This window comes from Hippopotamus amphibius, chromosome 10 (genome assembly GCF_030028045.1).
Source record: "Hippopotamus amphibius kiboko isolate mHipAmp2 chromosome 10, mHipAmp2.hap2, whole genome shotgun sequence".
Classification (NCBI taxonomy): Eukaryota; Metazoa; Chordata; class Mammalia; order Artiodactyla; family Hippopotamidae; genus Hippopotamus; species Hippopotamus amphibius.
Window position 1 is genome coordinate 91,525,075 of NC_080195.1, and position 144,179 is coordinate 91,669,253.

General features: G+C 39.4%; 3 protein-coding genes across 7 annotated transcripts; 1 reads left to right on the forward strand and 2 right to left on the reverse strand.

Moving 5' to 3' along the window:
* Positions 1 to 12,251: 12,251 nt before the first annotated feature.
* On the reverse strand, positions 12,252 to 32,560 carry LOC130830497 (proline-rich protein 2-like). Of its 2 annotated transcripts, none has more exons than XM_057697751.1 (3): positions 31,965 to 32,560; positions 22,665 to 22,738; positions 12,252 to 15,123 (listed from the first exon to the last, which is right to left on the reverse strand). In XM_057697751.1, the coding sequence occupies exons 1-2, from the start codon at positions 32,389 to 32,391 to the stop codon at positions 22,686 to 22,688; spliced, it is 480 nt and encodes a 159-aa protein (XP_057553734.1). In that variant the 5' UTR covers positions 32,392 to 32,560; the 3' UTR covers positions 12,252 to 15,123; positions 22,665 to 22,685. The 2 variants fall into 2 exon arrangements, with proteins under 2 accessions (XP_057553734.1, XP_057553733.1); XM_057697750.1 differs by lacking the exons at positions 12,252 to 15,123; positions 22,665 to 22,738 and adding exons at positions 26,304 to 26,693; positions 27,123 to 27,211.
* CXADR (CXADR Ig-like cell adhesion molecule) lies at positions 31,562 to 88,731 on the forward strand. Of its 4 annotated transcripts, none has more exons than XM_057697745.1 (8): positions 31,562 to 32,039; positions 60,037 to 60,203; positions 65,964 to 66,168; positions 72,177 to 72,332; positions 73,257 to 73,379; positions 74,599 to 74,737; positions 75,832 to 76,015; positions 88,661 to 88,731. In XM_057697745.1, exons 1-8 carry the CDS (start codon positions 31,997 to 31,999, stop codon positions 88,709 to 88,711), a joined length of 1,068 nt encoding a protein of 355 aa, XP_057553728.1. In that variant the 5' UTR covers positions 31,562 to 31,996; the 3' UTR covers positions 88,712 to 88,731. The 4 variants fall into 4 exon arrangements, with proteins under 4 accessions (XP_057553728.1, XP_057553730.1, XP_057553729.1 ...); XM_057697746.1 differs by lacking the exon at positions 88,661 to 88,731 and adding an exon at positions 81,417 to 81,757 and having other exon boundaries at positions 31,563 to 32,039; XM_057697747.1 differs by lacking the exons at positions 75,832 to 76,015; positions 88,661 to 88,731 and adding an exon at positions 81,417 to 81,757.
* Positions 88,732 to 98,865: 10,134 nt separating this feature from the next.
* On the reverse strand, positions 98,866 to 118,684 carry BTG3 (BTG anti-proliferation factor 3). The gene is made up of 4 exons (XM_057697558.1): positions 118,098 to 118,684; positions 113,331 to 113,468; positions 107,950 to 108,157; positions 98,866 to 101,533 (listed from the first exon to the last, which is right to left on the reverse strand). Exons 1-4 carry the CDS (start codon positions 118,268 to 118,270, stop codon positions 101,294 to 101,296), a joined length of 759 nt encoding a protein of 252 aa, XP_057553541.1. The 5' UTR covers positions 118,271 to 118,684; the 3' UTR covers positions 98,866 to 101,293.
* Positions 118,685 to 144,179: the final 25,495 nt, after the last annotated feature.

Below are 144,179 nucleotides of genomic sequence, written 5' to 3' on the forward strand. Positions count from 1 at the left end.
TTTCTGGCTTACTTTGCTCTGTATGACAGACTCTAGGTCCATCCACCTCACTACAGAAACTCAATTTCATTCCTTTTTATGGCTGAGTAATATTCCATTGTATATATGTGCCACATCTTCTTTATCCATTCATCTGTTGATGGGCATTTAGGTTGCTTCCATGTCCTGGCTATCGTAAATAGTGCTGCAGTGAACAAAGGGGCTTGATGTGATTGAGTGCTTGTTTTAAAATGTCTTAATCTGTTTGGGCTGCTATAACAGAATACCATAGACTAGGTGGCTTATAGACAACATACATTTCTCACAGTTCTTGAGGCTGGGAAGTCCAAAATCAAAGTGCTCCTAGATTTGGTGTCTGTCGAGAGCCCGCGTCCTGGATCATAGAGAAACATCTTCTTCTTGTGTCCCCACATGATGAAAGGTACAGGGAACTCCCTGAAGTCCCTTTTATAAGGGTATTACCTTATCATCATATTGGGGGTTAGGATTTCAACATAGGAATATTGAGAAGACACAAGCATTCAGTCTGTAGCATGAGCTAAGCAATGTACTGATATCGTCATTATTGGTAAGAAGCAAGGGGAAGATGCCACTCTTGTATTCCATGCAATAAATAGCTCTGCCCACGTTTAACTTAGTCTTTATACACAGCGCCTCACTTTAGGACCTAGACTGGCCTAGAACAACATGAATGGCAGACACTGCTACACTCAAACAGCTGTCTGCACAGGCCCAGATATGACTCACTCCTGGGGTGAACCAAGTATCCAGGAGACTTAGTAAACTGTACCTAGTTCATTAATTATATAATTCCAGTACAATGTTTCTTTTTAAAATACCTATTAAAAATTGTCATATAGAAAGGAAAAAAACCACAATTTCCAGGGGCTTTCAGGCATTATTAAGGAAGACCCCAAATATGATAAACTCCTCTAAAATTTGAGTTGCCCAGGCTCAAAATACATAGGTAAAGTGAAGCATTTCTTACAGAAAGGTGCCTAGTGGGTCATATTTATCCTACATGAGGAATTTTATGAATTGCTCCTGGGAATTTGTTCTACAGACATACTTTCATACGTATACACAAAAGTATATGAACGAAGATGCTAATTGCAGCAGTGTTTATATATGCATAAAAGGAAATAAATATTTATGTTCAGAGAACAAGGTAACTAAATCATGGAGTTTTCTTAAGTATAATTAAATCTCATGTTCTGATATGAAAAGATTTCCCATATCAATAAGTTTACAAAGTCAGTACAAAAAGAAGTCTCTCATATGTCCCCATTTACGTGTATGTGCAAGCATTTTAACAGACATATACATATTTGGGTTTATATACATAAAGTAACTCTGGAAATATATTTTAGAAATTACGGATGAGGGAGTCAGTGGCAATAGCTGTTTCAAATGTTTTGATTGAATACCTTGCCAACTTTGATTTCTTTATTTCTTCATTTTATTTGTTTGTTTGTTTGTTGCTGTTGTATTGGGTCTTCATTGCTGCGAGCAGGCTTTCTCTAGTTGCGGCGAGCAGGGGCTACTCTGCAGTGCTCAGGCTTCTCACTGTGGTGGCTTCTCTCCTTGCGGAGCACAGGCTCTAGGTGCACGGGCTTCAGTAGTCGTGGCTCTCGGGCTCTAGAGAGCAGGCTCAGTAGTTGTGCATGGGCTTAGTTGCTCTGTGACATGTGGGATCTTCCCGGACCAGGGATGGAACCCATGTCTCCTGATGGTTTGCTTGTTTTAAACAATATTTAACATGGCAAAATTCCAATGGAAGAACTTGGATAATCTCTAGGAGTTTGTTATCAGCAGGATCAATGATTATATAATTTTAGGGAGAAAAAAGTGCTCTACATTATGGTAATTTCCTTTTACTAAACCTGCACTTAGGCTATCTTCTCTGGATTCTTACTGACATCCCAGAACTGGGAGGGCCACATAGTTATTTAAGTATTATCCTTTCCCTCTTCATGTTCCCAAGAAGGAAAAGAAAAATCACTCATTTGCAGTGGCTCAGACCTAAGAGAACTGAATGTTGCAATGAGTTATTTAATATTACTTCTACATTCCCTCACTTTTGTTTATCTAACCAAATCATACTGGGAGATATTTAGGGTCACATAAAGAAGACAATGTCTTACACTTAAACTATAAAACAGCTTAATGAAAACATAAAATGAATAAATCAAGAACCCTCAGGTAAAATGGTCAAATAACAGAATGATATTTTGAAAAGAAATACTGCACTCCTAAAGGAAAAAAAAAATGAGAACCAAAACAACATTAAGATACAACTAATGAATTGATAATAAATGGGAAGCGGTGAGAAAAACACAAGTAAAAACTACATTACTCAAAGAGATCATCACAGTGAAAGCAAATATAGAAGCAATTAGAGAGGGGCTAATACATATGGAAGATAAAGGTGATCTAAGTATAACTAATGTTCTTGAAGAAGAGAACCTAAAAATGCAAGAAAAGGCATCTCCCTGGCAGTCCAGTGGTTAAGACCCTGTGAGCACAGGTTTGATCCCTGGTTGGGGAACTAAGATCCCACATGCCATGCAGCATGGCAAAAAAAAATGTTACATAAATAAATTAATAAATAAATTAAAATGCAAGAAAATTTTTACTCAAAGATATAATTCAAGAAATATCCCTGAAATGAGCCAAAAAATGAATATGCAGAATAAAATAGGGCCTCCAAATAAAATTTGATATAGAACATTCAACTGCTGCCAAACTAATGCACTTCAAATATAATTTTTTCAGGCATCTAGGTTTTATAGGGAAACTACTAGCAAGGGAGAGAATTTATGTTGCCTTCTGACTTCTCCATGATAATACTCAATGTCAACAGGAAAAGAGCAGTAGTAGCAAGCCTCCAAGAAGAACTTCAATGATCCCCACACCTTTCTGCAGTCCACTCCCTCATTTTAACAGGGTTGGTCAGCGTGCCCAACAGAATCCTGCAGATGTGGTGACATCTCACTTCCAAGGTTAGGCTATAAAAGGCACTTCTGCTTCCGCCCTGGTTGCTCTATCACTGTCTCTTGGATGACTCATTCTAGGGTAAGCCAGCTGCTATGTAAAGGCCAAGGCCATAGAGAACCATCCAGAAAGGAAGAGTCTCCCGACAACAGCCACCTGAGAGCCATCATGGAAGTAGATCTTCTAGGCCCAGCGAGCCCTTGAGATGCCCGCAGCCCTAGCCCACAGCGTAAATGAACCCTCATGAGAGATCCTGAGCCCAAACCACACAGTTAAGCCTCCCCCAGGTTCCTGATCCTCAGAAACTGTGTATGATAACAAAGGCTTGTTGTAAATGGCTAAAATTTCACATAATCTGTTGCACAGCAGTAGATAATTAAAACAACCCTCAAAGAGGGAAACAGAATATGACCCAAGCACAATATACAGGGTAACCTAAAAGCAATCTATTTTGACAAGATGTTATTCAAGGATAAAAGTAACAAGTAGATATTTTCATAAAATAAAAACATAAGGCAATGCAAGATTCATTAAAAGAACTACTTGTTAAGGGATTTCCCTGGTGGTACAGTGGCTAAGAATCCACCTGCCAGGGCAGGGGACACGGGTTCCATTCCTGGTCCTGGAAGATCCCACACGCCACGGAGCAACTAAGCCCACGTGCCACAATTACTGAAGCCTGCATTCCTAGAGCCTGTGCTCTGCAACAAGAGAAGCCACTGCAATAAGAAGCCTACGCACCACAACCAAGAGTGGCCCTCGCTCGTCACAACTAGAGAAAGCCCGCGTGCAGCAATGAAGACCCAACGCAGCTAATAAATTAACTAATTAATTTTTTTAAAAAAAGAACTACTTGTTAAGAAAGAATCAGCCAGTTAAGAGATTAAAGCAAAGAATTCAGAAACAAAAACCGTGGTGCAAACACTGACAGCGAGTATTAACTCTGTGAAAATGGAGGGATGACACTTACTATGGAAATTTTGCTACAGATTGGAAAATAAATGTTAAAAAGCATACAACATATAAACTATAATAACAACAACAATGATAATAGTGTAAATAACAAACAATACTGGGAGGAACTGCAGGAGTGGTAAGGTCCTTGATCTTTCTTAGTGGTATGAAAATAAAGGAAACCTCCTTTAAAAATGAAGTTGGAAAGCCCTGAAGGAGGGGCTCTCACGCATCTCGTGCACCCCAGCTTACAGACCCCAGCAGAGGAAAGATTTCCTGACCCAATGACAGCAAGCTGCCCCCCACCTGCAGCCAATGAAGAACCGCCACAGCCCGCCCCAATTTCCTCCCTTCCTCTATAAAAGCAAGCCCCACATCTCAGTTCTCCAGACTTGCCTATGGTTTGCCACAGTTTGCTTGTCCCAAGATGAAATTCCTTCACTCTTCCTCTTCCTTGAAAAAAATAAATTCATTTTTCTGGCTCTTTCCTTTTTTTGTTTAGGTCAATAGCAGGACATTAATTACTATCATCTAAGATGTAAAATTTTTATTAAAAAATAAACAGGGGCTTCCTAGGTGGCGCAGTGGTTGAGAATCCGCCTGCCAATGTGGGGGAACACAGGTTCGATCCCTGCTCCAGGAAGATCCCACATGCCTCGGAGCAACTAAGCCCGTGTGCCAAAAAAAGAAATAAAACAGTTTAAAAAATAAATAAATAAAATAAACAGGACTCCAATCTCTTTGTATTTTTCACAGATTCCTTGTTAACTTAAGAGGAACTTTTTAGAAAATATTCTCTCTTGCAGTGAAGAACTATGTTTTTAACCAACATCTTAGAAAGAAACCTCATTGAAACTAAAAGGCACTTAGTGGGGGCAAAAGCCCCAAGGTTATAGTTAGTTACATGAGTTATCAGGAATTATAACTGAAGCTGGCAAGAAGTAAGGATGCTTGTTAAGTCAGGACTGGTTGGGGTCGGAAATGGTTGCATAGTTACAAGGGGAGACCTTGAAACCATAAGGTCGCAGCTGGCAGATATTGTTTTGAATACACCTGGCGGTGTCCTTGGGTCTGCTGTATTTCACAAAAAGTTCAAGTTTTCGGTGGTGCAAAGACATGACCCAGACCTGAACCTCAGTGGCTGCCCAACCACATTTTTGTATGCCGGAACTGTGATTGCTGCATTATCATTTCAATTTGTCAATAATGTCCTGATTTTGAATTTCAACAATTCCTTTAGTTTCACTTTTCTTATATTGTATATCTGAATTAAATTGTATTTAAAAATAGATTACCTCATTTGTAGAGAAGTTTATATTTCACTCTTACTCCTTATTTTAACTGAAAAAATGTTTTACATGAGGTTTACTACTATGTTGTTAATGACAGAATTTGATGGGTTTTTTTATTTTCATTTTTGTAATTTTCTGCATTACATAAATTCTTTGTAATATGTATATGTTGATTTTATAATAGTGAGTAATTTTTAACAATAAAAGTACTAGAAACACATACAATGTGTTTAGTGATTTATTCTAGATAATGGGGACATTTATGGTTGTGATTTTCTTCTTTGTACTTTTCTATATTACAAAATGTGAATAAAGAAGGATTTTTTAAAAAGCAAGAAGTATCCAAAAGGCTTTTTACAGCATGCATGCAATTATTGAAATATTTTTTGCTATATACATTTTATTGCTTTATTGACTAAAAGCAACACATGGTTATTCTTTTAAAAATGTAAACAGTGTAAAATGTAAACATATAAAAAAATTTTTAAATGTAAAGAAAAGATGTAAACAATCACAACAGTCTATATCCCAAAGCACAGTGGTAGGCCCTGTAAATAATCATTTTCTTCTGATTTCTTATTGTGTATTCAATCTACTAGGACAATCATTGCTGTTTTTCCTGTGCCAGAATAGTGCCTGCACATATGTGGCACTCAATTAATTCCTCCGACTTTAAGTTACCATATGATCTAGCAATCCCACTCCTGGGCATTTATCTGGAGAAAACTCTAATTCGAAAAGATACATGCACCCCCAATGTTCACAGCAGCACTATTTACAATAGCGAAGACATGGAAGCAACCTAAATGTCCACCAAGAGATGAATGGATAAAGAAGATCTGGTACATATATACAATGGAATGCTAATTAGCCATGAAAAAAGAATAAAACAATGCCATTTGCAGCAACATGGATGGACCTAAAGATTATCATATTAAGTGAAATAAGTTAGGCAAAGACATATTATATGATATCACTTATATGCGGAATCTAAAATATGATACAAACGAACTTATTTAGAAAACAGAAACAGACTAACACAGAAAAAAATTCTATAGTTATCAAAGGAGGGGCAGAATCAGGAGTTTGGGATTAGCAGATACAAACTACTATATATAAAATAGATAAACAACAAGGTCCTATTGTATAGCACAGGGAACTATATTCAATATCTTATAATAAACTATAAAAGAAAAGAATATGAAAAAGAATATACATGTATAAATAAATCATTTTGCTGTATACCAGGAACGAACACAACATTGTAAATTAACTGTACTTCAATTAAAAAACTAAAGTATTTCCTACTTTAATTAACACATGGTTTTAAATTGAGATAATGTAGTATTTACAGGTTTGCATTTCCCTTTATTCATCTGTTTCATGCATGTAATAAACTATTCCCCATGTGACTAAACGTTTTATTAAAACATTTTATGTCTGCTCATCATCCATCATATGGAGTTCATTTATTTCATTATTTCCCTCTTGTTACACAGTTTTTTCCTAAAATCTCATTTTTATAGACGTTCAAGAAACAGCCTTGTACATAAATTTGTCTGCATATCTATCGCTGGTTATCCCTCAGAACAGATTCTAAAATGTAGAACTTCTAGGTCAATGAGCATAAATATTTTTTAGGTACCATGATTTAGTAGTTTACGATATAGTTACAACTAACATTTGAGAGCTTATTGTGTACCAGACATTTTACCAAGAACTTCAGTCATATTGTCTCTTTGAGCTATTACAGTGATGCTACAATGTAAATACTGTTGCTATTCCCATTTTGCAGATAAGAAAACCTAGGCTGAGAGAGTAACTTTCCTGAAGTCACACAATTAGTAAGTGGTGGAGGCAGGATTGGAAACAAAGCAAGAGGACCCCAGGGCCTCAGGCCATCCTCAAAAGTGAAAGTTTGGGATGGGTTTGTATCTCACATGCACCATTTACTAGCTGTGGGATCTATGCAAGTTACTTAATATCTTTGGCTTTGGTTTTCTATAAAATGGAGTTCATAATAGTACCTTCCATTGTGAGAATTAAATGAGAAAATGTACATAAAATTCTTACTGGTGCTGATACATAAGAAGAGCTCAACATAAGTTAGCTACCCAATTGCTACCCTGTTATTTATAAAGTTCTTAATATACCTTGCACATTTTCTATCAAAGTCCTCACACATTACATTCCCACCAGGAATGCTGTGGATAGATTTATGTAGCTGCAGATTATACTCGGTTCCAAGAGTGCCAAGAAAAATAACACACCAAAGAGATGACCTATGTATAACAGAACCTGCTTCCTTTTGCTTGCACATCATATATGCATCCTAAAGGTGTTATCTGAATTTCCAACACTAAACTTCCTTTCTATTCTTTGCCATAGTATTCATTTTGGAAAGAGGAATGTGAATAAGTGAAATGGAGAATTGACAGAATAATTCTGATAAGTCAATCCCAAAATCAATTTAATATGAAACCTCTGGTTAATAAGGGCAAAACTGAGCTTGTTTGAAATTATTGATAATTTCATCATTATCCTATGGTTTTGTTTTGTTTTCTTTTTAATGCATACAAGAAGCTGGAGGAAAAGAAAGAAAAATAATGGTACTCCTAAGACTCTGCTTAATGTTTGCACCACTAGTAAAATAGAGACATTTAATTTATACATTACTACTTATTTCATTCCACTTTCTCATCCTTATTGCAGCCAAACCAAGCATTTTGATATTACAATCAAGATACTCTCATAATTTGCAGTCAATTGACAGTAAGGATCTCAATAATTTAAAAAATGTAATTATATTCAGTGTTCAAAATTTGATGATGAAAGTACGAAGTGTAGAAAATTGGATAAGTACTTTCATCAAAATATGGAAATTAAATTAAAAGTAAAAAACCAAATAATAAAAATTTCTATTTTTTCAAAAATATTCAGATGTATTGAAATGAAAGGCAAAATAAAAATTAGAATTAAACAATATTACGATTTTTAATCAAAATGATTTTTAAATGCTGAACTTTTATTACCTTTTGGAAACAATTACATTGTATTAACTTCTTTTATATTATGCATAATTCTAGCATTCACTCTCCATCGAGATGCCAACGTATAGAATCATTATCCCATGTCAGTATGTTCAGACATATGCATGTCCATTTAAGAGTAACATGAATCCTTCAACCTCGTTTGACACTGTTCCAAACACCATGTGAGCACCAAACTGAGAGATACTCACAATTGGGTGCATGAAGAAAGCAAGAAAGCAGCAAGAAAATGGAAGCCCCCCCACTAACTAGAAAATGACACATCCATTAAGCCAGGATCTACTGCCTTCGTGCTACCTGAAGGGAAGGACTTGACAACTTGTCCTTTCTCTTACCTGGCATTCCTGCTCTGTGAATCCTCCTCGCCCTGTAAGGCAGTGCGTTTTCCTGACACTGGCAGCAGCAGACCTCAAGCCTTCACGTTTGGTCACAGGTAGCCTTTAGTTTCAAGGAAAGGAGGCTGGAGAAGTATTTCCCTGGGGCCTGAATGATGTCAGCCACGGGAGTGAATTTGAGGGTCACAGGCCTTCTTGGACCAGCATGCCCATGATAATGATAAAGGTGCTGTCTCGGGCAGTTGGCGCTGATACAACAGCACACCTTACCGTGGGTGGCTTAAACAACAAAGAGTTATTTCTCCCAGTTCTAGAGGCTGGAAATCCGAGCTGAGGGTGTCAACACAGTCAGGTTGTCAGTGAGGGGCCTCTTCCTGGTTACGTCCTCACCATGCCTTCCACGGTGCACGCACTGACAGAACTCCCCTTTCTCCTCTTCTTTTTGTAGGGGCATTACTCCCCTCGCCATTTCACCTGCCCTCACTAATCTAGGTCATTTTGAGACTCCCATGTCCTCCAAGAGGCTGATAGCCTAAACAATATGATGCTTGCCTGAGTTTTTTTCCAGGAACTTGAAGTCAGCTGAGTCTAGTTGGAACCGAGCTGGTTGAGACTGAAGAAGACCACCTGACCCTCCAACTGGGCAGGCGCGAGTGTCCGCTTGGTGACCTTTTGACGTCAGAGGACCAGAACTCCACCCTCAGTGCTAAGCACCTCCCAGTTTTTAATGTGCACAGCCCCGTAGCTTAGGGCGCCTGCGCAGAATAACGTTACTGCACCTTTTTCCAACCACCTTTCCCCATGCCCTGCCCCCCATGCCTCAGACAGCCCTGCTTCATTATTCTTTACCTTGTAAATGCTCTGAGCACCTTGCCTGGAGGGAGGTGGATCTGAGACTTGTTCTCCTGTCTCATTTGGCTGCCTTGAGAATAAACCCTCTCTTTGCTGCAAACCGCGGCATTCCAGCGTTTTGGCTTGCTGCACGTCAAAAATAAACCTAGCTCAGTAACACCATCACTAGGGCAGCACCCTCAGGACCTAATTTAACCCAATGACCTCCCAAAGACCTGATGCCAAATACCATCACATTGGGGGTTAGGGTTTCAACAACTGAATTTGAGAGGGACACAAATGTTCAGTCTATAGCGATACCCATGTTTCTTTAAACATTTGTATGTGTGTGTGGATGTTTCTGTGATATGTGTGGCCCTCTACAGTGTGGGACCCAGGGCAGCAGTGTCTCTTGCCCAGTTCTGAGAGCCTAACGACTGCAAGGGAGTGAGAATTGCTCCCATCTTCGGAGTTTCTATACAGAACACACACGTTGAGGTTCCTACAGTGAGAGCCACTGGCACAGAGCTCTTTAAAATTCTCAGTAGGTCCTTGAGGGCAGGCGTTCCTTCGGAGGCCAGAATCCCAAGTGACAGTTCAAAGCGTTCAGCTCCTCAGTTCACAATAACAGCAACTCAAGGAGCAGGAGGCCCCAGAAGAGCTGGCTCAGGACAGACAGCAGGGCTAGCTCCTCCAAGGCCCCACTTCTTTAGATTTAGGGTCAGAACCAGCTCCTTGTTCCCACATCTTATTTCAGAGGCCCTGCTGCATTCCTTGCACTGGGTCTTAGTTGGGACCACCCCAGTCCAAATCTATGAATCCACCTGAAGTTAAATCTCAGGTAGAAAACTTGGGGGCAAGGATTGAAGTATTTATCTCCTCCTTTCCAGAAGAACCCTGGGCTCCTGATGTAAATAGTTTCCACCAACTTAAACAGCTCAGAAGCTGACTTTAAACTAAAGCCTTCTTTTTACCTTTCTTCTGGGCATTACCCAAGTCCTCCTAGTATACAAAAGGCATAATGATCTACTCAGAGGTGATCTTTCACTGCTACTGGTACAAGGAGGGAAAGTTAACATTTTTGCATAAGAAAAGAAAGGAAATATTTATATAATCCCTTCTAGGGCATAAATTTGGCAGATAATCCCATTTGGCAAGTTAATAAAAGCTTAATATTTATATGTGTGTAATTCGGTGAAACCCTTCAAACAATGCTGAGATAGTAATTTGATACATTTGGTAATTCAATATATTTTATCTAGTTAGTGTTCTAGGAGAATATATCTCTATTGTTTGTCAAGCCTAGTACGCTGGTTGTTTATTAGTGGTTATTGTTGATTAATCCTTATGTTGTATATTGAATGGTTGTCAAGATTCTGGATTTCACCACAGAGAGGCAATCATAACATGCACGTCTTTAAAGATAAGTATGAAATTTCTTAACACTTTTAGACAAAGATAAAATAAGTCAGTGTTTTTATTTCTTTTATGTGCAGCTAGCGCATAAAAGGAAATTTTTACTGCCTAGGATGTGGACTTTATGCAATCAAACTATAGAAAACTTTAAAATTACTTTTATTACTATAATACTTTTTTCTGATTGCAAAAGTAATTAATGTTCTCTACTGAAAACCTGGAAGATACAGAAAAGCACAAAGAAAAAAATAAAAATCATCCACATTTTTAAATTCAGATTTAAACCTCTTCACTTTTTTTTTTTTTTTTTTTTTGACCACGCCTCGTGGCATATAGGATCTTCCCTGACCAGGGATGGAACCCGTGACGCCTGCATTGGGAGCACGGAGTCTCAACCACTGGACCACCAGGGAAGTCCAACCTCTTCACATTTTTATGTACGGTCTACCAGTATTTTTTTAGCACATACATATTAGTATGTATATAATTTATTTTAAAAACTGGGTTCTCAGGGCTTCCTAGGTGGCACAGTGGTTAAGAATCCGCCTGCCAATGCAGAGGTCATGGGTTCGATTCCAGCTCCAGGAAGATCCCACATGCCACGGAGCAACTAAGCCCGTGTGCCAAAAAATAAAAATAAAAAATAAAAAAAATAAAAACTGGGTTCTGAGCATACATTCAGTTTTACAGTTTGATATTTTCACTTAACATATTGCAATTTTTTCCATGTTATTTAATATCCTTTTGTGATGTTATTTGTTTGTTTGTTTGTTTTTGACTGTGCCTCACAGCTTGTGGGAACTTAGTTCCCCGATCAGAAAGCACAAAGTCCTAACCACTGGACCGCCAGGGAATTCCCTGTGATGTTTTTTTAACGGCTGAAGAAGATCATATCATGTAGCTGTACTGTTTAACCAACTCCTAATTTTAGACATTTTAAATTATTTCTTGCGTTTTACTATTATTAACTCCAAGTAAATTTCTAGAAGTAGAATTTTCGTGTAAAAGTATCTATACATGTTCAGGTTCATGATACCTACTACAAATTGCACACAGCCACCACACCCCTACCTTACACCCCATGTTTACATGAAAGTTCCTTTATACCCTTATCAGAAATGCATTCGAAAGCCTGTTCCCAGCACTTTCCATCATGGGGTGTTATATGTTTTTCAGTATTGTCAATTTCTTTAGTTACTAAAGAGAATTCTTTTTTTTTTTAAATACTTAATTGCTTCTTGTGTGTACTTTACCATTTTATCTGAGATATTTGAATTTCTTAATGATTTTTTTTACCCTGAAAAAATAAACATTAAGGTAAGTATCCTTATCATATATTTGCAAACATTTTTCCAGTTTGTCATTTTTGCCTATAATTTTGTTTGACTTTTTTTTTGACATACAGATGTTTTAAATTATTTGTGTTGTCAACCTTATCAATCATTTCCCTTATGTTTTCTTCCTTTGGTTTTATGTAATTACACTGAAGTGTGCACTCCAGCACATTTATGATTTGTGCACTCTTCCATACTTATGTTATATTTCAATAAAATTTACCCAAAATAGTAAAGATCTTTTCTAGCCTCTATATGGATTTGTACACACATACACACACACACACACACGCACACTAATACATATATATGTATATATTCTTCTGGTTATTTTATTCCTTTTTTTTTACTTCTTTAATCCATTTGGGTACATTGTTGTAAAGTGAACTAACTAAATGTATTTTTCCACATTGTCAAATAACTTTAGCAAAATAATTTTTCTTTGAATAGGAATGAATTAATACCTCTTTTCCCCCTGAACCTCAGCACCCATATTTGCAAAATGTGTAAGATGGATTGATCTGCTGGCTTTTCTCTGTGTCTAAAGTTCTCTGATACAGGAACATAGATGTTAGAGAATAATCTATGGTGATTTAAAACCGTAAGTGGAGGAAACACTGAAACTAAACATACGTTAAGTCCAGACAGACTTGAATAACCAACCTAATGGCAATCGTGTTCATGTTGACAAAGGTCCATGATACTAAAGAAAAGATGAAGATGAAGGTAGAAAAACTGTTTCTTTCAGACTAGAACAGAAGTGGTCCAGGGAAGAAATTACCAGAAGAAGCCAATCTGAGCCACAGAGCAGCTGAGCAGTTCTTTATTTAGTGGATGACCTGGCAGCATGACAGCACCTTCTCCTACCTTCAGTAACAGGATTTTCATTTGGTCCTGTGGTTCCTGCACATCCATATATCCCTCCGTCAGCTCCCGACGTTGATTTTGGAAGCACTGCAGATTTTGACCTGATTAGGTATAGACTCTGGAAATTGTATTACCATTACCGTGTTCATAGAAATCAATTATCATTTGCCCTCGAGCTCCTCTAGGAATTGACACATTCATTGAGTACATTCTGGAATCGAAGTGTTAAATCCCAGAAACTGGACCTGATGGGGTTTAGTATAGAAGTAAATAGGTAGTAATTCTACTCATTATCACGGAATCACTGTTTTTTCGAGAGCTTCTCAAGGTCTCCTAGTTGAGCGAGCATACACTGCCGTCCCCCAGCCTAGCTCCTACGATCACTGTCATGACCACCTACTGCTTCCTAGAATAGTAAGGAGGGACCCTACAAATTCACGAAGGCACCTATGCTCCCATATAACTAGAGAATCACCTCCCACCATGGTAACCTGAGGTACTCTTAACTCTTTGGTCCCTAGAACAAGTATACTCGCTCTCTGACCCAATACCCAGGTGCTCCAGGGATTCTAGATACCAATGTTTATTAAAGGCTCACGCAGCCCTTAATATTATTGACAAAACAATCCATATTTATTGCTGGGGTAGGGGTCAGTAATGAATTCCACTTTGCATTTACTATTCCGGACAAACTGCCATTATCAACTAATACTGGTTTTCTGTTAGTTTTTTAATTTCAGGCATCCTTTATACAAACTCTAGCATCCCTGTGTCTGTACCTCTACACATGTCTCATTTTGAGTAAGAGAAGTCAGAAGTGAAAAAATGAAAACTGCCTTCCACATCAACGCTGAACATTCAGACATAATCACACCATTTTGACTGTATTACACTCAAGGAATCTTATAATGAATTGCATTTTCTACCAAATCAAGGCCTGGCAATCTACTCTAGGAGCACAGAAAACTTGTCTGTCCAGCTTCCTAATTTATCCCTAATGTATACAATAGTATCCATCACATATTTACTGAGGGAAAAAAAAAAGGGTATTTGTCTATTTTTTGAATAGGGAATGTATGCACATAGTTCAAAATTCAGGAACTACTATATGATATACAGTGAAAACTTAGTTTTTCTCCCATGGTCGCCCAGCCACCCAACTACCCTCCTCTGAAGTAATAACTATTATCAGTGTTTTTTTATATTTTTCCAGAAATAATAATCATATGCATACACACATATACACTTCACACAAATAGAGGTATATGATAGACAGTTTTGCATCTTGCTTTCTTCAATTAATAAAATATTCTTGATATTTTTTTAAGGTTTTTCTTAAGGTTTTTTGTTTCTTGGGGGATATTTTTGGCTGCATTGGGTCTTTATTGCTGTGAGCGGGCTTTCTCTAGCTGCGGCGAGCAGGGACTACTCTTTGTTGTGGTGTGCGGGCTTCTCATTGTGGTGGCTTCTCTTGTTGCAGAGCACAGGCTCTAGGCACAGCACGCAGGCTTCAATAGCTGTGGCAGGTGGGCTCAGTAGTTGTGGCATATGGGTTCAGTTGCTACGAGGCATGTGGGATCTTCCCGGACCAGGGCTTGAACCTGTGTCTCTGCATTGGCAGGGAGATTTTTTTTTTTAATTTACTTATTTTTTTATTTATTGGCTGTGTTGGGTCTTCGTTGCTGTGCTCAGTCTTCCTGTAGCTGTGGAGAGCAGGGGTTACTCTTCATTGCAGTGCGTGGGCTCTCATTACAGTGGCTTCTCTTGTGGAGCATGGGCTTTAGGCGTGTGGGCTTCAGTAGCTGTGGCACGTGGGCTCAGTGGTTGTGGTGCACAGGGTTTGTTGTCCCACGGCATGTGGGATCTTCCTGGACCAGGGCTCGAACCCGTGTCCCCTGCATTGGCAGGCAAATTCTTAACCGCTGATATTTTCAAACCTGTAAAATCAAGTCTGCATGGGACCTGGGGGACACCCGGTGCTGTGCTCTGAATCCACCACAGGGTGGGTTCCAAGGTCACGCTGCTCACGAGCTGCTCCCAGCCAATGGCCCTGTGTGGTAGGGAAATAAAGGTAGGCTTATTCCTCACCTGGTGACTTTGGCTTGAGGAGTCCCCACTGCTTTGCTAAAACTTTCTGAACTGCGCTGCTGTCCAAGGCTCTTCCTACCCATCCTTCCTTCCCTCTCTCCTTCACGAGCCAGATCCGTGCAGTAGTCTGAGGCCTCTCTCAGCCTCCTCTGTTCCATTTCTCTCTGTTTTCCCTCACAGGCATTTCCCCCCCAAAATTCCATGCACTTCTAACCCTGTCTTGACAGACCTCTGCTTCTCAGAGGATCTGAACTAACACAAGTTATAATCTGTCTTTTTTTTTTTTTTGGCTGTGCCCCTCAACTTATGGGATCTTAGTTCCCCAATCAGAAATTGAACCTGGGCCCTCAGCTGTGAGAGCACAGAGTCCTAACCACTGGACTGCCAGGGAATTCTCCATAATCTGTCTTTTCATTGCTGTTGCACATTTCTCCCTAAATGACTCAGGCCAAACAGAATTATCAGACTTGTTAAACACACATACACCCATATACACACACTCAAAACCAAAGGCCACGTCTCTGGCCATCAGGTCAGCCTTAGAGGCTTGGCGCTGTTACTCAGGGGAAGTCAGGCTGTGATGAAAACAGACTCTCAGGAACCACGAGCATTGGCAGATTATCCAGAAGCTGAATCATGGGCAAGTGTTCCTCCACCTCCTTCTTTTGCCCATAATTTATTTACTTAAATTAGTTAAGAAATAGGAATAGTTGCATTGTACTCCAGCTTACTTTTCTAAAACACCTATATTCCTGGCAGCCCAAAATTGGACCTTCTGGCCCATAAACCAGAGTTCCCATTCCCCAGCACTCATCCCCAGTTACTAAGGCACCACATGGAAACCCTGTAGGTCAAACACGTTGCCACCATTTACTCTCCTTTGTGTCAGCAGATCCTCTTGGAAAACAAAAACACAGAATTCTTATGCCTCCAAGAGTTGTTTTATGATGTCTACACTGACCAGCTTCTATTTAAGAGAAAGTCTCTGTCTCCACAGTGAACCAGACGGCTGCCTGTCTAGCCCCTCAAGGTGTATCTGAACTCAGGAACTGCATGCTACATCCCCACCAATGGGTGACCAGGCATTCCTTAAGACATAACCCAGTGACAAGCGATATCCAGTGACCCCTGGTCCACCACAATGAAAGGAAGTATGCACATCACAACATGTCAGGTCTATGCCATGCCCGAAATCTCACCAGTAAACCCGAAAGCCTCCTTGTTAACCTGGGAGGCAGGGAGGCTATATTTAGTGATGGTTTTGTGATGTTGCCTTTGTTCCAAAGTCATGATGACCTCATGGCAACAGTGGATACTGTTTCAATAATGTTTCATCTCCTAGGAACTGGGAATCTCCCTTCCATGGCCCTCAAAACTACTAACACTACCATGCTTAGTTACTGTTTCCAGAGAAATTAGAGATGACTGGCAGTCAGGGCATAAGTCATGATTTTTATTGTTATATCCTCTTATAGTTACTGAAGTTGGAGCTATATAATTGCATTATCCACTGTAAAATAAAATAGGTTATTGTGCTTTTCCTATAGGAATTTTAGATGGTCTTACTAAAATCAAACCAAGACTTACAACTCATCCACTGGGGAAGATATTTGTCTTAGTATATTTGGTCTGCACCCACAGACTGAGTGGCTTAAACAACAAATATTTATATGTCACAATTCTGGAGACTGGGAAGTCCAAGATCAAGGCACCAGCAAATTCGGTGCTTGGAAAGGACCCATTTCCTAGTTGAATGATGACCTTCTTCTCACTGCGTCCTCACACAGTGGAAGGGGTGAAGTAGATCTGTGTCGTCTCTTTTATGAGGGCACTAATTCCATTCATGAGGGCTTAACCCTCATGACCTAATCATCTCCCAAAGGCCCCACCTTCAAATACCATCACATTAGGGGTTGGGGTTTCCACAAATGACTTTGAGGGACTTCCCTGGTGGTCCAGTGGTTAAGACTCGACACTTCCACTGCAAGGGGCACGGGTTCGATCCCTGGTTGGGGAACTAAGATCCTACATGCCGGGCAGCACAGCCAAAGTAAAAAGAAAACCAATGACTTTGGAGGCAACACAAACATTCAGTCCACAGCAATACTACTCTTCAGTCACTAGGTTTCTCTCTGGCACAACACATATCTTAGTTATGCCTCCTGCTACAAGAACACCTGGCTCTCACCACTTCACATCTCTGAATCCCTCTAATAATGCCTCCATTCCTCCATCTAGAACATGGTGTTTCAATAAAACTGTGGAGTCTATTATTCAGATCTCACAATGCTTTCTCCCACAAGGCTTTCCAAGATAGATAATTCCCTAGCTGGTCCCAGCCGCTCTGTATTCATCTTTCGGCAAGCTGAGACAAGGTAAAAATTTTCTATAGATCAGCACAGATCCCCAAAGACTGACATTCTTTGGCACTTCAAGTGGAACATTACAATCCCAATAAATTTTTTTAAGCTCTTTATTGGAATATAATTGCTTCACACTCTTGTACCAGCTTCTGAGGTACACCAAAGTGAATCAGCTGTATTTACACACATATCCCCTCCCTTCCGTGACTCCCTTCCACCCTCCCTCTCCTGGCCCTCTAAGGCATCACCCATCATCAAGTTGATCTCCCTTTGTTATACAGCAACTTCCCACTAGCTATCTATTTTACAGTTGGTAGTGTATATATGTCTATGCTACTCTCTCACTTTGTCCCAGCTTCCCCTTCGCCCCCCACTCCCCCAACCTACAGGTAATGAGGTGGATAGACCTAGAGTCTGTAACACAGAGTGAATAAGCCAGAAAGAGAAAAACAAATACTGTATGCTAACTTATATATACAGAATCTAAAAAAAAAAAAAAAATGGTACTGATGAACCCAGTGACAGGGCAAGAATAAGGATGCAGATGCAGAGAATGGACCAATAGATTTTTTAAATTAATTAATTAATTAATTAATTTATTGGCTGTGTTGGGTCTTCATTGCTGCACATGGGCTTTCTCTAGTTGTGGTGAGCGGGGGCTGCTCTTCATTGTGGTGTGCAGGCTCCTCATTGCGCGGGCTTCTCTTGTTGCAGAGCATGGGCTCTAGGTGCAAGGGCTTCAGGAGTTGTGGCACACAGGCTCAACAGTTGTGGCTCATAGGCTCTAGAGCACAGTCTCAGCAGTTGTGGCGCACGGGCTTAGTTGCTCCACAGCATGTGGGATCTTCCTGGAGCAGCGATCAAACCCATGTCCCCTGCATTGGCAGGTGGATTCTTAACCACTGCACCACCTAGGAAGTCCATAATCCCAGTAAATTGGATTCAAAATCATGTATATATATGCACTTTTTTTTTCTAGTGAAAGGATATATGACTTTTAATCAAATTCTCCAAGTGATTGATAACTGCCAAAAACCCTTCAGAGCCATGTAACAGATGTTGTAGGTGCCTGGCCTATATCCATCCTACATTTACTGTTCCCATATTTCCTATGGGTAAGAACCAATGACTGACTGACTGCCTAAGGGCTTCTCCAGGTGTGGAGTGTGCTGGGCCTTGAAAGGACAGATGAGAAATGCTGGGGAGTTAACGTCTCCAGGAACAGCCTTGAGCCATTGGCGGGTGAGAGCTGGTAAATAAACACCCCAGCTCCTCACCCATTACGTGGGACAACTCCAAGAGAGACCTACTCTGCATAATTTCCCAGGATCTCCCATTGGGATTAACCCATTATTCACAGAGCTAATCTGCTCATCAACATACCTTCTATTGGCTTTCTTCCATGGTTGTCTCACTTCCCCATTTCCCTACTTCTGTATCCTGGGATCACCTTCTAAATAAAAACCTGTACTCAAATCTGTACTTCAGGGTCATCCCAAGTCAAACCACTACCCTTTTGGTGCCCATACAGATAATCCATTCTGGCTCTCATTTGGGTCATCTATACTCCAACCAATAGTAAAATCAGAATTCCTGTTAATAGGCCTAGTTCTATATCCATCTTTGGAAATCTACCTGTATTTTGCTAATCCTTCCCGTAGTGGGTACATTAGACCCTACTTCATATTCAACCTCACCACACTCTGTACCACACAAGGTAACTTACGGGAAAACTTTCTTCCTAAAATTTTAGGCTTCTATGCCTTGCACCACTACTTAAAAACTCCCAGCAGCCCTTTCAGGCCCTAAGGGAAAAAAATAAAAGGAATGAAAAGGGAGCTGACCTAGGATATCAGTAGGCTAAGTGTTTATTTTCTCATTCTGTTGAAGATTACAACCTACTTTGGTTTATTTGTTTTTTTAATTGAATTGAGACTCTTCCTTCTTGTTGCCATTACTTGGCTCTCATGCTTCTTAAGAAATTAACTGGAATCTTAGTAGTATTCTAAGAAGTCAGCCCCTGGAATCTGCAGACATGTCTTTTGGCAGATGGTTTTCTGAAGTTCTGCAGGCCAAACCTAATTATCTACTTTGAATTATCATCTGAGTTTCTATCTGAGTTGCCAGTGTTTGTCCATTTGATTCTTATCCTGTCCATTAAGCAATTTTAGTGCATGAAAGAGCATCTGCAGAAAAAGAATGTCAGGAAACCAACAGCCATTTGTTGAGAGCCATATGGGATATGCCGGGACTTCCACCAGAAGTCCATTTATTTTCTTAATCAAGAAAGTAGGAAAAATATAATAATGGAGGAAAGAACTCAGAAAAGATATGACCTAGCACACCTACAGGACAGTTTAGAATATTCCTCTCTTGTTAACCGAGTCCCATAGGCACTGAATACATTTCTACTTGGTCAAGCAGAGTGTACTTAATCTCTATCAAAATAGCACAGAAACTAAAATGCTATAAATTGGAGCTACCTAAATACTTTAAAATAAGTACATATTAAATATGTTTAAATGTCCTTTCTTTAGTTTTGCTAAGTTTCTACAAAGGGTCAACTACCACCTCCATCCCTACTCAGCAACTCCTGCCAAATCGGAAGTTTGTCTGACTCACTGACACCACAAAAATTAATCTTCTTTCACTGATTCTCCCTATAAATGTCTTCCTTGTTCAGCAACAGCAGCACCAAGGAAATAGAAAACAAACAAACAAAAACCTAAAATCAGCCAGTTTATTTTTATATTCAATAAGGTTTACATAAAAGTGAAATCACAATGCTCAGCGATGATCAGAATGCTTTTTTTCATGATAAGAGGGACTCCTTAAATCTTTCAAATGATTTTGAATCAAGGATGCTTAACTTCCTTTTAAACCTATAAAAGTAGGGACAGTTGAGATCACCTTGACAGCATGCCCATTATCACAATAGTAAAGTTCCTCCCAGGACAAGTTTCTAGTCCTTTAGAGCTTGCATTGTAAATCGGGATAATTTGTTCTCACTACTGCAATCTGAAATTAGAAATATCCAATATACCTATGAATGGCTGTCCCAGCCAGGGAGTCACCCGGTTGTCCAAAGAACAGTCTTTCCCTGCCCATTTCTCACTGCCCCTGGGCCCCCTCCACATCACCTTACTTCTCTTCTTCACTATTGATTAGCAGAATCTGTGCCTCATAAAGGTTCTTTTCCCCAACTCCAATGTGTGTGTATGCTACCAAGCAATTCTCTGATACCATTCGGGTGTCCTACAATTCAACTCAGTTCTGACACTGTCTACCTGGATAGTGCATCAGATTCCGCAGGTTTAGAGCTCTGACCTTCAAGAACTGCCCTCACCCACCAATACACTGACACACACCTTCAGAGGCCAGTTGCAAGCTCTTAATATCACCTGTGCTTCTGACCGACTGGCTATAGATTGGAGGTTCCAACCACACCCACCATGGATTCAATTAATTTGCTAGAGCAGACTTCAGATGCCAGCCATAAATCCAGGTTGTTACCTGTACTTCTGACCAACTGACTATAAAGCAGAGGCTCCCCATAACTCCCTCCTTAGGTTTGATTGATTTGCTAGAGTGGCTCATAGAACTCAGGAAACCCACTAGAATATCAGTTTACTACAAAGGATATTAAAGGACATGAATCAAAGCCAGATGAAGGGATATGTAGCGAGAAGTCCTAAAGAAAAGAAGCTTCCGTCCTAGTAGAGTTTGGGGCCTGGCGCAGTGGCACATGAAAGAGTTCTGTTTCACTAACCAGGAAGCTCTTCAAAGCCCCTCCCTTTGGATTTTTATGGAGGCTTTATCACATAGGCAATGATTACATCATTGGCCGTTGCTGATTCAACTTCCAGCCCATCTCCCCTCCCCAGAAATCAGAGGATGGGACTGAAAGTTCCAACCCTTTACTCACGGTTAGTTCCCCTGGCAACCAGCCCCCGTCTTTAGGGGATTTCCATAAGTCACCTCATTAACATAAACCCAGTGGTGATAGAAAGGAGCTTGTTATAAAAATCAAGACACCCATTTCACATTTATGCCTCTAAAACATTTTCAGAAACTGAGAACAAAAGACCAAATATTGTAACAAAAGATGCCCCCATTGCTTTTATTGCTTAGGAAAATTCCAAGAGTTTTGGGAGCTGTGAGCCAGGTATTGTGGACAAAGACCAAATCTATATGAGAAACATATTTTGGTCAAATATATATCACAATATCGCAGCTGTTATCTTCCCAAACTCATCGACAAGGTCTCCAAAGTTGCCTGGGATTGTGGTCCCAGGCTTTCTAGTCTTGCTGATTCACCACTCCTGCTATTCCCTCAACTTTGCCCAGGGTCCTTCACTCCAACTTTCCACAGCATCTCCACCAGCATCTCTCCATGCTAGGTCACTTAATCCTACCTGAATGATCTGCCAATTGTCCCTCTCACTTCTTTAAAAGCAAATATAGTCCCTTTTTCCTAAAACTACAAACAATGCTAGTTCCACACCATAATATATGTGACTTGCCCTTGAACATTTTATGCTTCTGTGTTCCTGGAGAAGAGAATAAGGTTTGGCAAAGAAGCCTCCCTCCCAATTCTACGTCTGAGTGAGAGAAGTTGCTTTACTGGGGTCCTCGGTTGGCCTTATAAATGCAAGTCCCCATAGAAACATTCTTATGAGTGACATTTCATCTGCACTCTCAGGAACAGAATAGTCTGCATAGGTGTTTTGTGGGCTTTCCTGGGAAACTAGCATGGCTGCAATGAGTTTTATAACCACTGTAAAAAACAAACTAATTCCTCAAAGGACTGTAATCTGGTTCCAAAATCTGGATTGCCAGCCAGGTCATCTCTCTTTCTGGCACCTCCACTTGGATGTCCCCCAGGCGCCAAAAACCTAGCATTTACACTCCACTGAACCTGCCTGTCCTCTATTCCCTGCTTAGTTAATAGCACCTTATCCACTGATTGCCCAAACCTAGAAACCTGAGATGGTTGTGCTTGTTTCCTGTTCCTCACAGGCTCATATCCTGCTAGTCCTTTCTCTGAAATGTCTCCCAAACCTCACTCACCACCACGATTTGAGTTCAGACCCTGCCAGCTTTTACTGTGATTATGACAATAATTTCAATGATCTCCTACCTTTGTTTCTTCCTACTCTCTTCAGATCCATCCTCGGTACTGCCTCTTCCCAAAACACAGGATTATGACACTCCCTGTTTAAAACAAAAAGCAATAACAACAACAACAACAACAAAAAACCAACAACAACCACACCCACACCCACACACACCTGACTTCAGAAGATTCTTTTTTTTTTCTTTTTTTTTAGGCACATAATTTTTAAAACTAATTTTTTTTAATTGAAGTATAATTGACCTACAACACTATGTTAGTTCCAGGTGCACAGTGCAGTGATTCGCTATTTCCGTACATCACAAAGTGATGACCACGACGAGCGATTATTGCCCACTCTGCGTTACACTCAACTGGTCAGTGCATCTATGGCTTTGGCTGGCAGCCACTGTGCACGTTCAGATGCGAGCCCTTCAATAAGGCCAGGGAACAGACAGCTCAAATGCATCTAGTCTCTCAGTCTTGCTCCACAGTGAGTCCCTCCTGACCGATCAAATGAATGGGAGATGACTGGAGGCCAGAGAGACAAAGGGACATACAGAGAGAAGTCCACTTCTTGGGTTCAAGTAGGGACTTCTGCTATAGAAACAATCTCCTGGCTTTCTTGTCTAATCTCAGATTTCCAAAGACCAGAGGTAAATTTTGTGTTAAGTTGTGGTAGTGCCTCTTAATCACAATTTTTATGTGTTCTACCCCTTTCACCATTTTCCTGATTTATCTCTTGTCCTCTTACTAAGATTTTAATGGTTTTAGTTTGAATTAAGTTGTTAAAACAGTCTATATATTTTCCTATTCAGATATGTTAGAATAATGACTTAGAATGCCAACCATTTTCTTCCTGTTCAAACTCTGAAAGAACACTTTTCCTAAAATCTAAATTAATTCAATCAACAAGTGTGTTTTGAGCCCATATTTAGCACCAAGCATTAACTCTGATGCTGGGACTACAATAGTGAGGAAAACCAGGCACGTCCCCTGCCTTCCCGGAGCCTACAGAAGGGAGAGTGGCATAGGCACTAACCAAACAATCATATAACACACTCAAGTAAAAAACTGCAGGTGCTCTGAGGGGTAGGTGCCTGGTACTTTGAGAAACTATAAAGCTGAAATTTGATTTAATCCAGAGGTCTCCTAGGGAAGGACACTTGATCTAACACAGGAAGGATGACTAGGAGAGATCCACTTGAGAAGGTCAAGTATTCCAGGTAGAGAGAACAGCTTCTGCAAAGTGACTTGTAGCCACAGGGGGACAGGGAGTATGAGATGAGCTTAGAAAGGTAGGTAAGAGCTAATCCCATTTACAATGAAGATGTGTCATCTTTGTCATAAACACAGTGGAAGCCCTTGAAGACCTAGCTTTATTAGGAGGGAATGTGTGCTACTACATGTGGTTATGGTCTAATCAAAGAGAGGGGAACTTATTCTGAATTCCATCTCTGGCTCCTGGAATGCTTTGTTAACACTTTAATGCCTCCATGACTCAAGTTTCTTTACCTATAATCAGTTTACTTCAATGTGTGTTGTCTTAAGTGTTGTAGGGATGTTTTAAGGAACAATGAGTCACAACTGCTCAGTTCTTTGAACTCCTTGGATGAAAGATGTTATACAGCCTATTAATGTAAAGCGTTGTTGTTACCTATCAGACAGAAAGCTGTCTCCAGCCAAAAGGAAACCAGCAAAATATAAAGTATATGAGGCTCCATCCACTTCTGTAATACTTAAATTTATAATCTAGGTATAAGTTAAATGGGCTTAATGCTGGGTATCTCAGCATCTTTGATCTAAACATGCCTAGGGCACTCTGCAAACATGAAGTCATCTATTCCCAGAACACCAGCCACTGTAATTCTTTCTTCCTGAGAATTATCACGCAAAGTTCACATTTCTTTCTAAAGGTCACCACCGAAGTTAGGGTAAAATCTTCTAAAGAGGATATAAGCTCCTGGTTTATTCTGCCAGTCCTGTTGATTGTTTGTTTGTTTTTCACTCAAACAAGCAAACAAAAACAACTCAAAGCCAAAATATAAACTATAGAACATGGAGATGAAGGAAGAGCTAAAAAAAAAAAAAAAATAGACTTTTTCCCCTAGGTAAATATCTTATCTCCTTCTTATCTTTAGAATAGGGCAGTTTAATACTTTATGTATTGTTCTGACCTAAGAGGAAAAGTAGAGAAAAGGAACTGCAGACAAAGAAACCATAATCCTAGGGACTTTTGGCAAAAGAAGTGAAATAGAGACAGAGATGAGAAGGAAGTTTGCAAGTTGACTCCTTTTCTTTCCTTTCAAAAAAAATCTTTAATATTATTGGTATCTTTAGAAAAACTTTTATTAGGGGTGGAGAGAGGGAGGGAGAGAGAAACAATGCCCAGTGCCAACTTACCAAGGGCCTTTAAAAATGTTTTTCGTTCTTTTAAATCAGAAGAAATAATGATATGATCTAGCCTGGATTAAATTTGTCTTTATATCAACACAGCCATGAGGCCATTTTAAATATTTTTTTTAATTGGTGGCAGGGGTTCACAAAGGGTTCACAAAGGTGAAAGTTGGACTGTGTCCTTAGAAATGCCCTAACTTAGATATTTTGAAGAAACGTTGCTGAGGAAATCCTTGACAAGGATTTATTTATTCTATCCAGAAACTACAGCATCTCACAAAAGCAACTAAATATAATGTTGTTCAAGTGATTCAACAACCTGAATGGAACAAGCTAAGTGAAAAAATCTGGAGGGCGATCAACAAAGGAAGATGTGGTTTGATTTCTCTCTACAGCTAATCTACAGAGCATGGGATTGTTATTTTATCTAAAAGGGCTATTGAAGTGATGAGAGTGGTGAGCATCATTGAGAATTTATAACCACAAGCCCTTCCTCATGCTGGTTTCTGACCCAAATCTACATTACCTGTGTTATCTGATAAACTTAATGCCCCAAATTATTTTTTAAGTTTTCCTGGTTTGGTCGTGACTCTAAGATCCTGGAAGAAGCTAATACAAACCCTCTCTCAAGGAAAGCACTTAAATCCCTCAAATGATTCACACAGATAAAGTTCCACACATAACAAGCTTATGATGAAAAAAAAATCATAAAACATGAAAAAAGAAGCCTAACACATGCAAGAATCTGCATAAACAACAAAGAAATAAAATGAGGCACACAGGGACTTCCCTGGTGGCACAGTGGTTAAAAATCCACCTGCCAATGCAGGGGAGACGGGTTTGATCCCTGGTCCGGGAAGACCCCATATGCCGTGGAGCAATTAATCCTGTGTGCCACAGCTACTGAGCCTGCACTCTAGAGCCCATGTGCCACAACTACGGAAGCCCCGGAGCCTAGAGCCTGTGCTCCACAAGAGAGGTCACCGCAATGAGAAGCCCGTGCACCGCAAGGAAGAGTAGCCCCTGCTCACCGCAACTAGAGAAAGCCCGAGCACAGCTACAAAGACCCAGTGCAGCCAATAAATAAATAAATAAATTTACTTTTAAAAAATGAGGCACACAGATTTCAAATAATGTAATTACTGTACACCTAATCTACATTAAATGTGTTTAATATGCTTAGAGAAATATAAGAATGAAAAGGTGTAACATATATGTAATTAATATCAGAGAATGAGAAAAGAATGTGGGAAAAGCAATATTCAACAAGATTTTGAATACTGAGATTTTTTTCTCAAAGTGAGGGTTGACTAATTCTCTCAGGTTCAGGAAATCATTGGCTGGATAAATAAATAGAAACTCCAAACTAGACACATTGTAATGAAATTGAACAACAAATCAAAGAGAAGATTTTAAAAACAGCCAGATTAACTACAAGGATCATTAGACTGACTTTATTAGAGCAGCAAAGGAAGACAGAATACAGTGGAATAGTATCTCGAAAGCATTGACAGAACAGACCAATAAGCCCCAAATTCTATATCAAGGAATCTACCTTTTAAGAATGAAGGCAAAATAAAAACAGATATTTTTAGACACACAGAAACAAAGTTTACCTTAAAGAGCTCTTCAGTAAAGGAATTTGTAAAGGACATACTTCTGGAAGAAAGAAAAGAAGTGTTTTGAGATACAAAAAGAAATGGTGAAGAATGTGTAGACTGTTAATGAAAGAAAAACGCACAACCTAAAAGTTGTGAGTTAAGTTTTATTTGGGGACCTTACTGAGGATATAGCCTCGGGAGCAGTCTCTCAGATAGTTACAGGGAGCTGCTTTGAAGAGCTAAGGGAGGAGCTAGGATATACACAGGAGTATTTTGCTGAGAAAAACAAAAAAAACAACAAAAAAACCCACGTGTAGTTGAACATCAAAGTATTACTGCTAATCACAAAAAAACCAGACATCCCAAGTTAGCGATTTTAGTGCTTTTCTATATGTGGGAAGATGCAAGAGTCTGGGCTGACTGAAATTATTCCTCAGATGTGCATCTTAACTATCTAGGACTGGTATCCAAAGCACAGGATGCTTACTGGTTTTCTCCATCCTGAATTCTCCTCAGGGTGCCCTGTTGGCGGGGTGAGGGGCAGTTGCAGTGCTTGATAGCTTGATCCTTGTAGAACTGGGATGGCAGGCAACATTCTTTGTTTACTGAAATGGTGGGCAACGTTCCCTTTCCGCAAGACAAATCTAATTAAACACTCTCTCTCTCTATATATATATATAAAAGTCTATGTATAATTATAAGGTGGACAGGACAAAAACAATGGATTACAATAAATTAGGAGAGGGATTTGGTAGGAGTTAAACCAGTCTAAGATCTTTGTATTATTCAGGGGAAGAGTAAAGATGTCAATTCTCTTCAGACTTTAAAAATTTCAGTATTCATGGGAACATTTCACCCCAATTGAGGGCAGATTTTTGAATAAAGATGGAGAATTAAACACATGCATCTGCCTCTACTCCTCCCAAAGAAAGCTTCACTAAAATTACAGTAAATGGACTTTTTAAAAAGGCCTCCAGGTATAAGGACAAAGATAAGAGCACAGAAGATAAAAGTACCCAATTTTTGAAACTGAAAAGCAGATGGGGGCTTCCCTGGTGGCGCAGTGGTTAAGAATCTGCCTGCCAATGCAGGGGACACAGGTTCGAGCCCTGGTCCAGGAAGATCCCACATGCTGCAGAGCAACTAAGCCCGTGAGCTACAATTACTGAGCCTGCAATCTAGAGCGCACGAGCCACAACTATTGAGCCCACTGCCACAACTATTGAAGCCCGCATACCTAGAAGCCCGTGCTCCGCAAGAAGAGAAGCCACAGCAATGAGAAGCCCACGCACAGCGATGAAGAGTAGCCTCCACTCTCTACAACTAGGGAAAGCCTGTGCACAGCAATGAAGACCCAACACCATCAATAAAAAAATATTAAAAAAAAAAAAAGAAAGAAAAGCAGATGGATGAAAGTTTACTGACTGAATGCACTCAAGAAAGTTGAATTCTAAGCCAGCAATGGTCCAAGTGAAGCTTCCAACAGTTTTGAAACCGAGCAGGACCCCATGGGGCCCTCCCGGGGTACAAATCCTTTCTTTGTCCCCATTTCTTGTTTGTAAGAAATAGGCTTCATTCAGCCTCTTTGACCTTCCCTGAAGTCAAAAGGGCAGATTCATACGGTTGCTAATCAGAAAAGTGAGGGAATGCAGAAACAAAGGAGGAGCATCAAGAAACAATAGCACAGCAGTCAAGCAGGGTCCTGATTCCTCCTCAAGGGACATACATAACAATATCCTTGAGTTCTTCTGCTGGAACTCAGGCCCCCATCCATGTGGAGGAAGGTAACTTTAGGCTGAGCACAACAGTCTTGGGACACCAACCTGTCACTTCACCACTAACCAATCAGAAGAAAGTCTGCACAAAGTGGCAGATAACAAAGACTGCGTAATCCTCCCCCAAGTGATTAACTGCAGTTAACTTCCCCTTCTTCCCTTTAAAAAGTTTCAATGTTGAGCAGAATCTTTGGAGTCGGTTCTTTTTTTTTTTAATTTATTTTTGGCTGCATTGGGTCTCTGTTGCTGTACGTGGGCTTTCTCTAGTTGCAGAGAGTGGGGGCTACTCTTTGTTGCAGTGCGCAGGCTTCTTATCGTGATGGCTTCTCTTGTTGCAGAGCATGGGCTCCAGGCACTCAGGCTTCATAATTGTGGCGCAAGGGCTTAGTTGCTCCGCAGCATGTGGGATCTTTCCAGACCAGGGATCAAACCCGTGTCCCCTGCATTGGCAGGCAGATTCTTAATCACTGTGCCACCAGGGAAGTCCCTAGAGTTGGTTCTTGAATACAAGTCTATCTTCTCCCCAGGTTGCTAGCCTCCTGAGTAAAGCAACCTTTCCTTTCCAACTAACACTTGTCTTGGAGTGCTTGGTCCCTTACTAAGAAAGGGCAATTTATTTAATGGTTGCATACTATTTGTTAGCTTGTTTGAGGATACCAAACAATCCATAATTTGAATGTTCCAGAATTAATGAGATTATCTCATTACAGGTTCCAGGAGACATAATTTCCAAGCTGTCCATAACAACAAAGGCTTTTTAAGGTGTCCTTAAGAAGTTTCAGATTACTGCATAATTTCAGCTACTGTTTATATGAAATAATGTATTCATAAACCAAAGTCTAAAGATGACTTCAAATCACTTTTTTCCCCAGCTTTAATGTAATTTCTAAAAGAAAAATAGTTCACTAAACAAGATAAACTGTTCCTTTCAAAGTTACTGAAACCTTAGAGATGATACATTTGAAAAATGTGTTCAGTAATTTAAAGTAGATTAATTTCATGAAATTTACATTTTAGAAGTACATGTTAAAAAGCTATATTCAGATGTAATGATTTGTGAGTTATTGTACAGATATTTACGTATGCTTTATTAATATATCAATATACTAATTAATATATGAATTAAATATATTCAGTTCAACAAATAATAGAGAACCTAGTATGGGCTGTGCTCCTAAGAGTAAAAAAGATGAATAATGTACCTTTTGGCCTTCCAGGAATATTCAGAGTAAGAAGTGACTGATAGATATGAAAATGCCTACCACAGAAGCAGGCAAAAGGTAAGGATTGTAAAACAAAATACCAGAAGGAAAGGGATTAAGATGAAAATCCTTTTGGGTAATTGCTAAAGATCTCCTCTAGATGACCCTGAGGGTGGTTTGATTTCTACTGAAGGAGACACTCAAGGTAGTGTAACAAGGAAGAGCCAAATCTGACTACATGTTGGATGTGTTTCTTTTACTTTAACCTTTGCTTCCCATTGCTTTTGTTCACTAAAAGGATGCTGTGTATACACAATAGCCTGCCTCAGGGAACTCTGCCCCTCTGCCTAATGTTAAACTAAAGTGCCTTTGTTCATGCAAACGTCCAGGCCCTGTTCACCTGTGGATGGCTGCAAGAAAGAAGAAATTAACACATGCCCTCCCCAAGGCTGGCCATTGCAGGGAATTTTTGCAAAACGTATGGCCTTTTTAGGTTATTTCCTCATCTCCTCCCCCTCCCTGTGCTATAAAAGAAACTGGCATCTAAACCCCAATAAGATGCTTTTTTAGAGACACTAGTCTGCCATCTTCTCCATCTGCTGGCTTTCCGAATAAAGTCATATTCCTTGCCTCAAAACCTTGTCTCAGATTTATTGGCCTGTCATGTGATGAGCAGCGTGAGCTTGGACTCAGTAACAGTACCAACTTTATAACAAAACGTGTGCTGCTTAGAAGTGATTAATATTAGAAGAGTCCTCACAAGCAGTCTGAAATAGATATGAACATTAATACATAATATTTTCTAATTTCATAGAATACAATGTGGTGCATACAATTTTATTTTATACCTTCAATTTTATCCAGTAGAATTCCTGTTTCCTCAGCTAATACGAAGTCCCTAGCAGTTACTCTGGACTCTCCTTAAATCAGCCAGGATTCCACTGACGACAAGTTAAGTCAGGATCGCTGAAGCGGGGTTCAGGTATTTGTATTTTACAAAAATTCTCCAGATAATTTTAATGCGCAGCCAGGGTTGCCAAACACCCGCCTAAATTGCAGTTGGCAATTTTGGTCTTCCTGATAACTGGTTTACTTTCTTTGCTGGTTCAATAACCAAGAATTTTCCAATGTTATTTTTTATTAGCTTCCACTTTACTGACCACTTACTATGTGCCAAGCACGGTGCCAAGCATTCTTTTGTGGATTATCTCATTTTCATAGCTATCCCTGAGGTAGGTGCTGTTTCTAAGTTATTTGCCCAGTTACTGCCTCATTTCGGAGCCAAAGAATTTACGCACTGCACTACACTTTCTCTCCTGTAATTCACTCCTGATAAGGAACTGTTGGGAACAACCAAAGTCCCTCAGCAGTTATAAATAAACGTCATCTGGAAAGACCGACCAAGAATAAGCAGCAAAATGACAGAACAAGTATGGAGGGCGCCAGGAGGCAGAAGCGACACTGCAGGGCTGACCGGTAGATTCTGGGAGATTCAAGAGCTCTAATTCTCCGATCCTCGCCCACACCCCAACCCCCCCACCCCCCCTCAACCGTCCCTAGTTAGCCCCACTTTTCAAGCTCACTCGTCCTCGTTGGCCAATTTCAGGGCTGGAATAACCTTCAAATACAAGGGAGGGAACCCAATCCGGGTATTTCCCAAATTAGCTTAGTCATTACAGGAGATGGGGAAAAGCCTCCTCTAGCCGCCTTCTACATCAGCCTAAAGGACTCTACGAGATGAGAGCAGATGCAGGGGGCTGCCCAGTTGGCTTCCACTATCTAGAGCCTTAGGTGGGAGAGCCCGCCCCAGCAGCGCACCTCCAGAGGTAGGAGGCGTGGCTGGAGGCTCCCACCCTGCTACCCCGAGGGGAGGGTGGGGTAAGTGCAGGCGGGGCTGACTGCTTTAGCTGCCCTTCAGGGTCCGCGAGCAGGTGAGCGAGTTTTCTCCCGTGCCTTGTGCCTGTAAACAAGGGTGCGACAGCAGTTCCAGTCGTCTGGGGAGAGGGGCTGGCTCGACCCACGTGCACAAACCCAATTTAAGTGAAGGCATTGAGGCGGGCATCCAGACTTAGGCTTGGGGCGAATGGCTGCCGGCGCACCGGCGGGAGTTCCTTACCCGGGAGGGTACCCAGCGCAGCCCTCCCGGGGCTCCCGGTTGCCATAGCAACCCCACGCGCCCGGCGGGCACGGACGGCGCGCGCCGCGGGGCTTCGCTACTACCGGAAGTGACGTGTTTCACCTGCCGAGCGAGGGCGGGGTGGGAGCGGGCTGCGAGGTGCCGCCGCCGCCGCCAGCCAGTCGGGAGCGCGCGAGGAGCCGGGTGGTCGAGACCCCCGCGTGAGAGCCGCCTACCTGCAGTCGTCGCCCACGGCCGGGCCGCCCCCATGGCGCTTCTGCTGCGCTTCGTGCTCCTGTGTGGAGTCGCGGGTGAGTGGCGGACGGTTCGGTGCCTCGGGTCCACATCGCCTGGCCAGCCCTGGGGCGCTCGCTGCCGGCGGCCACCCGGGAACAATGCAGCGTGGGGGAGGGGGCGGGCGCGACCGGGGGGCTCCGCGGCAGTGGTGGCGGCGCGCGCGGAATCGCGCCGGGGTGATCTTCCAGGACCCGGCGCGCGAGCCGCGAAGGTGGGGCGGCTGGGAGGGGAGCCGTGCGGGGGCGTGGGGGGCCCAGCCCCCGGGGTGAGGGGCGGCGGTGGAGGGGCCGCCCGGGCGCGGCGTGCCGGGCGCGCCTGGCGTCTCTCCCAGACTCTTCTTTGCCGCGGGTGCGGGCTTTGCTTCATCTGCTCTTGCCCTTTCCCTTGTTAGCCGCGGTGTCGTGTGCACCCGCGGTTCCCCGGTTTCAGAAGCCTTGCGCGGCGGGTTTTCAGGTGTCGAACAGTCTCAAGCCGGGAGACTGAATTGCAAACGCCATGATTAAATGGACACTCGGCTTTTGCGCGCCTGCGATCGTCCGGGCTACCTCTAGGAAAGAGGCGCCGAGCGAGCTGTAAGCAGTTCTTGGTCTCACAGAAGAGGCGAGCCCAGACACGAGCTGTTGACTAGACGGCAGCTCGGCGGAGCAGACCGTGGAAAATCAGAAATAGGTTCCTGCAAAAATGTAGTATTGATTCCTGCAGTCGTGGGGCGGAGTGCAGAGGAGAAATTAGTAACCTTGGTTTTGAGTTTATAATGTTTTGATTCATTTTGATGAATCAAAGATAGGATGATTTGTAGAGGGTAATTCCCAAAGGGTTCGCCAGCTAATACATGTTCGACTGCGCCTTTCTCGGGAGGGGGAAAAGGGCGTTTAAAATTGCATGGACATAAGGCATAATCATTTGATATTTTGAAAAAAAACTGATGTTTCCATGCCCGTGCTTTAATCCGCTGATATTGTTTTGTCCAGGTAAGCACTTACTCAGTTTAGAACCGAAAGATTCATTAAACCAACAACAAAAATCCATCGGTGGGACCTTAGGAGGCACTTTGTGTAGCCTACGGAAGGATAATTTTTTTAAGCCCTCTAAAGCGGGATGGAGTGGCCCTTTCGGTTGGGATGGCTCTCTGCTTCCTGTTGAAATGTTAATTCCATTGTTGGATGCCACAGCTGTGAGCATTACTCATGGGATCAACATTCTATTAACAAGTCTAATCTTCGATCTGAGTCTATGGCGTTACCTCCACCTTTTTAATACATATCATTTAGACAATGGCTGAAATTTCCAAAGTAAAGCTTCCGGAAAAGGTGAAGGGTCAGTAACCATTCTACATGATACGTTTCCACCTTGTTTTGATGGACTAAACTGAAGTAGAAGTTGAGAATATTGTGATCTGTGTGGGAAAAAATGTTTTAGGCTTCATCTGAAGCAGAAAAGTGGAAGAACATAGACCATATAGGGATAACACTCCCCCCCCCCGCCCGGATAGCAGGATAATGGTCTGGATTTCATTTTTAATGGATGCCTCACTTTGGTGGGCACAGTCTCATCCTGGGGTGTTTTGATACATATAGAGTCATTCTGCTCATAAACTGTACGCTATGGTACAGTGAACATCTCTTTAAAGGATTGTTGTCTTCGACTAAACTATTTTTACTTCAATTTTCCAACTTGGGAAACAGCTCAAAAACTGTAATTGATGTGTGGCTTTGAGTATTTCTTCAGATACTACTTGTTATTTTATTGCCATGAACTCAGTTTGAGTGGTAATGATTGGATTCTTCAATTGCAAAACAAGGTGGAGGCTTACATATTAAAAATTGCAGTGCTGTTAGTAGATCTTTCTCTAGAGCTCTCTCTATGTGGGTTGTAGAGTTTCGTAGTGTACTCTGGTTGCTGATGGAACACTTTTTTGATGCATTTTTTAATCACCTGCCTAGTAGCAAGACATAACAGTAGTAATAGTGGCAGTAGTGGTGGAGCAGTAGCAGTAATAGTAGAAGTAAAGCCTTGCTTATGCAGTTTTTAAATGCCAGTCACTGTTGTAAGGGTTTTACATATACTCATTTAATGTACCTCGCAGCCCTAGAGGATATGTATTATAATGATCCCTGCTGTACAAGTGGAGAAACTGAAGCACAAAATCGTTATATAACTTTACTTGCCAAGGTCACAGATTTCCCCCTGAATCCCTGCTCTTATCACGATGCAGCCACTTTCCTGTTTGGTTTTCTCTAATCGACATCCTAAATTTGTATCAGTGGTTATCTGTCATTTATTAAGAACCTGCTGTTGGTTTGACCACGTGCCAAGTCCTGAAGGCTTTTATTATTAGCCTTTTAATTTCTTGATCTTAGTTGAATATTTCCAGGCACTCTGGGAACATGAGGATCCAGGGCTTAGACTGGTGTCGTAAGCTTATATGGCCCATGACCCAGCAGCATCTGTGTCACCTAGGGATGACAGTGGTAACGTTTGGGGTGCTGCTGCTTTTCACAGTGTCGATATGAGTGAAAGTAAAGTACTGGCCAGTGATTCTGGTCTCCAGACCACTTGTTAGCGGTTCAGTGGCGGCAGGACCCTGTTCTCTGTGTGCCTCAGTTGCTTGTGTCAAGAAAGGGAATCCCACTATGTCAGCTGATATAGTGGGAAATGTTTATTGTTCTGCTTTACCTGGAGTTTTTTTCCTTTACTTAAAAAAAGTGAAGGTTATTAGTTGTGAACTTTATCCGCTCCATATGCCTCTCTCTTAATTACATTCCTGTCATTTTACCACCACCAGGGCAAAAAAGTTGCTTCTCCTCCAAGGCAAGCCACCCAACATTGGCTCCTTACCCTATCTGTTGTGGGGTTTCCATAAAATTACCCAATGTATCTCATTGCACTGGGTCCGGGGGCAGGGGCACTACCTGTGCTGTTCATTGTTACGGTCCCAGTGTTAGCTTGTGGCACCTGGCAGACAGCAAGTGTTCAGCAAATGTTGCGTGGCTGAACGTTTTCAGCCTCTTTGCCACTAGGCTTATGTATATGGTACAGCTCCCATCAGTTATCTCGCAGTATCTCCCTTCTAATCCAGTGAAGAAGGTTCTCCGCTAGTGATCATTCCACTAGCTTTATTTCATTCCATTGTTACTGTAAAGAAGTTAAGCTTCTGCTTTATCCCTGACCTCATTCTGTCTCACCCACCTGCTTCAGTTGCCAAAGGTATCAGTAACTAGGTGCCAAATCCATTATTTCTTGGGAGCTCCTTGACACCTCTTTTGGTTCTTTCCCACTTTGTTGACCTGCCCTTCACTACCTTCTTCAATAGGTCCCTTAAATGTGAGCCCCCCCCCCATGATTTGGCCCACAGCCCTCTTCTCAGTCTCCATCTTAAACCAGCAGGACTTCATCTATCCATCACTGTACTCTCAAAGTAGTTGCTAGTGACTTAAAAATGTTGCAGGCTCACCTCTCCGTTGAATTTTGGGCCACCATTCCCAACTGCCTAACATTCAGCATTCCACCTGAATGCACTTGAGTATCTTAGACTCTGCAGGTCCTCAGCTGAACTTAGCATTCATTAGCTGATTAAATGATCCAGTCATTCAAATATTTATGGCCTACTGTATACTCTGGCTGTGCTAGGTGCCCCTTCAGTAGTACAGGATTTTGCAAGATGCGGAAGGTTTGGTGGAACATTCACAGCCGATGAAGATCTGAAAGGGTATGACGTGCCTTAGGAGTTGAGAAGTTCAGGGTATATAAGCATCTAACTAGCACTTCTCTTTTTGATGTGCCCCTGAGTCATTATAAGGACACATGGGGTGGAGCTTGAGATTTTGCATTTTAACAGGTTCCACATGATGTCACTGCTGAGTACACTTTTGAGTGGACAAAGACCTAGAGACTGTGCTGAGAGCTTAGGAGATGAAGGCTGTCAAGTAAAGTGTCGTTCCCCCCACCACCACCCCCGGCCCCCAAGAGTGGCACTAAGAAGCTTGTGGAGGTGTTAAAGAAGAGAGCTTATACACTGAGATTTATTCTCTTGAATGGTGTAGACCTCTGCGGCAGTTCTGGAGGCAGGTAGAACCATTAGGTCTAATGCATTAATGCATTTGGGATGACCTAGACGTAAGCAGTCCCTGTTGAGATACAGCAGAGTGGCGCTGGGCTTCCTCTTTCATCTGAAAATTGTTCTGAGGGAGATGCAGTGGAACCTGCTATCTGGTTGATTGAATGAGTGGCAAGAAAAAGTTTGAGGGAAGCAGTAAGAGTTCTGGCTTGAGTGAATGATGGTGTCACTAATCTACAAGGAATAAAGAAAAGAAAAGCAAGTTTTAGGGAGATGACAGTGAGCTTTGGATAGCTTCTATTTGTGGTGCCTGAGGGGAATGGATGTGAAAGATACCCAGTAGGAAGATTTAAGCAGAGAACTGGATCTCAGGAGAGAGGCCAATATGGGTGATACAGAATTGAGAATCACTCTGGATGTGTGGCATCTGTGTCTGGTTAACCAGGAAAGGCAGGTAGGACTAGAAGAGAAGGTGAAATGTGATGCTGGGGAGCATCAACATCTAATAAGTAGGCAGGAGGTGAGGAACCTGGTGACAGGAAGGAGTAATAGAAAATGTAGAAGAACTAGAGGATGAGGGTGTCCCAGAAACTGATGAAGAAATGAGGCCACTGGGTCATACATTAGGAGATTATTGAGAACATTTGGGAAGTTATAGATTCCAGAGGGAGGACAGTTCCTGTACTGAGAGTAAAGCTAGATTTTAATAGATTGAGGAGTGGGCATCAGGTAAGTAGAGAATGAGAGGCGTACTTTGCACTTGGAGTTGGTTTAGTGCGTGTTGCACATATGGCCTTCATTCCAGGGGACAGTAGCAGACTCCATGGGAGAAGGTAGAAGCCAGCAGATAAGAACTGTAACGTGTGTGTGTGTGTATGTGTTTATTGAAGTTTAGTTAATATTTCAGTTGTACAGCAAAGTGGTTCAGAGTGTGTGTGTGTATGTGTGTATATACACACGTTTTCAGATTCTTTTCCGTTATAGGTTATTACAAGGTACTAAGTTCCCTGTGCTGTATAGTAGTAGGTCTTTGTTGTTTATCTAGAACTCTAACTTCCAGCCACCCAGTCTTAGAACCTTGTTCACATGATCATTCTTCCTTATTCCTCTTTATACTCATTCCAGGACTCTGAACCCTTTGGCTTCCCAGGGATATCACTCACGCATCCCATCTCTTATGTAGGGATCCCATCAACTTTAAAAAAGCTTAAATATCCTTCCAGACATGCCTTCAACACTTATATCCCCCCTACAGCACTGCCCGTCTCTCCTTTTCTTCACCGGGTTTCTTGAAGGAGTTGTCTGTCTTTGCTGACTCCATTATTTGCCTTCATGTCCATTAATTCCTCCACCCTATGCAATCTGATTTTCACCCCCCTCTACTCCTGTGAAACTGCAGTGGCTGCATCCAGTGGACATGTCACACCTTCAACCTCTTAAACCTCTCAGCGAGAATGGCTCTTTTGATTAATTTCTTTCCTCCTTGAGCTGTTCCTCATTCTCCTTTGTGGGCCCACTTTGCTCCTTCTACTTAAATGTCAGTTTGTGGCTTCAGTTACTGTTTATGTCCTTACAGCCTCCAGTCTGTTTCCTGTCTTCATTCTCCCAAAGCTTTACCCAGAACGTCAAACCACTCACTTGACAGCTCTGCTTAGACTTCCCACAGGCACCACCAATTGAACCTGCCTCCAAACCACTGTTCTCTCTCACATTAAATAGCATTTTCAGCCACCAAAATGCCCAGGCAAAAATCTGGGTACCTTACTTGACTTTTCCTATTCTCTCCCCAGCTTACACCCAATTTCTAAGTCACTTGTATCCCTCCAGCCACTACTCATAGTTCAGGGTATACCACCATCTCTTAGGATGGTTGAGGTAGCTTCATAATTGGTTTCTCATTGAGTGAGTAAATAAATGGGGAAAGATGTACTAGGCAGGAACTTCTGTTTGTTGGCTTGAGAAAAGACCTGGAGGGGAAAGAGCATGTGAAGATCAAGAATAGGTATATGGTTGAAGACGTGAGCAGGGCTGGGCTCAGGGTCCTGCACAGGCCAGCTTTGTGTGTGTCAGCTCTGCCATGCGTTGTATTGGAGTGGATTTATATTACCACTCCAGTCTCGTTTTAATTCCCTGCTTGCAGCGTGTTCTCCCCCCTCCCTTCCTTTCTGCCTTTCCTCTATCAAACACAAATCATTATCAGGTATAACTAAGTAAAGGCAAGAATTGAGATTGGGGAGTTTTGATTTGCTTCATTTGGTGGCCAGCAAGTAATGGATGTGAACATTAAAATAATTTAAAAATTATTAAAGTAATTAATTATTTAAAAAAATTTTTATTGAGGTATAGTTGTTTTACAATGTTGTGTTAGTTTCTACTGTGCAGTGGAGTTCCCTGTGCTATACAGCAGGTTCTCATTAGTTATGTTTATTCCATATTAGTGTATATATGTCAATCCCAGTCTCCCAGTTTATCCCACCTCCTCCTCTTCCCCATTGGTGTTCATACATTTGTTCTCTGTTTCTGCCTTGCCAACAGTTTCATCTGTACCATTTTTCTAGGTTCCACATATATGCATTAATATACAATATTTGTTTTTCTCTTTCTGACTTACTTCACTCCGAATGACAGTCTGTGGGTCCATCCATGTCTCTACAACTGACCCAATTTTGTTCCTTTTTAAGGCCAAGTAATATTCCATTGTGTGTATGTACCACATCTTCTTTATCCATTTGTCTGTCGATGGGCATTTAGGTTGCTTCCAAGACCTGGCTATTGTAAATAGTGCTGCAGTGAACATTGGAGTGCATGTCTCTTTGAATTAGGTTTTCTCTGGGTATATGCCCAGTAGTGGGCTTGCTGGGTCATATGGTAATTCTGTTTTTAGTTCTTTAAGGAATCTCCATACTGTTCTCCACAGTGGCTGTATCAATTTACATTCCCACCAACCGTGTAAGAGGGTTCCCTTTTCTCCACACCCTCTCCAGCATTTATTGTTTGTAGATTTTTTGGTGATGGCCATTCTGACCGGTGTGAGGTGATACCTCATTGTAGTTTTGATTTGTGTTTCTCTAATAGTGATGTTGAGCATCTTTTCCTGTGTTTCTTGGCTGTCTGTATGTCTTCTTTGGAGAAATGTCTGTTTAGGTCTTCCACCCATTTTTTGATTGGGTTGTTTTTTTGATATTGAGCTGCATGAACTGTTTGTATATTTTGGAGATTAATCCTTTGTCTGTTGATTCGTTTGCAAATATTTTCTCCCATTCTGAGGGTTGTCTTTTCGTCTTTGTGGTTTCCTTTGCTGTGCAGAAGCTTTTAAGTTTAATTAGGTCCCATTTGTTTATTTTTGTTTTTATTTCCATTATTCTAGAAGGTAAGTCAAATGTTGCTGTGCTTTATGTCAAAGAGTGTTCTTCCTGTGTTTTCCTCTAAGAGTTTTATAATGTTGTCTTAACATTTAGGTCTCTGCATTTTGAGTTTATTTTTGTGTATGGTGTTAGGAAGTGTTCTAATCACTCTTTTACATGTAGCTGTCCAGTTTTCCCAGCACCACTTATTGAAGAGACTGTCTTTTCTTCATTGTATATTCTTGCCTCCTTTTGTCATTGATTAGTTGACCATAGGTGCATGGGTTTATTTCTGGGCTTTCTATCCTATTCCATTGGTCTACATTTCTGTTTTTGTGCCAGTACCATACTGTCTTGGTTACTGTAGCTTTGTAGTATACTCTGAAGTCAGGGAGCCTGATTCCTCCAGCTCCATTTTTTTTCCCCTCAAGATTGGCTGTTTGGGGTCTTTTGTGTCTCCATATAAATTTTAAGATTTTTCATTCTAGTTCTGTGAAAAAATGCCAATGGTAATTTTATAGGAATTTCATTGAATCTGTAGATTGCTTTGTGTAGTATAATGTTTTCACAATATTGATTCTTTCAGTCCAAGAACATGGTATATCTCTCCCTCTGTTTGTGTCATCTGATTTCTTTCATCAGTGTCTTACAGTTTAAAGTAATTAATTATTAAGGTAACTTGGAAAATAATTTAAAATTATCTAACTAAAATGAGCTTATGGCTTTATCATACTGTCTTTCATCTACCTTGCATTTTTAAAGAAAACAAATCTAATGTTCTAGAATAATTGTTAGGTTGGTTTTGGAATTAGATTGGTTTCTATTAAGAATGTGATGCTAAGTGGAAGTAAAGAGCAGTAGCCATTTCTAGCTCTGGCTCCTTTATTTTCTACTTAATTTCTTCATTGGGGCTGAAATCGCAAATGAGGGAGTGTGAGGGGGATGGGAGAACTTGACCTTGGCACAGTGAAGTGATCTCTTCAGGAAGCTGGTAGTTTATGGTTTGGTGATCCCTTGGAGCTTTATTATTGGTATTCTTTGTAATTTGTTCACTTTGTTGAATCCATTACTGACTCCATGTAAGGAAAAATGGGAAGGAAATTGAAAATGCTTCTGCATGCAGTGGCATAATGGTGACTTAGAGGAACTTTTTATCTTTTTTGCGCTTTCCCACTGGTCTTTTCTGTAGGCTTTCCTTCCACTTATTGACTCACCCTTTCTGGTTTCTAATCATGAGTTAGCAAATTAAAGTTTGAGCCTTAAAAGGCCTTAACTTGACTCAGCAGTATTTGCAGTTTGTTTTAGTTGGTAGGGTGCTGGTGGAAGAAAAGAATATTGTCTGCTCTGTTGACAAAGGAAAGGTAGGATAAGGGAAGGAGATAGTAAAAGGCTGTTTTAAGGGTAGGTGTGAGATCAATGGCATGGTTCAGTTTGTCCTTTGATAGTTGGTGAGAAAAAGGGTTAATGGTCGCATTAATCAATGTTTATACATACCAAGACAATCTAAATTTCTTTAGAGATTATTAAATCACTTTCATTGTTTCAAAGATATTTTACAGGTTGAAATGGGAATGACTTTGTTTCATTTACTTCTAAGAAATAAAACTTTAGATTTCAGGAAGAAGCAATGTAACTAGTCATGGTTATTTTTTCACTTCCTTGTGGTGTAACTGTATGTTCTGTGTGAGTTTTATACGCTTGTCCAAAGGAAGGATGGTTTGGCTGCACAGATAAAAATGCTCTCAAGGAATCTCAAAGAATATGCAGATCCAGTGAAATCAAATGTGCTGAGCCACATCTTTGTGAATTGTTAGAGTGACGCTAGTTGACCCTCCTCAGTCTCTCAGATTTCCCAGTGAAGAGTACTTTGAACTCTTGAATACCAGATGATTCCCTTGGGGGTTTTCTTTAATGGACCAGACAAAAACTTTCAAGTGTTTTCTGCCCTGGATAGTTCCACAGTCAGAATTGAGAAGACTCTTTAACTTGCTTGGTTGTACATGGTGAAATCTGATACTTTCAGAATAAGCTGGTAACTCTGGGCTAGAAAAGTGATCTTACCATGTTTTTAAAGACAATTTTGCATGAATCTCATTTGAGTCCACTCTTCTAACAGCCTAAGAGTAGGAAGGACACATTTTATTTTTTAAATAAGGAATCAAGTCATAAAGCCAGGGCCTGAGTTCAATAAATTATGGCATTGATCCAGACAATGCTGTCCTAGTAGAAACATAATGCAAACCACTTGTCATTTAAAATGTTCTGGTAGTCACTTTTAAAAGTGAAAAGCAAAAGGTGAAATTAATTTGACTATATTTTGTTTAACCCAGTATATACAAAATATTAATTCCATATGTGGTCAAATTGAATATCAGTAAGATTAATTTTTTCTTTTTTTTCATACTAAGCCTTCAAAATCTGGTCAGTATTTTACCTACAGCATATCTCAGTTTGCACTTGCTTATTTCACGTGCTCAGCAGCTGTGTGTGGCTAGCAGATACCCTATTGGTCAGCAAGGTCTAGAACTTGGAGCTTTAGTTCCAGTCACCTTCCACCATATCTCGTTTCAGAATGTGCTCCTAATGAAAATAGCATGGGTGTGGTGTGCCATCAAAACAGCTTTGTGGAATGGAAAGTGCCTTTGGAACTGCTCTCATGAGATTTTATCTAAAATAATTATTTGTATCACATAATATTCCTGTTGGCAACAAGTTAAATAGATCTCTTGTTTCTTATTTAGTTTCTGGTAATCATCAACACTTTGGTTACACACACAATTATATCAATTGTCCTTTTTTTGATAGTTATATGCATTTATATTTTAGGTATAAGGCAGAAAAAACAAATATATGGACAAAAATAATATTTTTAGCTTGCCTATGAGGGGAATAAATGCATTTATGGAGAGATCAAAAGTAAGGATAGAGTGGTCCCTGGTGATAGTTGCCAGGGAAATTTGAATTCATTTTGGGATATTAGAAGGGAAATCATGCCAAGATTGAGGCAATCAATTTAGACATGCTTACAGTAGGGATTTTTTTTTTTTTTTATTGTAACTAGCCTTTTCTTTATTAACTTCAGGATTTTCCATAGGTAGCTAACATTATCTGCTTGTCTTGCTATTATGTCTCTTTGCTTTTTCTTCCCCTGTGATCTCATTTTTATAAGACACTTCACCTGAGTTTGCTTTTGTTTTGTTTTTGTTGTTTTTTGGGGGCAAATACTCACTTTTCCTGTTTCATGTTAATTAAAGAAAGAAAAGAGAGCCTGAGGGTTTTTTTTTGAGCAAGGAGGCAAAGGCAGATTTCTTAAAATGGAGCAATACATATTACTCTGTGAAGGTGATGACAGTATTCACCATGGCAACGGATCTGCTTTACCCATAATGCAAAATACCCTATTTGCATTTGTTTAGCCTGAGACTTCTGAAATTAGCATCTGTGTATTAGCGAACCTGGGGGCACTACATGGATTGAAAAAAAGGCTGAGACTTAATTTTAATCAGAAATGAAATCTGAATGCTTTCCTGAGATGTCTTTGTGCATATGAGGGGAAGGGGGAATGGGTGGATCACAATCCAATTCAGCAAATGCATAGAAAATCTACCTGTGTGTTCAAATTAACTCCCCCGTTTGGTGTTACATTATATTGATAATTAACACTTTCCTTGGTCCTCATTTATGTTATGTGTTAACTGTCTCATACCAAACCTCAACCCTGTGGAAGAAGTTTAGGGGGTAAATAAATAATCTGTACATGTGGGTGAGGCATTGTAATAGGGTGCTTCAGGAGACATAAGGAAGATGTCATTCCAATACTATTGACAAGCTTCAATCTGGAGGAGGGAGACTGGCACTTATTCTCAAATAAAATAAAGACATAGAACAACAAGTAAGTAAATAAGTAAATAAAGCAGAGCAGGATACTGATTTGGGCAGATGTGCTATGTGATGTGAAAACCATATAGTGTTCTGATTATGCTCTTGGGGACCCACTGGCTTCTCCAGACCATTTCTCCCTTCACCTTGTGTACCAACCCTTCAGCCCACTGCTTATGCCAGACTTCTGGTTGCTTATCCACATTCACCCAAGAAATGCCCTGCCTCATACTCACCCCCCCACCCCCCCAATCATTGCATTATCTTGGCATTTTAGGATTTTCATGCTACAGTTCACTTTTCAAACATCCTTATACCGCAGTTCTTCACCTCTCAGAAACACTGATTTTCTATCCATTTCACTTAGGCAGCCCTCTCCTTGCACTTAGCTCTTCCTTTGAAATCTTGAACTCTGTTGTCACTGTCTCCCAGCTTTCTCGAATTTTCATCACACCTTGCTGTCAGTGAGATCTCCAGGCCCTTACCCCTCTTCCACCCTGCTTCTGGTCTTCCAGTTACTTTAAAATCCCCGGTCCCATAGTCAGATTTCAACTCCCATCCCTGGTGTGGATCAGTCCTACAGGCCAGTTTCTTTGCTCCTACTCGTGGACTGGGGTGCACAGCTGGAGAAAAAGTGCACATACATAGCTGTGTACATTGGGGAGACTGTTCGTATTGTCCCATTTGGCTAGATGTTTTTTAAAGTACAATTATAAAGCCTTAGAACATTTTATACACCCCCCCCCCCCCCCCACACACACACACCACACACACACATATACATCTTGGCCGTGCAGCAAGGCTTGCAGGATCTTAGTTCCCAACCAGGTCCCAGCAGTGAGAATGCAGAGCCCTAACCACTGGACCACCAGGGAATTCCCAGAACACTTTATATATATGTGTATGTGTATATACATTTTATGTATATATATTCTTTTTTTAACACATTATTCATTTATTTATTGGCTGCATTGAGTCTGTTGCTCTGTGTGAGCTTTTCTAGTTGTGGCGAGTGAAGGCTACTCTTCGTTGCAGTACATGGGCTTCTCATTGCAGTGGCTTCTCTTGTTGTGGAGCACAGGTTCTAGGCGTGTGGGCTTCAGTAGTTGTGGCACATGGGCTCAATAGTTGTGGTTCACGAGCGCTAGAGCACAGGCTCAGTAGTTGTGGCACACGGGCTTAGTTGCTCTGCGGTGTGTGGGATCCTCCCAGACCAGGGCTCGAACCTGTGTCCCCTGCACTGGCAGGCGGATTCTTAACCACTGTGCCACAGGGAAGTCCCCCAAAACAATTATGTTTTTTGTTTTTTTTTTTTTGCGCACGGACTTAGTTTCTCCGCGGCATGTGAGATCTTCCTGGAGCAGGGATTGAACCCGTGTCCTCTGCATTGGCAGGCAGATTCTTAACCACTGCACCACCTAGGAAGCCCCGACAATTATGTTTTTAACAAAAACAAAATAAAAATAATTTTTCTGCCTCTAACTCCTTCAGTTTTTTAAAATTCATTTTAAAATAAAACTTTTATTTGAAATATGACACATATGTTGAAAAGCATGCAGTTTAGAGCATTATTTAACAGTTTACAGGTGAGAGCATTATCACAAAGCAGACACATCTATACAGTCATCACCCAGATGAAGAAATAGAACATAACCCACAAGTCAGAAGTCCCCTCATGCTCCCTGCAGTCACTTCCCTCACTGCTTCGGATTTCTAACACCATGGATTAGTGTTGACACTTTATATAATGGAATTATACAGTATGTGCTTTTTTGCCTAAGCTTCCTATCGTGCTTGTACAGTTGTTACAGTTTTGTATCTCTAGTTTATTCATTTGCTTTGCTGTATGGTAGTCCGTCATGTGACTGTACCACAGTTGATTTATCCAGTCTACTGTTTTTTTTTTTTTTTTTGCTTTTAAGAATTTTTACTGAGATAATTGACATATAGTAAACTGCATTTATTTATTTATTTTATAAATTTATTTATTTATTTTCTTTATTTATTGGCTGCATTGGGTCTTCGTTGCTGCACATAGGCTTTCTCTAGTTGCTGCGAGCGGGGGCTGCTTTTCATTGTGGTGCGCAGGCTCCTCATTGTAGTGGCTTCTCTTGTTGTGGAGCACGGGCCCTAGGCACGTGGGCTTCAATAGTTGTGGCACATGGGCTCAGTAGTTGTGGCTCACGGGCTCTAGAGCACAGGCTTAATAGTTGTGGTGCACGGGCTTAGTTGCTCTGTGGCATATGGAATCTTCCCAGGGCAGGGCTCCAACCCATGTCTCCTGCATTGGCAGGTGGATTCTTTACCACTGCACCACCTAGGAAGTCCAATAAACTGCATGTATTTAAAGTGTACCATTTGATCTTTTTTTTCTTATTAGGAATGTATATATGGCAATCCCAATCTCCCAGTTCATCCCACCCTACCCATTCTGCTGTTGATGGACTTTTTTTCCCTCCAGTTTTCTGCTGTTGTGAAAAATGCAGCTGTGACACTCTCAGGCATTTGTTTTAGTGCACACATGCATGCAGGTCTCTATGAATGGCATTTCTGGGGTCTCATAGATTATACATCTGTTAGCTTTGGGTGATGCTGCCAAACATTTTCAAAAGTTAATTGTACCAAACAACTGGTTTGCAAGGCAGAAATAGAGACACAGATGTAGGGAACAAACATATGGACACCAAGTTGGGGAAAGCGGGGAGGGTTGGGGGAGGATGAATTGGGAGATTGGGATACCAAATTGTATGCTCTAAATATATGCAGTTTATTGTATGTTAACTGTATCTCAATAAAAGTTCTAAAAAAAAAAAAAAGAAAAAAGTTAATGGTACCAGTTGACCCATCAGTGGAGATGAGAGTTGCTCCGCATCCTCATCGTAGCCTTTTTTCATTTTGTCTGTTCTGGTGGTTGTGTAGGGCCACATCATTGTAGTTTTCTTTTTTAAACGTGTTTTATTATGGTAATTTTCAAATAAATATAAAACTAGAAAAAATGGTATGATAAACCATGTATCTTTTCTCAGTTTCATCAGCTATCAGCTCATCTCCACTGGACTCATGGTACCATTCTGCAGTCCTTCAATTCTTCTCTCATTCCTTTTCACATATTTCAGACTTGAACCACTCCTCAAAAACCCCTCCACCCACATTTTTTTTCCTGCCTCCTTGGTTACAGAGGAAAGGTCCTTCCCTCAAATCTTATTTACAGTTGTCTTATCCCCTATTTTCTAGGTCTCGTTGTCTCCTGGGGTCGGATCCTTCGGTCTCTGAGTGTTCTGTTCTATGTATTTTAACCTCTCATTCTATTTTGCTCTTTCCTTTTGACTTATAAACATGCTCTACGTTTCTTATTTCAAAACCTTTCCTTGACTACACATCACACTGCTATTTTTCTCCTACTCTTGAGAGCCATGTTTCACAAAATAGCAGTTATTTCTGTCTCTGCTCACATACTTCAACCTCTGTAGTTAGAAATATCCCACTGCCCTCCCCTACCCCGAGCCTTCAGTAAATCAGATCTGGCCTAGGTTGCCAATGAGGTTCTGATTGTGAAACCTAGTAGATACATGTCAGTGTCCTTTGTTTACATGACAGATTTTGAGTTCTTCCTACCTGGAAGCCGCTGCTTAGTGTGAGGGATAAAAGATTAAAAGACACCTTCCAACACTACACAAGTTTTTTTCCTAGTAGAATGACAGATTTGGACGATGACAGTGAATTGTCATACTGGATACTGTTTATTGGAAGGATGATACTAAGTTGTGCTGGAACTGTGCTAAGAGGTTTACATACATTATTTTATTTAATCCCTGTAAGGAAGTAAGCATTGTTACTGTTAATTCCAGTTTTACAGAAGAAAACATTAAAAGGCTAGAAACTTACCCTGGCTAGTTTACCTAGCATTTCGTAAGCTAAGTTTGAATTTGAATGCAGGTCTGACTTCAGAGCCCATGCTATTTGTGGGCAGAACTGCTTGCAGATTCAGTCTGCTCATATTTCAGAAATGTCTGCACTGGCTATGAAGTGAACTCAGAATTGTTGCGACTGCCTTTGAGTTGTGCAGAGAGGGGAGGGAATAGATGTTGGAGGAAGGCTTCTTGTTGCTTGCTTGCTTGATGGTCTAAACTTAGGATGTATTTAGATCTGAAACAGATAATTTACTTTAACACCATTAATTTATGTTTGAGCCCTAGAGAAATAACACGTCCAAAGTGATAAGTGCTTTTTTGTGACAAACTTTGCAACAGATCCTAGTCTGGTATTTATTTCTGTGTTTAAAAAAAGGGTCCACCCAAACTCCTGAACCATGTGCTGCTAACCAAATGCCATCTTCTTGGAAATTTAGTATAGGAGAGGAATAGCATAAATTCCAAACCCTCCTCCACCGCAGTGACTGGAATGGGGTCTGAAAACTGGAATGGGGTCTGAAAATGTACTCATTGTGTTACTTTGTAGTGAATTTTTTTTAATGTATTTATTTATTGGCTGTGTTGGGTCTTCCATGCTGCACACAGGCTTTCTCTGGTTGCGGTGAGCAGGGGCTACTCTTCATTGTGGTGCGCGGGCTTCTCATTGTGGTGGCTTCTCTTGTTTGTGGAACACGGGCTCTAGATGCATGGGCTTCAGTAGTTGTGGCACACAGGCTCAATAGTTGTAGCTCACAGGCTCTAGAGCACAGCTTCAACGGTTGTGGCGCACAGGCTTAGTTGCTTCGCAGCATGTGGCATCCTTCTGGAGCAGGGATCGAACCTGTGTCCCCTGCATCGGCGGATTCTCAACCACTGCGCCACCTAGGAAGTCCCTGTAGTGATTTTCAAAACAAACTCTTATGTCCAGGGCTGTTGACTGATGGACTTCTACTTGCAGGGTGAGTGTGGCTTCGGAGTCAATCTGCCTAGATTTGTATCCTGCTTCCTTCCTAGCTTAGATACCTCTCAGTGTCTGCTTCTTCCTTGTAAAATCAGGATAATATTAGTACCTCCCTTGGAGTTGTTAGGAGACTTGAAATTGTTAACATGTATAAAATATTTTGAAAAGTGCCTGGCACATAGTAGGTACTCAGTCACTGTTAGTTACTATTTATGGTTAAGATGATGGTTTCCCCATTTCTGTCTCAGTTTATTTCCTGGGGACTTGCTTTTTGATTTCTCATTGGGGATGGGGAGCTGAGAATTGATGTAAAAAAACAGCATAGAATAGCAAATAAGTATATTTAATGTTATTTTTCATTGTTATTAACTTATCTGACTGTATTATTTTCTTAGCTCTAAGTACATAGTAACATGCTGTACTAACACATGGGAATTAGACAACTAAAACTCCTAGACAGCAAAGACCGTAATTTCTACCTTCCGGTGTTTTCTTCTCTCTCCAACAATATTTAAAGACCTGGTTGGAGTAGTTAACTAGTGTTAACATATTCAAAGTGTTTTTCCTTTCTAGAAAGAAACACTATTTAGGTGACTTTTAAACATTGCTAATCCCAAAACTCCCTGGTGAGAAGGAAGTTGGTAGATTGGAGTTAGGGTCAAGGAAACTGTCTAAATAGCTTGACAGTTGCAGTTTTGCAGCATTTAAAACTGGGTTTAAAGTATCCCAGTGACTTGCTTGCTAACCCAAACATCTGATCTGTAGTATTTGTTATCAAACACACACAACAAAATTATACTTGTCCCGATCAATCCCTTTAATATACCACTTCTTGATTTTCCCAGTTTATTTTTTAACATTGTTCTCATGAATCATTTTTTGAATGTTGCTGTGTTTTTATGTAAGGTTCCTGAATTCTGTATTCCGAACTAAACAATAGAATTGAATGTCTTCACTGTTTAAAATAGTAAAAGTCAATATCAAATTCTCTATAATAATTGACATTAAGGTCATCATAACATACCCCTTTTCAAGAAACCAAAGAAATACTCAAGACTTGTGGAATGTGAAGTTAAATCATTCTTATTTTTATTCCTAGATTTTCTTCTTTTTTATTAATATCTTTGGAATGACTCCAGATATTTTGAAAAAACGACACTTCGGTGTGTAACATTTTTCTCATTTTGTTTCATGCTGTTCTAGAGATAGTTGAAAGATAGACAAGCAGCTTTTTTTCATCCCCAGTTGTGATTTTCGAATATTCACAAATAAAAGTTTTTCTTAATGTCATATTCTTTCATGTTAGTATAACTATACTTAGGGACTTCCCTGGTGGTCCAGTGACTAAGACTCCAGAAAAGTTGCTATGTTAAAGGAAATCAATGATAATCGAGACACTTTGGCTTCTAAATCAAATGCGAAATATTCACTGAGGGTATAGGGTAGGAAGGACACACAGTAAAGAAGAACCTCAGTAAAACAGGGTAAGTGCTTGTGATGGAGCCTTTATCAGTTGACTGAAGATTCAATCCATATCTGGGCACAAAGAATACTTTCTGGGGAAGTGCCTGACCTGAGGGCAGAGCATTATGAGTGAGTCTAAAAGGTGGGATGGAGCAGGGAAGGCAGTGTTACCGAGTGTGTGGGTGCTCAGTGCTGAGGCACACATGGGGAGTGGGGGTGCTGAGCAACTCAAGGTGGGGAAGGGCCTGGTCATAAAGGGCCTTGAGGAGGATGAAGGTGTCTGAACCAGGGTGGGGCCACCAGAGGTGTTCAGACATGGCAGTGAGACATATATTTCAGATATAATTTAAAAAACAATGGTGTAGAGGACACTGGGTGAAGTATGGAGGTGGTTAGAATGAGGCAGAGTGGATGTAGGGAAGACAGCGGGCTTAGCCTGTGGGAGAGAGAGTAGTGGCTAGGATGTAGATAAAGATGGCTGGATTTGGGATATTTTGATTTGACACTGATTCTGCTGTGTGTGGGTCTCTGAATCCCCCGCCCCCAATACCTCGAAGTAATTCTTTGACACCAACTGGCTTCCGAAATCATCTACCTGGAGGTAGTGTCAGATTCCACAGGTTAATAAGGGCTCAGCCCCACAAGACTGCCACCTCCCCCCACCCCAAACCTCAGATGCCAGTAGCGAGTTCAGGTTGTCACCTGTGCTTCTGACCAGCCTACTATAGAGCTAAAGGTCCCACCACCCTCTCTCCTTAGGCTCGATTAATTTACTAGAGCGGCTCACAGAACTCAGAAATATTTTAGTTCCTAGATCATCAGTTTATTATAAAAAGGATATAGGATGCTCTGTGAGCATCTCCACATGTTCAGCAACCCAGTTCTCCTATCCTAACACTGTCCTTTTGGGTTTTTATAGAGGCCTCATTACAGAGGCATGATGGGCCAAATCACTGGTTGCTGGTGAATAAACTTAATCTGCAGCCCCTCACCCCTTTCCCTCACCCCCTGGGTGGGGGTGGAGGTGGAACTGATAGTTCCAATCTTCTAATCACATGATTGCTTCATCAGCAACCAGCCTATCCTTAGGTAACTTAAGAGTTTTCTAGGTCACGGTTTTCATAACAAAAGACACCTTTATTGCTCTCAGGTGCCCGGAACTGGGACACAGAACAAATATATATTTCTTATGATAAATCATAGCATTAAAGTTACATTAAGGGGGTACCAATTCTTATGAATTAGGGCTCCACCCTTTGACCTAATTTAACATAATCACCTTCTTAAACGCCCTGTCTCCACAGTCACATGGGGGGGTTGGTTAAGGCTTCACCCAGAACTTTGATGGGACGCAATTCAGTCCATAGCACAGGCCCGCCCCCCATATTATTATATTTGTATACTTATTATTTTTTTTAAGAACTTTTATTGAGGTACAGTTAACAGACAATAAACAGCATATGTTTAGAGTGTACAATTTGGTATCCCAGTCTCCCAGTTCACCCCCACCCCCCAACCCTCCCCGCTTTCCCCACTTGGTGTCCATGTGTTTGTTCTCTACACCTGTGTCTCTATTTCTGCCTTGCATTTCCTCTTTCATAGTTGTTAGCATTTGCCTTAGGTATTGAGGTGCTCCTATATTCAGTGCATATATATTTATAATTGTTATCTCCTCTTCTTGGATGGATCCCTTGATCTTTATGTAATGTCCTTTCTTGTCTCCTGTAACATTTTTTATTTTAAAGTCTATTTTATCTGATATGAGTATTGCTACTCCAGCTTTCTTTTGATTTTCATTTGCATGGAATATCTTTTTCCATCCCCTCACTTTTCGTCTGTATGTGTCCCTAGGTCTGAAGTGGGTCTCTTGTAGACAGCATATATATGGGTCTTGTTTTTGTATCCATTCAGCCAGTCTGTGTCTTTTGGTTGGTGCATTTAGTCCATTTACATTCAAGGTAATTATTGAGATGTATGTTCCTATTACCATTTTCTTAATTGTTTTGTTTTTGTCTTTGTAGGTCCTTCTCTTATGTTTCCTGCTTAGAGAAGTTCCTTTAGCATTTGTTGTAGGGCTGGTTTGGTGGTGCTGAATTCTCTTAGCTGTTGCTTGTCTGGAAAGCTTTTGATTTCTCCGTGGAATCTGAATGAGATCCTTGCTGGGTAGAGTATTCTTGGTTGTAGGTTCTTCCCTTTCATCACTTGAAATATATCATGCCACTCCCTTCTGGCTTGCAGAGTTTCTTCTGAGAAATCAGCTGTTAACCTTATGGGAGTTCCCTTGTATGTTATTTGTCTTTTTTTCCCTTGTTGCTTTTAATAACATTTCTCTGTCTTTAATTTTTGTCAGCTTGACTACTATATGTCTTGGCGTGTTTATCCTTGGATTTATCCTGCCTGGGACCCTCTGTGCTTCCTGGACTTGGGTAGCTATTTCCTTTCCCATGTTAGGGAAATTTTCAACTATAATCTCTTCCAATATTTTCTCGGGTCCTTTCTCTCTCTCTTCTCCTTCTGGGACCCCTATAATGTGAATGTTGGTGCATTTAACATTGTCCCAGAGGTATCTTAGGCTGTCTTCAGTTTTCATTCTTTTTTCTTTATTCTTTTCTGCATCAGTGATTTTCACCATTCTGTCTTCCAGTTCACTTATTTGCCCTTCTGCCTCCGTTAATCTGCTATTGGTTCCTTCTAGTGTATTTTTCATTTCCGTTATTGTGTTGCATATCTCTGTTTGTTTGCTCTTTAATTCTTCTAGGTCTTTGGTAAACTTTTCGATCTTTGCATCCAGTCTTTTTTCAAAGTCCTGGATCATCTTCATTATCATTATTCTGAATTATTTTTCTGTAAGGGTGCCTATCTCCTCTTCATTGAGTTGTTTTTCTGGGGCTTTATCCTGTCCCTTCATCTGGTACAAAATCCTCTGCTTTTTCATTTTCTCTCTCTTTCTGTGGCTGTGTTTTTCAGTTCTGCAAGACGAAGTACTGCTGATACTGCTTGATACTGCTGTCTGCCCTCTTGTGGAGGAAGCTATCTAGGAGCCTCCTGTGTGCTTCCTGATGGGAGGGACTGATGGTGGGTAGGGCTGGGAGGGTGGAGCTCAGTAAAGCTTTAATCGGATTTGGTGGGTGGAGCTCAGTAAAACTTTAATCTGCTTGTCTGCTAATGGGTGGGGCTGTGTTCACACCTTGTTGGTTTGGCCTGAGGCCACCTAGCCCTGGAGCCCACAGGCTCTTTGGTGGAGCTAATGGCGGACTCTGGGAGGGCTCACACCGATAAGCACTTCCCAAAACCCCTGCTGCCAGTGCCCCTGCCTCCTCCGTGAGCCACAGCTGCCCCCCACCTCTGCAGGCAACCCTCCAGCACCAGCAGGTAGGTCTGGTTCAGTCTCCTATCGGGTCACTGCTCCTTCCCCCTGGATCCTGGTGAGCACATTTTTTTGTGTGCCCTCCAAGAGTAGAGTCTCTGTTTCCCCCAGTCCTGTGGAGGTCCTGCAATCAAATCCCACTGGCTTTCAGGGTCTGATTCTCTGGGGATTCCTCCTCCCGTTGCTGGACTCCCAGGTTGGGAAGCCTGATGTGGGGCTCAGAACCCTCACTTTAGTGGGTGGACTTCTGCAGTATAACTGTTCTCCAGTTTGTGAGTCACCCACCCAGCATTTATGGGATTTGATTTTAACGCGATTGCGCCCCTCCTTACCGTCTCATTGTGGCTTCTCCTTGTCTCTGGATATGGGGTGTCTTTTTTGGTGAGTTCCAGTGTCTTTCTGTTGATGATTGTTCAGCATTTAGTTGTAATTCCGGTGCTCTTGCAAGAGGGAATGAGCGCACGTCCTCCTACTCTCGCCACCTTAATCCTATCTTCTGTATACTTATTATTAAAGGTCGTGTTCTTTTTGAAGGATCTAATTTGTTTAGATGACCATCTTTGCTGTCAGATGGATGGAATTAAACCTAGTGGTGGCAGTGTTGGTTGGACTTCATTAATATAAGTGGGAATCGATTGTACTACCCAAAAGCCATATTTCAATAAGGTCTTTCTGCTGGAGGGAGCTGGTTCAGGCCTAGTGTGTTTGCTCTAGTTCTTTGTCTCAGATAGAAGAGCTTGGATTTCTTAGCGTATCTTGCTGCCTGTTATTAGGCATCTGGGTTATTTTCAAATGTGGCTTTTTGTTGAACATTGGGGTTGTTTTCTGGTACTTGCTTTGCACGTATTAGGTCTTGGGAGTTCAGCCTCAATTCCTCAAATTGGCTTTGCACATTTACATTTCACAGGCCTCCTGTAGTGTTGACAATAAGCTGGACTTGCCTTCCATGCGGGCCACAGTTTCCAACACTTTTGCCTAACTTGGCCTTTTCTGTTTCCATTCTCTTATACAAAGGTACTTGGGCCTGGTGAGTTTGCTTTGCCTGTGCTGTTCCCCGCATATTGTGACTTGCTTACCTTGGGCGTCCAGAATTGCTTGAATGCCATTAGATTCTGCTGTAACGAAGTGCTTCACTGATCACTTATATCTCTAGACAGCTTATGTAGGAGCCCCTCTCTCCACCCAGGTGAAAACACCTCACCTGTCACTTCTTGAATTCTTCAAGATATATGCCATCTTTGGTCAGCCTCCCCATTTAGTGTCTTGCTCGTAGAGGTAAATACATGGAAAACTGGTTCAGATCATTCCTTTTGTCTCATTTCCTCAGTGATAGAATAGAAGAAAACCTTTCTTCGTTCAGTAAGTTTTGTTGAAAGCTAAATGGTGATTTTTTTTTAACCAAAGATTTTTTTTTTAATGATATCATAGTTTATTTTTCACTTTCCTACTTATTTCACATAGTCTGATTATTTCTAGGCTGATCTGCAGTGCTGCAAAGTGTATTGTTTTATTCTTTTTGTGGCTAATATTCCATTGTGGATGTATGCCATTCCTTCTGTGTGCATTTCATCTATTGATGGTAACCTAAGATTTTTAGTGTAGTTAAATTTATGTGTTTTTTCTTCATAGTGTTCTCTATTATGTGTTCTCTAGTTTTCTTTAAGGCTGTCCTCAGTCAAAACATTATGAAAAATTCTCACACATTTACTTCTTTATTATTATTTTTTTAAATTAACTATGAAGTTTCATGAGCACGTTCTAACTTCCTATGATTTTAAGATTGACAGAAGGAAAAGATAGCTGAAGACCGATGAGGTTAACCTGTAGCTTAAACTTGAAAAGAAATGAAAGAAATAAGGCAGGTTATCAGTCGTGAACGTTGCCTGCCTTCTAGAGGAGTACTGCCTTCCATGATCTCCAGTTCTGCTCTGTTCTGACAGTGAAAACAGATCCGAAGGCCTTGGCAGAAGATGACAACATCAAAGCTGAAAAATACTCTGATGAATTCATGTCGTTTTGATGCTCAGATAGAATTCAGACTGGACAGAAGAGTGGTTCCACATACTCAAATGATTTGGAATTTGAAGATTAGGAAAAGCAAGCAGAAAACTGGGAGGTGTTATTTCAGTCACTGCCAAAAAGGAACGTGATTCAGTTTATTTACATAATCCAGTGCTGAGCACTTATTAATAGGACTCTCCAGATACTTGTGGTTGATCATGTGCTGTGTATTTCATCACATTCTGAATATAAGTTTGGATAAAATTGTAAGAAGATTTGTTATTTGATTTAGTTTTGAGACCATGTTTGAACTTACAAGTAGTTTGCAAATTAACTTATCACTCAGTTTGCTGCATAAATAGAATTGGGCAATGTTAAGAATATCCAGAGACACTGCATGAGACCAAGTGTTTGCCTTTGTCTTCTACAGTTTGTGATGGACGCATACATCAATACTTGAAAAACTATGCCTCCATGAAGAGAGGCCCCTTCAGTGTTGCTAGGAAACGCAATAACTGTTTTGTACCATCTTGAGATTTTAATTCATTTCTAGTGCTACACAATGAGGAGCAGTTGAATGTTTTAAACATTTTTGGGAAAAGAAATACTGAAAGCCATTTAGAAGTCTGTTTAAAATTTCTTTTAGCAGTATACGTATTGCGGAAATCTTATTATAAAGCTCACTTTTCTTAAAATATCAGTTGTAAAAAAAAAACTGCCAACATTTTGGTATCTATCCAGATCATTTTTATACACATGTAACTGTTTTCTAAGATACTCTTTAAAAGAAGAGTAATTTTTATGTATCAAACAAGAAAGAATGGATGATACTATCATGAAAACAAAGTTACATTTTATTCTAATGACTATCCTGTAAGTACTGAGAGTATGAATTGGGAGAATTTGAACTATTGCTCGTTTAGATGTCTAAGTGATGCCTTTTAACTTTTCATTTGATTTTTATAAAATAAAAACTCTAGAAGCACAGAGTAACCAGGAAGTTTTATTTTTTTTTATAGCAAATTTTCATTCTTATGTATTTTTGCCTCCATATTTTGGGGCTATGTCTTGGTTTGTTTCAAATAGAATTCTCATTCTGGACTATACTTAGATTGTTCTTATCTTACATCATATGTATGGTATTCATACCCAGACAAATTAAATGCAGGCGACAAGTGTAGTAGCTATAGATAGATCTTCAAGTAGCAGGACCTTCTGGCAGATTAGTGCTATTTTTTAACATTGCTAAAATTGATCAACCTTATAATCCAGTCACCAGTAAAAAACTACTAATGTGCGAGGAACCCAACAGGAGATAAAGGTATCCAAAATTTTTCCTGACCCTGATGGACCTAATGGTGAATCAAGGCATGCATTTAAAAAAATCATTTAGCGACTTTCCTGGTGGTCCACTGGTGGAGACACCGTGCTCCCAATGCAGGGGGCCCCGGTTAGATCCCTGGTCAGGGAACTAGATCCCACATGGTGCAACTAAAAGATTCCTGCGTGCTTCAACTAAGACCTGGCACCACCAAGTAAATAAATAAATATTTAAAAATTCATTTAAAAATACAAAGTAGTATGGGAAGATAAAAGATGGGACAAAAACCGTGGAGCCTGAGTCAGTTTTACAGTGAGGTTTATAAAAGGAAAAAAAAGAAAAAAGATAGTATATGCTGAGTGCCGAATGGGTGATACAGATAGCAGAAAGTAAGGTAGTGTGAGCATTCCTAGGAAGATAGAAGGAAAAATCCTTGTAGGTTGGAGAGGTAGCAGAATACCTTAGTGAATGCGATAGGAATGAAACTGAGTTTATTAGAAATGATAGAAAGTACTGGACTTCCTAGTTGGCACCGTAGTTAAGAATCCACCTGCCAATGCAGGGGACATGGGTTTGATCCCTGGTCCAGGGAGATCCCACATGCTGCGGAACAGCTAAGCCCGTGAGCCCCAACTACTGAAGCCTGTGTGCCTAGAGCCTGTGCTCCACAACAAGAGAAGCCATTGCAGTGAGAAGCCCGCACATCACAACGAACAGTAGCCCCCACTCTCCACAACTAGAGAAAGCCCGTGTCCATCAATGAAGACCCAAAACAGCCAATAAATAAATAAATAAATTTATTAAAGAAAAAGAAATGATAGAAAGTACTTATTCAGAGGGTTGAGTATTAATCAGGAGAAACAGTTGTGATTATACACATAAATATCAAATCATACCATCTAAAATAGAAATGGGCACATGAAATGGAGATTGGAGTTGTATGGACTTTTGGGGGGGGGCTAGTGATGGTAAGTAGTCCATTTGGGCTGAATCAGTGGTTTGGATGGTGTATCAATCTTTGCTGTTTAACAAACTAACCCAAACTTCAGAGGCTTTAAAACAACAGTCATGTTAGTTCATGATCCTGTCTAGGCTCACTCCTGGGGCTGCAGGCGGCTGGTGTGGACTGGGCTGGTGTTCTAGGGTGGCTGCATGTTGGGTCCTTACAGCTGTTAGTCTGATACTTCAGTTCTCTCTCATGTGGTTTGTTCACATGGTGGTAGGAGTCCTAGTGGGCCAAAGTGGGAGCAGCCTTGGGATTGGCTTAGCAGTACTCGGGCTACATTCTGTTGGTCAAAGCAAGACCAGCCTCTGATTTAGAGGAGGGCGTGCAGAGAGTCTGCATCCAGTTTTGTTTTTTGAATATAAATTTATTTATTTATTTATTGGCTATGTTGGGTCTTCATTGCTACAGATGGGCTTTCTCTAGCTGCGGTGAGTGGGGGCTACTCTTAGTTGTGGTGCAGGGGCTTCTCATGGCAGTGGCTTCTCTTGTTGCGGAGCATGGGCTCTAGGCATGCGGGCTTCAGTAGTTGTGGCTCATAGGCTCTAGAGCGCAGGCTCAGTAGTTGTGGCACACAAGCTTAGTTGCTCTGCAGCATGTAGAATATTCCCGGACCAGGGCTCGAACCCGTGTGCCTTGCATTGGCAGGTGGATTCTATTTTTTTTTTTTCTTTAAAAACTTTTATTGAGATACAGTTGACATACAATACACTGCATATATTTAAAGTGTACAGTTTGATATTTTTTTCTTAATAGTAATGTATATATGGCAGTTGCAATCTCCCGATTAATCCCCCCCCCGCCACTTTTCCCACTTAGTGTCCATATGTTTGTTCTCTACATCTGTGTCTCTATTTCTGGCAGGTGGATTCTTAACCACTGTGCTACCAGGGAAGTCCTGCATTCAGTTTTAATTTGCTGTTTGATGAGTGCACTTAAATATGATAAAAGCTTAGGATGGTGCCTGAATGTAAAGGGTCTTGAATGTAACCAGACATATCTTTCATTCTCAATCTATTGGCCACAACCTTACTAACATTATTACAACTGATAGTCCGTGTGTATTAAGCCTCTTCTAAGGGCTAATGGAAAGGATCATGTGATGGCCAGTAATATAATTCTTCATCTTGGTTTGTCCTGTTGGAATGTATCATTTGAAAACCAGCAACAAAATCATCATTATGGAGATTAGGACTTGGATTTACCTTTAATTTTGCTCTGTGTTTATTTTTATGGTGTGATTTTGGGGGATGGGAAGTGGCAGAGAGAGGCAGCCCCATGTATCATAATCAGTGCTTGGGGCCTCTTCCAGGTCACCATCCAGCCCTGAAAGTCAGGGTTGGGTGTTGTAGAGCCCCAGGTTGTAGAGCTGCTGAATGGAAACCAGTGTGTTCATTTGAAACTTCAGGTCTGCATACGTTACACGTTTGACTTTACACATAAGAAAATGTTGGGTTATCACAAAGAAAACATACAGTGACAGACTAGTGCTATGCAAACTTTTATAGTGTAAATAGTTAAAAGAAAAGTTTTGCGTGATCGTTCATTTACAGACTAAATTTGCATTTTATATTAAGTTGTTGGTTGCTCAATGCATTATTATTGTAAGACGTAAGTAGTGAACAGATCTATTTTTATGTGTGAATTGATTAAACTTGGTATTTTTTTCCCTTATTGGTAAAAAATAGCATAATTTTGCTCATAGTTAATTTCCATCTTTTATACATGTAAAAGATACTAGTTTTGTTACAGTAAGCCATTAGCCACAAGGAGGAGACTTTTTTTTTCCCCCAATTCTTATGGGGTTGCAGTCAGGTTAAGCTCTCACAAACTCAATTGGACGAAACTATGTTGGAACTTTTGTTTGGGGCTCAGGACGTCTATTTTTGCTTTTATAGAGTTTTCAAATATTGCCATTTGGCATTAATTCTCTGTCAGTGTCATCTGAGTGGAAGTTTAATAGAATACAGATTTGAGGATGGGTATGGAATTTTAAGATGTCTTTTAAACAATGATATAATAAATATGTCTGACCATTTTTCAGAAGGGAAATAGGAAGGGATAAGCAGTAAGAAATGACTTAAATATTGAAACATTTAAAAATATATAAATTGACAGTTTCTTCTCTTTTGGAATTGTCATCAAAATATATTGCTTAGAAATATTTTGAAGCTTTCAATAGAAGTTACAGAATCAAATTTAATAAAAATTTGGAATTACAGAAGCCTTGGCAGAAAATGTGTCAGAATTCATCAGCATGTGCCCCAGTGACGGGAGTTCCAAGTGTGTCCTTGGCACCGTGGCAAGCGTGAATTAATGGGTCCTTGAATTAGTGTGACCTAACTAACCTTTCAGAGACTCTAGCCAGGTTCAGTTTTAAACATCTGCTTGGATAATAGAAATCCTTTACTAGGTTCTTATAATTCATATGAGAATGGTGGTATTCCATATAATGTTGGGAACTTCCCAGTGCTCTCAAAGGAAATTGTATTTAATAAGATGGATTTTATTATTTGTTATTGTATTTCTGCAGAAGCACAAACTTAAAAACTGGAGACCGCTGAGTTGGAATTTCATTACTCTGGTCCCACATAAAATCCTGTTTCCCCCACATCCTGTGCTGATCTGAACAGCCGAGGTGTGCTGAGTGTGCCGCCAGCCAGAGAGCAGATGCTCAGTCCATGTACGCGTTTCATTTTCTAGATTTCACCAGAAGTTTGAGTATCACTACTCCTGAACAGATGATTGAAAAGGCCAAAGGAGAAACCGCCTACTTGCCATGCAAATTCACCCTCGGTCCAGAAGACCAGGGACCCCTGGACATCGAGTGGCTACTATCACCAGCTGATAATCAGAAGGTGGATCAGGTGGTAAGTGTTGCTCACTCGGCAGATGTCGGGGAGCTTGTCTTCAGTGTCTGTCGCTGTGCTGATAACCTGGGTGGGGGCACGGGGGGAGCTGTGAAGGACATCATAGCTTGTGGTGTGGGTGAGGGAGGCAGACGCTCTGGAAATTGAGGACACCTAACGCAGTGGAGTGAAATGAATAATAAGTGAGCTTTGATTTCAGAGGAAGAAAAGGTCACCAGACTTCTAGAGAAGGCTGCAAGGAAGAAGGGGAACTTATGAACGTGCTGAAAATCTGGACTTGGAAGCATATGTGAGCCAGAGAGCAGGGGAGGCGTATGTGGAGCAGGCATGACAGGGCAGCTGGAAGGTGCATAATGTGTTAGGGGATGCCTGCTGAACTAGACTTTGTGAGAGGTTAGGTAGAATTGATTTTTTAAGTTGCACACAAAGATTCCATTACCAGTATAAGGGTCAAGTCTAACAGTGTAATGAAGGTACACGTTATTACAGTCTGCTTACCATATTTTTACAAGTTAAATATCCGGTACTTTGAATTCCTTAAAAAGCAAAGCAGCAGTTGGCTCCCTCTGTGGCTTCAGCCATTCATGGATTGAAAATATTTGGGGAAAAAAAATTCCAGAAAGTTCCAGGAAGCAAAACTTGAATTTTCCGCATGCCAAAAACAATTTACATAGCATTTACACGGTATTAGGTATAGTAAGTAATCTAGAGATGAGTTGAAGTACACAGGAGGGTGCATATGCTTTAAATCATCGCATAAGGGTGCCGTCTCGTATGAGGGACCTGGGCACCTGTGGATCTTGGCATCTGAGGAGGGGAGGGAGACAGGGGCGCCTAGGGCCTCCTCCCCCACCCCGCCCCCCTGCCACCCCCAGTGACTACCGAGGGATGACTGTATTATTGTAGAGTTCTTATCTAATTACAAATTAATAAGAGCCTAAAGTAGAAACCTTGGGAAGCCAAAAGTAGCACAAAGGAGGAAAATTGCCCAATAACCTTGTTACTTAACCAGGTTCCTTTGCCCGACGTGCAGCAAACAAATGCTGAAAGACAAGCTGAGACGCCAAGGTTTGCAGCTGAGAAAGTTATTCACAAGACAGCCAAGTGAGGAGACAGAAGAACAAATCTCTGATTTGCCTCCCTGAAGGCCAGGGGCTTGAGATATTTATGAGATGAAGAAGCAGGATGGTCTTAGGCATGAGGAAAGGTGTTTGGAGGTAGGGAAAGGTGAGGTCATCCGTGTCCTATGCGGGTGTATCTGAGTTACATGCTTTTTCTTGAGATTCGTGTTCAGAAATGGGGGTGCTTAGCATGACCTGAGGGTGGCGTTTTCTGCCCTCTGACGTCAAAAGATCATTCATTGGACAGCTGCCCAGACTAAGTTTTAGGGTCCGTGGTCCCAGCCAATCTCAGCTGGCCTGAATTGATCAGGAGCCAACTGCAAGTTCCTGGAAAACAACTTGAGCAAGAGCCATGCACCTCCCCCCCCCGCCCCCCCCCACCAGTCCGCCACCCCATTACTGTATGACCTGTACATTAGCATTATCTATACCGGTGGTTAATAGTTAAAAAATAATTAAGGTAGGCTTGATCAGGGAAGGCAGGGTACAAGCAGAGGAGTTTTTAACAAGCTGTGCTCTTATATGCTGTTCTGTAAGACAAGCTCAAGAATTTCTGTTAGTTACCAGTTTCTGTTAACCCTGTGAGGCACGATTTCAACCTCATGTCCAACTCCATGTATCACACTTTGCCTTTTGTTTTGTTTTGTTTTGCAAAGTGGGTATCATTTTATTAACTTTCTCTGATTATAAAGAAAGCATACATTCTTATTTAGATTGAGAAGTCTGTTTTTTTTAATTGAGGTATAGTTGGCTTACAGTATTATACTATATTATATACTATACTATACACCCATCCTTCTCAAGCTCTTCCAAAAAATTGCAGAGGAAGGAACACTCCCAAACTCATTTTATGAGGCCACTGTCACTCTGATACCAAAACCAGACAAAGATACTACAAAAAAAGAAAATTACAGACCAATATCACTGATGAATTTAGATGCAAAAATCCTCAACAAAATATTAGCAAACAGAATCCACAAACACATTAAAAGCATCATACACCATGAACAAGTGGGGTTTATCCCTGGAATGCAAGGATTCTTCAGTATACACAAATCAATCAGTGTGATACACCATATTAACAAACTGAAAGATAAAAACCACCTAATCATCTCAATAGATGCAGAAAAAGGTTTTGACAAAATTCAACACCATTTATGATAAAAACTCTCCAGAAGGTGAGCATAGAGGGAACCTACCTCAACATAATAAAAGCCATATACAACAAACCCACAGCAGACATCATTCTCAATGGTGGAAAACTGGAAGCATTCCCTCTAAGATCAGGAACAAGACAAGGATGTCCATTCTCTCCACTACTATTCAACATAGTTTTGGAAGTCCTTGCCACCGCAATCAAAGAAGAAAAAGAAATAAAAGGAATCCAGATTGGAAAAGTAGAAGTAAAATTGTCACTGTTCGTAGTTGACATGATACTATACTTAGAAAATCCTAAAGATGCCACCAGAAAACTGCTTGAGCTAATCAATGAATTTGGTAAAGTTACAGGACACAAAATTAACACACAGAAATCTCTTGCATTTCTGTACACTAACAATGAAAGATCAGAAAGAGAAATTAAGGAAACAATCCCATTCACCATTGCACACTTTGCCTTTTAATGGTAGCAGAATATTTCACTTAATTTAGAATGCTTCATATTTGCTTTGTCTGGTATATTTAATTTTAAAAAAATCAATGTTAATAAATTATATTAAACCAGGGAGAGAAAAAAAAGTTCAGATATTTGGAGGAATATTGTAATTTATATATATTAGGAAGGGAAATTTTTACTTGTGGTCCATATTAAAGAAGGGGTTATCCAGCCATTTAACGGCTGAATCAGTACAGTTAGGTAATTAACTATTTTTGGCAAATACAAGCAGTCTGCCCATGATGTATTTGTGAAGGAAAAAATTAAGGTGCTTTTGCAAGTTGTAAATGTCTAGGGCCACCCCTTCCAAGGATATATCTCTGCCCTGATTCTGGTACTAGAACTTCCTTCTCTCCCCCTAAGCAAAATAAATTGAGCCTGACGCAGCCTGTCTACTCAGCCCAGATACCCTGTCCCTTCCCATCTTGCTCTTCATCTCCTCTCTCTTTCCAGGACAGTGCCAGGACCCAGAAAGCACCTTTTACCTGAGGTCCTACACACCCCACACTCATTTTCCAGTGCAGTGCCCACCCCCCCTTTAGAGTCCAGGACTCTGGTCCCATGACTAAGATGCATGAACCAGATCATAGGAGAGCACAGGTCATAAATGCTTAAGACTCATGGGTGAAGCCCTGTGACCAGGTGTGTCTCGAGACCAAGAAGTCCAGTGTGCCCTGTAGTCTTGTGTTTCTATTCATGGAAGGACAACCCAACGACTTCTGTGCTCAGTGGGAGGCCCAGCCTTGCTGCCTGCAGGACTCGTGAGACAAGTGTGAAACTAGGGACTGGGTTGAAGTGTCCATTTCTGGGTTAGAAACCTAGCCTCTAACCTAAAACACAGTAAAACAAGACCAAAAGAAAGAAGAGTTAAGGAGAGATTGTTGCAGAAGAGGATGCTTACATAGAATTTCAGCTACATTATACTGCTCGCTAAATCCTTATTTTAATATTTTTAAGTTAGCAGGCAGTGCAGTCAGGAGACTGGGCTGGAGAAATTTCCATCCTGATTCCCTTATCTCTTTACTTAGCAAACAGTTATGATGTACTGTGTACTTACTGTGTGCTGGGCAGTGTTTGATATACTTCAATTATATATACTTACTTCGGCCTTAAAACAACAGCCCAGAATGCGGATCGTTATACATGCAAGGAGGAGGAAAACGAGGTCCAGGGATTTGAAGGAACGTGCCCAGGATCACACAGCTGGCAATGGACACAGTGGCAGGGTTTGAACCCAGGTCCCTCTGACTCCCCGCCCTGCACTTGATTATCCTTTGTGCTGACACGTACTGCCTCCTGTGTTTCCTCATGTGTAACATAGGAATAAGTACACTTGCCTCTCAAGATTGTGATAAGAATTCTCTGAAATATGCTGTATGCATTAGCATTTTGTAAGACTATAAGTCATACAGAAATGTTTATGAAGTCAGGATACAGGGCCAAGACAAATGGATCTAGTTTGCATCTCAGCTGTGTGGCTTAGGGAGAATTGATCTGTGGTATCCACTGCTTTCCTCAGGTTAAAGGTCAGATGTGCATAGTGCCTGCACCCCTGCTGGGTTGTAAAGAGGAATCAGAATTCCCTGGTAAATGTTACTTACGCATTTCTTAACTACAGTTTATAAGATTGTTTTCATGGGACAACACTGTTAGTTTACAAAAATGACAGACGGTGGAGACACATTTTATTTGTCAGGCCCTCCTTGAAAGACTACTTACAGTGCGTGGGTAGCAAAACGAGGGATTGAAAGTACGCTGGATTGAACTTTGTGACTTTTCACCACACATAGTTTAAGTTCTCAGTGTTGCTGTTTACAAGTGGGTGTGGGGAGAAGATGGAGCAAATAAAGTGATGGCTGGTGTTTACAGAGTAAATCAGCTGTGGATCCTTCAGCTGCTTCTTTTATTTACTTAGCAAGCCAGTAGTGAGTGTGTCTTCAATGCAGACACTTAATATATAAGCAAAAGATCTTTAGTGAATTAGGAGTGGGGTCAGCATGGTAGGGGAGGTGATAATAGAAGAACCCAAGTCCGTGTCCTGGAGAAATTCCTACAGATAACACTGATTCCAATCTTATTGTTCATAATAAACATCAGATAAAAAATTATTTTCAGGATGTAGACTATAGTTGTCTTTTCTGATTATTATTTGAATTTGGTACCACTGCTCTTTGGCCCTTTGGGGTCTCAGATGGCCAGAATGAAGGATTTTATTAGCGAATGAAAAATTAAAAAGTGTGTTACATCGATTTTAACAGTAGTTAGAGATGACTATTATAGTTCTTTTCCAAGACAAGTTTAACAGAATTTGTTTTCCCTCCAAATCTAGCCTTTAGTTATTTCCATCAACATAACAGTGGTTCAGAAAACTCAGTGGAATTAAGAAAGGTCTTTATTCTCAGTCACAGAAGATTTATTGGAGGATCCTGTTAACCTGACTGAGCACACACATCTTAACAGGTTTATTATTTTTATCTATTAGAGTCTGGAACCTCCAAGTGCTTCCAACTTAGTATATTAAGACAAAAAAATGTTGTCATTTTTTGTTCTGAAGTTCCACAGGTAAATTATCATAAGCCCCTTTAGGGGAGTAGTGGTGGTGGATTGTACCTGATTTTATACGGTTAATTGGCATACTGCATCCTCTGAGGCAGCTGAAAAATAGAGCGTGTAAGAATTCACAAATCCATGCTCTTGTGCGGTCTCACCAAATGGCTCTCTGATAGAGGGCTGCATTACTTAATCATGTGGAGGTCTTGGTTTCCCCATTTAAAATGATGCTGCGTGGCCATACTCAAGGATTATGTTGATCTCTTTCCATTTTCTTAACCTGTGATTTGAATAATTGTCAATTCCTCATGATGCTGTGTTCTTATTCTCTTTTTGGACCCTACAGTACCATGGTGTATCCAGAGCACCTTTAATGAGACAGAGAGTTTGCTTGCTTGCTGGTTTTTCCCTTGTCTTATTCTGGCTTTCTTTTAGATTATTTTATATTCCGGAGACAAAATTTATGATGACTACTATCAAGATCTGAAAGGACGAGTGCATTTTACAAGTGCTGATCTCAAATCTGGTGATGCGTCAATAAATGTAACAAATTTACAGTTGTCAGATATTGGCACATATCAGTGCAAAGTGAAGAAGGCTCCTGGTGTTGGAAATAAGAAGATACAGCTGATAGTTCTGGGTAAGTTATTTGTATTAATGCTACTTATTAACAGGGTGGGTAGTCACAGTAGTATAGTAGCAGCATTTATGTGACACAAAGCTTAGGTTTTTAGAGTAATTATACTTGACATAATTCTAATGTCCTCAAAAAGCATAAGACATCTACCATATGTATATCTTTTGGATAGTAAAAATAAGTGACCAACTTCTTTGTGAAGTTCATGAACTCATTTGAAAGTAAGCGAAGGAGTCCTGTGATATGGGAGGAAAACCCTAAGGCAGGAGTTAGGGGATCCAGGCTTTTCGCATTATTCTCAGGTTTGCCCTGAGAATTAAATGGAACCTCTTCATTTCCTGGGCCTCAGCCTACATTTTTGAAACATAAAAATAATTTAATCATTAAATCTCTTTGCAGTCTCATTTAACTCAAAATTATGATGTGTGCTTTTTCAAACTGCATTTCCCAAAGGATAGATGAGGTTTCTGTGATGAGTAATTGGAGTATTTAGAACAGAAGAGATGGAATGTGGTAGCTGGAATATTGAATTGGAGTAAGGCCGCTAGACCTCAGATAGTCCTTTCACCTCCCTGAGTATCACTGTTTTTCATCCTTAGGGTTAGGAGATTAGACAGATGACCACTGGGATGTAGCTCTCCATGGTAGTTAAGAAGGAGATAATTATCAACTGCTTTATAAATGGTCAAAGACTGCAGAGTTTATTATCCTTCTCTAGATTCTGTGGTCACGCACAAGCAGTCTTCACCCCTGCAAACTGAGAAACTCTGAAAGGTATTGTTCATAAATATACTTCTAAAATCTTACCGTGGTACTACCCAAAAGTACAATGGCTGCCATGTAGAAAATCTCAACTGTCTAGCACTACTCTAGGACAGTAAATTCCCCTGTGACCCAAGGTGTCCAGTTGGAGGACACTTGGGGACCCACTTTATGTAGGAAAGTCTGCTGGAATCGCCTCCCATACCCCTGAAATAACTAATCTGGATAAGTCTCCCCCATATCAACTTGTGCTTTTTGTTCCTTTTGTTTTAGAAAACTGAGCAGGGGTTAAGTGTGTTGGGTTCCAGACTCAGAATGAGTAGCATTCTCTTCTAAAGAATGAATATCAGAGCAGGTAGAGACTAGGAATAAGAATGCGGATTTTTGTGCCCAGTGGCAACTGCAGGGATTGTCTTGGTTGGTAAGGCAGTCTTCTGGCAACATCGCTGACAGGTGCACAAGGGGGTCCTGGTAAAAGGCACTCCATGCTAAGGAACTCATTCAGAATGTCTGTAGAATGAAAGCAGGTGAACCTGAACAAGGAAACAGAAAAAAGAATATGGTAACATTGGAAATTCTAGCCTTTTGTGTCTACATTGAGCAAACATGGAGTTGCCTTTCTTTTTTATAAAATGTGAAAGCAGGTGAAGTTTAATAACTTCTCTGAACTCTTATCCCAGGCCCAGGCATACCTAGAATTATAACCCTGAGTATATCTTCTTTAATCAGTGCTCTCCAGGATGCACTGAGTTAGGATATATATGGAATTTTAACTGGTTCATGCTGTACCAAGCAGACTATACATATTTATCAGAATTATTTATTGTGGAATCCCTGTTTGATGGGGACAGGTACACTGGGGGGAATGAGATTGGCAATGTTCCCAGAAGAGATGTGTATAGACACCGCGCGCGCGTATGTGTGTGTGTGTGTGTTTGTGAGAGAGACAGAGACAGACAGAGGGATCTCGTAGGAGCAGGCTCTGGCCAGGCACAATGAGGCAGCAACGGTGACTCTCGGGCAGGAGGGGTGGTCTTCTACATTAAACATCACACCCCTGGCATCTTAGTCCTCAGCCTGGATCTGTGGGAAGCACTGACACAGTAACTCCTTTTGTTAGCTCTTTGGGGGATCACCATGGCCAAGCAAGCGCTGAAGTCAAACCAGGGAGGGAGAGAGGGATTAAATGAGGGGTGAGGGGAGAAAGGGGGCAGTGGTTGCTGGAGGGAAGTGGGGATGACTAATCCTCTGACTTGTCGAGGCTGTCTCAGAGCCAGAGGAGAGTCTCTTTCTCTCTCTCTTCCGTGTTTTCAGATGAGTCACCATCACTGTGGGAGAAAACACTAGAAGTTTCTCTTGAAAATGAGAGCTGGACAGAAGCTTAATTTGTTTGCTTTTTTCCTGAAAATTCTGCTTAGACAATCTGGAGGAAAGATTACATAAAGTGTCCTCTGGGGACCAGACGGAGCGGCAGTCCAGTGGAGCTCTCACTGGGTTCACTGTTACAGGCTCTGCGTGATACAGTGATTTGTTTGTGGGAAACCCAAAGATGCCACCGTGGTGTTCACAGAGTAATGAAAGCTTGTTCAGTGAGCCATGGGCGCTGTGTGGACCGTTAGCTGCCTGGGTGTGAGCTTGGGGGTGTTGCTATCCCTTGCTCCGTTGCTAGGGCCCGCCATGCTCTTTCAGATAACACATGTGGATGCAACTCAGTAAAGAAGCTGGGCGGGGGTGGTGATAACGAAGGCAATTGACAGAGGGTTAATATGGTGGCCACACAGTACCAGCACCTTCCCTGGGAACTCTGAAAAAGCCTATTATTGCGACCTTTCGGGGTAAACAGACTGGGTGGTTTTGCAGAGGAAAGCTCACACAGTTAACTTTCCTAGGTGTGTGTGGTGCACTCAGACTGCACCCACACCACGAGAACACCTGGCAACAGCATGCGTGGGGACTCAGTCAACACTGCGATTTTTTTTTTCACTTTTTATTCTGAAATAATTTTAGTTTTACAGAAAAGTTGCAAAAATATCAGAAAGTTCCTGAGAGTACACCCATCGCCTAATTTTTCCTAATGTTAACATTTTACAAAATCGTAGTACAGCCACCAAAACAAAGAAATTAATGTTGGAACAATAATATTAACTAAACTACAGGCCTAAGTGGAATTTCACAGCTTCCCATGATGCCCTTTTGTGCTGGGGCCAAGTCTAAGATCCATGCTGCACTGACATCTCTTTAGTCCCCAGTTGATGTCAAGGGGCACGTGATGTCTTCCTGTCTTATTGTTAACCATGATCGCCTGGTTTAAGTTTTATCTGATAGGTTTGGCCACTATAAAATTACTATTTCTCTCCCTGGGATTAAAAAATAATCCCACTGGGGGAGCCACTTTGAGACTATGCAAATATCTTGTTTCTCTTCAGATTTTTGCCTATTGATTTTTAGCATCTATGCATGGATTTTGCCAGGAGTCAAGGTATTTTGAACCAAGCAGAAAATGTTATTCCTGAATGGATAATATGATGATAAAAGTATATTCTGTCCCCAATAGAGATTTAGAGTGTTTCCTATAGACTGAGGTAGTGGGCCACTAGCATGGAGGGGTTATGATATAATACAGAGATACGGAGCACAGCATTACTAAATTGGTGGGACACTGACCAAGTTTAAGTTGACAGTCATGTACCCTTAACTGAGAAGGACTATTTATTGGCTCTGCTAATGATCATGGTGACAAATGTTCTGAGGACAACGGCTAGGTATCCTGAAGCCCCCAGACCAAAGAAACGGTAGTGGGTAAGACTTTATCTTTTGTTCCCTCTGTGGTTTTATCTTTCTTTCAGTCCAGCAAAGTACCATGGATTAAGAGTTCATCTTCCCTGTTTTATAAAGGTTGAGTTGGCACGTAAAAGACCTGCACGTTCTCCTGCTGTCGGAAAGCAGGTTGCCACTCCTAAGTGACACTCAGAAACAGTATTAGTAAAATCTTGTTCTGTTGTGGATAGAGTATGTTGAAATCTCAAACTCAGCAGGGCCCTGATTTCCTGAACAGCCACTTTAAATAACTGCCCATTATTGGGTATGTTTGGGAAGGGGACATTTTCAGTAGAAAAGAAGAAGTTTAGGGTTAGAATGCTGTATTACCAACAGATGTTTGATGTCCAAAAGCATTGCTTTAATATCCACTTACTGCTAGTTTGTGTAGTAAAGGATTTATTGGTAGTTTGAAGAAATGGAGAACAAGGCTCGTTTTGTTAAGATGCAGAGGATGAAATAATGTGCAAAACTGATTCAAAAGTCCAGTTGATGTAGTGTCCGGGACAACTGATCAATCTGAAAAAGAAACGGATATGCTTAGGAAAGTCAACAGCACAGTTAACTGCATCTGTTGATCCTTATTAAAAAGTACAAGTAGTAACAGACGAAGGGGAGAAATCCAGTTAACTTTAAGAATTATCAGGAAATGTGTGAAGTGAGATCATGATTGACAACCTTAGTTAAAGATGCCCCACTGGGTATGACAGACCCTGTCAGCCAGATTTGGAAAACAGTTTGACACTTTCTTACAGAGTTAAACATTCGCTTACCTGATGTGAGAAAGGAAAACATATACCAAAATCTACAAGCGTGTTCAAGCAGTATTGTCCAGAATAGTGCAAAACTAAAACGCATTCACATTTATTCTTCGTAGTAAAAGAATAAAAGCCCACCCAGGACTTGAAAGAATGAAGATCAGGTCAGACGAAAACAGAAAAAAAGCAGTCCTGCCATTTATCAGACTGGGAGGAGAGAGGCAGATAGAGCCGGGTACAGGGTGTATGGGGCATGTTGCTCTGCCAAGGCTGCGGCGTGTCGGTAAACTGTGGGCTGCTGCTGTCTCCTCACTGCTGCCCCCAGGCCCACTTTGCATGACTCATCCTTTACCGGGGTACTCAGGTTGCCAGTTTAACCCCCGCTTCTCCTAATCCTGCCTCAGAAACTTCTCCTGATCTCTGCCTCTTGAAGACTTTCCTCAGAACCTTCGGAATCCCTCCCTCCCTTGTCCAGTGACGTGCCACAACTCCTCATAGTGCCTCCTGGGAGGATTTTGACAGACTTCACACCTCCTCCTGGTCAGTTTAGCTAATTAGGCGTTAGCAGAAGCCCTGAGACAAGAAACGGTGTTCATCCGTACCGGAATGGAGAAGCAAATTTGTTACAGTCAGTGGGGACCAGCTCAGCCATAAGAAAGAATGGACTCCTATACATACAATAACGTGGGCCAGCGGGATCAGTCTCAGCAGCCTTACAGTGAGTAAAAGAAGCAGGACGAAAGTACCTGCTGTGTTATTCCATTCACGTGACTCCCGAAGAAGCAGAGCTGATCTATAGCGATAGAAACCGGAGCAGCGGCTGTCTGGGACCAGGACTGTGGAGTGAGGTCAGCTGCAGCTAGCATGAGGGAACCCGCGTGGGAGAGGATTGGAGTTGTGCTTAGTGTTGAAAGTGATCAGCTCACATGATTAAAATGGGTTAATTTTATTGTATGGCTTAAAATGGGTTCATTTTATTGAACTGCAGTATGCCTTAATGCAATTCAGTAAGAGAGTATGAACTGCCAACGTGTTAACCTAGTGTTGAGGTGGGTTGCAGGTAATGGAGTTAGCAGCTGCTCTACACAGTTACCTGGAGAGACCTGGAATATAACCTCAGATCTGCCTTTTTGTAACACTGCTTTCTGGGTGGTTTTGGATTGCTGGAAATGTGGAATGTCATTGGTGCTCTCTGCACGAAGTGAACTGTCCCTCTTATCAGCGTAATTTATCATAAACTCCCTGAATGTCGAGTTAACAGCACATAGGGATGTGACCTGCACAGATTCCCAGAGGGCCACAGACTCCCTGAGGGCTGCACTACATGTCAAGCTCCGGGTAGAAGAATAGGTTAGGAATGGAGGGAGAAGCTTCCTTGGGTCTGACGTACCCCAGCACACGTCATCCTTGCTTTTTTCAGGTGTGCCCCATGGAATGCAGGGGTACAGAGCCGCACCTGAGATGCTGCCTGCCTGAGCTCACTCTTGCCTGTTTTGTGCTGAATCAAGCTGAGTAAACTGGCATTGGCAACCTGTTGTAGTCTTTCAGTCTTGTCCACTGTGAACCCAGGACCGCCTGCTACTGAGTTGGTGGTGCGACGTGCTGTGTGTTTAATCATTAGAAACATACATTCCGTTCTCTTGTGTAAAGTTATAACTTATTTCGTTTTCTCAGTTAAGCCTTCAGGTACAAGGTGTTACATCGATGGATCAGAAGAAATTGGAAATGACTTTAAACTAAAATGTGAACCAAAAGAAGGTTCACTTCCATTACAATATGAATGGCAAAAATTGTCCGACTCACAGAAACTGCCCACCGCGTGGCTACCAGGTACTGCTGATGATACAGTTTGAATTGTGTGCCGTTGATTTGGACTTAGGTCTAGGAGGGTTTGTGCATGTGTGTGTATATTTTTTAATCCCCAAATAGCTTCCCTTTTCTGGACAGAGCAATCAGGATTTTGTGGGAATTAGTCGTGTTTTGTAATGACAACTGAAGAAATATTTTTATAATGATCACCATTTAGGATATTATAATTGGTTTCTTGGGTATATATATTTTTAATTGATCCTAATATTAATGGAAACTGTTCGATATCATAAAGTTACGAGAGTTGGGTCTTGAGTGTTTTGCCTGGATTCATGTTGAAGATGTGGTTATTTACCCATGGTGTGTGTGTAAAAACAAAACAAAACAAAATGAGATGTGTGACACCACAAAGATTCAAATTGGTTACACCTTATTACTCATCTGTATGTTATAATTAACCTGTTATTCAAACTGATTACCATGCTCTCCCTCCCCACCCCCATCTTAAGTAGGATTTCTCTCCATCTCTGTTTCTTTTTTCAGACTAAGAGGCTGAACAATAGGACTCTTCCTAACTTTCTCTTATATGTTTCTTCTGTCTTGGAGAAGATGAAATACATTTTGCAGATCTTGCTGCTGTACTTAAAAGCCTTTGTGGCTTGAAATATTTTTTATAATCAGTGTGGCTCTGCTTCAGCAGAGACTCTCTGTACCTGGCTGAAGAATCGTGATTCCCTTGGCTTTGGTATAAGTGAACTAGAGGCACAATTGTTTGCATTCTGGAGACACGCATGTGTCTTGCCGAGTTTGTTCTGTATCTGGCTTCAGTTTTCTCACTTTCACCTGGATTGTCAGCCAAGTAGAGTTTGCCTTTACTAAGAACTCAGCAGTATGTTTCTATAAAAATGGGGTTTGCTCCCTTACTTTACTCCTTTCCTCCCGTAGAAATGACTTCATCTGTTATATCTGTAAAAAATGCTACTACCGAATACTCTGGGACATACAGCTGTACAGTCAGAAACAGAGTGGGCTCTGATCAATGCCTGCTGCTCCTGGATGTTGTTCCTCGTAAGTATCTTCTTTCTGCTGTGATAATGTTGTTTCCGTGATCTTTGCACAGCCTCCTTTGGTTCCGTCGGCAGGTGTGTATTAAGGGCAAGGCGGTGCTAACTTTGAGCAAAGCACTCTATGGCTTGGTTACTAACTTTTCTAACTCATGGGGGAAAAAAGTACTACATTTTATTAATAAAACCTTCTTCATCGTTGTAGAGACATTAAGGAGGCAAGAGTTGTCAAATTAACTCTTGTACCACATTTGGCCAGTATAACTATTAAGAACATTTTTATATGCCAACCAAGATAGCTGTGGATATTAAAATCTTTTAGAGTGGTTTTAATGTTTTTATCCTTGAAATAGATTACACAGTTCAGAAGAAAGTTCTTTTAGTGGATTTTCCCCCGAACCAGAAAAAGCTAACTAATTTGTCTCTTAAAAGTTAACAGGGACTTCCTAGGTGGCACAGTGGGTAAGAATCCACCTGCCAACGCAGGGGACACGGGTTCGGTCCCTGCCCCAGGAAGTTACCACATGCCACGGAGCAACTAAGCCCGTGCGCCACAACTATTGAGCCTGTGCTTTAGAGCCCGTGAGCCACAACTGTTGAGCCCATGTGCTGCAACTACTGAAGCCAACACGCCTGGAGCCTGTGCTCTGCAACAGGAGAGGCCACCGCAATGAGAAGCCCGCACTCCACAAGGAAGAGTAGCCCCTGCTCGCAGCAACTAGAGAAAGCCCGTGTGCAGCAACAAAGACCCAACACAGCCAATAAAATAAATAAATAAATAAATAAGTTTGTTTATTTATTTAAAAAAAATGTTAACATATGGGAGACTTTCCTGGTGGCACGTGGTTAAGAATCTGCCTACCAGTGCTGGGGACACAGGTTCAATTCCTGGTCTGCGAAGATCCCACATGCCTCGGAGCAGCTAAGCCCGTGCACCACAACTACTGAGTCCAAGCGCCTAGAGCCCTTGCTTAGCAACAAGAGAAGCCACCGCAGTGAGAAGCCCACACACCGCAACAAAGAGTAGCCCTCGCTCGCTGCAACTAGAAAAAGCCCATACACAGCAATGAAGACCCAACACAGCCAATAAATAAATAAATAAATAACAGTTAATATATGCAATGAAATCAATATGTCGTATATCATTACCTTCAGTATGACTAGATGGAAGTTTTTTTTTTTTTTTAACTATTAATTATTTTCTTCTTAACATCTTATTCTAGCTTCAAATAGAGCTGGGACAATCGCAGGAGCTGTTATAGGAACTGTGCTTGCACTAGTGCTCATTGGTCTTATTGTCTTTTGCTGTCGTAAAAAGCGCAGAGAAGAAAAATATGAAAAGGAAGTTCATCATGATATCAGGTAATTAAGTGACACAGGAGTTGACTGATGTATACTAAATTTATTATGTCACTAAAGCATTAGTTCTCTTAACCACCTGAAGCATTTGCCCCTGTGAGAATTGGATGAAAGCTATAGCTCTTCCCCTCAACACATTTGAAAGTGTTTACTTATTTCATGTGTGCGGAGCCAGCCAGCCTACATGGTGCCCCCCCCCCCCATTTTGGGCCCTACTTTAAGAACCAGTGCAAAATGCTTGTCTCAGGACTGTCTGCCTTCTCCCAATAAGGTACAGGTGTGAGGCTTTCAAAAAATGGAGATGTTAAGGTGTTTTTTTTGTTTCTGTTTTTTTGTTTTTTAAAGATCTGATTGTATCAAGTGACATAGGTAGTTAATAGAACCATTGGTAATGTGATTTTATTTATTTTTTTTAAATATTCTAAACCAGTACATCTTAACCAGAAGTGCACATTGGATTATAGAACTTGTAAAAATAATAACGTGATCAAAGTAACACCCAGAAAATTAACCTTTGGTGGGTCTGGGTACTTTTGTTTTTTAAATGCACAGAAGTAGCTCAGATATATATTCTTTGTCAGTGCTTAGTGTGAAAATTCTTATGCCTAATTCTCAGTTTTTACAAATTTCAATCTGTTAAGTTTTCAGCTGAAGTCTTAAGATGAGTAACTTTCAAAATAAAAAGGATATTTTATCTTGTTCCCTTTTTTTGGTAGAAATATCTGTAGTTGTTAGTGCTTTATTGACCATAACGTGTTACGTGACTGTAATCAGATTATCTTGATTAGTGATACTAGAATATGAAAATATTTGAAGTTTCTTCTTTGTAAGAACGTTATAGAATCACACATTTTTGTAAAAAACACATTTCATTGTGTGTGAAGGTAGAAACTCTGTAAATGATAAATTTGGGACAGATACACAGTTCATGACATTATGCCTTACTGTGCTTGTTTTTTGTGTGTCTCGCACACTTTTACGTACTTAATGCTTAAAGAGAGGCTTTTCCTTCATCCCTACCCAGGATTCATAGCTTACATATTTTAGGTTTTTAGAAACTTGTTCTTTGAACGTGTGTTGGGATCTTTGCTTTCAAGGGAAGATGTGCCTCCTCCGAAGAGCCGTACGTCCACTGCCAGAAGCTACATCGGCAGCAATCACTCATCCCTGGGATCCATGTCTCCTTCCAACATGGAAGGGTATTCCAAGACTCAGTATAACCAAGTCCCAAGTGAAGACTTTGAACGCGCTCCTCAGAGTCCAACTCTCCCAACTGCTAAGGTAGCTGCTCCTAACCTCAGTAGGATGGGAGCGGTACCCGTGATGATTCCGGCGCAGAGCAAGGATGGGTCCATAGTATAGAACCTCTGTACCCTCCATCTGTGCTCTCCTGCCGAAGTATGAACACCTGTTTTAAATTTTGCTACCAGCCTCAAAATATATATATAAAAGTTAACCAAAAGCTGTAAGAATAATACTTCAAAAAGTTCTGTTTGGTTATATTGAAATAGTAAAGGCATTAAGGTTCTAAGGACAAATTGCACCATCTAAATAATATTTCCTTTAAGAGCTTGACTTTATAGGTTTCTGAATATCAATACTTAGGTCAGATGTGGCACTTTGAATATGGCATCATAGGTGAAGAAATACATTGGTGAACTTACGTGCACACCGAATTGATACTTGAATAATCTGAAAGTGGTACTTTATAATTTCTGCTGTTATTTTTAGATTGCTCTTTTCAATTAATTTATGACCCAGTAGTGTGTCTCCCCGCCCCTACCCCCAAATTGGTAAAGAAAGATTCATAGCAAAACTACTTATATACATTTACGTTCGTTCTTGTGTTTGCTTCTTTGAAAACTCTAAATGTGTTTGAAGTGTCTCCAATAACTAGAAAACACTACAGTATTCTAGAAATCACCAGTTCCAAGTAATTCATAAACCTTGTATATGAAATGACTTCTTAATTATTTAATCAATAGATTGTTGTGGGCAGCAGGAACACAGTAAGCTCTTTTGTTTGCTAAAATAAAGGAGCATCTATCTGATTCATGTAGAAAATTTGCTGTCAGCCACGTATAACAATGACACTAGTGATACAATCCTGAGGATGAGTTTTACTGATTAATGTTCCAATGCCCTGAGGCCTGTGGTGGTGGTCAGAACAGTGATCTGCTGTCAAGGAAATTTTGCAGTTTCCAAGTAAATGCTGGCCCTCCACTTCAGATGATATTTTTCTAATAAGAAAAAATTATAACTCATTTATTATTTGACAATTTTAGATTGTTATTCCCTAATTATTGGTTCTAAATTTAATGTTTTTTTTTTTTTCTGGTTCAGTGTTTTGCTTTTGTCATGGTGTTGTGTATTATATGTTCTAGAAATGTAATCTTAAATTACCCTCTTGAATGCAGTTCCTGGTGGAAATTTTCTTCATAGACTTAGAATGATGAAATACATTTTTAAACTAGTAAGTGTCCTCTATCAATTCTGTATTTCAGACTTGGGAGGATGTACAGTTACTATTGTATGGCCAACCTGTGTAGTTGCAGAAAATCAAGTTGAGCTTTGAAAAGTTTGTCTTAGTTTTGTGGAAGTGACTTAATCTTTAAAAAGGAAAAAAGAAAAAAAAAACAGAAGAAGAAGAGAAATGAAAGGAAAAGGAGTAAAAGGAATACTCCTACCTGCCAAATGTGTTAAATACTGTTTAAGTAGATGAAAGTGAACTTATTGTATTTCCCTTAAGATTGTGAGGGAGTGTGGATTTAGTAGAATGAGCCAACAGTTTCTTTATAGTAATAAGGTCTGCAATAAATTATTTCACTAGCTCTACAACCTTTTCCCTAGATTTTCATAGGGAGCTGGTTTCTGTTCATCTCTGGGTGCTGTGGTGGTGATGCTACATTATGAATTAATGTTGGCATGAATTTACGATTAGGCAGAGTATTGTATACACTTTTTAATGGTAAATTTAAGCTGAATGTGTAATGGATTCGTGTATAGTTATACATATGTGGAAGCATTTTTAAAAATAGGTTTTTAACGTTACAGAATATTGCTTTTATACTTGTGTTAACATTTTCATCTGTGCCTTTTGGGTAATTTAGTTTTTATTATGAATTTCTGGTGCCTATGAGCAAGCTATCACCTGAAAGGTGCTTAGAGGTGAAGGTACTGTTCCTAAAAATGCATCACTGTGATATCTTTCTATCCTCATACTTTCAACCTTGCCTCTTTTCTGTTCTGTTCTTTTTAGATGCAAGTTAATTGATTGTGTTACTCATAAAGTTTTTAAAATTTCAACATCCTCTACACTCTTTGACTGTGTTTCTGATTTTATAACAATAACTATTTTTGAATACCAAACCTTTGGTCTGTTTTATATGAATAAAATTTATAGGATATTATAAAATAAATAACAGCTCAGACATTGCTAATAAAAATTTTGTTCTTCCCTATTCCCAGTTTTCATATAATGAAAATTATGCTATCAATCGTAAGTAGAAATTACTACAAAAAGTGGACGTATATAAGGCTTTCCTTTCATTAGACTTTGTAGTTAGTCTAGGATTTGGCTGTGAATAAAGCAGAATCTCTTCCAGAAATGCTTCCTTCTAGTTCTGGGCTATTACCATCTGCAGCCTGAGAAACAAGCTCAGAAAAAAAAAAATACTGTTGTGACCTATTGGATGTGGTTGAGTTTAGAGGACAGAACTCAGTTTTAGGTTTATGTCTCCAGCTACTCGTAAATTTCAGTGACTCCAAAAGTCAGATAGTACTGATAACTGCCTAAATAATTCTCACTGGTAGTTTCCGTTGAACTGGAGATCAAATATTTGTTCTAGAATTACTGTTGGTAATCAAGTCAACCAAAAATTGCTGTTTAGCCAAACATCAGTCAAGGACAGCACTGAACCTTCAAAGCAGCACTGTTTTATTTCACTTTATACGGAAGAGACTTGACACCATCTTTTTGCGTTATGCCGGATAACTTCAAAAGAAATATCATAGAGAATGTAATTCTGTGCTTTGAATATGTAAATCACAGGTGTTCTTTTTCTTGTGGCAAACTTACTGATATTCCTAAATATCAGTAAAAAACAAAAACAAAGCCTTATTGATTAAACTGGCCAGTTATTCCAGGCAAATAACTTTCTTTAAATTTGGGCTATCTGCCGTGGAGTTGTTATAATGGAAACACAGACTGAGTTTGTCTTGGGGGAGGTTAATTCAAGAAACAAATATTATTAGTATGAATTAATACCTGATTTTTATTTAAAAGATAGTTTTTAGGATTGAGTTCTGGAAATTTGGAGTAAGTAAAGGGGCAAAGAAATATTTTGATTGGATATGAAAAGAACTCATTGCATGAAGTTGGATATCAAATTCTGTAATGTACGGCTTCTTAACTAACTATTCTCTTTGTGTGTGTTGCAGCATGTAAATTTGAAGTTATATGAATGTTTAAAGCTTTTTTTCTAATCTCTTTTCATCTCCACAGTGTTTAGGGCTTTCAGATGCCTTATTCCAGCGTGAACAGAACAAGTCTGTATTTTTTGTGGTTACTGCTTTGATGTGTCATGTAAGGAGTAGTTTGTAGAAAATGTTGGCACAATTTTAACTTTCTAGTGGCTTGTGACTTTATATATTATATATATGTATATATATATATCTTTATAATATTCCTGTGTTAAGTAGTATAAATGTTCTGGGCAAGTTTTAATATTTCAAATGCCTTTGGATATTCTTGTAATAAAGGCAACATGTTCTGTAGTTAGATTTTCGTACTCATTTGACACTAAACTGGTCCGTCACTGAGCACAAATTCTACCTAATAGAAGCAGGAAAGAATAATAAATAAATTGGTGAATTGTGGTTCTTTTTACCTTGCAGATGGTAGCACCAGCAAATGTTTGCTGCATTTGGCTTCTTGTTGTTCATTAAAATTCAGTTTTACAAAATACACTATTTTGTAATTTCAGAGTGTGGTGAATATCAGTTGGGTTTGGTTTTGACCCTGAACACTAAAAGCTCCAAAGAACTCTGTTTTCTACTAACTTATTTAATGACACACGTGTTAAGAGAACCACAGTTCACTGATTCACTTATCTCTTAACTGTGAATTTTTGTGACAAATACACATGTACTACTGGGAAGTAATATTCTGACACTTCACATATGCAAGTAGAGAATTGATAGTGTCAGTTTCAAAAATGACTTTTTGTATTTCAGGTTTCTGGCTTAAATATCCAATGGTGCAGATTTTGAAATTTGTAAGAACAAGATTTGGTTTAAAAAAAGCCAAAAACTTGCTCTAGTTTTGTGACCTTGTATACTTTTAAAATAAAATCAAGAAAGCAGTTCTCTGCCTCATGGTGTGGCTTCATTGTGCCTTTTTTTAAAAAGAAATGTCTGCTTTATAAAGCTTCAGTATGCTGTTCCTCCGTGCTTTCCTGAAGCATCTTTTATTAAACAAAGTAAAGATCAGAACAGTCACATCAAGGAAAACATATCAAACATATAAATAGAAATTTCTCCAGTCCTGTGCCATCTATATGACAGTATACAACATAATGTATTTGGGGTTGAAACCTCCAAAGTTCTGTGATCATGTCACTTGCAAGTCTAAATTCAGGATTTTTTCAGATGAATTAAAAATGTTCATACATATATCTATGTGTTAAATATATACGCACACACATCTAGTTATGCTTTAAACCTATTTTCATCGACTCTAAACATTGATTTCAGAAAAAAACCAGGATGGGGTTAGTAATGCTTTTGTAAGAAGATGTTTTGAGAAGTATTTTGTTTATACTATAGTTCACTTTTAACATTTTGGGGTGGGTGAGTCTTGGTTGTGGGGACCATCCTGTGCATTGCAGGATGTTTATTTGGTAGTGTTGCTGGTGTTTACCCACAAGGTGCCAGTAACTCTTGCCCTCCGTCCCCCAGATGTGACAACCAAAAATGTCTCCACTGTTGCCAAATAGCCACTGGGATAGCGGGGCAAAACCACCCCTAGTTGAGAACCAGTGGTTTATACTAATGTGAAGTTTTCTACTCGGAGGTTGAAAGAAGAGCATAGGCTTTGGAGTCAGACATATCTGAAGACCACTTATTATTAGATGCTTTACTTAGCTTCAGTTTCCTGGCACTTAAAACGGGGATAAAAATACCTACATCACAGGGGAGTTGGAAGATTTTAAAGAGATAGCATTTTAAAGAGATAGAATGATGAAAATTCTTTGCATTTGTCCCTGTTTGCTGGGATGCTGATAGTGATACACATTTTCAAAGAATCAAGATTACAATAAAATATGCTGACTGAAACTACTAAGTATAATTTAATGCCTTTAATTTAGATCATATTTTAATCATGCATTTCTAAAGGCCAGATCATATTTCTGGTTAATTAAGTACCATGTGGCAAAACTGTTGAAATTGAGACAAAATTAAATATAAAATAATCTGTTGTTAAATATTGATAAAAATAGTTTAAGGCTAAGGTATAAACAAATGTAATTTCTAAATACAATCAAGGCAGCTGAAAAGATCAGGAAGCCAGTGCTAGGAATTTAGCTCAGTTTTTCTTGCTGATATTTCTGAAGTATAACTCAAATGCGATTTGTTGTTTTGTTACTTAAATGATTTTTCTAAATTTTATTACTATTTATAGAAAAAAAAGTCATCCTAAGGTAACTGCAGAAGAAGAATTTCCACAGTTAATGAAGACCTGAGAAATAAATCTCAGTCTAGTTCATCAAGGAATCGATCACTGCGCTTCTCGTTTCACTGCTGAGCTTGGAGATTCTAACTCTAATGGAGAAAGAGAGAGGTGGGAGGAGATACAGGAAATTACAGAGGGAAAACCTGATGTCCGTCCCCAACAAAGTGCTAGACGCCGTCGCGGTCTTGACTTGACTTTCCCCAGGTTACATTGTCCACAGTCCTAGTGGATTGGTTGTCTTAAAATGTAAATCTGATCATATTAAAAAACCAGATCATCTTAACCTGATATGGAAGGTCTGTCATGAACATTCCGTCTCTCTGTGGCTTATTTTTTCCACACCCCTAGGTGCAGCTTTGTGATAGCCATACTCCACAGCTAAGGGGCCATGGTCTCATACCTTTGTGAACATGCAGTTTCCTCAGCCAGAGAGGAACCCATCCTTAATTACCTGCCCAGTGCATATTTGCCCTGCAAGTGTCAGTCCACACTCTGTCTTCTTAGAGTCATTTTTCCTATTCTCACCCCTGCCCCTCACTCAAGTTAAATTAGGAGTGCATCTGGGCCCCCAACATTGCCAGTATGGGTCTTTATGGCACAAAATCTTTTTGCATTCTAATTGTCTAACATGCTTAATATACCTTATTGATGAGTTTGAAGCTGTGCAAACCTAGAGAAATGGAGAAGTTTGGAGAAATGTGTCTAAAACCCTCCTCAGAGATTCTGAGTAGGTTTGGGGTAAGGTCAGTGGCTCTGTTTCTCTCCCAGGTTGTTTCAATAATCATCCCAACTTCGGAATCTCTGAATTGTTTAGGAAACCCTGTGTAGGTGACTGGTGTCCATGCTTAGTTGCTAGTGGTAGAATGTTTTTTTCATGGACTTCACAACCTTTCAGAAATGTTTGAGTACACCTTTAGTGAGGCCAAAAAACTTAACATGCTTAGATATCATTGCCTAATTTGAATATAGCAATAATATTTCAGAATTTGGGGAGGGCTACTTAGGTAAATACAGCACCATATCTTAGAAGATTTTGATTTTTAAAAAATGACATTATGTCAGTTATTTTCAGGTCTTTTAAAATGACCAATCTCCTAAATAGACTAGGCACTTATAATTAATTCTGTGTATAATTGTATTAGTATGCTAGGGCTACCACAACCAAGTACCACAAATTGGGTGGCTTAAAAACCAGAAATTTACTGTCTCACAGTTCTGGAGGCTGAAGGTCTGAGATCAAGGTGATGGTAGGGCTTGGTGTCCCCCCCCCCCCCTTTTTTAAATTGAGGTATAGTTAGTTTCAGGTGTACAACAAAGTGATCAGTATTTTTATAAATTATGCTCCATTTAAATTTCTTGTAAAACAGTGGTTGTATTTCTTTCCCTGTGCTGTGCATATATACTTGTAGCTTATATTGTACATAGTAGCTGGTACCTCCCAACCCATACCCCTGTCTTCCCCCATCCCTTTCCGCTGGTAACCACAAGTTTGCTTTCTATATCTGTGAGTCTGTTTCTGTTTTGCATATACATTCATTTGTATTATTTTTTGATTCCGCATATAAGTGATATCATACCTCACCAAGTATAATATTCTCTAGGTCCATCCACTTTGCTGCAAATGGCAGAATTTCATTCTTTTTTTACGGACGAGCAGTATTCCATTATATATATATATGATATATATGTGTGCGTGTATATCTCACATTGTATTAATCCAGTCATCTGTTGATGGGCACTTGGGTTGCTTCCATGTCTTGGTTATTTAGTAATAGTGCTGCTCTGAACATTGGGATACATTTATCTTTTCAAATTAGTGTTTTCATTTTTCCTGGCTGTGTACCCAGGAGTGGAATTGCTGGATCAATGGTAATTCTATTTTTAGTTTTTTTGAAGAACCTACATACTGTGTTGCATAGTAGCTGCATCAATTTACATTCCCACCAACAATATACAAGGGTTCCCTCTTCTCCACATCCTCCCTAAAATTAATTTGTATACTTTTCAATGATAGCCATTCTGACAGATGTGAAGAGCTATTGTGGTTTTGATTTGCATTTCTAATGATTAGTGATGATTACCTTTTCATGCACGTCTTTTCGTCATTATATGTCTTCTTTGGAAAAAGTGTCTTTTCAGGTTTTCTGCCCATTTAAAAAAATTTTATTTTTATTGGCTGCATTGGGTCTTCATTGCTGCGTGCGGGCTTTCTCTAGTTGTGGAGAACAGGGGCTACTTTTCATTGCAGTGCACAGGTTTCTTATTGCAGTGGCTTCTGTTGTGGAGCATGGGCTCTAGGTGCACGGGCTTCAGTAGTTGTGGTGCATGGGCTCAGTAGTTGTGGCTTGCGGGCTCTAGAGCACAAGCTCAGAAGTTGTGGCACACGGGCTTAGCTGCTCCATGGCATGTGGGATCTTCCCGGACTAGGGCTGGAACCTGTGTCTTCTGCATTGGCAGGTGGATTCTTAACCACTGCTCCACCTAGGAAGTCTGGGATTGTTTTCTTGAATTCTCTTTGTGATAGTTCATTGTTAGTGTATAGAAAAACAACAGATTTCTGTATATTAATCTTGTATCCTGCAACTTTAGTGAATTTATTGATTAGTTCTAATCGGTTTTTGGTGGCGAGGGTTGGTTCCTTCTGAGTCTTCTGAGGGAAGTTCTCTCTCCTTGGCTTGTAGATGGCTGTCTTCTATCTGTGTCACTTCATGTCACCTTCCCTCTGTGTGTCTGTCTATCTCTGTGTCCTAATTTTCCTTTTATAAGGACACCAGTCATATTGGACTAGGACTCATCCTAATGACCTCATTTTAACGAATTGTTTCTTCAAGAACTCTATTTCTGGGACTTCCCAGGTGGCACAGTGGTTGGTTAAGAATCCACCTGCCAATGCAGGGGACACAGGTTCATGCCTTGCTCCAGGAAGATCCCACATGCCATGGAGCAACTAAGCCCGTGCGTCACAACTATTGAGCCTGTGCTCTAGAGCCCGTGAGTCACAACTGCTGAGCCTGAGTGCCACAACTACTGAAGCCCCCGAACGTAGAGCCCGTGCTGCGCAACAAGAGAAGCCACGGCAGTGAGAAGCACTTGTACTGCAATGAATAGTCCCATTCACCACAAAAAAAGAAAGCCCGTGCACAGCAACAAAGACCCAACACAGCCAATATAAATAAATAAATTTATTAAAAAAAAAAAGAACCCTATTTCCAATTAAGGTCACATTCTCAAGTACTGGGGATTAGAACTGCGACATAGGAATTTGGGGGAACACAATTCAATACGTAACAGTAATGATGATTGGAAATTGTGAAGAAGGACTAATAAAATAGTGAAAGTTGGTATGGAATACATTCCCAAACAGTTTTTTTTTTTTTTTTTTTTTTGCTTAGTTGTTAGTGGTATATAAAAATATCAGCACCTAAGTAACTACGCCACTATAGTTATTTTGTGGTTCTCAGTTGCCGCCATCCTCACCCCCAGGAGTCTACTACCTTTATTTCAAATATAGAGTGACCATAATACACTATTAACCTCACATCTGCTTGTCAAGTGAACAAGTAGTTGATGAAGTGATTATGGGTTGTCTTATGAATCTTGCTGACAAGATGAAACTATTTTTCCAGGGAAACATTTTTTAAAGTTCTATATTTCATGTTTATATAGTTGTGAAATGAATAGTTTTTTTTTAATGTTTCAAATAGTGCACATGGCACAGAGTGAAATGTAAATCACCTCGCTCATGAGAAGTTTCTGTCCCCAGTTGCCCTCAGTTTCTGTCCCCAATTCCCTTCAAGAGACATAACTTCAAATTTTTTTGTTAATTTTTTGAGTAATCATTCATGGGGTACAAAATTCATAAGGTATAAGAGCATGTAGTGAGAAGTATGATCAGTTTCTTATTTATCCTTCTAGAAATACTTAATACATATAGAGGTGTCTGTGTGTGTGTGTGTCCTGAATACTTACTTAAAAAAATTAATAACTGGATTGGCAATGGGGAATGAGGGAATATTAGGTTTTTAATTGGCACAACTGAGTGGAAAATTAAGACAGTGAGACCTGTCTTTTAGAATTCATTTGAATCCATGCAGGATGATAGGCAGGTGAATCATGAACCTGGACCTAAACAGAAAACTCCGGGCTGGAGATAAAAATGTGGCTGTCATAAGCATGAAGATTTTAAAGACACAAGAATATAGATCATGACAGAAAAGAAAGTGGAGATTGGAGCCCTGATTCTTAGAATGTTTGAAAGTTAAGCTAAGGAGTTAAGTTTGGAACATACTGAGTTTGAGAAGTTTATTATATGTATTAATGGAAATGCTGGAGAGACACATGGATATATGCATCTGGCGTGTCAGGGCTGGGCTGGAAATAGAACGTGGGGAGTCACGAGCATGAAAACGTTGGAGATTACTCGGGAAGTGATGTAGGTAAAGATGAGTGACCCAACCAGGCACGTCACTTAAGTAGGAATTAAAAAAATGAGGGGGGAGAAAGTGTGGGTATTAAAGTTTTTCTTGTTTTTTTTCTTAATTTTTATTTTATTTTTTTATTTTTTTAAATTTTATTTATTATTTTTGGGGGGGTACACCAAGTTCAATCATCTGTTTTTATACACATAGGTATTAAAGTTTTGATTTTGTGGGAGTCCAGTGCTGTCAGCCAGTGAAGAGGGAGTATTCCTGGAAACTGTGGAAGAGCTGTTTGACCCCATCTTTCTGTTCCTGTTGTGAAGGCTTTTCTGGTATTTTTAAGAGTTTCTGTTCCTCACATTTGGATTTTTATTTTTCTAGGGGATTGCTGCTTTAGTAGGAGAGAAAAATACCCAACAGGGATCCATTGATTGAACACATTTTATTTAGGTTTTAAAAGCAGTCAGTGTAGGTGTGGGGGTTGGGTGGACTTCGGACGGGGTGACGCTATAAAATGAGTTTAGGAGACAGCTTGCCTGGTTCTATCTGGATGACTTTAGACAAACCACTTAACCTCTATACCCCTTTTCCTTAACAATAAAATGAAGATAATAGGACCTGCCTCCTGGAATTGTTCTGGGAATGACATGTCAAGCGCTTAGGCTGGCACATGTCAGTGCTCTGTAAGCAGTGGTTGCTGTCATCAGCATTATTGTTACTGTGTCCTAATAGCAATGTTTGCCTCATATCTTATAGGATTAGGTGAGTATATCCCAGTCTTCCCAAGACAGTTCTGTCTTATGCCTGTTATCTCACTGTAGACAGACAGCAGTAGACCTTTTGCTCTAGAAAGTGTCTCCGATTGGACAGTAAGATCTGTGGTTGCCCTACATTTGAGGTTTATAGAGTCGTGATCTAGTACTCAGCGTGAAGAAAGGAAATGGTGTACTCAATTTCTGTATCACTGTTCAGTCAAAAGCAGCACCGATATATTTACATATAATTAAATTTCTTTTATGTTTAGATTATCCCTAAAAGTTTAGGACATGCAGCAGTACAACTATAATGTGTGGGATTGTTCCATGTGTTCTATAGAAATACTTACCAGTAATGGAAAGTAGTGAAGAAATGTCCATGCCAAAATATGTTTACCTCATTGCATCTTCTAAATTTGATTTCATCTGATTTGATGGTAGAATATTTTGGAAAAGTATTTCCTTGTTAAGACAGCTTTGTAACAACAGTAAATGAATTTTAAAATATTTCACCCAAGTGACATCACTACCAAAAACCTATCTGTTTTGTTTCTCTTCTAGTATATTTAATTATACATATTATTTTTTAAAGTGGATGTCCTCTATTAGTTTCTTTTTTCAACTTGGTGTTGTATCATACTTGTATGTGTATCTTACGTATTGTTAGGAGTATTTATATATATCCATTTTAATAGCTGCATGATGTTTTATTAAGTTGATGTTCCATAATTCATTTTTTCCTTATTTTTTGGACCTAGGGGTTGTTTCTGTTTTTCTGTTATATGTACTATTGCTTCCCAGAGTTTTTTCCCATTCTTTTGAGGTACTTCAGAGCACAGGTATTAAAACAGTGGGTTGTTAGGGCACATTAAGTTGTGGGATTTAAGTGAAAGCACTATGCGGTTGTTTATTACACAGAGATCATTTCACAAGCTACTTTTTGTGGATGCAGTGATCTCTAAACCATATTTTGAGGAACCTGTAAAGAGAAAACATGAAGTTCTGGCCTTTTTAAGATAAAGGCATATGTATTAATATGTTAAATCTACAAAAGAGGGTGAGATCACTCAGGATAGAATGTATAGAATGAGAAGAGGACCCGAGTCAGCCCGCTGGGGCACAAAAGACTGAAAAAGAAACCATTCTGGGAATGAAGTCATTCACAATGACAGACCAGTTCTGGTGGAATGGTTGTGCCAATCCTTAGTTCCACGGATTAAAGCATGGATGAGAGCTAAGGAAAATCTAGAAACCTAGTTAGCATGCAAAGCATGCCTCGCTCAGATTAAATCCTAGAGTCCAAATTATATAAAAGATGAAGTGGTTATTGTTTGTCTTCCCGTGAGATCCCCACCAGCTCCTGAGACGTCTGATTCATAAGATGCAATGTGAAAACGGTATTAGACTATTCTTTTAATATTCTTGGCCGTGAAGGGAAGGAGGGAGCCAGAGGAAACAGTAGTAACTAGAGTAGAGCAAAGGTTAGCTTGCTTGTGAGGGGGGAGAGGCTTGAGGCTGGGGAGGAGGAGCCTGGAAAGAGGAAGGAGGAGCCAAAACGTACTGTGGGCGAGATTTTGGAAGAGGGCAAGGAGAACATTTTCTCCAGAGGTTGACGGGGGAAAGTCAGTGAGGTTGGGGGAGGATTTAGTAGGTTTGTGGTTGTGTGGATGGGATATAATTAGATGATCTCACTTTTCTCCGGGAAGTAGAGGTGAGGTCATACTCTGGGAGGGTGAGGGGAGGGTAGCTAGGTAGTAAGAGGACTGAGGGAAGAGGTGAAATTAGGAAATTGCTGGAGAAGAATGGGAAAGAGAAGAGGCTAAGACACACAGAAAAGGGACCCTGAATGATCCAGAGAGGGCAGGTGAGGTTTGGATCATGACTGTTATGCCTGGCCTGTTTAGTGTCTGGTACTATAGCTGACAAAAACTAAGTATTCAGTGAAAGTGTGCTTGTATGAATTTGTGATTTGTTTCAGTTCTGTTGCTTTTATGTAAAGAAACATCCTTGGGCTTCCTAGGTGGCGCAGTGGTTAAGAATCCACCTGCCAGTGCAGGGGACACGGGTTTGATCCCTGCTCCAGGAAGATCCCACATGCCACGGAACAACTAAGCCCGTGTGCCACAACTATTGAGCCTGCGTTCTAGAGCCTGTGAGCCACAACTATTGAGCCCATGAGCTGCAACTACTGAAGCCCACGCGCCTAGAGCCTGTGCTCCGCAACAAGAGAAGCCACAGCAATGAAGAGCCCGCGCACCACAGCGAAGAGTAGCCCGCTCTCACTGCAACTAAAGAAAGCCCGTGCACAGCAAAAAAAGACCCAACACAGCCAATAAAATAAATAAATTAAAAATAAATAAATAAATATCCTTTCCCATTCATTTACTACTGCTTGGAGAGGACTTGGAAGCATCTAACCTCAAAGAGAAGTGAAGAGGTGATGGACCACTTTAGAAAGAAATAACCTACCTGATAATAGAAGCAAGTAGATGACCATTTCTCTACAGTCACCTTTGTTCTAGACAAGAGTTGATTAAAACTCTCCAATTCGAAGTTAATTTTCTTACAACACTTAAATTTACTCCCTTGCTGTAAAGCTTTCCTGGGCAACCTCTAACTTAAAGTCTAAACTCAAGCCTAGTTTTTGACTTTCACAGCTAGCCCTGCACTACAACACTGATTCTTATGCTTATACTTGCATATGTGTGCGTATATAGACATATTTTTTTAAGGAGGTTTTATACACACTTGTTTTTTTAATTTAACATCCTTAGATCATTCTGTATCTATTATCACTTATATATCTACCTATCTAAAACAACCTTATTTGTTTTTGAAACTGTATATTACAACAAAGTGCTACACTGTAACTTAACCAGTCTCCAGTTGGCCATTTAAGTTGATCCCATCTTTTTTATATAATGAGTAAAATAATAAGTATTATATTTGTATATACATCATTTTTCATATGTGCACATGTGTCTTTAAATTTCTAGAAGGGGAGGTACTGCGTAAAGAGTATTTTGATAGCTGTTATTACAATATCTTCTTTTTTATATATAAATTTATTTATTTATTGGCTGTATTGGGTCTTCATTGCTGCACGTGGGCTTTTCTCTAGTTGCGACAAGTGGGAGCTACTCTTCATTGTGGTGCTCAGGCTTCTCATTGTGATGGCTTCTCTTGTTGCACAGCACAGGCTCTAGGGGCGTGGGCTTCAATAGTTGCGGCACGTGGTCTCAGTAACTGTGGCTTGCAGGCTCTAGAGCGCAGCCTCAATAGTTGTAGCGCATGGGCTTTGTTGCTCCATGGCATGTGGGATCTTCCCAGGGCAGGGATTGAACCCACGTCCCCTTCATTGGCAGGCGGATTCTTAACCACTGTGCCACCAGGGAAGTCCCACAGTATCTTCTTAATAAGTGTAACAGCTTATCTTGCAACAGATAAGAGTGCTTATCTCCCCCCAAATCCTTACAAATACTCTTTTTAAATAAATTATTTATTTATTGGCTGCACTGGGTCTTTGTTGCTACACATGGGCTTTCTCTAGTTGCGGTGAGTGGGGGCTATTCTTTGTTGTGATGTGTGGGCTCCTCATTGCTGTGGCTTCTCTTGTTGCAGAGCATGGGCTCTAGGCACATGAGCTTCAGTAGTTGCAGCACATGGGCTCAATAGTTGTGGCTCACGGGCTCTAAAGCGCAGGCTCAGTAGTTATGGCGCACGGGCTTAGTTGCTCCACGACATGTGGGATCTTCCTGGGGCAGGGATCGAACCCGTGTCCCCTGCATTGGCAGGTGGATTCTTAACCACTGTGCAACCTAGGAAGGCCCCTCACAAATACTCTTATCCAATTTTTTTATCTTTCCTGATCTCTAAGAAGAAAATTTTGTCATTGTTTAATATTCTATTTCTATTTGGTCAATTGAGCATCTTTTCCTATGTTTGAAAACCATTTGTATTTTTGAGAACTATGTTCATATTCTTTGCCCATTTTCTTTTATATTACACTTCTGCTAATTTGGAGGAGCTCTTAAATATTAATAAAATTAGCTCTTTGTAACATGAAATGCACATTTTTCCCCCTTTGGCCAGATTATTCCTTTTCTTTGACTGTGTTTATGGTCTTACCCTTTTCTGACCATATAATCCTAATCCTTTCTAGGCTGTTCTCCTGACTTCTCCCTTCTTGAGATTGTAACCTCAGAGGAAGCTGAGGGGTCACCTGTCTTCATGTTTCTGTCCCCTCTCCCTAAGCATATGTCAGACTTCTCAGAGGCAGAGCATGTTTACATCTAAATGACCAACACATAATGGATTCTCAGTACACTTTGTTGATGATAATAATTGCAGCAATTCTGGCTATGTTCCTATCAAGTCATTGCCACGAGTGTTCCCATCACAGTATATTTCTTTGTCATTTATCTTTGGTTTCTAAAAGTTTCTGAGGTTTTTGTCCAGAGCACTTTTATGGAATCAGCACAAACTACTAATGAAGAAAATGAGTTATCTTGCACTTGAAAAAGAAGATGTGTTGGTCACATGTTAGGTCAGCTGTCACACACAATTCCAAGTTGAATGTTGGCTCGTGGCAGTGTGCTCTTTTCATGTTGCTAAGTAGGACATTTTTCCTCATGGAGTCCCAGAGCTGTCAACAGTGAGAACATTTCTAGAGAACAGTAGAATGACCTTGCAATTCTGAGAGGAGACAGTGTGATAGTGAAGATACAGTAGTCCCCCCTTGTCCCTGGCGCATACAGTCCAAGATCCCCCACTGGATGCCTGAATTTGCAGTTGGTGCTGAACCCTATGTATACTGTTTTTCCTGTGCATACATACCTATGACAAAATTTCATTTATAAATTAGGCACAGTAAGAGATTAATAACAATAATAAAGTAGAACAATTATGACAATATGCTATAATAAAATTTATGTGAATGTGGTCTCTATCAAAATATCTGTACAAACAATACCTTTTCCAGTTAGCTAAGCATTTACCATGCACTGTGGCTTTAACTTTTGCAGTTTGAAGTGTGACAGTAAAACCACAAATTTTTTTCTTTCTTTTCAATTTCACAAATAGAAGATTTATTCTCACTGTAGATCTCAGCAACCTCAGCATTTTTTTTTCTTTCTCTATGAAGTAAAGAACTTTCACCTTTTCATTTAAAGGAAGCACTTTTCGGCTTCCCTTGGGCATCTTAGAATTACCAGCACCACTACCCTTGCACTGTAAAGCTGTTATTAAGTAAAATAAGGGTTACCTGGACATGAATGTCCATCTGATGACTGAGAGGGCCACTAAGTAACTATTGGGTGGGGGGTACACTTGATGAAAGGATACTTCATGTCCCAGGCCAGATGGAGCAGGATGACACAATATTTCATCACACTGAACAGTGTGCAGTTGAAAACTTATGAATTATTTATTCATATCAATAATATTAAATGGAAAATTGTTTGGACCATGGTTGGCTGCAAGTAAATGAAACGGTAGAAAGTGAAACCATACATAAGGGAGGTACTACTGTGCCAACAATTTGCAACCTTTTGGAAAATCAGTCTTCCAATGTTCAGCCTCCACCAGGCTTTTATCTCCTGACAAGGGGAAGACATTTTATGTGTTTACAGAAACAAGAGAACACAAAGGAAAATAGTTATATGAAAGGAATTGTAATCTCTGCCTTGCCAGCTAAAAGATACAATCTTTTACATCCAGGACAAGGTAAAGATGAACTGTGTAGTAGCCAAGAGGACTTTATGAACACATTTTTATGTAGGTTTGATGTGTGTGTGTGTGTGTGTGTGTGTGTGTGTGTGTAATTTTGTAGCATTTTTATTTTTGTAATATGGGCAAAAGATGTGTAATGTAGTTAAGTGAAGAAAATTTACATAGCAGTTCAAATTTGTTAAAAACCAAACAAAACCCCCCAAATATCCATGGGGGTTCAATATCATTTTATGAAAATATCAAGATTCAGATAGGTTTTGATTTCCCAAGACCAATAGTTAGGAATGAAATCCAAGTCTTCTGATTCCTGGTCCAGTGTTTTCCTGGGAACCTTGAGTCCTTGGCAGTCCCGTCCTGAGAGAACAATATGAAAGGAAAGAAGAAGGGAAGAGTTGGGGGTTGTGACTCTCTCTCACCTATGACTCCTCCCAACAACACCAGCCCAGGAGAAGGCCCATGGAAGGAGAGCAGACTGGTCTACCCACGCCCTCTGTTCCCTCCTAAACGTGGTCCCCAGGCAGAGCAGGCTGGGTGTGGATAGCTGCGCTCTTCTCAATGATGCCTGTGGAGGCCTCAGTGGGCTGTGTGATTGAAAAGGGTCCACTTTGTTTGGTACCAAGTCTGTCTATGCTTGTTACATTGCTGATTACATAATTAAAGTAAGTTGTATATATCAACTGTAGCAGATATAGTGAAGATATGATAATCTGAGGGAATCATTCTTTTGGCATGTTGCTTCAACAATACATTGCCTTCACTTGACTGCAAAGAAACCAAACTAAATAGTATCAATATATTATGGATGTAGGTTATGGAGAAAAGAAACAGATAACTCCTAGAAATAAACCCATATTCTAAGAAAAATTCTTAACTATACATCAAAAATTTGGTGACTGGATGTATATAAATACATTTTAAACATTTAAAATATTTAAGGGATATATTATTTTTAATGGTTTCCAACTTAAACTTTTTTTGATTGGCACTCCTAATTGTGCTAGGGAGAGGGATATTACAGTAAATCTGCGTGCCAAATCCCTTTATCAGATCTTGCATTTTAACTTTTTGTGTATTCCTTTCCAGATGTCACAGTGACTATCAAGCATCATAAATGGTCTTTTCAAAATTATTTACTAAAGGTCTTATTAGCTATCAATGTCAGATTTTAAATATGGTCTGTCTTAACATTGTCAGTATTAGGAAACATGAAGTAGTAAGATTTCACTTTCACTCAGATGAAAAAACTGAAGCTTACATTTTTCATGTTCCAGTCACCTTAGACAAAGTTTAAAAATTTTAAATACACTTTCATTTTTAATCCAGTATTTTTTTTAATTCTTTATAAGTGTTTGATGGACGATCAGTAAGATTCAAAAACAAAGTTTTTTTCATTTGAATTTAGTGAAACAGTCGATCTGTTTTTCTGTTGAAATCTTACAGCTTTACTTATTAATTTGACTCCAGGAAATTTATCATCTATAGATTTTCTGTATGTAAATTAAATTGGTAGTTCTAAGATCAGTTTGCCCATTTATTTCTGGACTTCAAAGGAATACCCCCCTCCCCCAACCCACCCCCAAGAAAGGAGGTATATATTTAGATATATGACTGAAAAAACGTTTCCAAAAGAGGTCTTTAGCTTAATAGCTAATGATAAAGATTGGTTAAATCAATTAAGGCACATATATATGAATACTATGAACCTATTAAAAGTCACATTTTAGGGAAAAAAATCAATGACAAGAAAGTGTTCCACATTTTCAAGTTGTGAGACCATAAAATGATTATATTTCATAACAACAAAACAGGAGTCTAAAAAAGAGGGCGCTAAAGTAAAACTCCCTCTTTTAAACATTCCCCCATCCACTAAAATATTAACAGTGGTTATCTCTGGTGGAAGGATTATAGGTAGTTTTAATGATCTCTTTCTTTGTGCTTTTAGGTAATTTTATTTTCCTAAATGAACTATACTTTTTTTTTTAACTAACAAAAATAATTCTAGTAAATGTTGTATATAATAACTATGGCATACTTAATGGAGAGTGTTAACTCTCCATTGGCAATTTCTATATATAGCTGCATAGGATAAGCAGTGATTTAAACTATAACCACTAATACTTTTCACGGAGAAGGGAGATTATTTACCACCTTTAGCTTGGAAGTTGGAAAAAAAAAAAAAAGAACATCTGATGCCCTCTTGTGGCCAATAATTTTTTATAAAGTGGTTTATTCTTTTTCCTTGAAATCCAGTCTAAACTAAGAGAATAATACCAAAATATCCTGTTGCTTTCTAAAAAAATATTGCTTACACACTATTATTAACAGTTTAAGGGTAACTATTATGAAGTTTCATCTATCTTTCCAACCCTCTATCTTGCTCTTAAAAGCACATGTCCTAGAGTCATACTGCCTGGGTTTGAAGCCCTGCTAGCTTAGGTCGCCTGGGACAACTTGAATACTCTGAGACTCAGTTTCCTTGTGTGCACGGTGAGGATAATACTAGAACACACATAGGTTTATCATCAAATGGAAAGCACTTAAACACCTGTCAAGTGGAATTCCATTTTGCTAGATGAAATAGTTTATAAAATATTATGCATATGTATGAACTATAATGGTTAGCATTATCCTGTGATAACCTACCTAGATTCTGTTGTCCTCACTTTTTTGTACCTGTTTTCATCCTTCATATATCTTATGTAAACATAATAAAATTTATTGAGCATTGGATATTTGCCATGTATTAGAGCGTTTTATATTAATCATCTTATTTCATTTCATGATAAACCTATTAAGTTCTATTAGTATCCTCACTTTTTGCACCATTTTTTACTCCTCACACAATATGGTAGATTTCTTTCCACATCAGTAGATACAGATCATTCTTTCATTGGTCTCATGCTCTTACATAGTATAAATGACTTATAATCTTTTATTGTAAGATATAAATAAGGCCATACCCATTGTACATTAATTTTTATACATTTGTGAAAGTATTTCTATAGGCTATCATATATATATATATATATATATATATATAGCATTTGAATTACTGTGTAAGAAAATATACACATTAAAAAAATTTTTGACATTGTTAAATTGGCTTCCACAAAGAATGCAAGCCACAGTCCTTCCAATGTCAATTTGTTAGGTGAAAAATGGCATTTCGTGGTTTCAACTTATATTCCCTTTGTCATTAGTGGGCCATTAACACATCTTTTAATTTTTTAGCCATTTGTATTTCTTTTTTATTTGGCTCTGCTAAATAATTTAATTATATGTAGAAGCTCTTTGTATATTAAGAATACTAATTTATTTTCTGTTAAACATTTTGTAGAAAATCTCTCCCTCTTTGGAACTTACCTTTTAAGTGTATTTATGTCCTTTAATATGCAATTTAAACTTTTCAATTCCAAAATGCCAATTTTTCTGTCTTCATGGGGAAAATTTTCCCAAGCTTAAAGTTTATGAATGTCTCCTTTCATATTTCCTGTCAGTACTTTTATAGTTTCACATTTTACATTTTATCTTTAATCTATCTGGAATTTGTTTTTATGGTTTGAATTATTTAAAAACACAGCCAAATAGCTCACTATTAATTTTTTTAATCAGCAAATTATTTTCAATTTGAAAAGCCACATTTACCATACACTAAACTATATCTAAATGTTCCTAGTTCTGCGCTTGTATTGTTTCATTGGTGTATTCACTATGTAATTTTGGGTTGGCCAAAAAGTGCCTTTGGTTTTTAAGCAAAAATAAAAGACACATTTTTCATTTTCACCAAGAATTTTATTGAACAATGTATTCACCCTTTTGTTCCACTACCTTCTGCCATTTTTCAGGCAACTTCATAATCCATCTTCCCAAAACTTTTTATCTTTTTGAGCAAAGAACTGTTCCAGATGCCTTTAACAGTCTTCCAGGGAATTGAAATTTTTTCTATTAAGAGAATTTTGTAAAGACCTAAATAAATGGAAATATGAAGGCGTAATGTCTGGTGAATACAGCAGATGAATCAGAACTTCCTAGCCAAGCTGTAACAGTTTTTGCTTGGTCATCAAAGAAACATGCAGTCTTGCATTATCCTGATGGAAGATTATGCATTTTCTGTTGACTAATTCTGGACGCTTTTCAAGTGCCACTTTCAGTTGTTCTAATCAGGAACAGTACTTGGAATTAATTGTTTGGCTTTCTGGAAGGAGCTCATAATAGAGGACTCCCTTCCAATCCCACCACACATCACCTTCTTTGGTGTGGTTGGTGATGGTTCATTTTACTTGCCTCATCATCTCTTCTGTTCCACATTTATTGTATAGTATCCTCTTTTCATCTCCCGTCACAATTTGTTTTAAAAATGGAACTTTCCCATTATGCCTAAGTAGACAATCACATGTGGAAATATGGTCAAAAAGGTTTTTTTTTTTTGCTTAACTTATGTGGAACCCAAACATCAAAGCGATGAATGTAACCAAGCTGGTGCAAATGATTTTCAGTGCTTGATTTAGATATTTTGAGTATGTCGGCTATCTCCTGCCTGGTATAACATTGATTGTTTTTAATTAACGTCTTGATTTTTCAACTTCAACTGGTCTACTTGACCATGGAGCATCGTCCAAGAAATTTCTAGCATGATACTTTGCAAACTACTTTTGACATGTTCAGTCACAGCACCTTCTCCATACACTGCACAAATCTTTGGTTTGTTTTTACCTTTCTTGAAATAATAAAGCAATTTATGCTGAAACTATTGTTTTCTTCCATCTTCAATATTAAAATGGCTACACAAAAATTCACCAATTTTAATCTTTTTAATTATTATTTTTTAAAATTTATTTTTGGCTGCGTTGGGTCTTCATTGCTGCGTGTAGGCTTTTTTCTAGTTGTGGCGAGCAGGGACTACTCTGTTGCAGTGTGTGGGCTTCTAATTGCAGTGGCTTCTCTTGTTGCAGAGCATGGGTTCTAGGCGCACAGCCTTCAGTAGTTGCAACACGTGGGCTTAGTAGTTGTGGCACGTGGGCCCTAGAGTGCAGGCTCAGTAGTTGTAGTGCACAGACTTAATTGCTCTTCAGCATTGTGGGATCTTTCCGGACCAAGGATTGAACCCATGTCCCCTGCATTGGCACCATCTTAGATGTAACATTTCTTTCCCCACTTGCAATATTTCCCCAACGTGCAACATTTTATTCCATGTCATTTACAGATTGATTTACTTTTGTGTGTGTGGCTACATGGTATTTTCCACATTTTCTTGAATATATGTTCAAATTTTATTGAACTGTTTACCTACTGGGTTTTTATTTTTTCCATTTACAAAAAATCACTTTTACACACATAACGGCCTTCTTGTTTGAGTATTTCTGTAGATACATTTCTAGAAGCATAGTTGCTTGGTCAAAGGAAATGCACATTTACATTTTTAACTGCCCTTCAAAAAGATTATACTACTCTTTCAAGCCTGTACTAACGCTATGTGAATGACTGCTTCCCCACACACTCTCACCAACATTCGGCATTTTTAATTTTACGATTATCAAGATAAATCTGCTTTAATTGCTAGTGAAGTTTACTTACCAGTCATGACATTAAAATTGTGTATAGAAGTTACCATTAAACCTCTAGCCTGGCTAGAAATACTTACCACACTTATTCCCTATAGTCTATGCCATAAAGCTCCATCTTTGATGCAAGGATATTGTTTCCCTTAGGGCCTTACAGTGTTATTGCTTCACACCTGGGATACAAACTCCAGAGAATACATGAGAACATTGTATACCATGTTAAGTCAACGAATGCTTTATACTAAGGAAAAAAGAAGTCCTGTGATAAACTTGGGCCATACTAATACCACCAGCTCTCTATGTGTGATCTTTCTGCTGGACCAATCACTGGTAGCTTGCTTTGTCATCCCAATCCTCAATCGACTGGACTGTAGAAATATTGCAATTTGACTTAGAGTTCAATAAAATGGCTATCAAATTATTAATCAGCCCCTTTTCAAAAATATCTGAATAGTTTGTAAAAAGGAACGTCCTCAAGGCTTTATTAGTTAATAATCAACAGATACTTCAGTTTCTTGCATTCTCAATCTAATCTTTGCATCTGTCCCTTTTTATTCCAAATCTTGGCTTGATACTGAACCTTTCCTCAAGTTTTAAGGGTTAGTAGACTTTATAGGTAATGAACCAAGGCACCACAGAGCATGGGCTTTCCAAAGCCCAGCTTGGCTTTAAGTCAGGGCTTCATTACTTAGCTCTCTGTGATCGTGGGCATTTTTAGCTTCTCTGAGAGCCCTTATCTTACCTGGGATAATAATGGTACCCACCTCAGGGGATTATTATGAGGATTAAGTTGTTAGCATATAGTAGTAAAAATTTTAAAAACTTATTGTTTACTCTTATCTGTAAAATGGACAGAATAGTTACTCTAGCAAGGTAAATGCACAGAAGTGTTTTTAAGTTTTTTCCTCTTCCCAATCATCAAATAAGAAATAACTTTGTGATAGCTGAGTATAAACCAATGTAAATGCTTTATTATCTGTTTGAAATCATAAAAATCTGCTAAAAAGTTATATACTTTGAGATAAATATTATACTAAAAACCAAGAAATAAGCACTTTGGTATTGATATAAGAGAATTTACCAAAAGAATTTACATATTTTTTAATATTTCCATGTACAAGTTTAACCTCTAAATTTAGAGCTTTGCAGCTATGGCTACAAATATAAAATAAAATGGAGAATTTAAACAAATTATCAACATTCAGTCACAAAGCACTCCTTGAAACAGCTCCATAATGCTTTCAGGCTGAAATTATGCAGTGACATTTTGTCTTCATTAGAGCAGTCCTGGAGTCTGACTGAGGGAGACAGACTTAGAGATGTTACAACTCCTAGAGTCCTAATTACTAGTTAAAAAGTTTGACACATTTTGAACTGCATACTTACTAGACTTGAGTTTAACACATTGCTTCTGAAAGAAAGATGGTTTTATTTCATTAGGAATGGATTAGAAAAGCTATATTGATAAGAGCTTTCTTTTGCTTTACGTAAGCAAAAAAAAGTGTGAGGTAGTCAATAAAGGGCAGAATCTTCTACAGGTAGTATGTCTAATATGCAGTCTAATTCAAAATTAGAATTTTCCTTGGTTTTCAAAAACCAAGGAAAAGACACTCTGCCATTTAGTTGTCAACACTAATGAATAAGAGATTTAGGAGATTTTATAGGAATCTAATGTGCAAAAAAAAGTATAGCTACTAGGTACGTACCAAAAATATTTCCCTCAACAGTATAGCTGTTATGCTTCTGATTTTCCCAGTGGGCATATAACTATGACATGAGCAAAGTAACAGAAGAAATGCTATCTGCTAATTCCATGATAAAAATACTGAAACCTGCCACCTTTATAATTGCCCACAAATCTGCGTTATCACCCAAAACTCTCTAGGATCTATAAGGGAACAGTAACAATTAAAAAATGTTTTTTCAAATTTAAAACTAATCTCCTTTGTGATGCCAGTTATCCCTAGAGAAATATGCTCAAGTTTAAATAATTCACTATAAATTTCAGGAAAAAAAGTAGATACTATGGTTTAGAAATATATAAAAAGTTGCATATGGCTTATCAGAGAGTACAATAACATTAAAATAACTAAGGTTTAAAAATGTTTTCTGTTGAGGCTGCAGATATTTTGAATTCCACATACTGTCAAAACTTTGAGAGCTCTCTGATTTGTGTGCTTTTCTGGTAGCCTATACTTCAACAGAATTTATCAGCAAACACAACAACAAAAATATCTGGAACAGCCAAGGACATCCAATGATTTATTAGCAAGTTGTGATTTTTCTGGTAAGTCAAATAATTTAAGACTAGAAATTTAAAGATGTGGGCAATGAGAAAACATAATGATCTTAGTTTTTAAAAATTTACCTTTGGGAAAAACCCCAATATCTTATAGCTTTTTTTCTCTTTTTGTAGTTCAAGCACGCTTACAAGACTGATGGCATTACAGTGGTATAAATATGAAGGACTACTGAAGAATCTGAAGTACTGTACTATTTGGCTTTATTTTAGACCTCTAATAAAGACTTTAACATGTTGAAAAAAAGCACAAGGCACAGAGATCAACGCAGCTATAAGAACATTTCTGCTTTATGCCATGGCACTAGGGCACATAAGTCTGATGTCATATCAAAATTTGTACAGGCCAAATCCTTGGTTGGGAAAATTCTACCTATAGTGACTCTACTGGTTGAAAGATGTTTCATTATATTCACATTTTCAATTATCTGCTACTAACAAATTTTAGAGTTCTTATATGAATCTTTTGATATTTATAGCCTTTGGGAAAGGTAAAGTAAATAAAAGTTAATTTTTTAAAGAAAAATTAAAATTGTTAGTTTTTTCTTTGCTAAATATCTAAACACATCAAAGTGAGCTATCCCCTTTGCTTTCTTTTTTATGCACAGAACAGAAGCACACACTGTCATGCCTCAAACTACTTTTTATTTGCAACTACATGATTTCACGCAGTTCTTCTAAACAATGACATAAAATAGATTTCCTTGTGTATAAATAACTTACATACTCTCCATAAAGTAAATGCTCAAAGGTGCCAGAACAGATCGTCCACTCCTACAGTGTTCTCATATCCAACAGAGTTGATGCACAATATATAAATACTCAAGTCCAATATTAAAAACTCAGGCACTTGACTAACTTTAATAAAGTTTCTCAAACTATATCAATATATCTAAAGTGCATATATATATTTTTAAGAAAGATTATTCTCAATAACTTCTCTATAAAAATAAGTTTGATAGTTTAGCCCATCTAACTTTACTACTTTTGAGTATGAACTTTTAATATGTAGTCAGGCTTATTCTACCTTCTCTCAACATGACACCAACAGAATCAAAAGCAGCTAGTGAGGTGCTAACATGTGAGGATTAATCCAGTGATTCCGGTCACAATGCATTCCAGGAGGAGGTACCCATGTTACTGGAATTGGGCGATATGGTTTATTCTTCCTTCCCTGATTTGGATAACCAAATGGAACAGGAGGAGGGTAGTGACTTTGATGACCATTCCCTCGGTACATTCCTGGCTTTTTTCTGGGCAAAGGATGCCACATTGGAAGAGGCGGGAACATCAGTTCTGAAATCTGGAGGGAAGAATACACAATAAGTTAATAAAAAGGAAAAATTAGTCATGTGTTATATAAAAACTAGGTGACCTTCCATATTACTCATTAAAGAAAAGCAGAATCACTCACCCACAATCCTAAGTGTAGGTATAAGGGACATTCCTACAATCAAGTCTAAATATGTTAAAAACCTCAAATATAACAGGTGATCAATCAGTGTTTTCTAAATGAGTGAAAATGAATAAACTCAAACAGCACTCTAAAACAACCAGATGTTTTCTGGCTATTTCAACCAAAAAAAGATGAAGACACAGAATGAACAGAAGTTTGTAAGGACACATAATGTTTAAACCACTGGTTTCCACAGCTGGCTAAAAAGTCACCTAAGAAGTTCTTTTTTAATTATTTTTTTGGGGGTACACCAAGTTCAATCATCTGTTTTTATACACATATCCCCGTATTCCCTCCCTTCCTTGACTCTCCCCGCCTCGAGTCCCCCCCACCCTCCCCGCCCCAGTCCTCTAAGGCATCTTCCATCCTCGAGTTGGACTCCCTTTGTTATACAACAACTTCCCACTGACTATCTATTTTACAGTTGGTAGTATATATATGTCTGTGCTACTCTCTCGCTTCGTCTGTTTCCCCTTCACCCCCCGCCCCCTCCCATACCTCGAGCTCTCCAGTCCATTCTCTGTATCTATGTCCTTGTTCTTGTCACTGAGTTCATCAGTACTATTTTTAGATTCCGTATATGTGAGTTAGCATACAATATTTGTCTTTCTCTTTCTGACTTACTTCACTCTGTATGACAGATTGTAGTTCTATCCACCTCATTACATATAGCTCCATCTCATCCCTTTTTTATAGCTGAGTAATATTCCATTGTGTATATATGCCACATCTTTATCCATTCATTTGTTGATGGGCATTTAGGTTGCTTCCATGTCCTGGCTATTGTAACTAGTGCTGCAATAAACATTATGGTACAAGTTTCTTTTGGGATTATGGTTTTCTTTGGGTATATGCCCAGGAGTGGGATTACTGGATCATATGGTAGTTCTATTTGTAGTTTTTTAAGGAACCTCCAAATTGTTTTCCATAGTGGCTGTACCAACTTACAGTCCCACCAGAACTTTTTGAACACAAAATGTTCATGCCCCAGTTCTGGTCTACTGAACAATATTAACACAATTTTAGGAAGAAAGGCCAAGTATTTTGATAACACTCTACAGGTGATTCTAATGTAGCCAGTTCAGCTTTTTGGAACAAGTCTTAGATTATCCCATAAGTCAAGTGGGACATCATGTTCACACTATTAAAACTGTTATCAGCAGTTATCCGACCTCTCTGCTCAGAATGCCATACCCTGTGACTATGAGTTTCAGAATTCTCTGATTTCTAATCTGCTCTTCTTAGCATAGGCCTTTAAAAATTTACATTCTGGGGCTTCCTAGGTGGCGCAGTGGTTGAGAATCCGCCTGCCAATGCAGAGGACACGGGTTTGATCCCTGCTCCAGGAAGATCCCACATGCCACAGAGCAACTAAGCCTGTGCGCCAAAAAAAAAAAAAAAATTTACATTCTGTATAACAGCACTGCATTCATGACAGAAAATTCAAGAGTACAAAATTGTATACAGTGCAAAAAAGTCTCTCTTCTTTACGTGAGAGGCAACTGATACTAATCAATTTTTTGACTACCTTTAGAGATACTCTATGAATACACTTGTGTGTACATCTATATACACATTTAAAAAAATCACAAAATTCTGTATACTGCTTTTTGCACTTGACAAACACATCTCAGAGACATTCATCTCAATACATAATGACTTTTTTCATCATTTTACAGCTATACAGTAATGCAATGACTATGCCATAACTAAATTAACTGGTGTCTTTTTGATAGGACATTTAGGCTGCTTTCAGTCTTTTACTATCAAAAAAACAATGCACAAAAGCAAACAAAACAATGCTGCAGTGAATAACCTTAGCATAGCCAATTCTTGATTATTTACAATAATGGGGAAATAGAACTTAGAGTTCAAACTAATAATTGACCTATACTACAAACCAGCAGCAAAGTGAAATGTTTTCATTTCTTTCTACATTGGGGTGCTGATAAACTTTTAAAACTGTCAGAAAGTAGACACAATTCTGAAGCTTACATTACCCTTTTCCAGTTAACCCTACAAACCACAGGCAACCACTGTTCTGATTTCTATCACCAGACTGTTTCCCATTTGTGAACTTCACATAAATGGAATCATGTGGCATGTATTCTTTTGTATATAATTTTTTGTATACAACTTTTTTTTTTTTGGCTGCACTGCCTGGCTTGTGCAATCTTAGTTCCCCAACCAGGGGTCAAACCCATGCCCTCGGCAGTAAAAGCACGGAGTCCTAACCACTGGACTGCCAGGAAATTCCCTAGCAAAATTCTTTTGCTCAATCGAATGTTTTTTAGGTCCATCCAGATTGTGTCTATTATTAGTTCTTTCTGTTTTATTGCTATTATCCTACTGTATTAATGAATATATGACAATTTCCCCCCATTCACTTGTTAATGGATATTTGGGTTGTTTTCTTTCTCTCTTTTTTTTAACAATTATGAAAAAAGCTGTTATAAACATTCTAATATGAGGCTTTGAAGATATTTGTTTTTCATTTCTCTTGTTAAATACTTAGGAGTGGAACTGTTGGGTTATAGGGCAGATGCGTATTTACATTTATAAGTGCCAGTTTTCCAAAGTGGCTGTACCATTTTATACTCCCATCAACAGTTTATGAATTGAGCTGCTTCACATCCTTGTCAACATTTGGTATTGTCAGACATTTTAGTTTTAGCCATTCTGGAAGAAGCACTGTTTCACTGTGTTTTAAATTTGCATTTTCCTGATAACATATGAGGTTAAGCACCTTTTTGCTTACTGGCCATTTATACAACTTCTTTCATACAGTCTTTAATCTTTTGCCTATTTGCTTTTAATTGGATCATTTGTTTTTTATTATTGACTTATAGGAGTGATTTTTAAAGTAATATTTTGGAAACAAGTCCTTTGACAAATATCTGTATTGAGGATATTTTGTCCCAATCTGTGCTTCTGCCCATTCATTTTCTTAATGGTTTCTTTTGATGGGCAAAGATTTTTAATTTTGATGAGGTCAAATTTATTAAAATTTGTTGTGATTTTTGTATCCCCTGGAAGAAATCTTTGCCTTTCCTAAATAATAAAGGTATCCCTATATGTTTTCTCCTAAGTGCCAGAGATTTAGCATTTATGTTTAGGCCTATGACCCATCTCAAATTGATTTTTTGTTTGTTTGTTTTTTATTTTTTGGGGGGTACACCAAGTTCAATCATCTGTTTTTATACACATATCCCCTCAAATTGATTTTTTAATGTATGGTATCAGTAGCAGTTAGGTTCACTTTTTTTTTAAACATATAGATTATCCAATTATTCCAGTACCAGTTCTTGTAGAGTTTCCCTACTGAATTGCTTTGGCACTTCTATTTAAAAAACAAAAAAAACAAAAAACTGTACACCCATGGGTCTACTTTTGGACTCTTTATTCCAATAATATATTTATATATCTTTAAACCATTATCACACTGTCTTGACAAACAATGACTTGATAGTAGTGTGAGATCTCTGACTTGATTCTTTCTTTGAATTTTATCTAGAAAAAAGCCTTTTGGGATTTTGATTAATAACAAGTTGAATCTATAGATCAATCTGGGGAGAGATAACATAATCTTCATTCTTAATTAGTGGAGAATTATCTCTGGAGGTTCCTTTCAGAAAACACAGACCCCCTTCAGAGAACAAAGACCCCAAGCTAAGAATTATATTGTCTGTACTTTGATAACCTCTTTTTTAAGGCTCTTGGTAATGCCAGGTTCCAGATGGAAAAATGGGTAAGTAAGAAAAATTACAGTGGACCATCTGCACCAGCTTTCTACACAATGATTGTAATAGCTATGCTTTTCTATCATGAAATGTTTTATAAGTGAATATAATGTCAAGGAGAAATGTTTTATTTTAAAAGCACATAAAAGTTCAATTTCTATGCCTTTCTGTTGTTATAATTTTATCCTAATAGTCTTTCAACATACGGGAAAATAAAAACAATTTAATTTTAAAAGAAAATCTAGGGCTTTCCCTGGTGGCACAGTGGTTAGGAGTCTGCCTGTCAGCAAAGGGGATGCGACTTCAAGCCCTGATCCAGGAGGATCCCACATGCCACGGAGCAACTAAGCAAGTGCGCCACAACTACTGAGCCTGTGCTCTAGAGCCCATGCACAACTACTGAGCCCGCATGCCTAGAGCCCATCCTCCGCAACAAGAGAAGCCACCACAATAAGAAGCCTGAGCACTGCAATGAAGAGTAGCTCCCGCTCTCGACAACTACAGAAAGCCCACAAGCAGCAATGAAGACCCAACGTGGCCAATAAATAAATAAATAAATAATTAAAAAAAAATAAAGTCTCGGGCTTCCTAGGTGGCACAGTGGTTAAGAATCCGCCTGCCAATGCAGAGGTCACGGGTTCGATCCCAGCTCCAGGAAGATCCCACATGCCGCGGAGCAACTAAGCCCGTGTGCCAAAAAAAAAAAAAAAAAAAAAAAAAAGTCTAAAAATTAAAGGTCAATTTACTTGTAAAAAATTAGCAGCAATCAGTTCAATTTGGGGCTTACATTCTTGCTTTGCTGCATAACAAATAAAATTCTGAGATAAAATCACCACATATCTGAATGAATTCCTGGCAATTTAACAATGGTAATCTGTAGTACATAATACATCACACATAGGAAAAAAATATTCAACATATTTATGGCAATGGTCTTAAAAATGATCTCTGAAACACAAATATTATGTTTACTTATCTATATAGGTAATCTCTTGGGAAGAATACAAAAATAATGGTAATTAAAATCTCCATGCAAGGGAACAAGACTGGTAGTTGGGGAAAGAGGAGGATGTGTCACTATTATACTCTTTTATACTGTTTGAAGTTTTTTTTTTTTTAAAGTGGGCACAAATGTTACCTTATAATATACACATATACATATATACCCAAGAATGTGATAATTTTCAGAACTAATCTTCCTTTCAAGCCTAGGAAGGATAATCTAACAATTTAAAAAAAAATTAAGAACTCAAAATTAAGTTATACTGAAAGGATGTTCATTATATAAATGTATGCTGGATTTAAAGGTTCAGTTTCTCATAGTCATAAGATACTCTAATTTCTTACTCATTAAGATCTAAATTCTCATTTTAGCCCAAATCAAACCCTACCAGAAACCTGGTATGTTTACTTATGTCTAATTAAGGCCAAATTAATAAAAATAGGTATATTTAAAAATATACTCAAAATTAGAAAAAGTACAGAATAAGGCTTGACTCAAAAGATTTCCTGAAATTTTTTTTACTTGAAAATACATTTCCTATTGAAGAGTATTGCTGTTAAGAATTTTTTTAAGCATATTACATGTTCTTTAGTATGTGGGGTATATGTGTGCTAACTCACATATACGGAATCTAAAAATGGTACTGATGAACTCAGTGACAAGAACAAGGAAGCAGATACAGAGAATGGACTGGAGAACTCGAGGTTTGGGAGGGGGCGGGGGGTGAAGGGGAAGCTGAGACGAAGCGAGAGAGTAGCACAGACATATATATACTACCAACTGTAAAATAGATAGTCAGTGGGAAGTTGTATAACAAAGGGAGTCCAACTCGAGGATGGAAGATGCCTTAGAGGACTGGGGCGGGGAGGGTGGGGGGGGACTCGGCAGGGGGGGAGTCAAGGAAGGGAGGGAATACGGGGATATGTGTATAAAAACAGTTGATTGAACTTGGTGTACCCCTAAAAAAATAATAAATAAATAAAATAAAAAAAAATAATAAATAAGTGAACAAATTTGTAAGTGCATGCATGGTAGCTATATGACTCTTTAAATGTTAAAGCAAAGAAAGATATTGTGTTGCCTTGAGTGAAAAATTAACTAAAGAATAATTTAGTGAGGTTTCTCTTTAATCATAGAAAGGGAGAGAAGAACATGAAAGTTAAACTCAAAGGTACAAAGTGGAAGTGTTAAAGACTACAAAAAAAAAAAAAAACCTGAGTGGCTATTACTGAATGCAATAAGGATTTTTAAAACATCAGGAATGTTTTATCACCATGATTTTTTCTATTCTTTTTGCAATGTATTTATCCTACTCATTGAGTAGTAAAGCAGACCTTTGATAAAATGACTCAGGATGCCTATTTTTATCTCAGAGGAAGCAGCTTCCCCTTCGTGTGGAAAGGTAAGAACCATGATCCAGAATCTCAACTTAGAAACCTTGGGCAATATGAGCAAGACTACCTGGAATGACTTTGCAAGCCCTGCTCATAACCTTCAATATGGAGCCACTTCATGCTTACCTGGTACATGGGGCTGGGGGTCGCAGCCACTGAATTGGGTTTCACTTCTACTTCCTTACTTGCTTCTTCATCTGAAGAAGAGGATCCTGAATGATAATCAGAGGTAACCTTATCAAGGGCCCTGGTAACTTTCTTGGAAATCTCATCCTTGTTTTCATCCTCATTTTCAAAGCTGGCTACAATGAATGCATTGTTTTTCTCTCCATACCTAAGAATAAAAAAACCAAAAACTTACAAACCTTGATGTCACATCAACAAAGCTAGTAATGTCCATAAAAACAACTGAATGAACAATGCCATCAGTCCCAGGCAAAGAAGGAACTCTCCCAGAACTTGATTCTACATCTACAGTATCCTAATCCAGCTCCATGCCAACAGGGAGGCCACAATTATCTACTTCTGATCTATTAAAGTACAAATAAAAAGTGACCTCATTCTTTTTTCTAATTTTCTTTTCTGCTGTCCCCCTGACAAAAAGTTCTTTAAGACATCAAAGAGAAACTCATTGTTTTGATTACATTTTTGTATCTACCACTGAAACTGGCCATACAGTAAAACTTTCTAATAAATTTTTAACTGACTCTTATAACGTAGATCCTAGTAATTCAAGTCAAAAATCAACCAGACATTTCCTATGGGATTTACTTTTACCATGATAAAATGAAAAAGGGGCCTGTGTTTCCTATATTCACACTGACAAAAACAAGAACTGAGGCAACTGTTGAGGTTAAAGGGAAAAAACAAAAAACTATTGTTGAGGAAAATAAAAGGATTTTGCTTGAATTATACTGTTGATTTCATAAGAGATTCCTATGATAAATGCTTACCTCTCATCTTAATTTTTCTGTTAATTAAGCAAATGTTTTTATCCTTCCAAAACATTTTTAAAGCCTTGGTCTAAGAAAAATAATTGTCAGAATACGTAACCTTGCCTGTTGGTTACTAGAAAAAAAGAAAATAAATTCTGCAATGAGGGAAAACAGCATAACACACAGTAAAACTAGGAGTTTTCAACTGAGAGGACAGAGGAGAAACCCCCAAATCCATTCAAATAGATTGCATAACATAAACACTGTGAAACAATTTCTAGGAAGTCTTAGGACTAAGGAAATGAATTGTTAAGCAGTCTTAACTCTTGTCTCAAATTCTTTATGAATCAGGATGATATCTACAATCAAGAAAGAGGCCTCACTGCAACAAAGCCTTTGAAAGTTTAAATGGCAATCAAGTAGTCTCACAGGTGAATTCTATTTTTTCAACTGTGCTATCTTCCATTCTCATAGGCTGGATGGGGCCATAAATGCAATCTAAATATGATACATAATTCCCTTTTCTAATTTTTTTCAGTCTATCTCATAAAAGGAGTTGCTACAGGATGGCAGAAAAAGCACTAGATATGTTTCTGGTTCTGCTCTGCCATTAACTAGCTCTGTGACCAGGTGCAAGTTATTTAATTTCTCTAGGCTTTGGTTTCCTATCTGCAGGATGAGGAAGCTGGAGATAGCTGGATAGTGGTTGGTCTTCAGTGGTGATTCTTCTTAGAAGATGCCTGAACAATTGGGCAAGTTGTTCACAACACAGAATTCATGAACTATAATTTTAAGATTACTTAGCCTTGGGTTGTAGCAATGGAAATTTACCCCACAGTCTTCTCCAGGTTTAAAGACTCAACAAATTTCGATACAACCAAAGGTTAATTCATACATTAATACCAGCAGTATTAATAATGGGCTTAGGCCTACCTTCAGTATTGCCCATTAATGGAATCAAAATTCAAGCAAAACAGAAAGGTGAGAAATCTGAGAAAAATCCCTGCCTCTGTAGAAACAGAAACCTAAACCAAGAGTAGACATCTAATGACCGAAGGATCAGCTTTATTAACTCAGATTTCTTCGGCACTCAATCTCAATTAGGTTCTGCATTTTTCCCTTGGTAGTATTTTAGTATGAGGGATAAGTGAAGCTGCTTACTACATTACTGTAACATTAGAATGTACAATTAATTCCTCAGAACTAGTAATGGACAACTTTTTTTTTTTTTGGCACACGGGCTTACTTGCTCCGCGGCATGTGGGATCTTCCTGGAGCTAGGATCGAACCCGTGACCTCTGCATTGGCAGGCGGATTCTTAACCGCTGCGCCACCTAGGAAGCCCAATGGACAACTTTTAAACTTTCTAATTTTCAATGATACACTGGTAAAACATTAAGGCCTAGTGAGTTAATTTGAAAGAAATCGATAGTATCTAATATTCTTCATTAGGAAAAGAAAGGATTATAGAAATTACAAACAAACAAACAAAGAAGTGTAGAATATTGGGTAGATAATAAACCTGCCAGCTATTTGCAGGCGTTCTCCTTATAGGAAAGATCTGTTGTCTATTCAGTATCTTCTCAAATATTTCACTAAGTGATAACCTTTCTAACTATCTAACACTGCACTATTCCAACATTTATTCCAATAAATATTCTCTATGAAGAATGTTCTCTTTGAGTGCATTTCATTTTTCTTTATAACCTTAATTAGTTTCTAGTATACCAGTGAGTTATTTTAATGACTCAGATTATTTATTCAATTATATAACTGCTATATAAGCTTTAATTTTCAGAATATTTCCAGTTTTGTTCCAAAAGCACTAATAAATATCTCAATCTCCTCTATTAATTTATAGCAATCACCTCTACCCAATCACTAACACGTCTTTCTTTCTGGGATTTCTATCATCACTGAATGAGCACCCACATTCTGAAGGTAATTCCTATTAACTGAAAAAACTCACATCATAGCCAATTTGGGGCAAAATTTTGATATATAAAATAATTAGAAGATTACTGAATGCAAAGATTTTCTTATATTAACAAGATGAAAGCACAGTAATCTTTCATTATCTGGCATCATCAAGTGATGAAGTATATCCACTTAAGTAGAATGTCCACGTAACTAAAGCTTTTATCTTCAGGTGCCAAGATGTAGTTTAAACATTTCAAACAAATATGTCCAAAATGTTTATATAATTAGCCAACTTCTTAAACATCCTTGGATACAGAAAATATTCCCTAATGATTTAAGATCATTGTATTAAATATTCATTATTCAACAGTGTGATAACACACCTGGGTCAACATTTGCTTTTTTGTTCCTGCCTCTATGTCAGACTATTACTTTTTTTGTAGCTTTATGACATCAGTATCCTGGGAGATTGGTTCCAGGGCCATTTCCCACTCCGCTTCCCCAATGCCAAAATCTGTGGATGCACAAGGACCTTAAATAAAATGGCATGGTATTTGCATATAACCTACATACACCCTCCCATACACTTTAAATCATCTCTAGATTACTTACCATATCTAACACAACGTAAATGTTATGTAAATACAATGTAAATGTTATGTAAATAGTTGTATGGCATGGCAAATTTAAGTTTTGCTTTTTGGAACTTTAATTTTTTCCCTTCAAATATTTTTGAATTAAAGTTGGCTGAATGAATGGATGTGGAACCCTCAGATACAGAAGGCCAACTGTACTATTAACAATCCCCTTTCAAATGCCATGTAATTTTTTATGGGCTGAAAAACTACACAACCAACTTAAAGAACTGTGTGTTAAGCAAGAGTAAATCAGGATCAAAGTGTGGGCCTCATAAAAAGTCAGCATTTCAATATAGTAACTTTGTGATAGCTATTTCTTATATACTGAGGTCTTCTGCAGGGATTCAGTGGACCAAGTCTACAAAACAAAGCCTGATCTTGGCCTAAGTCCTTAATTAGTCCCAGATTCTAAAAATGTTTGACCTTCTTAAACCAAAAATTGAGATATCTTGCTCTTCCTTTTTCTAAGAAATTATTGGAGAATCTACTACCTATACCCGGTTTCATAAAGCAATAAGCATCTATCAGCCACCAGCTTACATCAAGCAGCCCCAGGGTGGTCCAGAAAATTGTTGCAGAATAACCATGTATTTTTCCAACAACATGTCTTTACCACCACTTTCATTGTTGGAGACCAGGTCAAAGGCTATGACCACCTTTAGAACATATAACGGTTGCATCAAAAAGTACCTTTACTACAATCAATCCGTGAATTGTACCTCTAAACCAAAGAGAAAACCTTAAAGGAACAGATGTAGGAAATCACTCACAGGGGGTTCCATGCATCTGTTCATCCTGTTCCTCCTGCCTGGAAATGTCCTTCCTACCTTGTCATGTCCTTCCTACCTTGTCATCTAGTCAACTGCAACTCATCCTTCCCCACTAGGCTCCAGTATCACCTAGTCAATATAGTCCAGCCCTCCATATCCATGGGTTCTGCATCCATGCATTCAGGCAACCACAGACCAAAAATATTTGGGGAAAAAAAAAAATCCAAAAAGTTCCTAAAAGCAAAACTTGAATTTTTTCCATTCAAGGTAACTATTTACATAGCACTTACACTTTATTAGGTATTATAAGAAATCTAGAAATGATTTAAAGTACATGGGAGGTTATCCATAAGTTATGTGCAAATACTACACTGATTTTATACAAGGGACTTGAGAATACTGCTTCTGGCAGTGTGGGTGTGGGTGTGTGGCAGGGGGTATCCTGGAACGAATCCCTCACTGATACCAAGGGCTGACTATAGTCTTTCTTGAAGCAGTTACTTTCTCCTTTGTGCCACCAATTACTGCATTTTGTACATATTTCTATTATAGCACAAATCTCACTCTATTGAAATCTGCTTATTCTTTTTTCTCTTATTACACTCTGAACTACCTGAAAGAAGAATGTCACTGACATTTTTTTAAAACCCCACAACTAAGAATGCCTGATCCACAATGAATGTTTTTACAATGAATGAAGTTCAATTAGATTTCATACCTAACACTAACATTTTACAATTCTGCTCATTAAGAGATGAGAAATAATTTCCATTATGAAAATAAAACCATGAAAATATCACTCAGCCACTTAAAAACCAAAAAGGGGCAGGGAGGCAAGAGTAGACAAAAACAGAAACAGAGACCAACGAAAAGTAATTCAGTATTATTTGGGATTAGTGTCTTTCCTATTTGAAGAGGGGAAAGACAAGGGCACCACCTATGTAAGAGGATAATAATTGACCTACAGGGAGTCTTGGTGTTTAAATTTTAAAATAAAATTCTTGGTAAAGCTCTAAAAAACACCCCTGCTCTATCAGTTTTTGAGTTTCTTTAGCTGTAAAACAGGAATGTAACCAGTCTTTCACTATCACCTCAAAGAAGAATGGTTTACAAAATTCACATCTGGGAAAGCCAAAAAACTAGCTCCTGGCCATAAAGATACATGTGCAGGCAGTACCTGAAAGAATTTCATAAAATCAGTTCCAGCATGGTAATCAGTTCAGCTGCCAAACTCAAGAACTCACCGACAGCACACCTCACATGGGTCCACCCATAGAGTGAGTTCCTTTGGCAGGCCCAGGTCACTGTATAAGATGCAGCTGTTCTCACAGGCTTTCAGGACATCAGGATCAACTCTCTGAAACTTATTGACACGAATGCATCTACAACAAAGTGGAGTCATGTTAATAGCTTTAAATAAATTTAAATCAGAAACTTTTTTGTATCTATTAGTATTTGTCAACATGACTTTAAAAAAAATAAAAGGAACCCTGGCAAAGGATCCAGGAATATCTATCCTAAATAGATAATAAGTCTGAACTAAAGGCAAAGAGGCAGCACTACCCAGTTTGGTGGAAAGGAGAGGGCATCTGTGTGAGCACAGGGAAATTACTAGAACTGGCTCTACCTCATTTCACACAGAAACTACTCAACCTCAAATGTAGATTAAATGAGCAAGGAGTATGAAAGTTGTATGAAATTACTTAGGGCTTTGAAGGTAAAAGTTTTAATAGGCCAAATTCCTATATAACAAAATCTCCAATTAACAAAAGACCTCAACTAATGTTTCAAATAACATCTGGAAATTCTTGTGACAAGTTTTGATCTGTTGTTACCTTGCTTAAGAAGGGTATCCTTTGTTCAACCTATAATTGTTCTCTAAATACTGAATCACTCAAGGACACAGAACCATTCACACCACGTACTTAAGATTAAAATATAATCCAAAAGTGTTATTGACTTATTTCATTTAGGGTTTTTTCTTTTTTTTTAAGTTATCAAAAAAGAGAAAAAAATTCCAAACCACTAAAGACTCTGTTCCTTTTTTTTTTTTTGGCCGCATCACAAGTCTTGCAGGATCTTAGCTCTCCCAACAGGGATCAAACCTGCACCCACAGCAGCAAAAACGCACAGTCCTAAACACTGGACCACCAGGGAATTCCCATCTGTTCACTTTTTTTTAACCTAAGAAATACCACCCACAGCTACCTAATGGAATGCTCAAAGATGACTCTCAGTGTGAATGCAAAAATATCTGTTAAAATAAGTATTCTGCTTACATAGAATTAGCTACAATGAAAGTAATTACTGCCTACAATGAAGAAATCAAGCAAGAGAACCCAGGTTTTAGTACCAGCCCTGAGTACTAGCATTACTGGGTGAATTCAGATTGTCATTTTACTTCTTCAGACCCAAAGCTTTAAAATATGGAAAATATAAGTTAATTGACAAATACTGATTATACAACTAAATACAATACTGTAACATCAACAGAATATACTATTTAAATTTCTAAAAATTTAATTATTAGTTGATTTCAATTTTCATTTAAAACTGAAAAAGTTCTCAGGTAATAGCTAATACATATTTCTTAATAACAATAATAATAAGTCTTTTTGAAGGTTTACCATGCAATGGAGAGTTTCCTATATGCTCTACATGTATAGGCATACCTTGGACATTGCTGGTTTGGTTCCAGATCACGGCAATAAAGCGAGTATCTCAATAAAGCTAGTCACACAAATTTTTGGCTTCCCCGTGTACATAAAAGTTGTATTTACACTACACTGTAGTTTATTAAGTGTGCAAGAGCATTATGTCTAAAAAACAATGTACATGGCTTAATTAAAAACTACTTTATTGCTAAAAAATGCTAACCATCATCTGAGCCTTAAGCGAGTCTTTGTAATAGTAATATCAAAGATCACTGATCACATATCACTAAAACAAATATAATAATGAAAAAGTTTGAAATACTTTAAGAATTACCAAAATGTGACACAGAGACACAAAGTGAGCAAATGCTGTTGCAAAAGTGGCGCTGACAGACTTGCTCAAGGCACAGTTGCACAAACCTTCAAATTATAAAAAACGCAGTGTCTGTGATGCTCAATAAAGCAAAGCACAATAAAACGACATATGCCTATATTTACTTTTAAAATTTTCACCATGATCCTGTGAGCTAGATACTATTTTCTCCATTGTAATAAAGAAAGGAGGCAGAGAGTCTGAGTTAACTTGCCCAACATTACATGGCTAGACAGTAGTGAATCCAGAGTTCAGATCCAGACCAGATGCCAAAGTCATTTTATTAAACCTTATTATGCCTATACTTATCGGAACATCACCATTAACAATTCAGCAAATCCAGAGTAAAAAAAAAATTATTTTAAACCATGTAAGATACCCTTTATTCTTTTCTATAAGATGGTCCTATGTCACAGATTCTAATGTTGTGTAGGTTGATTCCAAAGTCCCACATGCCCCAGGATCAAAAGCAGTTAAAGGTAAGGAGATAGATCCTAAATGTAATGTGTTTGTGTTTTTTATCTACAATGAAGGAGATGTAGGCTCTAAGCTTTAAAAAATATATGTAAGTATGGATGCTTAAATAGAGACTCTGCTTCAACAAAATTTGCATACCTTATATATTTTATGCTACTTTTTTCACTCTAGATACTGTGACTACTTACCCATTAACCACTCTTCAAAAACAAGACTTTAAAAGTTGCATAAATAGTCTATCATTTACTTAATGTTGACAGTGTAGTGCTTTCCAATCTTTTGCAATTATAAAGTGTAAAAAAATCCATATTCATACATATTTGTCTGCATTTCTGATTATGCTTCTAGAATAGGTATTAGACTTACTTTTCAAAGACTATGAATATCTTTACAGATCTTGACAATGTTGCCAAATTGCCCTTATTTGTAAATTTTGCAGAGAAACATACTAATTTATATAAACTTTAGAAGAAAAAGAACACTTCCAACCTACTCTATGGATTGAAAAGTCTACTAACTCTGGTTAATCCTACAGTCTATTCATTTTTTTTTCATAAATTTATTTTTATTTATTGGCTGCGTTGGGTCTTCGTTGCTGCACATGGGCTTTCTCTAGCTGCTGAGAGCGGGGGCTACTCTTCATTGTGGTGCGCAGGCTCCTCATTATAGTGGCTTCTCTTGTTGTAGAGCATGGGCCCTAGGTGCGTGGGCTTCAACGGTTGTGGCACATGGGCTCAGCAGTTGTGGCTCACGGGCTCTAGAGCACAGGCTCAACAGTTGTGGCGCACGGGCTTAGTTGCTCCGTGGCATGTGGAATCTTCCCAGGGTAGGGCTCAAACCCATGTCCCCTGCATTGGCAGGCAGATTCTTTACCACTGCGCCACCTAGGAAGTCCAGTCTATTCATTCTTATAAAAGAAATGACCCACCATTAACTCTAATAGTTTTCTACTTCAAAGATGGCTTCAAAATGACTCAATAATGATACTTCTGATTACTTGCCAATTTAATCCTCTTTGACTAACTTTTTTCCTCAAGTTTTTAGAATTAATGGAAATGAAACTGTACAGTGTCTGACCTTTAAGCATTTACTTGATAGTGTCTCCTTTTTCAGTAATAGTATGGTGGCTTGGCACTTCCAAAAATCTTAGTCCAATGTCAATTACATCAGTGAAAAAACCTTGAACAGCTCTAAGTAACAAAAGCTGTTCACTCTATCAGATATGCAGATATGCAGGAAAAAATTAAGAGAATCAAGTGAGAGGATAAAAAATAATAACTTGAGTCTGCTTTATACAAAACATCTACATTTCTACTTTCATTCACCACATTTTCCAATATACTACGAAACCTCTTTGGATAGAAATGAAGAGGAAAATATATCAATTACTTTGATTCTTTTCTTTTCAACAGATAACATGCTTACCTGGCTTTTAGCAAATGAGAACTAAACAAATCATATTTTCACCTCCCTTGCACACTCCGTGAATAGTCTTACACTTGCAAGAGCTCAGTGACTGAAAGGAAGTTCTTTTTACTGTGAAGTGCTAATTTGTGGAGGAATCTTTGGGGGCTGCAATATCTACAAATAAAAGAATTCCTGTATTCATGATAGTCACAACTATTTCACTTTTATTTTTTTGGTCACATCCACAAATGGGGCACAGTTTGACACCTGAGTTTAGCAGAACATTCTCAACTCAGGTTCCCAAGTAATCACATAAATACTAAAGAATGCGCATGCCAGGACATGTTTTACAGAAGCCTGCTCTTCTTTAAACTGTAAATGTAACTTATAAACCAGAGTACAAAAGATAGCTGGGAGTGAGAATTGCCTTCACTCTCAAAGACAAGGCAGTGGTAGAACTGTGATGTACAGAGAGCTCATAAGAATTTAGGGTCAGTTAGACCTGAATGCAAATCCCACAGCTAATGTTCACCAGTTGTGAATCATAGGTAAGTTACCTTCATCTATGAAATGGTTAAACTGGCTTCTACCACAACAAATTATGCACAGTACAAATGAAATTATTCCTGTGTCAAGAACATATTAGGTGTCTAATAATCTTAGTTCTCATTTGCCAAAACACTTTTAACATGTAACATGTAATTTACTTTTAGATACAAGGAACTCATTTCCCTCTACTCCTACCATGCCCTTTTTTAAGTGATAGTTTTTAGGGGTCCTCTACAATTGTGAAACCCCTCAACTACCTGTGATACATAAAGAAAAACACTCAGGAGCCACACTATGACCACAAGACTAACTCCCATGGGCATGTATATACTATTAGCCTCCCAAGTCCAGGCAGTGGGACTCCAACAACAAATATTTGTATTTTAAAGTGAATAAAGAAAAAATAAAGTGGAAACACTCCTGAGTTGGGTATTTTGCAGATAAACTGTGAAAGGTATGGACTGGACACCCATCATTCCTCTGGCCTGGCACTCATTTGAGGAGCTGATCAGACTCTTAGTCCAATCTAACTGTCCAAGCTAATTCTTTACCTGTAGGCTTGTCCTTTTGATGGCTTTTCGGGATACCAGTGATTTTTATATTTTTCTTGAAGTATTAAAGTCAATTTCTCAGCAAACCTCTCGACTGCTTCTTTTTTCAACTTATCATGTTTGCGAACTAGCCTTGTGAAAAAGAAGACTACGGCAGCAATTTCGTTCTTCATCTTTCCCTGCAAAGATAAAATAGTTTTTCTCAAAAAACCAAAACATCAAAACTTGAAGATAAAGCTCTGAAAAAAATTCCTTCTTTACAGCCGCCTTCCAATTTTATCTTGTGTTTCACTGGCTCATATCTGGAGTAGGGAACAGTCACTAATTTATGCCATAAAGGCCTTATTATAAAATACTTTAAGAATCTTATCACCTAGCTTTGTAAAGGAGTTCAGTAAAGAGAATACACCAAATTGCTCCTGTTAGCTAAAATAAAATCAGAGATATCACTCAAAGAGAAGCACTACAAAGATACTACTATGTAGTTTTTACTAATTGTGTCAATATTTAGCTACAATAATTCAAGTTTAAAATTCTATGGAATAAGCTGTACTTTAAAACATAAAAAAGTCCATTTTAAAACCCAGTATTGTAGAGCCACTACACAAAAACAGTTTGGCAGTCCCCAAAAAGGTCAGATATATGGCTACCATATGACCCAGTAATTCTACTCCTAGCTCTATACCCAAGAGAAATGAAACCATGTGTTCACACAAAAACTTGTACACAAATGTCCACAGGAGCATTATTCCTAATAACCAAAAAGTAGAAACAAACTAAATGTTCATCAACTGCTATATGGACAAATAAAGTGTGGTATATTATTAGGCAACAAAAAGAAATGACGTACTGATACGTGCCACAACATGTATGAACTTGAATACTAATTATGCTAAGGGAAAGAAGCCAAAAGACCAAATACTGTATGACACCAATTACATGAAATGTCCAGAAACAGGCAAATCCATATAAATTCCTGTGGCTAGGGGTAGGAGGATGAGGGGAAAGGAGTGATGTTACGTGAGTATAAGATTTCCTTCTGAGGTGATGAAAATCTTCTAAAATTGACTGTGGTGATGATTGTACAACTCTGTGAATATGCTAAAACCAACGAACTGTACAATTTAGATGTGTGAATTGTACAGTATGTGAATTATATTTCAATAAAGCTGTTATACACAAAGGGAAAAATCCACTGTCGAGCTTCTGTAAGCATTCTTTCAGGAACAGAGATATATTTACCTAAAAAATATGACCCAAAAAAACCAGCTCTATCAAAACATATTTAAGAGAGTGGAAATTCAGGGTCATTCACAGAAAAACCAAACCTAAAAAGAAATAATCAGAGATTCAGCTGCATTTTGGAACTGCCCTCAAGGACTCCTTTTTAAATGACAGATCTGATTTATCACTGATTAATCCACAAACGCAAAAAACTTGTACTGGGATTGTTTCGATGTATATTCTGTCTTTACGCGATGAGCTCATTCATTTGGCTGCTGTAAGTAACGTGGAGTTATTCAGAGTGCTGCATTTACTAAGCAACATCACCTTTTCAGAGCCAATTATTAAAGACATACAGCCCCTCCTATGTTTAGCGCAAAAACCTGCTAACCACCCTATAGTTCGTGTTCTTTCACACTTAAAAATTAAAGCTGATTCTGTTACCTTCCTTTTTTCTTTTCTCAATACACTTGCTCTTAAAGTCTGTCTTCATAAGATTCCTTTCCTCCGTGTGCAAATTCAAACAAGGGATCTCAGTGTGAAAATTAATTCTATATGTTATTTGATGAGAGGTAATGCTGGCAGCCATAGCCACCTTGATCCTAGATGGAAGACACCCAAACCTTCTTCCTGGAACCCTAGAATGCCAAATCTACCTTCTATGCCAGCTGCACACAACTTCCTGCCCTCCACAACTGCTGTGCAGCCTCCTCCTGAAAAAATGTCAGCCATTTCCACTTATAAAGCTATATTTATACTCCACCACGTTATGATGGAAAAGCAAAACCCACTGCCAATTTAATATATGGTTTTGGGATTAGGAAAACTTGCTGATGGAAATACATTAGCCTCCACCCCACCAAAGAAAACAAGGAACCACACTAAAGAAATGCACTCGATCCCTAACTAATTCATTCTCCTCATTCATTAAATTCGTCAACTATGTCCTACATATCTGAGTCTGGGGGTTTGTTTTCCTTTTTTTTTTCTTCTCCTCTGTTTCATTTCAAAAAATAAAAGGAAGAAGGAAGGAAAGAACCACTTAGTGGTTGCTTTGGGTTGTAACACAAGATGAGTCATACGAAATTACTTTTTTTTTTCTTCTTCAGTTTGAAGGAATGATGCCTGAAATAGCTGACAATGAAACCCACCCCACCGGTCAGTATTCTAGAACCAAAAGGGTACCCCTAGAGGGGAGAGTTGTAAAGTCAGAGACAGAGAAACCTGAAGCTAGCAGGGCCAAGGAGACCTTACGCGTCCCTTGAGTAAGTAGCCGCAATTCCTCCAACCACACTCAGAGCGAAAAGCTCCCATTTTAAACATCGCACGGTGACGTCATCCTGGGACGTAGTCACCCGCGGCGGCTGCTCAAGTTCTACTTTGTTCCCACTGGCTCCTCTGCTCACGGCGGCGGGCAGAGAACCCTGAGGAAAATCCAGCCCTGCCTTCCAGGAGTTTGCAACTTTGTACTTTTCCCTCCCTTGTAACGAAAAGCTCAACGCGGCCGTTTCTGGAAACTAGCATTTCTCCTGACAGACGTTCCCAAGGTTGGGGGGGGGGGGGAATCCCGGCCGCGGGGAGCGACGAGCCCTAGACCAGCCTCCGCGGCGACACAAAGCGGGCTCTGCACCCCGAGAGACAGGATTCCCACGGGGCCCGGCGTGGGGCTTTTGAAGCCCTCAGAGCCTGCCGCCCGGCTCTGGCGCCCGGGTTTGAAGAGTGCCAGGTGAGTGGGCACCGCAACGTCTCCACCCACTCTTGGAAGAACGGCCCTGCACGCGCGTCCAACTTCTGCAATCGCGGTTTTTCCCGAGTTTAAGGGGCAGGGCCCCGGGAGTCCCGTTCCCTTCCTCCCCACCGACAGCCCCGCAGGCTCCGCCGCCCCCCGGGAGGTTCCAGCCTCCGGTGGCCCTGGGTTCGAGGCCCGGGGCTCCCCTCAGGCGCGACCCCGCCCCCCCAGACAGCACGCCGGATCCCCGGCTTCAGGAAACCCCCGGACGCGGGGTGGGGGTGGGTGGGGGGGAGGAGGAACGCGCAGGGCTGTCGCCCACCCCAAGCAAGAGGTAACGCGCGGTGGAAACGTGGCAGGAGCCTCGAGGCTGCGTCTCCTCCGTCGCGATGCCGCTGAGGGTTCCGCGGAAACCCTCGCGGGCCGCCCCCCCTCAGTCCCCCAGCCCTTCCTTCGCGCCGGGCCAGAGCCGATGCAAGGCGGTTCGATCCCGCACGCCTCCCGGTTCGCCCGCGCGCAGCCTGCCCGCGAACCTTCGACGTGGCCGCAAGGGCGCCCGGACCACCCTCCTCCCGATGCCCTCAGCCTCGCCATGTCCGCCTCCCCCGGCCCGGTCTCCTCACCGCCGCCGGCCTCCGCTCTGGGGCCACAGATTCGGCGGCCCCCGACCGTCTCCGGGGCCGGGAACCGAGGGCGCCGCCCTCAGCGGGCCGGCGCTCGGCAGCAAGGAGCGCTGCGAGCTTCGTCTGGCGCGTGCTGCTCCCGCGTCGTCGGGCGGCCGAGCGCGCGCTGAGAGGGCGGGCTGGCGGACGCGCGCGCGCGAGCGAGCGAGCGAGCGAGCGACAGAGTCTCTGAAGCGGGCGCGCGGGGGGCTCGCGGCCCGGAAGAGGGGAGGGGCGATGACCCGGGAAAGGGATGGCGGCCGCGCGGGACCGGCTCCGCGCTCCTGAGGGGAGGAGCCGGAGGCGGGGCTTCGTCCAGGTCCCGCCCCCGAGACGCTGGCCTTGGTGTGCCGGCCGCGGAGCACCCTCAGTGTTGCCACGCGCCAGGTAGACTTGTTGGTCGCACGGCGAGGGGCCACCGCGCCGCGGGCTTTCCTCTTCGGGAAAGAACGGCGCTGAGAGCCGAGCGGACTCCCGCCAGCCCTCCCTACCTGCTGCAGCGTCTTCGGGGGTCGCGTGGGCCAGTTCCCCTCTCTGCTGCCTGGTCTTCTGCTTCCCCCTCTCTTGTCCCCTTGTCGCCCTGCGCCCTGACACCCTCTGACCGGAGGGCGAGTTCTAGACCCTGCTCTGTAGAGGTCCAGCTCTCTAGACCCGGGGCTTCAGGAGCGGGTCGTGGGCTGGGGGTGTCTACACAGATCAGACGGAAGGCGGACTTTGCTTTTGTGGACTGCTCCTCTTCCTTGCTGTGATAATTACGGGCACGTCAGCTGTGCAGCCGCCTAGTGATGTTTCAGGTTGTTTCAAGTCCTCGTTGGGCCACTCCCTGGCCGGGCCGGTGGCTCCCTCAGAATAGGTCCTGCCTCCTGTTGACCCTTGTGTTCCATCCTGGCACTGAACACAGTGTCTTGCACAAAGGAGGGGCTCCAGGGATGTTGGCTGAATGAAACCTTCAGAATCCCAGCTTTCTATTTCCCAGCCACTTCTAATCAAGGACTTCCAGATGCAAAGCTTAATCTTTCAGGCAAATACAAATGTGGAAAAAGGTACATTAACTTTATGAAAAAAATGAGGAATATCTTTCCAACCTTTCATATTGAATTGGTGCCATGGTCTTAGTTTTTGTGAAAGCACTTTAATACATTAAACAGGCCAGAAAAATACAAGATAGTTCTACTTTTTTTTTTTAATTAAAAGAGAGCCAGCTTTCACTGTTTCTAGCCAAAACATATTGTAAATTACTCAAAAACTGATTGTTCAAGTTATCATTGACCAGATATTTCACTGCCTGCTAGGTCTGGGAGTATGTTTTCAGCCCAGTTCTGTGAATATTTTAAATTTGTATTACTGGTGGTGAGTTTAGCCTATTCACAATTCAAAACGTTAATTTTTTTAGCAGTAAAAAATATGCAATTCCCAAACCAGTACAATAAACTTTATTTGTATTAAAAATATATATATACTGTTCAACCTAGAACTACTCACTAGTCAATTTAAAGAGGATACTTATATTTACACCCTAGTCTATTCTGGGAGATATGAAGGTATTTTCATTCTAATCTCATAATAATCTGATTGAGGTTATTTTACTAATGAAGGTTTTTCTCTCTACAATTTCATAAAATAGCTAGGCAGTGACAAACACTATTCAGAATTTGTCCAGAAATTTCTATAGGTCAAGATTTGTATTTTGTGTGGTGTTTATAACATCTGGGACCCACATGGCCCAGTCTTGGAGTAGTACTTTATTCAAAACACACAGGCAAGTACCTGAAACCTAATTTCAAAATACAAAAAAATTCTCATAGCCTAGACACTGTGAAGCAGATAAATAACAAACAACATATCTTAAACACTTCTCTTTTCTCTCTCATCCACTGTTCTTACACAAGTTAGCTGCTTGTGTGTCTCTGTCTTTCAAAATGCCCTACTCTTCTCCAATCCTGACTGTGTGCTTTAGATCTTTCCCCCCAGCTCTTTTTTCCTCCTAATCCAGAATCACACAAGCCCAAAAGAATTGGTCTTAAGGCAGGACCCTCCTCTTTAGGAGGCTGGAAGAGGGCAGCAGAGCTGATACAATTACCCATTAATATGAAATTTTCCTTTCACAGTTGATTTCTTTTCTCAGTTAACTCTAAATGTTCACTAAGATTGTGTGTTAATAAGTGTAGTTTGTTTTTAGCACACGCTGTTTCTTTTGAAAATGAGCCACCTAAATAGGGCAGGGACTCTATAATCACACACATCTTGTGGTTGTATCCCAAAGTCACAGAGACCACGACGCAACAATCACCAAAATCTGTGAATAGCTTCCAAAATCAGGACTGATTTTTCACTAAATAACTGTGTAACTCTTTCAAATCTGTTATTCCTTTTGAGCTCAGAGATGTACAGCATTGAAAATAGAACAGCATCAGGTACCATCTTCTCAGTCCACATTTCAAGTTTGAATCTGAATACAAAACCATCCACTTTTATAGTGGACAGAGAGAGTTCTGTTGTGCAACATCAGGGGAAAGTGCGCAGACTTTGGGGGCCTTTGGAGGTCTACCAAGTGGGACTTAAGACCTTTTTCAAAGTTATTTATTTATTTATTTATTTTTGGCCATGCCCCATGGCATGCAGGATCTTAATTCCCTTACCAGGGATCAAGACCATGCCCCTTTGCAGTGGAAACACGAAGTCTTAACCACTGGACCACCAGGGAAGTCTCAAGACTTTTTAATTCTAAAAACACTTCAATATATTTCTTCAAAAATTTCCAGGACCTAACCACTTGGATAAATTAAAAGAAACTAAATCTACTTTCTTTGCTTCAACTTCTTAAATATCCGTAAACTGGCAGTGGTTTTAAAAAACATAAGCATAAAGAAAATTTGTAATCATTATTTTCTCCATTACATCATGCAGTAAAACTGACTTCCAAGAGTCACAACACAAGCTCTCTTGATGAATGAGGCAATGGAAACTGGGCAAACCAACCTCTTATTTTGAGTTGCATTAACTCTTAAAACCCTCCTCCCTGCCCCAACTATGGCCCATATTTTTTGGAAGAAAATGTTTTGATCAAACTTCTCAGTTTCTTTATTGGAAATTGGCTAGGATTTGTCAATTCACATAAACTAGCTTAGGAAAATGTATAGGCTGAAATACTGAGGTAGGCTGCATACTCTGGGCTCAAGTAGAGCTTCATACTCAAAACCTCCATTGTTAAGACTGTGTAAGACTTGCCTGTTCACCAGGAGAGGTTCCATTGTTGTTGGGTTCTTTTGACAATACTTTCTTGTTCTTCATATCAGCAGAGAAACAGACTTCTATTAATAAGTAGTATATAAACTCCTACCCTTATTCAGTATAACAAAAGTAAGAATATAGATATATTCGTTTAGCAAAACATTCAGAAATATTGTAAAAGAAAGAACTGCTTAGAAACACAACTGTGTTAGCGTTCTCTGGATACGTATATGGAGAAAGAGATTTATTTTAAGGAATTGGCTCGTGCGACTGTGGAAGCTGGCAAGTCTGAAATTTGTAGGGCAGGGTCGGCAGACTGGAAACTCACAAGAGTTTAAGTTGCAGTCTCAAGTCCAGAATCCATAGGGGTGATTTTTATGTTAAGGTGTTGAGGAAGGAGTAGTATTCCTTCTACTCTGGGAAACCTCATTTTTTGCTATGAAGGTCTTCAACTGGTTGAAGCCCACCTGCGTTGCATCTCCTTTAGACTAGTGTTTGACCAAACAACTGGGCACCATTGTTGACACATAAGATCAACCATCACAATGACCTTTATTCAATGGTATTACCTCAAAGGCATTATGATAAGTAGGTTTAAAAAATATAAATCTCTTTGTGAACACTGTAAAGCATGTTTTCAATAAGAAAACAAATCCCCTTGTTTTTATTTTTCTTTAATCTTTTCAGCCAGTCACCACCTTTTCTTGTGTGGTGAAGGGGATGGGTGGGGTTGGGAAGGGAAGATTGGATGTTGGTCTTCAGGTGCCCTCTTCTGCTTAATGTTATCAAATATTTGTGCTAGAGTATTGGGGACAGTGTGTCCATTAGAGAGGATTAAAAGATGAACAAATAAGTTGCTCACAATCTAATGGAAGATAGAGATGTGGACAATCTACCTTATGTATTACAAGTTATATTATATTGATAAATTAAGTGCCACAGAAAGGCATAAAGGCAAAAGTGACATAGGTATAAAAAAGGGTTTGGATGTGTTTGGGGTCCCAGCTGAAAGGAAGTTTCACAGACTTGGAGGGCAGCATTGCAAACCTGCCTTAATACTTTTTCAGTACAGGGAGGTGGAGGGGGAGAGGCCATAAGCATAAGGAAATTGTTCCCAAGGCAGGGTCACTCCCTTGATGCAGCAACCAGCTGCACCACAGAGATAGTTAGAATTAATCAAATTCACACAGCAAGTCCTGACACTTGATGGCTTAATTAGGGCGATTATGGGTAAACTTTAAAAATCTGCTTTGTCAGCAGATGATCCATTGAGATATTATCGTAAAGAACGTGTTCCCACCCCATACCCAGCCCAGGAGAAGCTCAAAATGTGGAACTAAAGTTAGTACATTAATAGTTTGTGATATGGTTGGTGAAAATATTTTGTAATTATGTTTCTAGGAGTACTTTAGGTACTTTAGTACTTTAGATAATTGCAGCAAGTCAGGCTTTTTTCTATCTTGCAGGGAGATTTCAACAACTCTTTGTGATACAAAAAGTTATATATATGTAGGACATACATATATATACAGATATATATTTATTTATTTATTTAAATAAATTTATTTATTTATTTAAATAAATTTATTTTATTTATTTTTTATTTTTTGGCTGCGTTGGGTCCTCGTTGCTGTGCACAGGCTTCCTCTAGTTGTGGCAAGCAGGAGCTACTCTTTGCTGCGGTGCGCAGGCTTCTCATTGCAGTGGCTTCTCTTGTGGAGCATGGGCTCTAGGTGTGCGGGCTTCAGTAGTTGCGGCACAGTGGCTCAGTAGTTGTGGCTCGAGAGCTGTAGAGCACAGGCCTAGAGCAGGCCTAGTTTTGGTGCATGGGCTTAGTTGCTCCATAGCATGTGGGATCTTCACAGACCAGGGCTCGAATCTGTGTCCCCTGCATTGGCAGGCAGATTCTTAACCACTGTGCCACCAGGGAAGCCCCAGATATATATTTAGATGTATATTTGAATACATATAGATATTTATATAACATATACGTATAAATAAAAGCTTTATCTCTGAGAGAATAAGACAGAGAATGAGAGAGTGATGATACAGAGAGAAAGATTTATAACAGAGTTGGTGTTTTTGTTTTTCTTTCTTTAAGAACTTTTCTTGAGGGCTTCCTAGGTGGCGCAGTGGTTGAGAATCCACCTGCTAATGCAGGGGACACAGGTTCGATCCCTGCTCCAGGAAGATCGCACATGCTGCGGAGCAACTAAGCCCATGAGCCACAAGTATTGAGCCTGCGCTTTAGAGCCCGTGAGCCACAACTATTGAGCCCATGTGCTGCAACTACTGAAGCCCACACGCCTGGAGCCCGTGTTCCACAGCAAGAGAAGCCATGGCAATGAGGAGCCCGCACACCACAACGAAGAGTAGCCCCCACTCATCGTAACTAAAAAAAAGACAGGCCGCGCACAGCAAAAAAAAAAAAAAGAACTTTTATTGAGATACCATTGACCTAAAATAAACTACATATATTTTTTTTTGTTTAAGAACTTTTATTGAGGTATAATTGACATACAATAAACTGCATGTATTTAAAGCGTACAATTTGATTTTTTTTTCTTGTTAGTAATGTATATATGGCAATCCCAATCTCCCAATTTATTCCCTCCCAACCCCTGCTCCCCGCTGCTTTCCCCACTTGATATCCATATGTTTGTTCTCTACAGCTGTGTCTCTATTCCTGCCTTGCAAACCAGTTGATTTGTACCATTTTTCTATATTCCACATATATGTGTTAATATACGATATTTGCGTTTCTCTTTCTGACCCACTTCACTCTGTATGACAGTTTATAGATCCATCCATGTCTCTACAAATGTCCCAATTTCGTTCCGTGTTTTTTTTGTGTGTTTTTATTCTAGCCTAAAGTGCTCACGAATATTTTTTTTTTTCCCAGAAGGAAAGTTAGTGAAAGTAATAAACTAGCCATGACTCATATCATGAGCAACAACTGACACACGACAGGGGCTGTATGTGTAGAAGAAAACAAAGAGTAGAACAAAGTTGCTGGGTTGGTAATTTTCTGTTTTGTTCTGTTTTTGTTTTTGCAGACATGTGAATAACGAATTCGTGTAGTGTTAAGGTACCAAAATGAATTGAAAAATAATACTCCTCACCAGATGTTTAGCAAAAATGTTATATAAAAGCATACATCATTCTAGGATGTTAAAATGTCTCAGAGCAGCAGAGTAGTTTAATTTACTAGTCTTTTGATATGAGTGTGCAGCTTATGCTGATTTCACTGGACTTTTTCAACTGTATGATCTCTGTTTTATTTGGAAGGCCTAACTAAAATTAAGTGATGACTCTTTACTTTGGATTTTCTGTGGTGGTACAGATTTTATTCAATTTTATTATTTTTAAGGCAGGTAATGCATTAAATACATAACTAAATATTTTTAAGATATTTTGGTTTATGGGATTATTCATTTATTTGCAGTTACAAATCAGAAAAGAAAATACAATCTAGGAGAGATTTTCAAGAAGGGTTAACCCAGGAAGTACCATTCTTCTCTCTTTAAACTCTTTTCCATGGTATTTAAATTCATCATCTTAAGGCTTTAAACACAACTGATGTGAGAGGACTCCCTAATTCATAGTTTCAGCTCCAGGCAGTCCTCTGAACTCCAGACTTGTGTATCTAACAGCTTAATGAACATCTCCACTTGGAGTCTGATTGGCATTTTCATACATAATAATGTCCCAAGATGACCCTTTCTCTGCCCCTGGTCCCCAACATCCCTCTAGACTTGCTCCTTCTGCATTGTTTGTTATCTCAGTACCACTCCTCTACCCTTGGCTCAGGATGGTTTGGGGATCAACAATGACTCCTCTCTCCTAAGCATGCCACAGAGGGTCTATGAGCAAATCCTCTTGACTTAACCTTTGTTTTTCTACTCCTTTTGACCCACTCAAATGGCAGTTTTATATAGTTCAACCTAATGTACCCAGAATCTGACATCTCTCTCTTTCAATTTCCCCAAGTTTATACTGTTGTGTGCACTATTGCAACATCCATCTAACTGGATTCTTATACAAGGTGGTTCAAAGTGATCCTTTTACAACATAAGTTTGATTATGTTATGCCTGCCCCAATCCCCCACTGACTCCCCATTTCACCCACAGTAAAAGACAAAGGTCTTACAATGGTCTCCAAGGCCCCACATGAGCTGCCCCCTCGTTTACTTTCTTCTTCCAATCCACCCTTCTCATCTCTCATTTCATCTGCTGTTACACTCCCCACTTCATGTCATTCCATTGTCATGGTCTATTAGTTTTTTGTTGCTGCCATAACGAAAGACCACAAATTGCCACAAATTTAGCAGCTTAAAACAGTACAAATTTATTATTTCACATTTCTGTAGGTCAGAAGGTGGGTTGGTTCAGCTGGTTTTTCTGGTTGTTGACAGAATCTCATGCTTTACGTTTGTAGGACTGAGGTCCCTGTTTCCTCACTGACTGTCAGCTAAGGGCTGCTGTTAACTCCCTAAGACCTCTCCCTGGTCCTTGCTCAGAGGACCGTAAGACCGCAGAGCTAGCAACAGTGTGTGGTATTATTCTCTCACCTGGAATCTCTCTGATTTCCTTTTCTGCCAAATCTTTCTTGCTGTAGCCAGAGAAAGTTCTCTGCCTTTAAGGGCTCATGTGATTAGATGGGACCCACCTGGACAATCCAGGACAATCTATTTTAAGTTCTGGAACTTTAATTCCATCTGCAAAGTTCCTTTGCCATATACTATAGCAAATTCACATGTTCTGGGAGTTAACACATGGACATCTTTGGGGGACTGTCATTCTGCCCATCTGGCTAAGCATGCTTCTACCTCAGGGCTCGTATACTTGCTCTCCTGCTACCTGGAATATTCTTCCTCTGATAATTACACAGCTCATACCATCACTTCATTCATATCTCTGCAAGAAAGGTCTGTTATCATCATATCCTATCAGCCTCTCTGACCAGTCTTTAAAAGAAACCCCTCCTTACTCTTTTTTCCCTTTAACGTGCTTTTTTTTTCCCCTTTCTCTCACCAGTAGCTGACATAGAATATAATAGTTTACTTGTCTATTATCTGTCTCCCTCTACAAGTCCCTTGAGATCAGGGACTTTGATTTATTCACCTTTGGATTCCCACTACCTACAGCAGTTCCTGGCACATGGTAAAATGTTCAATAAATATTTGTTGAATTAATGAAAATCACCAAAAAGACCCAGAGGCTTCACTCCATTAATCATGTCTGATAAAAATTAATCAACTAACTCTGAATTGACCTAATAGAACAACTTTAAAAAAATCTTATTCATAAGAATATCATTAGTTTGTCAAATGCCTTGCTGAAATCATTAGTTGCAACTTCTATAGCATCTCCCCATCTATCATAAAAGAAAAAAAAGGAGCTTGGCGTTCAGGTCCTTGGCGTACCTAAACTAGCTCAAAGTTTTCATCTCTTCCATCTCTAAGAGCTGACAAGCTTTTTAATAGTCTGTTTTAAAATCTTGAAAGAGTTCAAGCCTGTACTTTTCAGAATCCACTTTTTTCCTTCTTTCAAAATTAGGATACATCTTACTTGCGAATTCTTTATACTTCTCTTATTTTACATATTTCCTCAAAGGTGATTGAGAATGCACTCTCAATCTATAAATGACTCTACAATCAGAGATATGAATCCCCTCTAAGTTATCATTTCTTCTTTTTCTTTAATTCCCACCATCCCACCCCACCCCTCTGTGATGTTTATTTTGTTTTTTCTTATTTAAGCTTGCTTTGCTTGGAGCAAGGAATGAACACAAAATGAAATGTTGAAGGTTTTGCTGTCTGTCTCCATCTGTGGCTGAGCAGGGATCTGAAAACTTTCTCTGGACTTAGTGAAACAGCTGCTTGAGAAGTATCTGCTCATCCTGACAGTTAGCTTTCCTTCACCATTGTTTGGGTTTCAGCCAATGTCTTTTTTATTTGTAGCTGACCCATCAGGCAGCACCTTGTGCAGTCTCTTTGACTTCCTATGCACTTTCTCCTTTTATTTCCTCTTGGGTAATATTTTTGATAACATGGGCAGAATACTTTAGAGCTTCCTCTTCCTCCTGAGCCATTTTCTAGTTTAAATCTGTGTCAGTGCAAGTTTACCTATCCTTCTGAGTTAAAATAGATTTTCAAAAAATATTTTTTCAAGCCTAAGTGTAACCAAGAAGATGTGCTATATGCGATGGAACAGTTATTTTCTCAAAGTATGCTCCCTGGACCACCTGAATCAGAATCATGGGACAGGAGGGGGGGGTGCCTGTTACAATGTAGATTATCAATTATTGCATTAGAATTAGAAAGAGGTGGATGGGAGGCTTGTTAATCCGCATTTTAAACAAGTTTCTCAGGTTATACTCTTCAAAGTTTGAGAACTTTGTCAAGGATGTGCAGAAGCTTAAGCTCTTGCTATTCAGGAGCTAATACTATATTTAAGATGAGGAATAAAAATAATATATGTCAAATGAATGGCATAGACGGTAAGTGTACTTGAGTCAGCAAGTCCAACTGTTAGGGATGGGGTGGGGGTGTTCAGGTTGGCTTCACTGAGCAGGTATTTATTGCTCATAAGAGATACTCAAGAATTGTTCGTTGAATTAATGACCGAGCTGTCCTGAAAGGTGAAGAAGCCATAACTTTTTTTTAATTGTGAAAGAACTTAGGATCCTCCTGTCTTATCTCATTTTCATGCAGATAAGGAAACTGAGTTCCAGACAAGTTATTTGACAATTGCCCCATGTTGCACAACATGGTTGTATAGGAAAATACTAGAACTAAGTTTTCTAATTCCAGAATTTGGACGGGTATAAGAGTAAGGGGGAAGGCATTCTAGAACAGGAGTAAATTTATTTCAGTGTGTCAAAGAGGAAGTGTAGAGGATTCGACTGAGAGTTTAATGACAGACAAGCCTGAAAAGGTAGGTTGGAATCAGATTGCGAGCAAGTTTGAATAACAGAATAAAGGATGTGATAGTGGAGACCTGCTGAAAATTTTAGGACAAGATAAAAGCAGTTTGTTAGGAAGTTGCTGCTGAGAAAGATGAGAGGGATGAAAGGTCAGGGAGACACATGAGAAGGAACCAGATTCATGGTCCATGATGAGAAAATACAGGCCAGTTTGATAAAAAATTGATGTGACCAAATTTAAAGAATGGATCAATAAAATATTGAAACTAGTTGAATTTTGGTCTACTCAAAGTAGTTTCCTTGTTTTTTCAGTTGGCTAACTTTTTAGTTGCAGTTTTTAAGAAGCAAAGAATTCACATTTTCTCATTCCAATGTAGGGCCCAACTTTTCCTTTTTTCAAAAACAAATAAACAAATAAATAATCAAACCTAAGTTTTACACTTAAATAATAAAAACACTGTATTAAAATACCAATTCATTCAGTAAACATTTAAAGGAAACATCTCTTTTTTAGGCACTGTATCAGTTCTGGGCTCTTAGAAACACATAAATTATGGTCTCTGTATTAGTCAAAATCCTCCAGAGGAACAGAACCAATAGGGTGTGTGTGTGTGTGTGTGTGTGTGCGCGCGCGCGCATGTACATAAAAATTTATTGTAAGGAATTGGTTTATGTGACCATGGAGGCTGAGAAATCCCAAGCTCTTCAGAGTGAGTCAGCAATCTGGAGACCCAGGTGTATTTCTAGTGGTTAGCAGGCTTGAGACCCAAGAGGAGCCAGTGTTTCAGTTTGAGTCTAAAGGCAGGAAAAAGCCCATGTCTCAGGTTGAGAGCAGGAATTTTCTCTGACTTAGGGGAAGGTCAGTATTTTTTTCTATCCTGGACTTCAACTGATTGAATGAAGCCCACCCACATTATGGAAGACAATCTGTTTTGCTCAGTCTACTGATTTAATCTCATTCAAAAACACCCTCACAGAAACACCCAGAATAATGTTTGATCAAATAATTGGTCACCAGGTGGCCCAGTCAAGTGGACACATAAAATTAGCCATCACGGTTGCTGTCTTCAAGAAGGTTATACTTTATTGGGAGAAGACAGCCAAGTAAAATAATAACACATCATTTTAATGCTCCAATATAGGTATTTTAAAGTACTATGAAATCACAAGGAGAGAATGATGAATTTGCCTGTAGAGAAAAGGGAAATCAATGATGTTACAGGACAAATAGGAAAACACCTATTCGTGGATTTTATTTGTGGATGTCAGGCTCTCTGAGTACAGCCATATTAACCCAGGATACTCCAAATTGCCCTGGGTGGGAAATAAATGTGCATTTGAGGTTTGGATGTAGCAAGAGGTTAAGAGCTAGATTCTAGGAACAAATCAAGGCAACCCCAAAATATGTTGGGTTAGTTCTTAAATGGAGAAAAAACCCCAATGAAAATTTCTAAGATTCAGGATTAGTGAGGAGTTCTAAGAACAGGAATATGCTATTTTTTATTTTTAAATTAGAAAACTGTATGAAATTTAAACACATACAAAAGAGAATAGCACAACAAAGCCCCCCATATTCCATCAAGATTTAACAATTATCAAGTTTGCCCCTTACTCACTACTCTGTTTTCTCTGTTTGCTGAATATTTGAAAACAAATCTCAGAAATGCTGTCATTTCGCTTCTATATGCTTCAAGATGCGTCTCTAAAAATATGGACTTTTTATAAAACTTAGTAACTTTCAAAAATAACAATGAGATTTTCACACCTAAAAAAATTAATAATGGTTCTTTGATATCATTTTGATACTGTCAAATATCCAGTTCATATTAAAATGTTCTTGGTCATCTCAAACATTACATTTGAATGCTCTGACTCGAATTTTTTGATCTAGAGAAGACCTCCTTCCTTCTCTTTCTTTTTTTTGTTTCTCATGCTATTGTCTTATCAAAGAAACTAGATCTGCTGTCATTTAAAAAATCCCACATGCTGTTTGTTCTAATATTTATTTATAATTTATTTTCCATATTGCTCTGCAATATAATCCTCTGTCTTTTGCTCTGTACATACAGTAAATTCTGCTCCCCACTCAGCTTTGAGTCAGAGGTTCTTATGGGAGCAGAAGAATTGGAGAGATGCTTTCCAAAGGAGGGTGATTATGGAAAAGGGAATGCCTGTATAGAAAGTGAAATGGCATAGATCAAGAAGACAAAGGAAGCAGAAATGGAAAGTGAGAGAGAGAGAGATGATGCAGAGAAACATAAAGTCTCACCCCAGATCCCCTAACACCTACCAAAGAAAGTGAACCAAATTTGAGAAAATGGAGACATCAAATATAGATATTAAGATAATTGTAGAAAGATCCATATTATATTAAGAGGATGATGGAAATCTGAATAGTAAAATGTATTAAGCCCCACTAAATAGATTACTGTTACACTGGCATCATGAGTTCTTTGACTGAAATATAAAGCTGACAATTTTTTTCTTAAGAAAAGGATAGATTATGACACATTGTAGAATTATGTATTATAGAATTCAGTGGTAAATGGTTTAGTATAGTTTTACAGTTTGTTGCTTTTAGAGTCTTAGACTATAAAGTAAAACAGTTGGACTGAAAATGTCTTGCTCTTACCCAATTTCATCGCCCCATTGCTTTCCAGGCTCTTTTGCTTTTTTGTTGGCCAGCACTCTACTTCATTTTAAGCCAAGTATTTGAAAGTGTCAAATAAAAGTCCTGCTGCAGCCAGGCAGCAGCTGACTTTATTTTTACTCAAGTGTGAGATAGCACTCACAGATGTCAACTTGTATTCTTTTTTAATGAAGTAATTTTTGTGAATTCCAAATACACTAAAACACTGCCACAATTACTTTAGAAACTTAGTGTGCAATAACCAATGCAAACTCCAGCAACACATCAAATATATCAAATATCTATTCTCATAGAGACCTGGTGAGATCAACATGACAGTATTAATTATTTTAGTTTTTTTAAAAATTCACTCAATATTTTCATTTTATACATTTCTCCACATTACTACCATCTAAGACAGAGTGAAGCTAAAGACATTTTTTTGTGCTGCCTAACCACCCCAAGTGGGGTAAACTAGACATCATTTGATTAAGGTGACAATAAAGGGAAAGAAGATTTATTTCATACCATTTCAAAAACGTCTGAATTTGGAAAATTTCAATAGGAAGTAACAAACATATTTGAGAATCTGGGTATAAATAACTTACTTATTTACTTATTTATTTTCAGTTTCAGTACCACATAGTAAAAGATTCACAGTGGACTATTTGAAGTTAACAAAATTCATACATCTCTTCAAGAGTGAAATTTTTTACAGTCTGTAGGTTAAAATTGGGGCCTGAATTTAAAAGTCTGTGAAATACAAAGTTTAAGGGTTCAGAGGGAAATCTAAGAGAGTACAATGTGAGTTAACAGCCTTAGGAAAGATCAAGGATGGGAAGAATTATAAAAAGAAAAGATAAGGAAAGCAAGCAGAATTACAGAGTTGCATATTGGTGTGGAGGCTCAGCTGAAAGGAGATTAAGACAAACTGGTCAAGGTTTCCAAAGGGTGATATTTAGGAGACACAAGCCAACTTGGCAATTCAGTTGGTCATTAGAGATTTCACTTCTACTTAAAACTAAAAGGAAGAGACTTGCGTCAAAGCCTGTGTCTGTAGGTATGAAGGGTTTGAAGGAGGGGGTTAGATTCTGTCTAGAGCTATGGTTAAATGGTGCCAAGGTTTAAGTCTAATTCCTTAAACCTGTGCTAAGGTAACTGTATACCATAAGACCACATCTGGAATTTTCTTTAATTATATTAAGTTTATATCTTAGAATAGCCTCACACAAACTAGTAAAGATTAGCAGATCTTTTTTGGACTGAAGGTTTGTTCTGGAATAAAGTGAACAGAATAGGAAGGAAAATTGCAAAGGGTCATGAACCCAGGGGTATGCTCTTCAGAGGAGAGATTTCATTTCTCTTAAACTCTACACAATAGTGGAGTCCTCCACTGGAGGATCTGCCATCTGGGACCCGCCTAGGGCACAAGAAGGTAGGGTACCTCATTCTATGACAGCGAAAAGACAAAGCACTTTTTAAGACTTTGTAAAGTTTTGTTCATGTTGCATATCTTTTTAAAATTCTGGCTTTATACACTAAAAAGAGATAGCCTAAATAGGGCTCTTTTTGAACTAAGAGCCTAATAAGCACAATAGCTCTTCCAGTAAGTCCGGAATCAGACTTAGAAAAATGTCGGAGGGAGCTTTTCGGATGTAGCTAGAAAAAGGTCAGTTAGTGACCTTGAACTAGGTTTTGTTTTTTTTTAAATTAATTTATTTTGGGCTGCATTGGGTCTTTGTTTCTGCGTGAAAGTTTTCTCTAGTTGTGGTGAGTGGGGGCTACTCTTCATTGTGGTGTGTGGTCTTCTCATTGCAGCAGCTTCTCTTGTTGCCGAGCACAGGCTCTAGACGCGCAGGCTTCAGTAGTTGTGACTCACGGGCTCTAGAGAGCAGGCTCAGTAGTTGTGGCGCATGGGCTTAGTTGCTCCGTGGGATCTTCCTGGGCCAGGGCTTGAACCTGTGTCCCCTGCATTGGCAGGCAGATTCTTAACCACTGCACCACCAGGGAAGTCCTGAACTTGTTATTTTTATTTAGAATCTTGAACCTTTTTTAGTTTACTCATGTATCCTCCAATACTCTAGCTTTCTCTAGAAATCAGTAGAGAGAAATAACAGTGGTATTTCAGGCATGTAATGTGTCAAACACTACATATTGGAGGACTGCAGAAAGAAAAAAATAGAAGGACCCATAATCAATGATGGAAACATGTTACATGCCTTCTTTACTATTCCTGGATGGTGAAAGGGAAAACCATTTCATAGCCTCTGATTCCTTGAACATAACCATAACAATCCCAGAGTAATATTCTATAATGAAAGCAGGTAAATTATAAGGAGTTGGAGTCTACAGAGAAGAAATGAATGGAAATTATCTCAAAAACACAGAAAGGCCTAAATAGAATTTTTAGCATAAATCTGGAAAAGGCTCTTATAAATTATTTCCTTCACTGGTCTCCCTTTTAAAATATTTTTATTTTATGTTGGAGGTTGGTTAACAATGTTAACCAATTGGTTAACAATGTTGTGTTAGTTTCAGGTGTACAGCAAAGTGATTCAGTTATACATATACACGTATCTATTCTTTTTCAAGTTCTCTCGTTTAGGTTATTACAGAGTACTGAGCAGAGTTCCCTGTGCTATACAGTAGGTCCTTGTTGGATATCTATTTTAAATATAGCAGTGTGTACATGTCAATCCCAGATTCCCAATCTATCCCTCCCCTCTCCCCACTTCTCCCCCGGGGTAACCATAGGCTTATTCTCTAAGTCTGTGAGTCTGTTTTGTAAATGTTTGCTTGTATCTTTTTTCTTTCTTTCTTTTCTTTTTTTTTAGATTCCGCATATGAGATACCATATGATATTTGTCTTCCTCTGTCTGATTTACTTCACTTAGTATGATAATCTTCAGGTCCATCCATGTTGCTGCAAATGGCATTATTTCATTCCTTCTAACAGATTAGCCTCCTTTTGAAAATATCAAGGCTCAGACCCAGAGAGGTAAAGTGAGCTGCCCAAGTGCTGATAAGTGATAAACCCAGTACTAAAGTTTTAGGTCAGCAGATTACCAGTTCAGTGCATTTTCTGGAGCTTCTAAAAACTGATGTTATTACTGTTTGCTGTATTAAAGCAAAATTAATAAGCATCAAATATTTATAAAATATCTCCTTTATAATATATTTTTCTTTTTATTTGTTAGTAAATTTAGCACTATATTAATTATTTTAGTAAATTAGATTTTTCTCCCTGTCCATCATATACTGCACTTGCCACACTCCCACCCCATCCCATTTCCTTCTCACCTGGTCTGAAGAACAGAGTTACTCAGGCATTTCTCAAGCTCATGGCAACTACTAATTTACTTTCAAAATATTGCAAATTTAAATGGGTTTGTTCTGCAAAATTTACGTTAATAAGATTGGTTTTTCTGAGACTTCCCAGGTGGTGCAGTGGTTAAGAATTTGCGTGCCAATGCAGGGAACACGGGTTGGTTTCCCTGCCCCAGGAAGATACCACATGCCTCAGAGCAACTAAGCCCATGTGCCACAACTACTGAGCCTGCACTCTAGAGCCCGTGAGCCACAACTATTGAGCCCATGTGACGCAACTACTGAAGCCTACGTGCCTAGAGCCTAAGCTCCACAATAAGAGAGGCCACCACAATGAGGAGCCTGTGTACTGCAATGACGAGTAGCCCCTGCTCACCGCAACTAGAGAAAGCCCATGTGCAGCAACAAAGACCCAACACAACCAATTAAATTAATTAATTAATTTGTTAGAAAAAAAGATTGGTTTTTCTTTTTTTTTTTTTAAATTGTATTTATTTATTATTTTTTTGGGGGTATACCAAGTTCAATCATCTGTTTTTATACACATATCCCCGTATTCCCTCCCTCCCTTGACTCCCCCCCCACCCTCCCTCGAGTCCCCCCCACCCTCCCCGCCCCAGTCCTCTAAGGCATCTTCCATCATCGAGTTGAACTCCCTTTGTTATACAACAATTTTCCACTGGCTATCTACTTTACAGTTGGTAGTATATATATGTCTGTGCTACTCTCTCGCTTCATCTCAGCTTCCCCTTCACCCCCCGCCCCCTCCCAAACCTCGAGTTCTCCAGTCCATTCTCTGCACCTGCATCCTTGTTCTTGTCACTGAGTTCATCAGTACCATTTTTAGATTCCGTATATGTGAGTTAGCATACAATATTTGTCTTTCTCTTTCTGACTTACTTCACTCTGTATGACAGACTCTAGGTCTATCCACCTCATTACATATAGCTCCATCTCATCCCTTTTTATAGCTGAGTAATATTCCATTGTGTATATATGCCACATCTTCTTTATCCATTCATTTGTTGATGGGCATTTAGGTTGCTTCCATGTCCTGGCTATTGTAAATAGTGCTGCAATAAACATTATGGTACATGTTTCTTTTGGGATTATGGTTTTCTTTGGGTATATGCCCAGGAGTGGGATTACTGGATCATATGGTAGTTCTATTTGTAGTTTTTTAAGGAATCTCCAAATTGTTTTCCATAGTGGCTGTACCAACTTACATTCCTACCAACAGTGCAGGAGAGTTCCCTTTTCTCCACACCCTCTCCAACATTTGTTGTTTCCAGATTTTGTGATGATGGCCATTCTGACCGGTGTGAGATGATACCTCATTGTGGCTTTAAGATTGGTTTTTCTTAAAGATGTTTTTAGCCTTTTATCCAATAATTATACTCCTGGGAATGACTTCCTTAAAAAATACTTAAAAAACCCAAAATGTCCTGTAACTTTATTCTTTTTACCCCCAAGTTGTTTCAGCTATACTGAAATTTTTACTTTTTCATATATATTTTAAAATCAACTTGCCGCTTCTACAAAATAACCTCCTGGGATTTTGACTAGGATGCCTTGAATCTATATGCAGATTATGAAGAGAATTAACATCTTAACAATATTGCCTTCTAATCTATGAACACGGGTTATCTCTCAATTTACTTGTCTTAAATTTTTCTCAGCAATGGTTGTAATTTTTAGTGTATGAGTCACATCTTTTGTCAAATTTATTCTTAAGCATTTCATATTTTTGATGCCATTGTAAGCTGTAAATTTTAACTTCAGTATGATTGTTCATTGCTGATATGTAGAAATGCAATTTTTTATATTTATTTATTTTTTAAATTTATTTATTCATTTTATTTTTGTCTGTATTGGGTCTTCATTGCTATGCATGGGCTTTCTTTAGTTGAGGTGAGTGGGGGCTACTCCCTTGCGATATGTGGGCTTCTCATTGCAGTGGCTTCTCCTGTTGCAGAGCACGGGCTCTGGGTGCGTGGGCTGCAGTAGTTGTGGCGTGTGGGCTCAGTAGTTGTGGCGAATGGGCTTAGTTACTCCGTGGCATGTGGGATCTTACCGGACCAGGGATCGAACCTGTGTCCCCCGCATTGACAGGCAGATGCTTAACCACTGAGCCACCAGGGAAGTCCCTTTATTGACTTTAAACCTTGCCATCTTACTAACCGCAGTTTTAGTTCTAGTAGCTTATGTGCAGATTCTTTAGGATTTTCACATAGATGATCATGTCATTTGTGAATAAACAGGGGTTTGTTTCTTCCTTTCCAATCTGTTTGCTTTTATTTCCTTCTCTTACCTTATTATAGTGTTGGAACCTCCAGTACAATGTTGAATACAAATGATGGGAGTGGACATCTTTGCCTGTTCCCCTTCTTAGGAGGGACATGTTCAGTCTTTCACCATTTACATAACACTAGCTATAGGATTTTCATATATGCCTCTTATCAGGTTGAGAGAATTCCCTTCTGTTTTTCTGAAGTAATATGCAGACTGCAAAAGTAATTGTCAGGTTGGCATAAGTTTGACTAATTAAAATATTATATCTCAATTATGTTCTTCAACCTTGATGTACATAATCTTTTTAATAACATTTTCATCAGTAATAATAAGCTGAGTCAGTTACAGTTCCTTTCTTGCCTTGGACAGAAAACAACTAATGTTGGTTGAAGTAAAAAGGGAGGTTATTTGATCACGTAAAGGCACAGGCACTTGTGGTGCCATTAGGGTCCAGTTTCTGTCTCCCAGACTCTCTGCTCTTCTCTCTGACGCTATTCTTAGACATTCTCTCTTCTTGTGATGTTAAAAAGGCTACAGTACTTACACTATCTCTTTTAATCTTCACAACTACTGAAGAGAAAGGCACTATAGTTATCCCCACTTTATAGATGAGGAAACTAAGATTTAGAGAAGTTTAGTAACTTGCCCAAATACAGACAGTAAATGACAGAACCAGCAATCCAACAAGGCTGATTACAAGGCTGGTAGATTTTATTCCTATGTTAAACTTATTTAACTATTATTTTTTAATTTTTTTCAAAGAATGAGTGATAACTCTAAGCCTAAATGAAATTATAACAATTTAGTAAAATATGCATGAATAAGGGTTTTAGAACACTAATAAACCAGAGACATAATGATATTTTTAGTCTCCACAATTTAGTTTATGCTCTCTTTCTTCCAAAGCCTGGACTTGGTAATACATTCTTTTAAATAAAGTATACCCCAGGATGTTCTTTGAAATGATCTTATCAAATGTCTCATAAACCATTGGTTCCTTGCTGAATGTTTACATCCTCCCCAAATCAGATGTTGAAGCTTAAATCCCCAATGTGACGGAATTTGGAGGTGGGGCCTTTGGGAGGTAATTAGGTCATGAGGGTAGAGCCCTCATGAATGAGATTAGTGCCCTTATAGGAATGGACTTGAGAAGGATGATTGCACGCACACTCGGTCTCTCTCCCTCTCTTTCTCTCTGCCATGTGAGGACACAGCAAGAAAATGATCACCTGCAAACCAGAAAGTGGGCTCTCACCAGACACTGGATCTACTGGCATTGATCTTAGGTTTCTCAAGAAATATATTTCTTTCGTTAACAGTTCAAAGAAAAGGGGGGGAGGGGGGCAGGGTACAGCAGCCCCAGATCTTACATTTTCTCAGCCTTAAGGCTATTAGAAAAGAGCGCCTGACTCTGTCCAGAAGTTTCAGCAAAAGTCTTACTATATTCTCAGCCTGAATTGGATTGCTTGCCTATCCCAAAATGAATTGGCCTGGCCTGGGGAATGTGATGAGTTGATTGGCTCTGGCTTGTGTCCAGTGTATCAACTGGAGTTGGGGTGGGGCCGGTATCAACAAAACCGTGTGGTCTGAGTTTGGCAGAGGTATTGCCCTGAAGGGAAATAGGGATGTGGTTACCAGTTACCAAATTTAGAGGGAATGGATTGCGAATAGCTGGAATCAATAACAGTCCACCGTACTAATGTCTATTCAGTACACTGTGTGCAAGGTACCTTGAATCTCCTCGTTTACTCCTCCTCAAAACAACCCTATAACAATGACTGTTATTATTCCAGTTCTCCAGATAAGGAGATGAGGTTCAGAGGTGTCATACAGACCCAAAGTCATATGGTCAAATTGTCCCACTTCAAAGGCCAAGCAATTAAGTCCTCTGCATGACTGCCTCTCAGTTAATTCACTGCCTAGGTCATATGTAATCTGTCCATGGTCAAGAAATAAAAGAACACAAGTCAAACCTAGCAAGAGAATCCCCAAAAGGAGAGAAGTATTTTTGTAAAATATACTTAAAGGTGATACATTATGACTATAGAAAACCTTTTTAATAGTTTTTCTTTTTTAATACATTTTATTTTTTCAAACACTTTTTTTAACACTAGTTTTAAGTTCACAGCAAAATTGAGTTGAAAGTAGAGATTCCCTGAATGCTCTCAGCTCTCCCCCAGTATCAACATCCCCCACAAAAGTGGGATGTCTGTGACCATCAATGAACCTGCAATGACACATCATCACCCAAAGTTCATGGCTTATGTTAGTGTTCACTTGTGATGCTGTACATTCAATGGGTTTTGGCAACTGTATCCATTATTATTGTATTATACAGAGTAGTTTCAGTGCCCTAAAAATCCCAGGCAGAGCACATTTTTGGGATTGGTTCCAAGACCAATACCAAAATCTTCAGATTCTCAAGTCCCTTATTTAAAATGTGTAGTACTTGCATATAATACTTTTTTTCTCCCTATTCTTTAAATCATCTCTAGATTATTTATGATACTTAATATAATACAAATGCTATATAAATAGTTGCAGACACACAGCAAATTCGTTTTGCTTTTTGGAAATTTCCAGAAATTTTTTCAAATATCTTTGATCCACAGTTGGTTGAATCCATGGATGTGGAACCCATGGATATGGAGGGCTAGCCATACTGTTCCCAAACCTGGAAAAAAGATAAACATGCATAGGTCTTGTTTCCTAATCAAGCTACGGGCAGGTATAATAAAACTGTTGACAAAACTGCATACCAAGGTGCCATCCTTGGATGAAGGCAAACCTGTGGTGACAGTAATTGCTCACAGTTACATTTATTGAACTTTTTATTGACTCTCCCAAAAGATGTGTTAGCTCTATAATTTTAATTAACGCATTATATGGAACAACCTCTTTATATGTCTGAGGCAGAGTCCTGTCTTTAACATGGTGCCTAGACTTAAGAGACACCCATGAGTGAAAGCTTTGTTCTAAAGTCCACAGAGAACACACAAATCAGTGAGAAATGCCTTGGCTCTTATGTAAATTCCTATAGTCTAACGAGGGAAACCTTGATACACAGTTATATCTAACCTAAGAAAGCAGGGGTGAGTGCTAAAGAGGGTATCATCAACACTGAGTTCTGCTGAAGTGACTTAAGCAAGAAATTGGGTTATTTTCTTCATGTTCACAAGAAGCACCAGGGCAGAAGTCTGGTCTTCTATTCCAGTAAGACTTCAGGGACACTAGCTCCTTCTAACTTCCAGCTCTTCTTAGTGTGAGGTCATAACTGGCTATGTAATTTGTGGGGCCCAGTGCAAAATGAAAACTGGGGGGGGGGCTTGTTCAAACATTAAGAATTTCAAGATGACGATAGCAGAACATTAAACCACAACTCAGGGCCTTGAGCAATTACATGGGTTGCATACGCATGAAGCTGGACCTTTATTGTTGCACGATGGTTCCAGGTTTTGTATTCAAGTTCTGGGCAATGAGTTGGGAAACCTGGAGACAAAAGATATCTGTTAACAGAGTCTGTCCCTTTTTGGGGAATACAATAGCTTTCCTGGAAGCTCTAACAATAAATGCCCGCTTAATTTCATTAGCTAGAAATTAATCACATGTCAACTCTTAGCTGCAAGGTATCTAGGGAAATAAGTTCTTGTGATGGGTTATTTTGCTGCTTCAAAAAAAATTGGGGGGTTTCCCTGGTGGCACAGTGGTAAAGAATCTGCCTACCAATGCAAGGGACATGGGTTAGAGCCCTGGTCAGGGAACATCCCGCATGCCGTGGAGTAACAAAGCCCGTGTGCCACAACTAAGCCTGCACTCTAGAGCCTGCAAGCCACAACTACTGAGCCCATGCACCACAACTACTGAAGCTAGTGATCCCAGAGCCCGAGCTCTGCAAAAAGAGAAGCCACCACAATAAGAAGCCTGTGCACCTCAATGAAGAGTAGCCCCTGCTTTCCACAAGTACAGAAACCCTGCTCACAGCAACAAAGACCCAACACAGCCAATAAATAAAAATAAAAATAAATTTAAAAAAATTGGGGTTCTGATTCTAAAAAGGAAG

Bases quoted from the DNA above. Each gene is read 5' to 3' on its own strand.
- CXADR (XM_057697744.1), top strand. From the start codon at position 31,997: ATGGCGCTTCTGCTGCGCTTCGTGCTCCTGTGTGGAGTCGCGG. The intron at 72,333-73,256 runs GTACTGCTGATG...TTCCTCCCGTAG, and splicing joins GCCCACCGCGTGGCTACCAG to AAATGACTTCATCTGTTATA. The intron at 73,380-74,598 runs GTAAGTATCTTC...ATCTTATTCTAG, and splicing joins GCTCCTGGATGTTGTTCCTC to CTTCAAATAGAGCTGGGACA.
- LOC130830497 (XM_057697750.1), bottom strand. From the start codon at position 32,391: ATGAAGCAAAGCCCGCACCCGCGGCAAAGAAGAGTCTGGGAGAGACGC. The intron at 27,212-31,964 runs GTAGGCGGCTCT...CTGCCATCCCAG, and splicing joins GCCGTGGGCGACGACTGCAG to TTCTACAAGGATCAAGCTAT. The intron at 26,694-27,122 runs GTAAGCATCCTG...TCTTTCTTCCAG, and splicing joins ATTCAGGATGGAGAAAACCA to AAGTATGTCCTTTACAAATT.
- BTG3 (XM_057697558.1), bottom strand. From the start codon at position 118,270: ATGAAGAACGAAATTGCTGCCGTAGTCTTCTTTTTCACAAGGCTAGTT. The intron at 113,469-118,097 runs GTAAAGAATTAG...ACTTTGTTGTAG, and splicing joins TCAAAAGGACAAGCCTACAG to ATGCATTCGTGTCAATAAGT. The intron at 108,158-113,330 runs GTGAGTTCTTGA...TTTTATTCTTAG, and splicing joins CCATGTGAGGTGTGCTGTCG to GTATGGAGAGAAAAACAATG.